This window comes from Lepidochelys olivacea, assembly GCF_965140295.1.
Source record: "Lepidochelys olivacea isolate rLepOli2 genome assembly, chromosome: 24".
Taxonomy (NCBI): Eukaryota; Metazoa; Chordata; order Testudines; family Cheloniidae; genus Lepidochelys; species Lepidochelys olivacea.
Genome location: NC_140434.1, coordinates 13,699,065 through 13,843,243, shown reverse-complemented (window position 1 = coordinate 13,843,243; position 144,179 = coordinate 13,699,065). Strand labels below are relative to the sequence as shown.

At 48.4% G+C, this 144,179-nt stretch overlaps 2 protein-coding genes across 2 annotated transcripts; both read left to right on the top strand.

The window, feature by feature from the left end:
* Positions 1 to 25,806: 25,806 nt before the first annotated feature.
* On the top strand, positions 25,807 to 51,856 carry LOC311512420 (IgGFc-binding protein-like; the record flags this gene model as incomplete). The annotated part of the gene is made up of 13 exons (XM_084613633.1): positions 25,807 to 25,887; positions 27,739 to 28,309; positions 28,563 to 28,756; positions 29,354 to 29,495; positions 30,806 to 31,146; positions 35,951 to 36,524; positions 36,997 to 37,574; positions 44,778 to 45,348; positions 47,208 to 47,803; positions 49,702 to 50,272; positions 50,526 to 50,719; positions 51,574 to 51,715; positions 51,837 to 51,856. 13 exons carry the CDS (start codon positions 25,807 to 25,809, stop codon positions 51,854 to 51,856), a joined length of 4,575 nt encoding a protein of 1,524 aa, XP_084469759.1.
* A 24,704-nt stretch (positions 51,857 to 76,560) lies between these two features.
* LOC311512419 (IgGFc-binding protein-like) lies at positions 76,561 to 135,234 on the top strand (the record flags this gene model as incomplete). The annotated part of the gene is made up of 19 exons (XM_084613632.1): positions 76,561 to 76,629; positions 76,691 to 76,984; positions 80,161 to 80,734; positions 80,970 to 81,163; positions 81,598 to 81,739; positions 83,655 to 83,983; positions 84,761 to 85,337; positions 100,321 to 100,649; positions 101,892 to 102,546; positions 111,486 to 111,814; positions 117,539 to 118,112; positions 119,230 to 119,828; positions 121,882 to 122,446; positions 123,530 to 124,125; positions 124,685 to 125,255; positions 125,448 to 125,647; positions 127,396 to 127,770; positions 132,956 to 133,242; positions 134,936 to 135,234. 18 exons carry the CDS (start codon positions 76,561 to 76,563, stop codon positions 133,226 to 133,228), a joined length of 7,245 nt encoding a protein of 2,414 aa, XP_084469758.1. The 3' UTR covers positions 133,229 to 133,242; positions 134,936 to 135,234.
* Positions 135,235 to 144,179: the final 8,945 nt, after the last annotated feature.

The following is a 144,179-nucleotide window of genomic DNA, read 5'->3' as shown; positions in this document are numbered from 1 at the left end:
CTTCACTTTTCATACAGCTGATCCCTCCTATGTAAACCCACTCAAATAAAATAATAATAATATCAATAATAAAAATCATGGCACTGACATGCTCTTATTCACTCTGCTTGTACATTATCCCTCGTTCCCCACCCAGTGTCTGTCTTGTCTATTTCAATTGTAAGTCCTTTGGGGCAGGGACTGTGTGCTGCTCTGAGTTTGCGCAGCACCTAGCACAGTGGGGTCCCATTCTCAATTGGGCCTTAGGCACTACCCTAATAACCATGACTAATTTAAAAAAAGGAAAGGAAAGAATGATCGATCATCTCGTCCGTTTCACAGACAGGCTGTGGGATTCTGTTGAGACTTAATTTCATTCCAATTTTTTCCACTGTCACTCAGCCCTTCTCTGCTTTTCAATATAACTGATTAGTCTGGTGTTTCTTGTCTTTCAATTGTCTTTCCGGCTAGATATTCCGACACCATCCTGCAGTGTGGGCCTCTGCGAGCAAGGAACAGTTTGTAAGATGACAGATGGGCAGCCAGAGTGTTTACCAGTTTCTGCAGCCACGTGCTGGGCTGGGGGTTACTTGCATTACCACACCTTCGACGGCCGGCCATATGACATCCATGGCACCTGCACCTACACCGTGGCCAAGACCTGTGGGTGTGACTGCGGCCCGCACTCCTTTGACATCACGGCTGAGAGTGGGAACAGGGGGTTCGTGCAGGTCTCATACATTGGGTTGGTGACCATCCAGGTGGATGGAATTACCATCACAGTGGCCAGGGCAGAGGTCGGCTTTGTGAGGGTGAGTGCTGGGCGCACATCTCCACCCCGCTGCTACTCACAATTGCCCAGTGTGGCGCTAGCAGGTGCTGTGTGGCAGGAAGTGGCGTGTGGCGGGGGGTCAGTTGGGGGCGCTGTCCCCTCAGAGTTGCACTGAGCCCAATTCCTCAGTATGGCGCCTCAAGGTGCTGCACTGAGGGGAGAGGAGTGGGTGACTCGGTGTGGGGAGCTGTCTGCTCTGTCAGAAGCACACGGGATCTGCTGTACTACTCCAGATAAATTGTAGACCTGAGGACTTTGGGCATTATGTCTCCCTTGGCGCATCATGCAGGAGCAGGGCCAGTACCCCAGCTACTGTGGGCAAATCCCAGCTCCGCTGAGTCCATCCTTCTGGTAATTTCTAATGTAACAGGGATCCCTCTGAGACCCCACCTGAGGAGAATCCCCACTCCTGGATCCAGGAGGATGTTGACTCAGCTGTAAGATATGGGAAAACTGAGGCACATCTAGGCAGGTCAGGGACTCTGCTTTACAGAGACTGCTCTAACTGAGGTGCCTCAGGGGCCCCAGAACATTCTAGACATCTCCTTGAGACCTCTTGCCCCACAGGAGCCACTCCCCAAAGGCTCTAACTGACGCAGCCCCCGACCCCACAGGAGTCGCTCCCTAACGGCTCTAACTGACGCGACCCCCTCCCCCACAGGAGCTGCTCCCTAGCAGCTCTGTCCAACACAGCCCCCTCCCCAACAGGGGCCGTTCCTCAACGGCTCTAACCGATGGAAAAAGGCTAATGTAGTGCCCATCTTTAAAAAAGGGAAGAAGGAGGATCCTGGGAACTACAGGCCAGTCAGCCTCACCTCAGTCCCTGGAAAAATCATGGAGCAGGTCCTCAAGGAATCAATTCTGAAGCACTTAGAGGAGAGGAAAGTGATCAGGAACAGTCAGCATGGATTCACCAAGGGCAAGTCATGCCTGACTAATCTAATTGCCTTCTATGACGAGATAACTGGCTCTGTGGATGAGGGGAAAGCTGCGGACGTGTTGTTCCTTGACTTTAGCAAAGCTTTTGACATGGTCTCCCACAGTATTCTTGCCAGCAAGTTCAAGAAGTATGGGCTGGATGAATGCACTATAAGGTGGATAGAAAGCTGGCTAGATTGTCGGGCTCAACGGGTAGTGATCAATGGCTCCATGTCTAGTTGGCAGCTGGTATCAAGTGGAGTGCCCCAGGGGTCGGTCCTGGGGCCGGTTTTGTTCAATATCTTCATAAATGATCTGGAGGGTCGTGTGGACTGCACCCTCAGCAAGTTTGCAGATGACACTAAACTAGGAGGAGTGGTAGATACGCTGGAGGGTAGGGATAGGATACAGAGGGACCTAGACAAATTGGAGGATTGGGTGAAAAGAAATCTGATGAGGTTCAACAAGGACAAGTGCAGAGTCCTGCACTTAGGACGGAAGAATCCCATGCACCGCTACAGACTAGGGACCGAATGGCTCGGCAGCAGTTCTGCAGAAAAGGACCTAGGGGTTACAGTGGACGAGAAGTTGGATATGACTCAACAGTGTGCCCTTCTTGTCAAGAAGGCCAATGGCATTTTGGGATGTATAAGTAGGGGCGTTGCCAGCAGATCGAGGGATGTGATCATTCCCCTCTATTCGACATTGGTGAGGCCTCATCTGGAGTACTGTGTCCAGTTTTGGGCCCCACACTACAAGAAGGATGTGGAAAAATTGGAAAGAGTCCAGTGGAGGGCAACAAAAATGATTAGGGGACTGGAACACATGACTTATGAGGAGAGGCTGAGGGAACTGGGGATGTTTAGTCTATGGAAGAGAAGAATGAAGGGGGATTTGATAGCTGCTTTCAGCTACCTGAAAGGGGGTTCCAAAGAGGATGGCTCTAGACTGTTCTCAGTGGTAGCAGATGACAGAACAAGGAGTAATGGTCTCAAGTTGCAGTGGGGGAGATTTAGGTTGGATATTAGGAAACAGTTTTTCACTAGGAGGGTGGTGAAGCACTGGAATGTGTTACCTAGGGAGGTGGTGGAATCTCCTTCCTTAGATATTTTTAAGGTCAGGCTTGACAAAGCCCTGGCTGGGATGATTTAGTTGGGGATTGGTCCTGCTTTGAGCAGGGGCTAGGACTAGATGACCTCCTGAGGTCCCTTCCAACCCTGATATTCTATGATTCTATAATGTGGCCCCCTCCCCCACAGGAGCTGGTCCCTAATGGCTCTAGCTGACACAGGCCCAGCATTGCCAGTCTTGTGGCTTTTTCACAAGTGCCAGGGTTTTGCTGGGGGCTGGGGTTCATCTGGTGATGGTGCGAGAAGCTCCAATCCCATGGTGAAGTCCAGCCCCACTGGTAGCCAGCAAAGTCGCTCCTCTCCACCCACCACTATGATTCGGGGGGGACGGGGAGCAAAGATCCCAGCTGTCCAGGGTGGCTCTGCTCCTTCCCTTCTCCTGTCCCATGAGCAACGGGATGGGACAGCTCCTATGCCCTTCAGCCCTGCAGCACCCACCCTGGGAAGGGGCAAATGGGGGTGAAGAGCCCCAGGAGCTGCCCCCATCCCGTTGCAGGCCTCTCTGGGACTTGGGGTGTGTGTGTGAAGAATCCCAGGAGGAGCAGAGGAGAGGCTGTGGGGGGCTGAATTGAGCAGGTGGGAGTCTGGAACTGATGAGGTGGGGGCAGGGGCTGAGACTGAATTCAGGGGGGATTGATTGATGGAGGTGGGGCTGGGGTGCTGAACTGAGGGAAGCTGTACTGATGGGGTGGAGAACGGGAAGCTGAACTCGGGGAGTGGGCTGGGGGCTGGACCAATGGAGGGTGGGCAATGCGAGGGTTACTGAGGTGGCTGAACTGATGGGGTGGGTGGGGAATGGGTGCAGAGAGAACAGAAGGGGGGACTGGGGGACAGGATTAATTATTGCACAGGGGACAGGAAAATGTGGGGGTGACAGCTCCTGTCACAGGGACCAAAATCCCCTTCCCCTATAAATTTAGGAGAGTGGGCAACACGAATTGTCACAGACACTCACTGAAATGGGCAGGGAGAGTTCTAACATCAAAAGACAGTCTGAAAATCACAGTGTAGTCCTTTTTCGAAAAGCTCTTTATGTCTTCGGACCGATCTCATGAGTTTTAGGGTCTGACTCATGATTTTGATCTCTTGAGACTGGCAATATGGTAGACCCCTCCCCGACAGGGGCGGCTCCCTAACAGCTCTAACCCGCGCCATCCCCCTCCCCCATGGTTGGCCTCACCAATTCCTAGGCTTAGCCCTTTCGAAATCCCAGTGAAATTGTTTTTATTCAGTAGTTGCCAATTTGTCACAATCAACAGTCTTTGAAGAGATGGTCCAATTTCAATGATCTTCTGATGGAAACCATGCAAATTCCAAAACCCACCTGGCCTTCTCCCAGATTGCTGACCTGGCTCTTTGGCATCTTGCCAGGAGGACTGCCTCAGAGCTGGGTCTCCATTTCCCTTCAGAGAAAATTTTGCAATTAATTAGATTTATTCTAAATTGGGATGGAACCAATTTTCGAAATATTGAAATCCTGCACCATAAAGAATTACTTTTCTCCAGCCAGTTCTATCCAACATGATGCTATAAACTATTTCTGGCTCTAATCTGGGACCAATTTCCCTGAAAATTTTGGATGGGGCTCATTGCTAATCTGAGCAGAGGTCAGAATGAAATGTAAATGACAGACTAGTGCCATTGATTGTGACCTTTGCCCTTTCTTTCTTACCATGAAGGTGAATAACACCAGGGCCCACTTACCCATCTCCCTGAACAATGGGGCCCTTCGGCTCTATCAGAGTGGCACCTCCCTCGTCCTCCGCACCGACTTCAACCTCAGGGTGTCCTATGACTGGAACAACCACCTGAGGGTCACTGTCCCTAATGACTTCTCCAACAGCCTGTGCGGCCTGTGTGGCAACTATAATGGGGACCCCTCCGATGACTTCTGGACCCCAGCCGAGGATCCGGATCCCAGTGACATTCTCCAAGAGCAAAGCTGGGCAGTGGAAGATGAGGATCAGTTTTGCTGGCACGATTGCATTGGAGGTTGCAGGCCCTGTGCCGCCAGCATAGCCAGAAAGTACAAGGAGGAGGCCTCATGTGGCCTGATAACCAAGGTCTCAGATGGGCCCTTCAGCCAGTGCCACTCCAAGGTGGATCCTACAGTCTACTTGGACAACTGCGTGTATGATCTGTGCCACAACGACGGCTACAGGAAGGCCCTGTGTGAGGCCCTGAAGGCCTATGCGGACGCCTGCCAGCTGGAAGGGGTCAGGATTGGGGAATGGAGGCAGCTGGCCAGATGCCGTGAGTACAGATTTGAACACCAACATTATATAAACGGGTCTGGGGGTCGGCACTCCTACATTCTATTCTTCTCCTTAGGCGGGAGTGTGGCCTAGTGCTTTGAGCAGTGGTTGGGATATGAGGACTCTTGGTTGTACTGTACCTACAGTATCTCTGCCTATCTGTCTATGGTATTTCTACGGAGGCTCTCACTGTGAATATATAACATCTGCTGATGATGCCAAATGTTAAGTTAATGATCCCTTTATGGGCCTGAGCCTTTAAGGTGCCAGGCACCTCCTGCAATGTGATGATCATCATTGACTCTTCTTGAGGTGAGTTGTCGGGGTTCCCTCTCCACTCTGAACTCTGGAGTACAGATGTGGGGACCCACATGAAAGACCCCCTAAGCTTATATTCCACCAGCTTAGGTTAAAAACTTCCCCAAGGCACAAATTCCTTTCCTTGTCCTTGGATGGTATTGCTGCCACCACCAAGTGATTTAAACAAACATTCAGGGAGGGGCCACTTGGAGCTCTGTCCCCCCCCCCAAATATCCCCTCAAGCCCCTTCACCCCCTTTCCTGGGGAGGCTTGAGAATAATATACCAACCAAATAGGTAAACAAGGTGAGCACAAACCAGACCCTTGGGTTTTTAGGACACTAAAAACCAATCAGGTTTTTAAAAGCAGAACTTTATAATAAAGAAAAAAAGTAAAAGAAGCACCTCTGTAAATTCAGGATTGAAGGTAATTTTAGAGGATAATAAAAAGATTTAAAACAAGAGAACTCCCCTCTGGACTTAACTTAACAGTTACAAAAAACAGGAATAAAACTCCCTCTTAGCACAGGGAAAATTCACAAGCTAAAATAAAAGATAATCTAACGCATTTCCTTGCTATTACTTACAATTTTTGTAATTTTAGATGTATCATTTCAGTAGGAGCTGGTTTCTTACTTGCTTGGTCTCTCTCTTTGTCTCAAGAGGAAACACACAAAGAGCACAAACAAAACCTCCCCCCCCCCGCAGATTCAAAAGTATCTTCTTTCCCCCTTGGTCCTTCTGGTCAGTTGTCAACTAGGTTAATTGAACTGATTAACCCCTTACAGGTAAGTGATTCTGTACCTCTGGCCAGGAAGGATTTGATGTTACTGCATACATAAAGGTTGTTACCCTTCCCTTTATATTTATGACATGAGTGGGATTGGATATATTTTAAATACTGCTTTTTCATGGAGAGGGTTTGCTACTAAATCTGTGGGTCCTTCACTCCCCAGCCATGGAGTGCCCCCTGGAGAACAGCCAATACCAGCTCTGTGGAACAGCCTGCCCAGCCACATGTGTGGACCAGTCAGCCCCCAGCAGCTGCCAAGACCCCTGCGTGGAAAGCTGCCAATGCAAGGATGGTTTTGTGCTGAGCCAGGGCAAATGCATCCCCAAGGGCGGCTGTGGGTGTTTATTCGAGGGCCGCCCCTTTGCCCCCAATGAGAGCTTCTGGGTTGACGAGGCATGTGGGACACGGTGCATGTGCGATGCAGCCACTAGTCAAGTTGAATGCGTGGCTGCTACGTGCAAACATTCAGAGAGGTGTCGGCTAGTGAATGACGTACAGGGTTGTTACCCCTCCAGTTATGCCACCTGCTCTGTGGCACAAAATCTTCACTATGCCACCTTTGATGGACAGAGATACGACTTCAAAGGCACCTGCCGCTACCAGCTCACAGCCCTGTGCAAGAAGGCAGAGGGACTGGTGGACTTTGAAGTCTATTTCCAGGAGAACAGTACTACTCCTGTACAGATCAAGGTTTATGAGACTGACATCAGGGTCAGCAATCAACTCCCTGGCAAAGTCATGGTGAGTTTCAGAAATCACATCTAGTTTCTAAAACATTTCTGGAAAGTCGCCGTTGTGATCAGAACTTGGTTGCAGAAAGAGCATAGAAGGATTTTGAAAAACAAGTGAAATATTAACTGGATTCTGATGTGAATGGACAGCGAATGGAGAAGCTAGAGGGCTGCAGTGATGTGGTTACACTTCATCTGTGTGAGAAAGTGTCAATAGTATCCAGTATGTCTGGGAACCTCGGGAGCTGGGGCTCACGTAGCACAGAGAGAAGGGAACTGCAATAGCCAAAGCCAGAGGAAGTGAAAGTCTGGTTGGAGGATCCTTCCTAGTCTGGAAAGCAGGGATTCAGGCAGGCCGTAGAGGAGTGAGCAGGCCAGATGGGACGAAGATTTCAAGAGGTAGATTATTATTATAGCCATGGGCCGGAGCTCTGTGCTGGGGCGAGAGGTTCCACCACAGGCGAGCGATTTTTCATATCCCATGTGTCTTGTTTTTACAGGTGAATGGTTTCCTGATTAATCTTCCCTTCAACCTTGATAAGAAAATCACTATGTATAGAAAGGGCTGGGCCACAGTGATCCAGACAGACTTTGGCCTCAGCGTTACCTATGCCAGGTGGTCAGGACGCACCACAGTGACTCTGCCGGTTACCTATGCGGGAGCCGTGTGTGGTCTGTGTGGCAATTTTAACATGGACAAGAAGGACGACATGCTCATGAGGGATGGCACGCTGGCACCAAGCCCCATCAGCTTTGGCCAGAGCTGGAAGGTGGGCGACCTCCCAGGATGCTCTGCAGTAACGATACCTCCATGCGCAAGTGTAGAGGCTATTGAAAAACAACAACGAGGTAGCAGAGGACAGTGTGGGCTCATCCTCCACAAGAGTGGCCCTTTCAGAGGATGTCACAGCAAAGTGGAGCCCCAAGGATACTTCGTAGACTGCGTGTACGGCTATTGCGTCCTCAGTGGGCGGGAGAGTAACGTCTGCCAGGCCGTTGCTGAGTATGCTGAGGCATGTCAGGAAGCTGGAGCTATGGTGCATCCATGGAGGACGACGAAATTCTGCTGTGAGTCCCCCGTGTTCACTACTGATTGCCCCATGGGGATTCTTAATTCTTGTTGGCTGGTAAATGTTGATTGAAACACTCGCTTATCCTGATCTGCAGAACATTTTTTAAAGTTGTCCTCTCTGCAAAGGACGGGTACAACACAGGTAGTGGCCATTGGCGCTGTCCCTACTCCAGGCGCCATCAGTGTGGTGTACCTTGGGCCAGGGAAATACTGTCTAGCGATGTAGTGTACTTCATGGCCCGTCTAGTCCCGGGCTTCCCTGCTGAGACTGGGACAGCATAAGAGCCTGGACTGGGTGGCTTGGAATTGTGACGTTTGTCCATTAGGAACTGGGCTGGGAACCCACCAACTCATCCCACACAAGCCGTCAGTTGGGAATGAATTTTAACCGCTACTGACCCGGATTCAAAACAAAAAGCTAGCAGTGAGACCATGAACCCAAGACCCAAACTGGAACCTTAGGCCTTGGAGAGAGATTGTCTGTGTCCCATCATCTGATCTCTTGGAGGCAGCCAGTCCTTCAGGCCTGGGGCTGGACTGCAGTTGGTGCCTTCAATTATTTAACTAAACCAAGGAAATAGAATATTAGGAGCTGGAATGAAGTTGCATCTTCTCGTGATGGTTCGTTGTGCACATTGCCAATGCGCGATGTGAGCTAACTCTTTGTTCTAATTACAGCTCTGTCCTGTCCCCCGAACAGTCACTACGAATTCTGCAGCAGCAGCTGCGATCTGACATGCAGCAACCTCTATGCCCCGGTGCAATGCACGACCCAGTGTAAGGAAGGCTGCGTGTGTGACGAGAGCTTTGTTCTCAGTGGCGACAGCTGCGTCCCCATTTCCCAGTGCGGATGCCTCCACAGAGGACTTTATTACCAGGCCGGGGAGACCTTCCACCCGAGCGGTTCATGCGAGGAGCAGTGCGTGTGTCAGGCTGGTGGGGAGGTCGTGTGTAAGGCTTTCTCCTGTGGCGCTGGTGAGCAATGCAGGGTGGTGGACGGTGTCCAGAAATGCCACCCACTTGGATTTGCGACCTGTTCTGCCTCTGGCCATCCCCACTACCTCTCTTTCGATGGGGTCTCCTTTGACTTCCAAGGCACCTGCACCTACATCCTGGCCAAGACCTGCACAGATGCCAGCCACTTGACACCATTCACTATCAGCGTAGAGAAAGAAGACTGGGGCAGTGGGAATGTCTCCATGGCCAAGTTGGTGTCCATTCAGGTGTATGGGATCACACTCACCCTGCTGCAGAACAAACAGGGACTCATCATGGTAAGGCCTTCTCCAGATCCTGCCTTCTACCTCATGGGGGTAAGGCCAAATGGCTAGTGTCGACATAATTGTCTTTGCCTCTGGGACAGTGTGGCCTAGTGGTCAGAGTGAATTTGGCGGCCCTTGTCTTCAGGGCTAGAAGACCTGATGGTAAGGGTTGATATGGATGCCCTCTCTCTCTCAATGGCCGGAGTCAATAGGACTGCCATGCCTCTCAGGGCTGTGCCACCCAATGGCCAGAGTCAGAGAGGTGCCCTCATTTGCGGGGCAATAAGGCCTTGTGGCCAGAGTCGGTAGGGTTGTTCTTACCCATAGGATGGTAAGGCCTTGTGGCCAGAGCCAATGGGGTTGTCCTTATCCACAGGGCAGTGAGGACTAGCAGCCAGAGCCAATGGGCAACCATCTGGGGGGTGGAGTACCAGGGTAGGAGGACCCAGACCCACGCTGCTCCACTGGGTCCCGGCCCAGGGCCCTAACAGGGCCACTGAGTCAGTGGGGCTCCAACTGAAACATGCCGATTTCCCACAAGACTACAGTTAGTCCCCCCTGGGGCACTTCCTTCAGTGTCTCTTGGAGCAGTAGTCAGGGTGTCATCCTGGTTTCTGGGCTTCTCGGCACATGCAGTTCCCAGTGACTCCGATCCCTCTTGGGCGTTGGTAGGTATCCAGGCATCTGTCTGGGTCTTGGCGCCTCTGGCTTCCACGGTCAGGGGCTCCAGCTGCTCCCAGACTGGAACCTGAGAGGTGTGTCCTTCCCCGTCAGTGATCAGCCCCGACTGAGCTGCTCCCTTTTATACTAGTGCTGCACTTGGAGCACGCCCAGTAGGGATGTGGGATCCTGGTTTCTTTAGCCCACAATGAGGAGTTAACCCTTCCCCGTCCAGTGCGGGGTGAGTGCACCCCATCACACAAGGTCATAGAAATGCACTTTGTGCTCTGCACTTTGAGCAGAAGGTTGTGGTGTCTGTGATGGTCCTTAATTCCTGTGGATGTTCATTCTCCAGGCTTGGGCTGGCCTCCAAGAGAGCTCTGTTTCCTGCACAGATAAGCCTTACCCTTAATCATAGAATCATAGAAGTGTGGGACTGGAAGAGACTTCAACAGGTCATCTGGTCCAGTCCCCTGCACTCAGGCCAGACTATGTAATAACTAGACCATTCCTGACAAGTGTATGTCTAACCTGTTCTTAAAAACCTCCAGTGTTGGAGATTTCATTCCCTCCCTAAACAATTTATTCTAGTGCTTAACCACCCTGAGAGTTAGGAAGTTTTTCTTAATGTCCAACCTAAACCTCCCTTACTGCAATTTAAGCCCATTGCATCTTGTCCTATCCTCAGAGATTAAAGAGAACAATTTTCACCCTCCTCCTTGTAACAACCTTTTATGTACTTGAAAACTGTTATCATGTCCCCTCTCAGTCTTCTCTTCTCCAGACTAAACAAACCCAGTTTTTTCAATCTTTCCTCATAGGTCATGTTTTCTAGACCTTTATTCATTGCTGTTGCTCTCCTCTGGGCTTTTTCCAGTTATTCACATTTTTCTCAAAATGTGGCCCCCCAGAACTGGACACAATATGCCACTTGAGGCCTTATCAGCATGGAATAGAGCGTAAGAATGACTTCTTATGTCTTGCTTACAACACTCCTGCTAATACATCCCAGAATGATGTTCGCGTTTTTTGCAACAGTGTTACACTGTTGACCCATATTTGGCCGCTGAGAGTTTCTATTGATGGCATTAACCTTGTCACAGATGTCATGATCGCTGGAGAAGTGGCCATTGTGGCAGTGTCACGGGGTGCTCTACTCACTGCAGGTGGCGCCTCCTTCTGACTGTTCTGGGAATTAGCTCTCTTTCATGTCTAATGTCTCCCCTTGCGGTCTCTCCCTCTCTCTCACTCTGGGGCCCCTCTCTTGCTCCAGGAGCTGCAGCTTCCTCTTTGTGACTCATCCTCTGGCCAGGTCACTATGTGGTTTCTCCTTCCAGGGTATAGGGTCTCCCTGGACCCGCTGTCCAGGCAATGCCACTCTGTTAGTGGCTGGTAGGAGAACCTGGGCCTTCCCACTACTCTGGGTTCTGGCTCAGGGACTCTACAACATGCAGCCATAGTCTAATCAGTCCCCAGCCTTGCTGCTGTCTCCCTGGGCTGCTTCCTCCTCTGCCTCCCACAATCTTTCTTCTCCATCCTTCTCTCTTCTGGGTATGCACTTCCCTCAGGGCCAGGCTCCAACTCCTTCCCTGGGTTCCCTCCTTCCCTCTCTAATACACAAACTTTCTCACTGCCACCCTTTCTGTTGCCAGCTTCCTGGCTTTATGCTAGCCCAGGTCACACCCACTCAGCTGAATTTCATCCTCCACTCAGAGGTTGCTCCTCCAGCTTAATCCTCTCACATGTGGTTTATCACACTAATTGGTTCCTTACTCAGCTTCCTTCGCCCTTTTGGGGCTGGTGTGGTGAGAGCACCCCATCGCAGGCAGGCTATTGGTGATGGTGGCAAAGGTTATGCTCAAGCCTTGAGGAGCTTTGGAACAAGGATCTTCATCATGGAAATTGATCCAATTAATTATGTAGTATCTCCCCTTGTTGGAAGGCAGTTGAAGATAAGGACTGAGACCTTGAATGGGATTTGATGTTCTGTGGGGGGCCAATGTAGGGAATGGAGGAGACATGTGATGTGTTCACAGTGGACAGTGCTTCTGAGGAGATAAACTCCAGCATTCTTCACGAGCTGGAGTAAGAGCTGAAGGCTCTTTCCACAGCTATATCACTTGTTGCAGTCCAGCCAAGAGGTGACAAAGGCGTAAATAACTGAAGCCAGGTCATCCTCTGCCAGGATGGGATGGAATCTCACAGCCAACTGGTACTGCAGGCGAATTCTGCAGTGTAGTGGCTCTCTGCGGGGGGTCCTCCCACTCTGGGTCCTCGGGTGGCCACCCCGCCTCACTACTTTACTGATATGTTGGCCGCTGTGGGGAATGAAGTGGTCTCCGCTTGCAGCTGGGGCCCAGGCCTGTGGTCAGGCTGGGCAAGAAACAAACAGTCAGGTAGCCCAGGCCCTGGATCAAGGCAGGGCAGCAAAAAGTCTGAAGCTCAGACTTTTGTTCTGAGGAAGGGGAGACTGCCACCCCCCAGGTTGAGGTGGCAGGGGGGACACAGGCCCACCCACTCCACCGCATCCCGGTCCAGGGCCCTGACAATGACAAAGCGCCTTGTCACTGGGTCAGCAAGGATCCACGCCGCAACATGCTGGCTCACCCTCTGTCAGCATTGCGGCCAGACAGGGGTCTACTACTGCTGGGCCACTTCCACACTCCCCTTCTTGGTGTACCTGTTGCTGTGAGGAGGGGTTGAGGTCGACGGCGGCTTCCGGGACCGTGAGCAAGTCCTCGGGGATCTGGTCCATCGGTGGTCTGGGCCAGTCGTCCTCTCCTTCCGGGGTCAGGGCTGACAGTGGTCTGGGGGGTCGGGGCAGTTGTCTGCTTCCTCCAAGTCTGAATCAGCTAGCGGCCCCGGTGGCCCAGGCCAGTCCTCTGCTCCTTCGGCACCCTCTGCTGCTTCCCAGCTCAGGAGGCCACAGGAAGCATCTGGTCTCTCCGGTGGTTGCCTCCCCACTGAGCTTTCTGGGCCACCTTTTATGCTTCCTGCTCCTTGCATACACTTCCTGGAGGAGGGGCAACTAGGCCCTGGTTCCCCCCACCAGGGCTCAGTGCGGGGGTCCTCCCACACTGGGTCCTCGGGAGGCCATCCCACCTCGCTACATGTGCCAAAAACCTAAAAATTCTGAACACAGTATTTTATAATCCTGCAAAATTCTGCGTATTTTATTTGTCAAAATAACATTATATACTCATGCCAGTTTCTATTATTTTGGGAATTTATTTCAAAATACCTGTCAGCAAGTATGTCTGTAACAATACACACACACACAAATTCCACCAGGCGTAGAGAGTTAAAGAAACCCCTACGACAATCCAGTATCCTGTTTTCCTGCCCCCTCCCTTCCCCCAGAACCCAGCCACAGGCCCCCCCCAGCCCAGACACCCACACCCCTCCCCCCAGAGCCCCACTGCGGGGCTCCCCCAACCCAGACACCCGCTCCTCCTACCCCTCAGAGCCCAGGGATCCAGAGGGAGAACCAGCCTGATGCTGGTTTCCGGACTTGTATGGTGTTTCCTGCACACCTCCTTCCTTCAAGGCCTGCTGAGAACGGGGAAGCCTGCAGCTCCCTCCCCCTCCTCCTGGTCTTCTATTTGTGAGCTGGGCTCTGCTGCGTCCAGTGGCCCCTAGTGGCGGCCAGCAGCTCTGCAGCCCATTTCGGGGGGAGGAAGGAAATTCTGTGTGCACAACATTAATTTCTGCACAAATTCTGCCTTGCGAGTGGCACAAAATTCCCCCAGAAGTAAACTGGAGATGGTAGAAAGCATTACTCATGGATGTTGCTATATGAGAGCTTTTGTTGGGCAAGCTGAGTGTCCTGCAGCTCAGATGTATCTTCTCTGCCTCTCTTCTTGATTCATACCGCATATTTATTAATATTAATTATTTGGGAACCCCCTCTACATACCTTATATTTTGCAAACATGGGATGAAATTCCTCCCTATGGGAACTCCATTGGCCTCTCTGTTGAAGAATCTGTCTCAAGATCAATTCCCCTGAGAGGCCTGTGGTTTACCTTGGAACAAATAGAATTTGACATATAGGAAATTGGTTCAGACAGGAGAGGGAGGGAAATGGTGAATGGAGAAGGATTCATGAGAAAAGTGGCGTTTAGGAGAGAGGGGGAGATGGAAAAGAAGCGAGAAACTATTTTGAGTGCAGGAGTTGTCATGATAAGGAGGTGTGGACCAAACACGGGTGGAGGAGATAGGGATGGAAAAGAGAGAGGATCAGGAGGGAGGCAGGTGGGTGGATAGGGAGGTGAGAGAAGAGATGTAGGCCAGGGTAATGTCAAGAGCTTGGAAGATAAGGATAAGTCATTCCAAAGTGAAATCTGGAGTCATGGGTCATTCTGGGTTTACTCCATGGTGTGAGCGAGAGCAGAATCTGAAAACGGGTTGTCCCCGCCCCTGCCCAGCGTCCACTCCCCCTTCTCACAGGTGAATGCTCTGTCTTGGACAGGTGGATGGGGTGTTCCACAACCTCCCGGTGATCATGGCCAACAGGCGGCTCCAAGCATATCAGCATGGTACAAACATCCTGGTGCAAACTGACTTTGGCCTCATTGTGAGTTACGACCTGGTTTACCAGGCCAGAGTCACCGTTCCACAGCGATACCAGGGCCACACATGTGGCCTGTGTGGGAACTACAGTGGAAGGCAGGACAGCAAGTTCCTGCTCCCCAATGGCAGGACAGCCTCTGATGTTGCAGCATTTGGCTCTGCTTGGGAAGTCCAGGTCCCAGGAGCATCATGTGCAGACAGATGTGCTGGGAACAGCTGTCCAGTTTGTGAGGAGAGGAAGAAGGACGTCTTCAAACAGCGCCACTACTGCGGGTTGCTCACAGCCCCTGACAGCCCCTTCACTGCCTGCCACAGCACGGTCAGCCCCAGTGTGTATCTGTGCAACTGCCTGTATGATGTGTGCCTGGGAAACGGGGACTCCCAGGTCCTGTGCCAGAGCATCCACAGCTACGTGACAGCCTGTCAAGAGGCTAAGGTCACCATCCCGCCCTGGAGGAGTGCCTCCTTCTGCCGTAAGTCCATGATACTGATGGAGGTCAGGTAGCCAAGGTGCGCTGGGTGCGGGACAAAAGGGGAGAAGGAGACAGCATTTATGGGAACAAAATTCCAGACTTCTGGGATTCTTCATAGACTCTTTCAGTGTGAACCAACAACCTCAGGTGTCCTTGTCCTCTCCTTCCTGTGCTGTTCTCCTCTCCTTTATGTCTCCTCCCTCTAGCCTGTGGTATGAGATCTGTCCAGCCAATAATTATTCTTCTCTCCATTTAAGCTGTGAGCTGCCCTGCCAACAGCCACTATGAGGTCTGTGCTGACCTCTGCACTGTCACCTGCGCTGGAAACATCATAGACTGCCCGGAAACCTGTGCCGAAGGCTGCCAATGTGACGATGGCTTCTTCTTTGACGGCCAGGGCTGTGTGACTCAGGAGCGCTGTGGATGCTTCGAACAGGGGAGATACTACAAGGTACAGCCTCAAGTGGTCTGGGTCTGATTTAATTTTTGCTTTATACACATCTTAAATCCTACACTACTCAGGGATAAGGTTTTCTATAATGGATCAGAGCACTGGCCCATCCAACCTCGCATCCCAGCTCTGCTAGTACTCAATGCCCAAAGTTCCAAAAAAGGCAAGAAGATTAAACACATTTTGCTTGTTATGGAGCAACTGAGGTACAGCGAGGGGCAATCACTTGCTCATGGCCACATAGTGAGCCAGGAGCAAATGGCAGGATAGAACCTAGACTTTGTTTGTGGCCCTCAGACCAGCACTTAACTCATTAGAATAATAGAATCATAGGGCTAGAAGGGACCTCGAGAGGTCATCTAGTCCCGTCCCTTGCACTTATGGAAGGACTAAGTATTATCTAGGCCATCCCTGACAGGGGTTTGTCTAACCTGTTCTTAAAAATCTCCAGTAATGGAGATTCCACAATCTCCCTAGGCAATTTATTTCAACGCTTAACCACCCTGACAGTTAGGAAGTTTTTCTTTAATATCCAACCTAAACCTCCCTGGCTGCAATTTACACCCATTGCTTCTTGTCCTATCCTCAGAGGTTAAGAAGAACAATTTTTCTCCCTCCTCCTTGTAACAACCTTTTATGTACTTGAAAACTGTTATCTTGTCTCCTCTCAGTTGTCTCTTTTCCAGACTAAACAAACCCAGTTTTTTCAATCTTCCCTCGTAGGTCATGTTTTGTAGACATTTAATAATTTTTGTTGCTCTTCTCTAGGCTTTTTCCAATTTGTCCACATCCTTCCTGAAATGTGATGCCCAGAACTGGACACAATACTCCAGTTGAGGCCTAATGAGCATGAAGTAGAGTGGAAGAATTACTTCTTGTGTCTTACTTACAACACTCCTGCTAATGCATCCCAGAATGGTGTTAGCTCATTTTGCTACAGTGTTACACTGTTGACTCATATTTAGCTTTTGGTCCACTATGACCCCTAGATCCCTTTCCATAGTACTCCTTCTTAGGCAGTCATTTCCCATTTTGTATGTGTGCAGTTGATTGTTCCTTCCTAAGTGGAGTAGTTTGCAGTTGTCCTTATTGAATTTCATCCTATTTACCTCATACCATTTCTCCAGTTTGTCCAGATCATTTTGAATTATAATCCTATCCTCCAAAGCATTTTCAACCCCTCCCAGCCTGGTATTGTCCGTAAACTTTATAAGTGTACTCTCTATGCCATTATCTAAATCACTGATGAAGATATTGAACAGAACTGGACCCAGAACTGATCCCTGTGGGACCCCACTCGTTATGCCCTTCCAGCATGACTGTGAACCATTGATAATTACACTCTGGGAATGGTTTTCCGACCAGTAATGCACCCTCCTTATCGTAGCTCCATCTAGGTTGTGTTTCCCTAGTTTGTCTATGAGAAGGTCATGCTAGACAGTATCAAAAGCCTTACTAAAGTCAAGATATACCACATCTGCTGCTTCCCGGCTATCCACAAGGCTTGTTATCCTGTCAAAGAAAGCTATCAGACAGCCTTTAGACAGAGAAATAATGTTATGACACAATATGCACATTCACACACCTCACCACACAGCTCTAGGTTTAGCACTGCCAGAAATATTATAAATAGTTGTTTTCAGTTCCATTGCAATATTTCCCTTTTTCCAAACATCCCCTTAGCCCAGTGAGGTGGTCCTGATGAACGACTGCCAGCAAAGCTGCACCTGCATTCCCACCCGAGGGGTGACCTGCGAAGCCCATAGCTGCTCCATAGGAAAAACCTGCCAGATCAGAGGCGGCGTCATGGACTGCATCAGCCAAGGTAAAGGACAGTCACTGATTACAACATGCCTGAGGGGTGATTGCACAAGCAGTGAGTAAAGTAGTTGTGATTATGTCTTCTCACCCTTTTCACTTTCTCTTCCCCTTTATTTAACAATGAACCCTGAGCCATAATATTACACAATTTCGACTTGAAAGATGAAAAGCCTTGTGGGGTCAGAGTTTCTGCTGTGTCCTGCTTCTGGCATACACAGCAGCAATAGGGTGGGCAACTGTCAGGGAGCTGATTAAAACCTGGGGGCTGCTCAGAATGGAGCCTATTGCCTATAGCACCAAAGGACCATCAGTCAGCTGGGCACTGTCAGAGCCCACCACATCCCAAGCACTCTCCTTTGCTTGCTCAGTGCTGCCTACAACAAGCCCCTCTGAATTGCACCACCTCTGCTGGGCATTGCAGGGAGGGAGACACAGGAGACCACTTTGCTGGCTCTACACCAGGAAAGGTCACACCCACACAGGGATATCCCCAGCAGGGGACTTCTGAGAGATTTGTGAAGGGTGCATGGGAGTAAATAGAAAGATAGATAGACCAATCAATCATTCGGTTCATTTCACAAACAAGCTATATTAAGAAGTAGGATTCCAGGAACACTAAATTTCATCTAAAGCCCCCTCTCTGCTTTCATATATAAGTGGTTAGTCTGGTGTTTCTTGTGTTTCAATTGTCTTTCCCCACTAGATATTCCAAAGCCATCCTGCAGTGTGATCCGCTGCAGAGAAGGAACTATTTGCAAGATGATAAATGGGCAGCCAGAGTGTGTGCCAGTCTCTCGGGGCACATGCTGGGCCGGAGGACACTTTCATTACCACACCTTCGATGGACGGGCGTATGATTTCCATGGCACCTGCAACTACATGGTGGCTAAGACCTGCAGGGATGACTCCGTCCTGTCCTCCTTCCACGTCTTGGCCAAGAGTGAGAACAGTGGGAACACACAGGTTTTCTACATTGGGTCGGTGACTGTCCAGGTGGATGGAGTCACTGTCACAGCAGCCAGGGCTGAGGTCGGCTTTGTGTGGGTGAGTGCTTGGCACACACGTCACCTTGCTCCTATGCTCACCCTGTAGGCTTTACTAAATAGAGGGCAGGAAACTGCTCTCCCGACCTCCACGTAGAATTGCAAGCTAGACAAAATCTGGTGTGGTCAGTACATAGATAGGCTACCTTGAAAAAAATACCCCAAGGTGTTGCAGTGGGTATTATTATTGATTTAGTAGGAGCTCTGCCACTGTATCTGTGCTGTCACCCACATACCAGCACTTTAATAGGGGGCGCTGTACTATTTAGATGTGTAGGTGTCTCAGTAGCAGGACCTTTCTCCCGAGTTAATATTAAGCCCAATGCCCAGCAGGACACTGGTGAGAGTTCTGTGGTAGGGAGCGGTCTGGGTACCAAGTACAGAGCACTCTCCCCTTGCAGTTAGTGCTGACCCCAATGCCCATCATGGCACTAGCAGATGCTGTGTGGCAGGGAGTGGTGTGTGGGGGGGTCAGTCGGGGGTGCTGTCCCGTCAAGAGTCGCACTTCGCACTGATCCCAATCTGGCGCTAGAGGATGCTGTGCTGAGGGGAGCAGGTTTGGTGGCTCAGTATAAGGAGCTGTCAGCTCTGTCACAAGCACATAGGATCTACACACCAGATAAAGTGTAGATGTGAACATTTGGTCATTACATATCCCACAGCATGTCATGCAGGAACAGGGCAAATCCCAGCTCCACTGAGTCCATCCTTCCACAAATTCCCCAGCAGTTTCTAATGTAATAGGGATTCCTCTAGAGCCCACCTGAGGAGAATCCCCACTATTGGATCCAGGAGGACATGCCTGAACTCTAAGCTATGGGGAAACTCTGAGGCACATCTCGGCAGCTCAGGGCCTTTGAACTACAGAGCCATCTCCAACCTGAGGTACCTCAGGAGCCCCGGAACATTGTAGTCAGCTCCTAGAGACCTCTCGTCCCCCAGGTGATGCTGCTAACAGCTGTCACCAACGCAGCCCCCTCTTTCAGTAGAGCCGCTCCTTAACAGCTCTAACCAATGCAGTCCCTGTCATTTACAGCAGCTGCTAGCAATTCTTATTGCCAGCCCTTTCATCTACAATGGGCTATACTGAAATCACAGGTCCAATATAGGAATTCTTTGGAAAAATTCCAATCAATAGTAATGGAACCAACTCATAATTTTCAATTTTCAGAGTAACAGCCGTGTTAGTCTGTATTCGCAAAAAGAAAAGGAGTACTTGTGGCACCTTAGAGACTAACCAATTTATTTGAGCATAAGCTTTCGTGAACTACAGCTCACTTCATCGGATGAATCTGGACCCAAATCTGAACCAAATTATAGCATCATACTAGATAGAGGTGGCTGGAAAAAGTTAATGCCATTTGGGAGAGGATTTCAGTCATTTGGAAATTAGCTTCATTCCAATATGGAATGAAAACCAAAAATTACTAAATTTTCTGGGAAGGGGAATGGAGTCCTGGCTCCAGGTCAGTCTTTGAAATCTGTTTGGTTTCCATTAAAAAGTCATTGAAAAGGAACTATCTCCTGAAAATGTTTGGATTTTGAAGAATAGGCGAATACTAGTGAAAAACTGTGTCTGAGAAGAGGTCACTTTGTAAATGAAAGACCCTGTGCACTCGATTCTGACCTTTGCCCTTTCTTTCTCACTGGGAAGGTGAATAACACCAGGGCCCACTTACCCATCTCCCTGAACAATGGGACCCTTCGGCTCTATCAGAGCGGCACCTCCCTCGTCCTCCGCACCGACTTCAACCTCAAAGTGTCCTATGACTGGAACAACCACCTGAGGGTCACCGTCCCTAATGACTTCTCCGACAGCCTGTGCGGCCTGTGTGGCAACTATAATGGGGACCCCTCCGATGACTTCCAGACCCCGGATGGGGACCTGGCTCGCAGTGTCGCCGCCCTGGGGAAAAGCTGGGCAGTGGAAGATGAGGATCAGTTTTGCTGGCACGATTGCATTGGAGGTTGCAGGCCCTGTGCCGCCAGCATAGTCAGAAAGTACAAGGAAGAGGCCTCGTGTGGCCTGATAACCAAGGTCTCAGATGGGCCCTTCAGCCAGTGCCACACCAAGGTGGATCCTACAGTCTACTTGGACAACTGCATGTATGATCTGTGCCACAGCGACGGCTACAGGAAGGCCCTGTGTGAGGCCTTGAAGGCCTACGCGGATGCCTGTCAGCTGGAGGGGGTCAGGATTGGGGAATGGAGGCAGCTGGCCAGATGCCGTGAGTACAGATTGGTATGCCAAGGTCTATGGTCTGTTGGTTAGACCGGGGATCCTGGGGCTCAGCACTCTTGAGTTCTAGCCCTGGTGTTGGGAGTAAGATTGCCAACTTTCTAATCACAGAAAACTGAACACCCTTGACCCGCCTCCTGCCCTACCCCTTCTTCGAGGCCCCACCCTCTGCTCACTCCATTCCCCCCACCAATGTCACTCGCTCTCCCCAACCCTTGCTCACTCACTCATTTTCACCAGCCTGGGGCAGGGGTTTGGAGTGCAGGAGGGGGTAAGGGCTCCAGGTGGGGCCAGAAATTAAGTTTTCTGGGTGCAGGAGGGGGCTCTGGGCTGGGGCAGGGGGTTGGGGTGCAGGAGGGGGCTCTGGGCTGGAGCAGGGAGTGTGGGTGTGGGATGGAGTGCAGGGTGCAGGTTCTGGGAGGGAGTTTGGGTGAGGGAGGGGGCTCAGGGCTGGGGCATGGGGTTGTGGCACGGGACGGGATGCAGGGTGCAGGCTCTGGGTGGTGCTTACCTCAGGCAGCTACTTGAATCGAAAAGGGACCCTGGCAGCTCTGGTCAGCACCACTGACCAAACTGTTAAAATTCTGATTGGTGGCACAGTGGGGCTGGCAGGCTCTCTACCTGGCTCCATATGGCTCCTGGAAAGCAGCGACATGTCCCTCCTGCTCGGAGGCGGCCAGCTCTGCGCGCTGCTCCTGTCCCCAGGTGCTGCCCCCATAGCTCCCATTTGCCATTCCTGGCCAGTGGGAGCTATGGAGCCGGCACTCAGGGTGGGGGCATTACATGGAGCCCCCGTGGCCGCCCCTGAGCCAGAGGGACAGCTCCTTCCCAGGATCCGCATGGAGCCGGGTAGAGAGCCTGCCAGTCCCACTGTGCCAGCAATCGGAGTTTTAACGGGTCGGTCAGTGGTTTTGACTGGAGACACCAGGGTCCCTTTTCGACTGGGTGTTCTGGTCGAAAACCAGGCACCCGGAAACCCTATTTGGGAGGGAGTGTGATCAAGTGATTTGGGATTGAGCAGTGATTGGGAAATCAGAGCTCCTGGATTCTATTGTACCTACAGTACTTGTCTGTCCATGGTATTGCTCAGGTGCCTGTGTAGTTTTGTGTGTAGATTTGCCCTAAGTTATGTGATGTACAGCCACAGCAGTACCTGAATCGGTTTTACGTGTCCGCACTCTGCTCCTTGTGTCGGCTGTGCACGTCCTCATCAGGAGCGCTTGCAGCAATTTAACTGTCCGTGTGGGGCATTGTGGGATGGCTTCTGAAAGTCGACGTAATCACTGCACTGTCTACATCTACATCAACCTAACTAAATCGACCGAAGCACTATGCGCTATGCCTTTTGCGGAGGTGGAGTTATTAAGTCAGTGTAGTAGGCGAGTTACAGAGGTGGGAGCTCCATTTTAGTGCAGACTCCAACAGAATTAGGTTGACATAAGCTGCCCTACATCCATCTAACTCGGTAGTGTAGACCAGGTCTCCATCTGAGCTCTTTGGTCAGACTCCAGGTGAGAGCCCCAACTCCTGCCAGCAGCCAACCCTTATTTCCCCACATCACATTTCCCAGTCCTTTCTTCTTGAGCTGGGGGATTTTTGCTCCACCTCCCTGCTGAGAGGCAGGGAAATCCATCCACCTCGGAGTCATTTATTGCTAGGTGTCAATGTCCTTGTGACTGCATTTGCCATTATCTTCTGGATTCTCCACTGATATGGGGTCCCTCTCAGCCAGTCCTTTTTAATGACCCATCCAGCTGAGACAGCTCGGCGACATTCGTACCGATGTTTCTTACACGTCTACACTAGCAAGCTTAGAGCAGCACAGCTGCACCGATACCCCTGTGCCGCTGTGAGATCGCTCGTGCAGCTGCGTTGTGCTGACGGGAGAGCTCTCCCAGCAACGTAATAAACCCAGCTCAATGAGTGGCGGGAGCTTTGCTGGCAGGAGAGCATCACCCGCCAACATAGCGCTCTGCACACAAGTGCTTATGCCAGCAAAACTTGTGTTGCTCGGCGGGGGTGTTGTTTTTCACACCCCTGAGTGACAAAAGTTTTGCTGACATAAGTGCTCGTGTAGACATGGCCTTAGCGTGCCCTGGGAGCAAACAGTCATTTTGGACACACTGGGGAACACAGAAGGCATATGGGAAAACCGAGGCACACATAGAGATTATAAAAATAGTACACACAATCCCCCCTTCATCACAGCCTGTCACTTTGAGTATCTAACGTCGACTGATAACACATGGATGGTTGAGGTGAAATGATGCCAGTTTTTAAGTGACTCTTCCTACTATGGGCCTGATCCTGTAAGGGGCGAAGCACCTTCTACAACATACTGAGCACCCTCAGCCAATGTTGAGGTCACTGGGATTTGAGGGCTCTCTGAGCCCCACAAGATACGTCCCTTTCAGTCTATTTTAAATATTGCTTTTGTGTGGAGAGGGTTTGCTGCTAAATCTGTGGGTCCTTCACTCCCCAGCCATGGAGTGCCCCCTGGAGAACAGCCAGTACCAGCTCTGTGGAACAGCCTGCCCAGCCACGTGTGTGGACCAGTCAGCCCCCAGCAGCTGCCAAGACCCCTGCGTGGAAAGCTGCCAGTGCAAGGACGGTTTTGTGCTGAGCCAGGGCAAATGCATCCCCAAGGGCGGCTGTGGGTGCCAGTTCGAGGGGCGTCCCTATGCCCCCAACAAGAGCTTCTGGGTCGATGAGGTATGTGGGACACGGTGCATGTGCGATGCAGCCACTGGACAGGTCGAATGCGCGGCCGCTACGTGCAAACACTCGGAGAGGTGCGGGCTAGTGAACGGCGTACGGGGCTGTTACCCCTCCAGCTATGCCACCTGCTCTGTGACAAGGAATCTGCACTACACCACCTTTGATGGACGGAGATACGACTTCCAAGGCACCTGCCGCTACCAGCTCACGGCCCTGTGCAAGAAGGCAGAGGGACTGGTGGACTTTGAAGTCTACTTCCAGGAAAGCAATACTGCTCCTGTGCAGATCAAGGTCTATGAGACCGACATCAGGGTCAGCAATCAATTCCCTGGGAGAATCATGGTGAGTTTCAGAAATCACATCTAGTCTCTAAAACATTTCTGGAAAGTCACCTTTGTGATCAGAAGTCGGTTGCAGAAAAAGCATAGAAGGATCTTAAAAAACAGGTCAAATATTAACTGGATTCTGATGTGAATGGGCAGCCAGTGGAGAAGCTAGAGGGTTGGGGTGATGTGGTTACACTTCATCTGTGTGAGAAGGTGTCAATAGCACCCAGCATATGTGGGAACTTGGAGAGGTGGGACTCACAGAGGAGGGAACAGCAATAGCCAATGCCAGAGAAAAGGAAAGTCTGGTTGGAGGATCCTTCCTAGTCTGGAGAGCAGGGATTCAGGCAGGCTGTAGAGGAGGGAGCAGGTCAACCTGGATGAAGATTTCAGCAGCAGTAGATGGGCCAGAGCTCTGTGCTGGAGCCAGAGGTTCCACCATGAGCGAGCAATGTTTCATATCCCATATGTCTTGCTTTTACAGGTGAACAGTTTCCTGATTACTCTTCCCTTCAACCTCGATGATAAGAAAATCACTATGTATAGAAAGGGCTGGGCCACAGTGATCCAGACAGACTTTGGTCTCACCGTTACTTATGCCGGGTGGTCAGGACGTACCACGATCACTCTGCCAGTCACCTACACGGGAGCTGTGTGTGGTCTGTGTGGCAACTTCAACAGGGACAGGGAGGACGACATGCTCATGAGGGATGGCACGCTGGCACCAAGCCCCATCAGCTTTGGCCAGAGCTGGAAGGTGGGCGACCTCCCAGGATGCTCTGCAGTAACGATACCCCCATGCGCAAGTGTAGAGGCTATTGAAAAACAACAACGAGGTAGCAGAGGGCAGTGTGGGATCATCCTAGACAAGAGTGGCCCTTTCAGAGGATGTCACAGCAAAGTGGAGCCCCATGGATACTTCGTAGACTGCGTGTACGGCTATTGCGTCCTCAGTGGGCGGGAGAGTAACGTCTGCCAGGCCGTTGCTGGCTATTCCGAGGCATGTCAGGAAGCTGGAGCTGTGGTGCGTCCCTGGAGGACGACGAAGTTCTGCTGTGAGTCCCCCGTGTTCACCGCTGCCTGCCCCTTGGGGGATCGTTAATTCTTGTCGGCTGGTAGATGTGGATCTAAACACGGCAGAACATTTTTACAGACAATGGTCTCTCTCAGCAGGCAGCTGCACCCGAGCCCAGGGTGCAGCTGCCAAGGCCACTACGAGTGCTGAACCCACAGCACTAGGGAAACACTGCTAGGAATGTAGTGTGCTCTCCATGGCCAGTCCAGTCCTTGCCTTCCCTTCTGAGACTGGGGCATAGTCAGAGCTGGGACTCAGGGTGGCTACTAACTGGGATGTTTGTCCATTAGGAACGGGGCTGGGAACCCACCGACTCATCCCACACAAGCCGTCAGCTGGGGATGAATTTTAACCGCTACTGACCCGGATTCAAATCAAAAAGCTAGCAGTGAGACCATGAAACAATAAACCGAATTAGAAGCCTCATCGTAGGAGGGAGATTGTCTGTATCCCACCTCCTGGCCTCTGTGAGGCAACCAGTTCATCAGACCTGGGACCCCAGTGCAGATGCTGCCTTTTGTTAATTAGCCAAACCAAGGAAATAGAATATTAGGCGCTGGAATGAAGTTGCATCTTCTCGTGATGGTTCGTTGTGCACATTGCTAATGCGCGATGTGAGCTAACTCTTTGTTCTAATTACAGCTCCGTCCTGTCCCCCGAACAGTCACTACGAATTCTGCAGCAGCAGCTGCGATCTGACATGCAGCAACCTCTATGCCCCGGTGCAATGCACGACCCAGTGTAAGGAAGGCTGCGTGTGTGACGAGGGCTTTGTTCTCAGTGGCGACAGCTGCGTCCCCTTTTCCCAGTGCGGATGCCTCCACTGGGGACTTTACCACCAGGCCGGGGAGACCTTCCACCCGAGCGGTTCATGCGAGGAGCAGTGCGTGTGTCAGGCTGGTGGGGAGGTCGTGTGTAAGGCTTTCTCCTGCGGCGCTGGTGAGCAATGCAGGGTGGTGGACGGTGTCCAGAAATGCCACCCATTTGGATCTGCGACCTGTTCTGCCTCTGGCCATCCCCACTACCTCTCTTTCGACGGGGTCCCCTTTGACTTCCAAGGCACCTGCACCTACATCCTGGCCGAGACCTGCACCGATGCCAGTCATCTTACACCATTCTCTATCAGCGTAGAGAAAGAAGATTGGGGAACAAGGAACATGTCTGTGGCCAAGCTGTTATCCATTCAGGTGTATGGGATCACACTCACCCTGCTGCAGAACAAACAAGGGCTCATCATGGTAAGTCCTCCACATTCTCATGGACACAAATTTTATTCTATTCTACACAGGTTTGTTTGCAGTTTGGCCATCTCTCTAAGGCCCCCTCATGGCAAAGGTTGCACTGCAGGTAGTCTGCCTCAGCTTCCCCTCTTGGGCTCCTCAATAGCTCAGAAGACAAGCTGAATAACAACCACCCTCCTTAAGGTCTGGATTATTAAATTAGCAAACATGCCAAATAAAGTTTTCAAGTCCATCCATTTTTCTCCATACCAGGTCACTTTCCTGTCTATATTTGTGCTCCCCAAATTTCAAGTTTCCCTGCTGGAGTCTATTTGCTCCCATCAGCCTCTTGATTCTTTTCTGTTCTCCCTGAGAACTCTCTCTGCAGGGCCAGCCTCCCATCTTCCTCCTGCTGCTCTTGTAGGGGAATCAGGTGATTCGTGCTCCTCAGGTGTGCCTCCTTAGTAATCAGTGTTGGCTGGCCCACTGGCCTTAAAGGACAAGCCACCCACTTACTAATTCTTATAACATGCACATCCATGTAGTATTTCAGCACTTTCCAGCAACACACTAAGTAACTTAACCAACTCTTTCATCCTATCTCCAGGAGGAGATATGCGTGCAGGGGATAGTTTTGTATTGGATTTACTTTTAAAAGATATAAATGTGCACGCATATTGCCTTCTATATGTGTGTGTGTGTGTGTGTTTGAGACAGCAGGTCAGAGAAATGCATCTTGCACTTGGGGCGGAAGTGGTGAGTTTTGTCAGGGTCCTTTGTTCCTGAGGAAGTTAATTCCCGAGTCTTGAACTGGTCACCAGTAAAGCTCCATCTCCTGCACAGGTAAACTTTACCCTTATTTTCCCAGAAGAATGAAGTGGTCAGCTATGATCTTCATCCTGGAGGTTTAATTGATCTTTTAGATACCCAGGGCCCAGGCCATTGAACGCCTTGAAGATAAGGTCTGAGACCTTGAACTGGATTCAGTGTTCTCTTTGAAAGGCAGAAGGGGAAGCAGAGGACAGTTTTGATGTGTTCTATGTAGCCAGTGCTGGTGAGGAGACGCTTCTGTATCTGATAGAGTTTCTGGAGTGCTGAAGGATTCATGGTATATCACATTACTGAAGTCCAGAAGAGAGGTGATGAAGGCATGAAATGATGCCAGATCATCATCCATCAGGATGGAACAAAGTCTCCTGGCCAACTGGAGATGGTAGGAAGTATTGCTCATGGATGCTGCTATGTCAGAGCTTCATTTGGGCAAGCTGAGCATCTTCCTAGCTCAGCTCAATCTTCTTTGCCTCCCTTCTTGGTTTATACACCATGTTTCTCAGAATTAATGATTTGGGGAACTCTCTACACCTAATTCACATTTGTGCAAACATGGAATAAACGTCCTCCCCATTTTAACTCCATTGGCTCTGTGTTGAATAATTGCTCCCATGATTCATTCCCCTGAGAAATCTTCAGTCTAACTTGGGACAAATACAACATGTGGTAAATTGGTGGAGATAGGAGAAGAAGGCAAGGGGTGAAGGAATGAGGGTCTTTAGGGTAGAAGGGGAGATAGACAAGAAGTAGGAGAGTGTTCTATGTGCAGGAGCTTGCATGAAAAGGAGATGCAAGCCAAACATGGTTGGAGAAAATAGCAATGGTAAAGAGAGAGAACTGGGAGGGAGCTGAGGTGATGCAGAGAGGAGAGAAGAGATATAGACTAGGGTGGCAATGTGAAGACCTTGGAAGGTGAGGACAAGTCATCCCAAAGTGAAATCTGGAGTCATTCTGATTTATGCCATGTGTCAATGAGAGCAGAATCTTGTCTGTGTCCCTGCTTCCCTGTGCTCACAGGGAATGTTCTCTCTCTTCCAGGTGAACAGGGTGTTCCACAACCTCCCAGTAATCGTGGCTGATGGGCAACTTAGAGCATATCAACATGGCACAAACATTCTGGTGCAAACCAACTTCGGCCTCACTGTGAGCTACGACCTGGTTTACCAAGCCAGGGTCACCATCCCAGGAAGCTATGAGGGCCAGACGTGCGGCCTGTGCGGGAACTACAATGGACGGGAAGATGAGGAGTTCCTGCTCCCCAGTGGCAGGACAGCCCCTGATGTGGCAGCATTTGGCTCTGCTTGGGAAGTCGAGATCCCAGGAGCATCCTGTACAGACAGATGTGCTGGAAACAGCTGTCCAGTTTGCGAAGAGAAGAAGGACGTCTTCAAAGGGCGTAACTACTGTGGGCTGCTCACAGACCCCAACGGCCCCTTCGCGGCCTGCCACGGCGCGGTCAGCCCCAGCGTGTATCAGAGCAACTGTCTGTACGATGTGTGCCTGGGAAACGGGGACGCACAGGTCCTGTGCCAGAGCATCCACAGCTACGTGACGGCCTGCCAAGAGGCGAAGGTCACCATGCAGCCCTGGAGGAGCGCCTCCTTCTGCGGTAAATGCACCCACAGTGTAGGAGCTCTGGGACGCACTGGGGAAGGGAGGGGGTCAGTGTTACTGGGCATCTTGTTCCAGGCCTCTGGGCTTCTTCTGGAAGTCTTCTGGGTGGGAGCCAACAATCTCACGTTCCCTTAGAAAGGCGCCCTGTTCCTCTCCTCCCTGTCCTGCTGTCCTCTCCTTCATGTCTGTCCCTCTAGGCTGTGGTGTGAGATCTTTCCATCCATCCTTTATTTCTCTCTCTATTTAAGCTGTGAGCTGCCCGGTTAACAGCCACTACGAGGTCTGCGCTGACCTCTGCACCGCCACCTGCTCTGGAGACATCATGGACTGCCCGGAGACCTGTGCTGAAGGCTGCCAGTGTGACGAGGGCTTCCTCTTCGATGGCCAGGGCTGTGTGACTCCAGAGAGCTGTGGGTGCTTTGAGCGTGGGAGATATTACAAGGTACCGCCCCCTGCTGGAACATCTGGGTCTGATCTAATTTTTGCTCTGACCGTATCTTAATCCCTACACTGGTCAAGAATATAGGATTTGCTATTCTGGATCAGAGCATTGGTTCATCCAGGCTCGCTTCCCTCTCTGCTAGTATCTAATGCTCAAAGTGCCAAAAAAGGCCAGAAGATTTATTACCCTGTGCCTGTTGTGGGGAAACTGAGGCACAGATAGGCACAGTGACTTGCTCAAGGCCACCTAGTAAGTGAGTAGAAGATGGGAGGTTAAAACCTAAGAATTGTTCCTGGCCTTAAGCCCAGTCCTCAGCCCATTAGACAGCCTTTCTCTCTAAAGGCAAGAGGAAATAATATTATGACACAATGGACATTTTTATAGATACATAGATTCTAAGGCCAGAAGGGTCCATTGTGATCATCTAGTCTGCCCTCCTGTATAACACAGGCCAGAAAGCTGCCCCAATATCATTCCAAGAGCACATCTGTTAGAAAAACACATCCACAGCTCTGGGTTTAGCGCTGTCAAAAATTATTTTAAATAATCATTTCCAGTTACATTCTGCTATTTTCTGTTTTCCAAATGTTCCATCAGCCCAATGAGACGGTCCTGATGAGTGAGTGCCAGCAAAGCTGCACATGTGTTCCTGCCCGAGGGGTGACCTGTAAAGCCCAGGGCTGCTCCCGAGAAGAAATCTGCCAGATTAGAGATGGCGTCAGGGCCTGCATCAGCAAAGGTACAGGACAGTCATTGTTTGAAACGTCCCCGGAAGGGTTATTATACAGGCAGCGAGTAAGTAGCTGTGGTTAAGTCTCCTCACCCTTCTCACTCTCTCTCCCCCTTCATTTAGCCTGGAACCTTGACCCATAATATTGCAGAATTTCGACCGGAAAGATGGAAAGACTTGTTGGGTCTCTCCAGCAGAGCCAGGTGGGCAGCTGTCAGGGAGCTGTGCACATTCCATGATTCTCTCTCCGGGAGCAGGCTGGGGGCTGCTATAAACAGAACACCCTGGCTACAGACCCATAGGGACCATCAGTCATCTGGACAGTGTCAGAGCCCATCACCTCTCAGCCACTCTCCTTGTCTGCTCCACGCTAGAGGTCTGCTTGGGCCTAATTTCTGAGGAGCCCAAGCCCGAGAAGGTCAGGTCATTTCCCGACCCAGCCTGACTCTTCCAATGAAAGTGGATGAGTGCCAGGGCCACCTCCCGCCCATGGGGTTGGCTCGGCGGTGGCTATGTACCTGTTCCTGCCATCCGCCATCCCTGGCTGCAGTGTGTGCGCTCTGGGGCAGCTCCCTCACTCCACAGTATGCATAATGCAGCCAGGTGGCAGTGCTCGTAGGAGCTGGGCATGCACCTACCTCCACGCTCACCCCACAGGTAGGGCAGCCAACTGTCTCATTTGTGAAAACTGGACACTGAGCATCGGAACCTCCCCTGCTCCACCTCTTCCCACAAGGCCCTTCCCCTTGCTCCACCTCTTTCCCTCAAGGCCCTGTCCCCGTTCCTCATTCCCCACCCACTGTTGCTCACTGCTCTCTCCACCCACAGGCAGAAGGAGAACGGCTGACTTGACCCAAGCCCAAGAGGGTCCCGTTGATTTCCTACTCAACCTGACCCAGACCTGACACTTGTAGTCGGCTCCCATCAGGTTTGGGTTGCATTGCAGGGCTCTGCTCCATACTACCTGTCACATGGCCCTCTGTGTTAACCACCAACACGAGAGGCTGTGGGAAGGGTGATATAGGAAGTGGCTCTGCTGGCTCAAAGACTGCTGTGGTCTCACCCATGCAGAGAGATTTCCCAGCAGAGGACTTGTGGGAGGTTTGGGAACTGTCCAAGGGAAATATGTATGGGGATGGGTGGCTAGATAGATAGATCGATCATTTGCTCCATTTCACAAACAGGCTAGATTAAGAAGTAGGATTCCAATGACACTAAATATCATCCCAATTTTCACACCACCCTCAGCCCCCTCTCCGCTCTCATATATAACTGATTAGTCTGGTGTCTCTTGTCTTTCTATTGTCTTTCCCCGCTAGTCATTCCAAAGCCATCATGCAGTGTGGTCCGCTGCAGAGAAGGAACTATTTGCAAGATGATAAATGGGCAGCCAGAGTGTGTGCCAGTCTCTCAGGCCACGTGCTGGGCTGGAGGTTACTTGCATTACCACACCTTCGATGGACAGGTGTATGATTTCCACGGCACCTGCAACTACACGGTGGCCAAGACCTGCAGGGATGACTCCGTCCTGCCCTCCTTCCATGTCACGGCCAAGAGCGAGAATGGTGGGAACACACAGGTCTTCTACATTGGGTCGGTGACTGTCCAGGTGGATGGAGTCACCATTACAGCAGCCAGGGCTGAGGTCGGCTTTGTGGGGGTAAGTGCTGGGCATGGTCAGTACTTTGATAGGATACCTTTAAAACATTTACCCAAGGTGTTGCAGGGGGTAGAATTGTTTAAGTAGTGCTCTCCTCCTGAATTGGTGCTGTCCCTGAAGGCATGGCACTGTACTAGGGGGTGCTGTTCAGATGTACAGGTATCCCAGTAGGGTGCACTCTCCCCTTGGAGTCAGTGCTGACCCCAATTCCCATCATGGCAATACCAGGTGCTGTGTGTCATAGAATGGGGCAGGTGGCCAGCAGGGGGCACTGACCCAATTCCAAAGCTCTGTGCTTGGAGCTACCGCCAGCAACTGGGACGTGGACGGTCAGACCTCCTGGCTGAAGCAGTGGCAGTCAGGGCTAGTAGGCAGATCTGGAGTCAGGAACCAGGAATCAGAGACAAGGGTCAAAACAACCTCCCCAGGAATTGCGTCACTCGCCAATGGCTCTATCTGACACGGGCCCCTCCCTCGCAGGAGCCGCTCCCTAATGGCTCTATCCGATGCGGGCCGCTCTCTCACAGGAGCCACTCCCTAATGTGGCCCCCTCTCCGGAGCTTCTCCCTAACAGCTCTAACCAATGCAGCCCTCTTCTCCACAGGAGCTGCTCCCTGACAGCTCTAACTGATGCGCTAGGGTTGCCAGGCGTCCGGTTTTCAGTCTGAACACCTGGTCAAAAAGGGACCCTGGTGGCTCTGGTCAGCACAGCTGACTGGACTGCTAAAAGTCTGGTTGGCTGCAGAAGGGCAGGCAGGCACCGTGCCCAGGTCAGCTCAGCTCCCGAGAAGCAGCTGGCATGTCTCTCCGGCTCCTACGTGGAGGGGCAGCCAGGGGGGGTTCCGCGCACTGCCCCTGCCTGCAGGCACTGCCCCGAGCACCAGCTCTGCAGCTCCCATTGGCCAGGAATTGTGGCCAATGGGAGCTGCAGGGGCAGCACCTGTGGGTGGAGTCAGTGCATGGAGCCCCCGGCCTGCAGGCAGAGGCAGCACACAGAGACCTGTGACATGCCTCCACTTCCCGGGTGTCACACAGAATTCCTCCATTCCTAGGAAATGCCAGGGCTGCATGAGGTCAGCGCCGCCCAGTGCCCACACCCCACAACCCCTCCTGCATCCCAAATCCCTAACCCAGCCCTGAGCCTCCCTCCCACACCCTTAACCCCTCATTTCTGGCCCCACCCCAGCCCCGGCCTGGAGCCCCCTCCTGCACCACAAATCCCTCATCCCTGGTGTTACATTCTATACCTTGGGGGAGCGTCTTGTAACTCCCATATTCCTCATTTTCATATAATCATGATCTTACATATAAAGCACGCCTTGTAAGGTGTCAAGGGAAAAGTTATGATCTGTTGAAAGTCATTTCTCTATCCACATATGTGTGTCATCAATACATGTGAACTTATGAGAATTGTGTTGTATGGTGGTCACTAAAACATGTTGTAAGTTGGGGAATCAGCCAGATATTAGCTCCCCAGAGGCAACAGCAAGGAAAGTGACCAATATCCAGGCAGGGAGTCAAACAACCCATCAACAGCCATTGTCCAGCAAGGGAGCTACACTGCAATGACTTACCTGCATGAGGCCACACCAGGGGAATTGCTCAGCCTTGCTTGGAGAGACTCAGCAATGCCCCCCAAACATGCCTGGACTTGTGCTCCCCAAACACATGGACTGAGGGTATAAAACAAACAGAGTGGACACACACTGGGCCCTTCTCCTGCCCCCACCTAGGCTGCATGCAACTAAGACACTGAGAAGAAGACAAGACTCCAACAGAGGAGATTGTCCAAGGTTTAAGGAAAAAACCTGTATATTAAGGACTGCAATGTGCAGTGGGATAAGAAAAACTGCTTAATCTAGATGTTGCCCAGTCTAATAGGGTTGAGAGTTTAGACTGCATGCTTATATTTTATTTTATTTTGGTAACCACTCTGACTTTTTGCCGATCACTTAATAGCACTTAAAATCTATCTTTGTAGTTAATAAATTTGTTTGTTTATTCTATCTGAAGCAGTGCATTTGGTTTGAAGCGTGTCAGAGACTCCCCTTGGGATAACAAGCCTGGTACATATCGATTTCTTTGTTAAATTGACGAACTCATATAAGCTTGCAGTGTCCAGCGGGCATAACTGGACACTGCAAGACGGAGGTTCCTAGGGTTGTGTCCGGGACCAGAGATGCTGGCTAGTGTCATTCAGTTGCACAATCCAAGGAGCAGCTTACACGCCAGAGACTGTGTGTGAACAGCCCAGGAGTGGGGGTTCTCACAGCAGAGCAGGGTAAGGCTGGCTCCCAAAGTCAAGGATTGGAGTGACCTAGGAGATCACTGGTCCGGATAACAGCAGGGGAACGTCACACCTGAACCCACCCCAGAGCCCACACCCCCAGCCACAGCCTTCACCCGCTCCTGCACCCCAACCCCCTGTCCCAGCCTGATGAAAATGAGTCAGTGAGCAAGGATGGGAGAGAGTGAGCGACAGAGGGAGGGGGGGAATGGAGTGAGTGGGGGTGGGGCTTCTGAGGAGGGGTGGGGCCTCAGGGCAGGGAGCAGAAAAACGGTGTTCAGTTTTCTGCAATTAGAAAGTTGGCAACCCTAGACATGGCCCTTTCCCCTGCAGGAGCCTCTCCCTAATGGCTCTAGGTGACAGCTCCCTCCCTGTAGCCACTTCCTAATGGCTCTAACTGATGCGGCCCCCTCGCCTTCAAAATTCCAACTTTTGAACTGTTTACAGTGTCATGGTCACCATGCTGGTCCCAGGGTGTTAGAGAGACAAGGTGGGAGAAGTAATGTCTTTTATTGGTCCAACTTCTGTTGGTGAAAGGGACAAGTCACCCAGCTACCCAGAGCTCTTCTTCAGGTCTGGGAAGGGTACTCAGGGCTGGTCTAGGCTAGAGAATTAGATCGACCCAGATGTGTCGCTCAGGGGCACATAGGCACCAAATTTTGGTTCACAGGGGTGCCCCAACCCCTCTACACCCCTTCCCCCAAGCCCCCACCCCTGTCCTGCCCCTTCCTTCCCCCCTCTCCACCACTTTCCCCAAGCCCCCACGCCCTCTGCACCCCTTTCCACCCCCATTGCTCCCCTTCCCCTCCCAGCGCCTCCTGCACACCACGGAACAGCTGATGGCACTGGGCAGGAGGCGCTGGGAGGGAGGGGGAGAAGCTGATCCAAAGGGCTGCTAGTGCGTGCCCAGCCCCCACTATTTGTTTTTCGTGTGTGCTTCAGCCCTGGAGCACCCATGGAGTTGGCACCTATTCAGGGGCGTGAAAAATCCATACTCCAAGCAATGTAATTAAGTCGTCGTAAGGGCTTGTCTACACTTACAGAGCTGCACCAGTGCAGCTGCACAGCTGTAGCACCTAGTGAAGATGTTACCTAGGCCGACAGGACAGCTTCTCTTGTTGGCGTAGGTACTCCACGCAGTCGACACTACAGTGCTAGGTCAGTGCAAAGCAGTTCACCTCGACCAATAAGTGTCTCCAGTAAAATTTCGCTCTCGAACATAACAGTCCCTGCTACATCGACTTAATAACTCCACCTCCATAAGAGGTTTAGAGTCAATGTCGATGTAGTTAGGTCGACGCCATGTCAATGTAGATACTGCGTGGATTACATGGACTGTTACTGGCTTTCAGAAGCCATCCCACAATGCCCCACACTGACAGTACAATCGGTACAAGTGCTCCTGGTGAGGTTGCATATTGCACAGACACAGGAGCAAAGAGTAGACATGCACAAGCGATGTAATCACTGAGGTGGCTTTATGCTGATGTAAATCAGGTCAACTTAATTTTGTAGTAAGAAGAAAAGGAGGACTTGTGGCACCTTAGAGACTAACCAGTTTATTTGAGCATAAGCTTTCGTGAGCTACAGCTCATGTATGCATCCGATGAAGTGAGCTGTAGCTCACGAAAGCTTATGCTCAAATAAATTGGTTCGTCTCTAAGGTGCCACAAGTCCTCCCTTTCATTTTGTGAATACAGACTAACACGGCTGTTACTCTGAAACCTTAATTTTGTAGTGTGGCCATGCCCTGACGGGTGGTACCTATGTCAATAGGTTATGCCCACCTGTCAACATAGCGCTCCCTGCACCAGGGAATAGGTCAGTATAACTGCGTTCCTCAGGGGTGTGGATTTTCCACAGCTGCAGTGTTCCAAATGTAGACGAGCCCAGAGTGTCATAGCTAAATACAAGGTGAAACAGATTGTTTAACATAAGTTGGTTAAACCCACTGACATCATAGGACAAAAAGGGTGGGTTATTGAGTTAACAGATTGCTGTAATAATCTATAACTCGTGTCTTTATTAAAACCATGACTTTTACTGTGCAACAAAGTTAAGAATTTAGGATCCCAGTCTCGACTTTTGAAAGTGTGGTTCCATTATTAAACAACTTTCAAAATATTGAAATCCTCCGAAAAGAATTACATTTCTCCACCCAGCTCTATTTAATCTGATGTTTTAAAGTAATTCTGGTTCAGATTTGGGTCAAGGTTCATTGAGAGGGGAGAGATAGCTCAGTGGTTTGAGCATTGGCCGGCTAAACAGAAGGTTGTGAGCTCAATCCTTGAGGGGGCCATTTAGAGATCTGGGGCAGAAATTGGGAATTGGTCCTGCTTTGAGCAGGGTGTTGGACTAGATGACCTCCTGAGGTCCCTTCCATCCCTGATATTCTATGATTCTATGAGAGATTTGGCTCCAGGTTGCAATACTTGCTAATCTGAGTAGGAGCCACTTTGCAAATGACAGACTAGTGCACTCAATTGTGACCTTTGCCCTTTCTGTCTCACTGTGAAGCTGAATAACACCAGGGCCCACTTACCCATCTCCCTGAACAACGGGGCCCTTCGGCTCTATCAGAGCGGCACCTCCCTCATCCTCCGCACCGATTTCAACTTCAGCATGTCCTATGACTGGAACAACCACCTGAGGATCACTGTTCCCAGGGTCTTCTTGGACAGCCTGTGCGGCCTGTGTGGCAACTATAATGGGGACCCCTCCGATGACTTCCGGACCTCAGAAGGGGACCTGGCTCCCAGTGTCGCCGCCCTGGGGAAAAGCTGGGCAGTGGAAGATGAGGATCAGTTCTGCTGGCACGATTGCATTGGAGGTTGCAGGCCCTGTGCCGCCAGCATAGTCAGAAAGTACAAGGAAGAGGTCTCGTGCGGCCTGATAGCCAAGGTGTCAGATGGGCCCTTCAGCCAGTGCCACACCAAGGTGGATCCTACAGTCTACTTGGACAACTGCGTGTACGATCTGTGCCACAGCGACGGCTACAGGAAGGTCCTGTGTGAGGCCCTGAAGGCCTACGCGGATGCCTGCCAGCTGGAGGGGGTCAGGATTGGGGAATGGAGGCAGCTGGCCAGATGCCGTGAGTACAGATTTGTATGCCAAGGTCTATGGTCTGCTGGTTAGACCGGGGAGCCTGGGGCTCAGCACTCTTGAGTTCTAGCCCTGGTGTTGGCAGGGGGCATAATCGAGTGGTTTGGGATTGAGCAGTGATTGGGAAATCAGGACTCTGGGTTCTGTTGTACCCACAGTACTTGTTTGTCCTTGGAATTGCTAAGGTGCCTGTCACTTGGAGTATCTAACGTCCACTGATAACACATGGATGGTTGGGGTAAAATGGTGCCAGTTTCTAAGTCACACTTCCTACCATGAACCTGATCCTGTAAGGTGCTAATCACCTCCGGCAGTGTGCTGAGCACCCTAACCTCCTGTTCAGGTCACTGGGATTTGAGGGCTCTCAGATCCCACAAGATACATCCCCCTCTGTCTATTTTAAATGCTGCTTTTGCATGAAGAGAACTTGCTGCTAAATCTGTGGGTCCTTCACTCCCCAGCCATGGCGTGCCCCCTGGAGAACAGCCAGTACCAGCTCTGTGGAACAGCCTGCCCAGTCACGTGTGTGGACCAGTCAGTCCCCAGCAGCTGCCAAGACCCCTGCGTGGAAAGCTGCCAGTGCAAGGACGGTTTTGTGCTGAGCCAGGGCAAATGCATCCCCAAGGGCGGCTGTGGGTGCCAGTTCGAGGGGCGTCCCTATGCCCCCAACGAGAGCTTCTGGGTCGATGAGGTATGTGGGACACGGTGCATGTGCGATGCAGCCACTAGACAGGTCGAATGCGCGGCCGCTACGTGCAAACACTCGGAGAGGTGCGGGCTAGTGAACGGCGTACGGGGCTGTTACCCCTCCAGCTATGCCACCTGCTCCGTGACAAGGAATCTGCACTACACCACCTTTGATGGACGGAGATACGACTTCCAAGGCACCTGCCGCTACCAGCTCACGGCCCTGTGCAAGAAGGCGGAGGGACTGGTGGACTTTGATGTCTACTTCCAGGAGAACAATACCGCTCCTCTACAGATCAAGGTTTATCAGACCAACCTCAGGATCAGCAATCAATTCCCTGGGAAAGTCCTGGTGAGTTTCTTAAATTGTCTCTAATCTCTCTAAAATATTTGGGGAAAGTCACCTGCTTGATCCAGAAAAGTTGCAGACAGTGCATGGAAGGATTTTGAAATATAGGGTGAATTGTAACCAACAGGGAGCCAATGGAGATATTTAAGGATTGGGGTGATGTGGTTACACTTCAGATGTGTGAGAAGGTGTCTGAATCATAGAATTCTAGGGCTGGAAAGTACCTCGAGAGGTCATCTAGTCAAGTCCCCTGCACTCATGGCAAGATTAAGTGTTACTTAGACCATCCCTGACAGGTGTTTGTCTAACCTGCTCTTAAAAATCTCCAATGATGGAGATTCCACAACCTCCCTAGGCAATTTATTCCAGTGATTAACTACCCTGGCAGTAAGGAAGTTTTTCTTAATGTCCAACCTAAACCTCCCTTGCTGCAGTTTAAGCCCATTGCTTTTTATCCTGTCCTCAGAGATTAAAGAGAACAATTTTCACCCTCCTCCTTGTAACAACCTTTTATATACTTGAAAATTGTCATCATGTCCCCTCTCAGTCTTCTCTTCTTCAGACTAAACAAACCCAATTTTTCAATCTTCCCTCACAGGTCAGGTTTTCTAGACCTTTAATCATGTTTGTTGCTCTTCTCTGGACTTTCTCCAATTTGACCACATCTTTCCTGAAATGTGGCACCCAGAACCGGACAAAATACTCCAACTGAGTCCTAATCAGCACAGAGAAGAGCAGAAGAATTATTTCTTGTGCCTTGCTTACAACACTCCTGATAATACATCCCAGAGTGATGTTTGCTTTTTTTGCAACAGTGTTACACTGTTCAGTCATATTTAGCTTGTGATCCATTTTGACCCCCAAATCCCTTTGTATAGTACTCCTTCCTAGGCAGTCATTTCCCATTTTCTATGTGTGCAACTGATTGTTCTTTCCTAGATGGAACACTTTGCATTTGTTACTCCTTGGGAAATTCTGCACATCTGCAGATGTGCAGAATTCATCTGTCTCACATAATTTTGTATTTTCCCACATAAAAAACATTTTGCCGCAGAAGTGCTGCACTTCTGCCTTTTGCCCACCAGAGGATGCTGTGGCACCAAAACAAATGTATTTTATGCAGGAAAATACTAAATTCTAAGCCTAGTGCTTCAGAATTGTCCCATGAGCAGCACCTTGCCCGTGGAGCCAATTTAGGACAGAGTGGGGGCACACAGGGCTGCTGGGGCAGGTCACAGACTGGGGTTCAGAATGTGGGGGAGGGGGAGGGATAGCTCAGTGTCTTGAGCATTGGTCTGCTAAACCCATGGTCATGAGTTCAATCCTTGAGGGGGCCATTTAGGGATCTGGGGCAAAAATTGGGGATTGGTCCTGCTTTGAGCAGGGGGTTGGATTAGATGACCTCCTGAGGTCCCTTCCAACCCTGATATTCTATGACTTGTGGGGGAGACAGACTGGAGCATGGGCTCAGGAGCTAGTTGAGTGACAGTGTTGAGCCTGGGGATGTGGGAGGGGGGCTGCAGAGACCCATGGGGATGAGGAGTGTGGGGACAGGGGCAGACATGCCTGACTGAATGAGAGAGGCTTGGGATCATCCAGGGTCTTCATGGGGGAGGCTTCCCAACAATCTCACCCCCCACAAAGAAAAACCTCCCACTAACACCCTCCCAGTTCACTCCTAGGCTCCTTCTCTCTCCCTGAGGTCCTCCATTACCCCTGACTCCCCCAAGCCTTTGCATTGCTTCTGACAGGTGCAGAAAATACAGTTCTGTATTGTAATTTAAATGAATTACACAAAGTTCTCTATGAATATGCCTAGTAAGGAATCTATTTGTGAAAAAACAATTTACCAGAATCTTTTTTTTTTTTTTGGTCTGTATTGCTATAGACATACTTACTGTCAGATATTTTTAAATAAATTACCAAAATAATTTACAGGTTTCAGAGTAGCAGCCGTGTTAGTCTGTATTCGCAAAAAGAAAAGGAGTACTTGTGGCACCTTAGAGACTAACCAATTTATTTGAGCATAAGCTTTCACTACAGCTCACTTCAAATAAATTTGTTAGTCTCTAAGGTGCCACAAGTACACCTTTTCTTTTTGCAAAATAATTGAAACTGGCATGATTATATTGTATTATTTTGACAAATAAGATATGCAGAATTTTGCAGAATTTTCAACCATTGTGTGCAGAATTTTTAATTTTTTGTGCACAGAATTCTCCCAGGAGTAATTTGTCCTCATTGAATTTCATCCTATTTACTTCAAACCATTTCTGCAGTTTGTCCAGATCATTTTGAATTTTAATCCTATCCTCCAAAGCACTTTCAATCCCTTCCAGCTTGGTATTGTCCACAAACTTTATAAGTGTACGTTCTATGCCATTATCTAAACCACTCGTGAAGATATTGAGTAGAACCAGACCCAAAACTGATCCTTGCAGGATCTCCCTTGATATGCCCTTCCAGCTTGACTGTGATCCACTGATAACTATTCTCTGGGAACGGTTTTCCAATCAGTTATGCACCCACCTTATAGTAGCTCAATCTAGGCTGTATTTCCCTAGTTTTTTTTATGAGAAGGTCATGTGAGACAGTATCAAAAGCCTTACTAAATTCAAGATATACCACATCTACCTCTTCCTTCCCATCCACAAGTGTCCACACTTTCACAGAGTGCTCTCATCCCCAATGCGGCACCTCCTTGTGGCCGCAACTTGGAATTAGCTCTGCCTTTCTGAAGCCCCTTCCTGTGAGTGCTCACTCTGTGACACTCTCTCTCTACCCAGACACAATGGCTCTGTCCTTGTGGCTTGGCCCTCCAGCTAGGTCACGGTAGTTTCTCCTTTCTGGGAGGTTTGTGTACCAAGTGTCACCAACTGTCCCAGGCAGTCTTCCAATTCACTGCCCCTCAATGGCGCCACATCCCCAGTGGCTGGTAGGGGAACATGGGCTCACCCTCATCTTTGGGTTCCAGCCCAGGGACCCTAAAACCAGCAGCTAAAGTCTACCCTGTCCCGTGCCTTGTTTCTGTTTCCTTGGATTGCTTCCTACATTGCCACTGTCAGTCTCCTTCTCTACCCTTCTCCGGGTATACCCTTCCCTCCTGGCCAAGTCCCCTCTCTCCCTAGCCTCAGAGAGTGACTGAAGACCTCCTCCTTGCAGCCCCCTTCTGCCCTCAGCTACCTTGTTAGTACCAGCCCACCTGTTCCTGTTCAGGTGAGCTTCAGCCTTTAGTTAGTTCTCATTGTTCCCTGGCTCCTCCTCCAGGTACATCTTAGATGGTTAATTGGCCCTTCTAGCCACCTTAACCCTTTCAAGGGCAGGTGTGGGGTGAGCATTCCTTCACAAAAAGAAAAGGAGTACTTGTGGCACCTTAGAGACTAACCAATTTATTTGAGCATAAGCTTTCGTGAGCTACAGCTCACTTCATCGGATGCATACTGTGGAAAGTTTAGAAGATCTTATTATATACACACAAAGCATGAAAAAAATACCTCCTCCCACCCCACTCTCCTGCTGGTAATAGCTTATCTAAAGTGATCACTCTCCTTACAATGTGTATGATAATCAAGCTGGGCCATTTCCAGCACAAATCCGGGTTTTCTCACACACACACCCCACAAACTCACTCTCCTGCTGGTAATAGCCTATCTAAAGTGACCACTCTCCTTACATTGTGTATGATAATCAAGGTGGGCCATTTCCAGCACAAATCCAGGGTTTAACAAGAACATCTGAGGAGGGGGGTAGGAAAAAACAAGGGGAAATAGGCTACCTTGCATAATGACTAAGCCACTCCCTGTCTCTATTCAAGCCTAAGTTAATTGTATCCAATTTGCAAATGAATTCCAATTCAGTAGTTTCTCGGAAGTCTGGATTTGAAGTTTTTTTGTTGTAAAATAGCGACTTTCATGTCTGTAATCGTGTGACCAGAGAGATTGAAGTGTTCTCCGACTGGTTTATGAATGTTATAATTCTTGACATCTGGCTTGCCAACTGTGCCCACATATCTATTCATGGGACACCACCACAGGGCCTAATAACATCAGCCACACTATCAGAGGCTCGTTCACCTGCACATCCACCAATGTGATATATGCCATCGTGTGCCAGCAATGCCCCTCTGCCATGTACATTGGTCAAATTGGACAGTCTCCACGTAAAAGAGTAAATGGACACAAATCAGATGTCAAGAATTATAACATTCATAAACCAGTCGGAGAACACTTCAATCTCTCTGGTCACGCGATTACAGACACGAAAGTCGCTATTTTACAACAAAAAAACTTCAAATCCAGACTCTGGCGAGAAACTGCTGAATTGGAATTCATTTGCAAATTGGATACAATTAACTTAGGTTTGAATAGAGACTGGGAGTCATTATGCAAGGTAGCCTATTTCCCCTTGTTTTTTCCTACCCCCGCCCCAGACGTTCTTGTTAAACCCTGGATTTGTGCTAGAAATGGCCCACCTTGATTATCATACACAATGTAAGGAGAGTGGTCACTTTGGATAAGCTATTACCAGCAGGAGAGTGAGTTTGTGTGTGTGGGGGGTGTGTGTGTGAGAAAACCTGGATTTGTGCTGGAAATGGCCCAACTTGATTATCATACACATTGTAAGGAGAGCGATCACTTTAGATAAAAAGAAAAGGAGTACTTGTGGCACCTTAGAGACTAACCAAGTTATTTGAGTATGAGCTTTCGTGAGCTACAGCTCACTTCATCGGATGCATACCGTGGAAACTGCAGCAGACTTTATATACACACAGAGAATATGAAACAATACCTCCTCCCACCCCACTGTCCTGCTGGTAATAGCTTATCTAAAATGATCATCAGGTTGGGCCATTTCCAGCACAAATCAAGGTTTTCTCACCCTCCACCCCCCCACACAAATTCACTCTCCTGCTGATGATAGCCCATCCAAAGTGACAACTCTTTACACAATGTGCATGATAATCAAGTTGGGCCATTTCCTGCACAAATCCAAGTTCTCTCACCCCCTCACCCCCCTCCCAAAAACCACACACACAAACTCACTATCCTGCTGGTAATAGCTCATCCAAAGTGACCACTCTCCCTACAATGTGCATGATAATCAAGGTGGGCCATTTCCAGCACAAATCCAGGTTTTCTCACACCCCCCACACCCCCATACACACACAAACTCACTCTCCTGCTGGTAATAGCTCATCCAAACTGACCACTCTCCAAGTTTAAATCCAAGTTAAACCAGAACATCTGGGGGGGGGGGGAGGAAAAAACAAGGGTAAATAGGCTACCTTGCATAATGACTTAGCCACTCCCAGTCTCTATTTAAGCCTAAATTAATAGTATCCAATTTGCAAATGAATTCCAATTCAGCAGTTTCTCGCTGGAGTCTGGATTTGAAGTTTTTTTGTTTTAAGATAGCGACCTTCATGTCTGTGATTGCGTGACCAGAGAGATTGAAGTGTTCTCCGACTGGTTTATGAATGTTATAATTCTTGACATCTGATTTGTGTCCATTTATTCTTTTACGTAGAGACTGTCCAGTTTGACCAATGTAAATGGCAGAGGGGCATTGCTGGCACACGATGGCATATATCACATTGGTGGATGTGCAGGTGAACGAGCCTCTGATAGTGTGGCTGATGTGATTAGGCCCTGTGATGGTGTCCCCTGAATAGATATGTGGGCACAATTGGCAACGGGCTTTGTTGCAAGGATAAGTTCCTGGGTTAGTGGTTCTGTTGTGTGGTATGTGATTGTTGGTGAGTATTTGCTTCAGGTTGCGGGGCTGTCTGTAGGCAAGGACTGGCCTGTCTCCCAAGATTTGTGAGAGTGTTGGGTCATCCTTTAGGATAGGTTGTAGATCCTTAATAATGCGTTGGAGGGGTTTTAGTTGGGGGCTGAAGGTGACGGCTAGTGGCGTTCTGTTATTTTCTTTGTTAGGCCTGTCCTGTAGTAGGTAACTTCTGGGAACTCTTCTGGCTCTATCAATCTGTTTCTTTACTTCCGCAGGTGGGTATTGTAGTTGTAAGAAAGCTTGACAGAGATCTTGTAGGTGTTTGTCTCTGTCTGAGGGGTTGGAGCAAATGCGGTTGTATCGCAGAGCTTGGCTGTAGACGATGGATCGTGTGGTGTGGTCAGGGTGAAAGCTGGAGGCATGCAGGTAGGAATAGCGGTCAGTAGGTTTCCGGTATAGGGTGGTGTTTATGTGACCATTGTTTATTAGCACTGTAGTGTCCAGGAAGTGGATCTCTTGTGTGGACTGGACCAGGCTGAGGTTGGTGGTGGGATGGAAATTGTTGAAATCATGGTGGAATTCCTCAAGGGCTTCTTTTCCATGGGTCCAGATGATGAAGATGTCATCAATATAGCGCAAGTAGAGTAGGAGCTTTAGGGGACGAGAGCTGAGGAAGCGTTGTTCTAAATCAGCCATAAAAATGTTGGCATACTGTGGGGCCATGCGGGTACCCATAGCAGTGCCGCTGATCTGAAGGTATACATTGTCCCCAAATGTGAAGTAGTTACGGGTAAGGACAAAGTCACAAAGTTCAGCCACCAGGTTAGCCGTGACATTATCGGGGATAGTGTTCCTGACGGCTTGTAGTCCATCTTTGTGTGGAATGTTGGTGTAGAGGGCTTCTACATCCATAGTGGGCAGGATGGTGTTATCAGGAAGATCACCGATGGATTGAAGTTTCCTCAGGAAGTCAGTGGTGATAAGCTATTACCAGCAGGAGAGTGGGGTGGGAGGAGATATTTTTTTCATGCTTTGTGTGTATATAATAAGATCTTCTAAACTTTCCACAGTATGCATCCGATGAAGTGAGCTGTAGCTCACGAAAGCTCATGCTCAAATAAATTGGTTAGTCTCTAAGGTGCCACAAGTACTCCTTTTCTTTTTGCGAATACAGACTAACACGGCTGTTACTCTGAAACCACTCCTTCACAGTGTCAATAGCATCCAGCAGAGGTGTGAACCTGGAGCACTGGGGGACAGAGAGGAGGGAACTGCAATAGCTAATGCCAAGGGAAATACAAGTCTGGTTAGAGCTTGGATTCAGGCAAGCTGTAGGAAAGGAAGCAGGCCGGACTGGATGAAGATTTGAACAGAGGTGGATTATTGTTGTAATCATGGGCCAGAGCTCTGTGCTGGGGTGAGAGGTTCTACCACAGGCGAGCGAAGTTTCACATCTCATGTGTCTTGCTTTAACAGATGAACAGTTTTCTGATGAATCTTCCCTTCAACCTCATTGATAAGAAAATCACTGTGTATAGAAAGGGCTGGGCCACAGTGATCCAGGCAGACTTTGGTCTCACCGTTACCTATGCCGGGTGGTCAGGACGCACCACAGTCACTCTGCCAGTCACCTACGCGGGAGCCGTGTGTGGTCTGTGTGGCAACTTCAACAGTGACAGGGACGATGACATGCTCATGAGGGATGGCACGCTGGCACCAAGCCCCATCAGCTTTGGCCAGAGCTGGAAGGTGGGCGACCTCCCAGGATGCTCTGCAGTAACGATACCCCCATGCGCAAGTGTAGAGGCTATTGAAAAACAACAACGAGGTAGCAGAGGGCAGTGTGGGCTCATCCTCCACAAGAGTGGCCCTTTCAGAGGATGTCACAGCAAAGTGGACCCCCATGGATACTTCGTAGACTGCGTGTATGGCTATTGCGTCCTCAGTGGGTGGGAGAATAACGTCTGCCAGGCCCTTGCTGGCTATTCCGAGGCATGTCAGGAAGCTGGAGCTGTGGTGCATCCCTGGAGGACGACGAAATTCTGCTGTGAGTCCCCCGTGCTCATTGCTGCCCCTATGGGGATCCCTGTTCCAAGTTGGCTGGTAGATGTTGGCTTAAATGCTGAGCTCATCAAGTGACGTAGAACATTTCTTCATGGTCACAGGAGCCCAAAGTATGGGCACAGCACAGGCATGGGCCCTAGGAGCTGCCTCCTCACCACGCTCCTATCCACGTGCTGCACCCCAGGCCAGAGAGGCGCTGTCCAGAGATAGAATCATAGAAGATCAGGGTTGGAAGAGACCTCAGGAGGTCATCTAGTCCAACCCCCTGCTCAAAGCAGGACCAACACCAACTAAATCATCCCAGCCAGGGCTTTGTCAAGCTGGGCCTTAAAAATCTCTAAGGATGGAGATTCCACCCCCTCCCTAGGGAACCCATTCCAGTGCTTCACCACCCTCCTAGTGAAATAATGTTTGCTAATATCCAACCTGTACCTCCCCCACTGCAACTTGAGACCTTGTTCTGTCATCTGCCACCACTGAGAACAGTCTAGCTCCATCCTCTTTGAAACCCCCCTTCAGGTAGTTGAGGGCTGCTATCAAATCCCCCCTAACTCTTCTCTTCTGCAGACTAAACAAGCTCAGTTCCCTCAGCCTCTTCTCATAAGTCATGTGCCCAGCGTCCTAATCATTTTAGTTCCGCTGAACTTGCTCCAATTTGTCCACATCTTCTCTGAAGTGGGGGGCCCAAACTGGACGCAATACTCCAGATGTGGCCTCACCAGTGCCAAATACAGGGGAATAATCACTTCCCTCGATCTGCTGGCAATGCTCCTACTAATGCAGCCCTGTATGCCGTTAGTCTTCTTGGCAACAAGCGCACACTGCTTACTCATATCCAGCTTCTCATCTACTGTAATCCCCAGGTCCTTTTCTGCAGAACTGCTGCTTAACCAGTCGGTCCACCCTGTAACAGTGCATGGGATTCTTCCGTCCTAAGTGCAGGACTCTGCACTTGTCCTTGTTGGACCTCATCAGATTTCTTTTGGCCCAATCCTCCAATTTGTCTAGGTCACTCTGGATCCTTTCCCTACCCTCCAGCGTATCTATCTCTCCGCACAGCTTAGTGTCATCTGCGAACTTGCTGAGGGTGCAATTCATCCCATCATCCATATCATTATTAAAGATGTTGTACAAAACTGGCCCCAGGACTGACCCCTGGGGCACTCAGCTTGATGCTGGCTGCCAACTAGACATGGAGCCATTGATCACTACCTGTTAAGCCGAACAATCTAGCCAGCTTTCTATCCACCTTATCGTCCATTCAGCCAATCCATACTTTTTTTAACTTCCTTGCAAGACTACTGTGGGAGACCGTATCAAAAGCTTTGCTAAAGATGTAGTGGTGCCCTTCATAGCCCATCTAGTCCTTGGTTTATCTGCTGATACTGGGATATAATTAGTTCTGGTACATGGTGGTGACTCACTAATTGAGATGTCTGTCCACTAGGAACTGGTCTGGGAATCCACCAACTCATCTCCCATAAACCGTCATCTGGGAATGAGTTTTAGGCACTACTGACCTGTATTCAAAACAAAAATCTACTGGTGAAAAGGTCTGCAGAACACTCCCAGTCCATGGGCCCTCCACTCCCTACACCTTGACCTTGGTCCATATTGGAAGCCTAGCTTTAGGAAAGAGATTACCTGTATCCCACTGCCTGATTTGTTTGGAACAACCAGTTAACCAGACCTGAATGTGGATTACAGGTGGTGCCTTTTATTATTTAACCAAACCAAGGAAATAGAAAATTAGGAGTTTAAATGAAATTGCATCTTCTAGTAACGTTCCTTTTTACACATTACTAACACACGATGTGAGCTAACTCTTTGTTTTAATTACAGCTCCGTCCTGTCCCCCGAACAGTCACTATGAATTCTGCAGCAGCAGCTGCGATCTGACATGCAGCAACCTCTATGCCCCGGTGCAATGCACAACCAAGTGTAAGGAAGGCTGCATGTGTGACAAGGGCTTTGTTCTCAGTGGTGAGCTTTGCATCCCCATTTCCCAGTGCGGATGCCTCCACAGGGGATTTTACTACCAGGCCGGGGAGACCTTCCACCCCAGCGGTTCATGCGAGGAGCAGTGCGTGTGTCACGCTGGTGGGGAAGTTGTGTGTAAGGCATTTTCCTGCGGCACTGGTGAGCAATGCAGGGTGGTGGACGGCATCCAGAAATGCCACCCATTTGGATCTGCGACCTGTTCTGCCTCTGGCCATCCCCACTACCTCTCTTTCGACGGGGTCCCCTTTGACTTTCAAGGCACCTGCACCTACATCCTGGCCAAGACCTGCGCCGATGCCAGTCACCTTACACCATTCACTATCAGTGTAGAGAAAGAAGACTGGGGCAGCGGGAACGTCTCCATGGCCAAGGTGGTATCCATCCAGGTGTATGGGATCACACTCACCCTGCTGCAGAAGAAACAGGGGCTCATCATGGTAAGTCCTTCTCCAGATCTTCATTTAGATTGTTCTGTGTGTCCCTTTGTGGCCCGAGGTTTCTGCATGTGGCCTGCCTCCGCTTCCCCTCTTGGACTCCTCAACAACTCACAAAAGGCTTTTACAAATCCAATAGCAACAGCCCTCCCAAGGGTCTCATTCAAATAGGAGTTTTCACATACAGCCATTCACTTCCTTATCTGGCCATTCCCAGGCATTGCCTGACTGCCGTCTCACTCCCCTACTTTCAGGTTTCTCTGTGGGAGCCTACTCACTGCCAGCAGCCTCTCTATTCCCCTCTTTCTCTCTGACAACTCTCTCTGCTGGACCAGGAGCCTGGCTTCTTCCTGCTTCTCTTATATGCTTCTCCTTCTTCTCATATGATTCCTGCTCAGATGTGCCTGAGTAGTAATCCTTAGTAATAAGGGTTGGCTGGCCCCAGGCCCTCTGAGGGGCAGGACACCCTGCTACAAGGTTCATATACCAGGCTCATCCACATGGTATTTAAGCCCCTCCCAGAAACACATTAAGCAACGTGATTAACATCTACCACATGTTTGTTCTCTCCTCCTCTCCCCAGGAAAGATGTGTGTGCAGTGGGGTGTTTTGCTGTGGATTTTTTTATAATGATAAATGTATACGCATGTTGCCATATATATATGTTGGAGAAAGGTGGTCTAAGAACGTACCTTGCACTTGGAAAGGAGGGTGGCCAGATTAGTGAGGGTCCTTACTTCCTGAGACGGTTCATTCCCCAGACTTGAACCAAACTCCGAATAAAGCTTTATCTCTGGCAGAGACAAAGGTTATCCTTATTGATGTGATTTCCATTGTGCTAATGGAAGAAAGTTGACAATCACAGTCTTCAACCTGGGGGTTTAATTAATCTTTTAGATAGCCTGGTCCCAGGCCATTGAGCGCCTTGGGATAAGGACTGAGAACTTGAACTGGATTCCTTGTTCTATGGGAAGCCAGGGGAGGGAGTGGAGGACAGGTTTAATGTGTACAGCAGCCAGTGTTGCTGAGGAGGCATGCTGCAGAGTTGTGTAGCACTTGAATATTCCTAAGTGCTGAATGCTTCATGCCTGGGTATACCAGCTTGCAATATAGTCCAGCAGGGAAGCGACAAAGCCGTGAATGGTTGAAGCCAGGTCATCTTCTGTCAGAATGGGATGGAGTCTCCTACCCAGCTAGAAATGGTAGAAAGTGCTACTCAGGGATGCTGCTATGTCAAAGTATCTCTTGGGTGAGATGAGCATCCTCCAGCTCAGCTCCATCTTTGCCTCCCTTGTTGGTTATACCCCTATTTATGAGTATTAATTATTTGGTGAACCCCATCCACATACCTCACATTTTGCAAACATGGGGTAAAATTCCTCCCCATTATATCTCCGTTGGCCTCTGTGTTGAAGAATCTGTCCCATGGCATAGTGCCCTGTGAAGCCTGCAGTCTAATTTGGGGCAAATTGAACACAATGCATAGGAAATTGTTTGAGATAGGAGAGGGAGGGGAAGGAAGGAGGAGTCACCAGGGAAGTGGGTTTTCAGGGGCCGAGGGTGGGAGATGGAGAAGAAGTAGGAGACTGTTCTGAGTCCAGGAGTTGGCATGAGAAGGAGCAGGCCAAACATGGGTTGAGGAGTTGGAGAAGATAGAGAGAGAGGATCAGGAGGGAGGGAGGTGCCTGGGAGATGAGATCAGAAATGTAGGCCAGGGTGACAATGTCAAGAGCTTGGAAGGTGAGGACAAACCATTGCAAAGTGAAATCGGGAGTCATGAGTCATTCTGGATTTAACCCATGGCATCAGTGAGAACTGAATCTCAAAACTTGTCCATAGCCCCTACGCACGATGCAGTGTCCATCCTACCTGCTCATAGGGGAATGTGCTGTCTTTTCCAGGTGGACGGAGTATCCCACAATCTCCCCGTGATAATGGTCAATGGGCAGCTCCGAGCATATCAACACGGCACTAATGTCCTGGTGCAAACTGACTTTGGCCTCACTGTGAGCTACGACCTGGTTTACCAGGCCAGAGTCACCATCCCAGGGACCTACCAGGGCCAGACGTGTGGCCTGTGCGGGAACTACAATGGACATCAGGATGAGGAGTTCCTGCTCCCCAGTGGGAGGAGAGTCCCTGATGTGGCAGCATTTGGCTCTGCTTGGGAAGTCGAGATCCCAGGAGCAACCTGTACAGACAGATGTGCTGGAAACAGCTGTCCAGTTTGTGAAGAGAAGAAGGATGTCTTCAAAGGGCGTAACTACTGTGGGCTGCTCACAGACCCCAACGGCCCCTTCGCGGCCTGCCACGGCGCGGTCAGCCCCAGCGTGTATCAGAGCAACTGTCTGTACGATGTGTGCCTGGGAAACGGGGACGCACAGGTCCTGTGCCAGAGCATCCACAGCTACGTGACGGCCTGCCAAGAGGCGAAGGTCACCATGCAGCCCTGGAGGAGCGCCTCCTTCTGCGGTAAATGCACCCACAGTGTAGGAGCTCTGGGACGCACTGGGGAAGGGAGGGGGTCAGTGTTACTGCGCATCTTGTTCCAGGCCTCTGGGCTTCTTCTGGAAGTCTTCTGGGTGGGAGCCAACAATCTCACGTTCCCTTAGAAAGGCGCCCTGTTCCTCTCCTCCCTGTCCTGCTGTCCTCTCCTTCATGTCAGTCCCTCTAGGCTGTGGTGTGAGATCTTTCCATCCATCCTTTATTTCTCTCTCTATTTAAGCTGTGAGCTGCCCGGTTAACAGCCACTACGAGGTCTGCGCTGACCTCTGCACCGCCACCTGCTCTGGAGACATCATGGACTGCCCGGAGACCTGTGCTGAAGGCTGCCAGTGTGACGAGGGCTTCCTCTTCGACGGCCAGGGCTGTGTGACTCTGCAGAGCTGTGGGTGCTTCGAGCATGGGAGATATTACAAGGTATCACCTCAAGCAGTCTGGGTCTGATCTAAATTTTTTTCTCACATATCTTAATCTCTACACTAGACAGGAATAGGGTTTGCTATAGTGGATCAGAGTATTGGCCTATCCGGCCTGGCATCCCTGCTCTGTTAATGCCCAAAGCACCAAGAAAAGCAAGAAAATTTGATTCCCTTTGTCTGTTGTGGGGAAACTGAGGCACAGAGAGGGGCTGCTCATTAGACAGCCTCTCTTTTTAATGTTAAGAGAAATAATATTATGAAACAATAGTTTTTCACACACCTTACCACACAGCTCTGAGTTTAGCACTGCCAGAAATTATTATAAATAACCATTTCCAGTTATATTTCCAGTCAGCCTCACCTCAGTCCCTGGAAAAATCATGGAGCAGGTCCTCAAGGATTCAATTTTGAAGCACTTAGAGGAGAGGAAAGTGATCAGGAACAGTCAGCATGGATTCACCAAGGGCAAGTCATGCCTGACTAACCTAATTGCCTTCTATGATGAGCTAACTGGCTCTGTGGATAAGGGGAAAACAGTGGACACGTTCTTCCTTGACTTTAGCCAAGCTTTTGATACGGTCTCCCAGAGTAGTCTTGCCAGCAAGTTAAAGAAGTATGGGCTGGATGAATGGACAATGAGGTGGATAGAAAGCTGGCTAGATCATCAGGCTCAAAACCTTTGAGGTTTTTAAGGTCAGGCTTGACAAAGTCCTGACTGGGATGATTTAGTTGGGGATTAGGTCCTGCTTTGAGCAGGCGGTTGGACTAGATGACCTCCTGAGGTCCCTTCCAACTCTGATGTTCTATCATTCTATGATTGCGTTATTTCTTCCTTCCCAAACATCCCGTCAGCCCAGTGAGACGGTCCTGAGAAATGAGTGCCAGCAAAACTGCACCTGCGTTCCTGCCCGAGGGGTGACTTGCAAAGCTCACAGCTGCACCACCGGAGAAACCTGCCAGATCAGAGACGGCGTCATGGACTGCATCGGCCAAGGTAAAGGAGAGTCACTGATTGAAACATGACCCGAGGGGTTATTGCACAAGGGGTGAGTAAAGTCATTTCAATTATGTCTCCTCACCCTTCTCACTCACTCTCTCTCTCCCCTTTTATTTAGCCTGGAACCCTGATCCGTAATATTACAGAATTTTGACTTGAAAGATGGAAACACTTGTTGGAAACACTCGTCTCTGCTGCATCCATCTTCTGATGTGCACAGCAGAGCCAAGTGGGCAGCTGTCAGGGAGCTGATCACACTCGTAGGTCTTCTCCCTGGCTGTAGCCTAGGAGCTGCTCTAAATTGGAGCCCACTGGCTGTGGGGGCCATCAGTCAGCTGGGCACTGTCAGTGTCCATCACATCCCAGCCACAATCCTTTGCCTGATCGATGCCGGCATCATGCCCATAGGTGTTGAACCACGTCTGCCGCGCATTGCAGGGAAGGAGACACAGGATCTGGTTTTGCTGTTGTCACACACATGCAGAGATTTCCTCAGCATGGGACTCGTGGGAGGTTTGTGAATGATGCAAAGGAAGTGTGTATGGGGATAGAGGAAGAGAGACAGAGGAGTACATGGTGATAGATTGATATAACAATGCGTGTCGGGGGAGAGATAGACAGATGTTACTGATTAGTCTGCTGTTTGTCTTTCTATTGTCTTTCCCCACTAGATATTCCAAAGCCATCATGCAGTGTGGTCCGCTGTAGGGAAGGAACTATTTGCAAGATGATAAATGAGCAGCCAAAGTGTGTGCCAGTCTCTCGGGGCACGTGCAGGGCCGGGGGATACTTTCATTACCGCACCTTCGATGGCCGGGCGTATGATTTCCATGGCAACTGCACCTACACGGTGGTCAAGACCTGCAGGGATGCCTCTGGCCTGCCCTCCTTCCATGTCATGGCCAAGAATGAGAACAGTGGGAACACACAGGTTTTCTACGTTGGGTCGGTGACTGTCCAGGTGGATGGAGTCACTGTCACAGCAGCCAGGGCTGAAGCCGGCTTTGTGTGGGTAAGTGCTGGGCGCGCAGGTGTGATTCTTTTACTTTTTTTAATATATATATATATATATATATAAATAAAATTCTTCTTCTAAGAACCTGATTGATTTCAGTGTCCTGAAGTCAAGGGATCGGGTCTGTGCTCACATTACTAAGGCAACTGATTGGTATTTATTTCTCAGTCCTCCCCAGGAAAGCGGGTGAAGGGTCTTGGGGGGATATTTTGGGGGGATAGGGATTCCAAGTGACCCTTTCCTGACTTTTTGGGGAAATCACTTGGTGGTGGCAGCAATACCATCCAAGGACCAGGAAAGGAATTTGTGCCTTTGGGAAGTTTTAACCTAAGGTGGTAGCATATAAGCTTAGAGGGTCTTTCATGCGGGTCCCCACATCTGTATCCCAGAGTTCAGAGAGGGGAGGGAACCCTGACAGGGCCAAATCACAATTTCCAGTGAATCTGGACACAAACTTTATCCAAATTTGGATTAAAACATCACATTAGATAGAGCTGGCCTGAGAAAGCTAATTCCACTGGCAGAAAGATTTCAATATTTTGAAAATTAGCTTAATTCCAATATGGAACGAAACTCATAAATTACTACATTTTCTATGAAGACGAATGGAGCCCCAGCTCCAGGTCAGTCCGCCCGGCGGGCTGCCGAGGAGCTGGTGACAGGAAAAAGAGACAGGTTTTGAAATTGGCCTTGTTTCCATCAGAACTCCTTGGAAAAGGAACAATCTTCTCAAACCCCTTTTGATGTTGATGAATTGGAAAATACTAGTGAAAAACTATATCAGAGTAGAGCTCCGTAGATAAGTGACAGACCTGTGCATTCGATTGTGACCTTTGCCCTTTCTTTCTCACTGCAAAGGTGAATAACACCAGGGCCCACTTACCCATCTCCCTGAACAATGGGACCCTTCGGCTCTATCAGAGCGGCACCTCCCTCGTCCTCCGCACCGACTTCAACCTCAGCATGTCCTATGACTGGAACAACCACCTGAGGGTCACCGTCCCTAATGACTTCTACGACAGCCTTTGCGGCCTGTGTGGCAACTATAATGGGGACCCCTCCGATGACTTCGAGACCCCAGAGGGGGACCTGGCTCCCAGTGTCGCCGCCCTGGGGAAAAGCTGGGCAGTGGAAGATGAGGATCAGTTCTGCTGGCACGATTGCATTGGAGGTTGCAGGCCCTGTGCCGCCAGCATAGCCAGAAAGTACAAGGAAGAGGCCTCGTGTGGCCTGATAGCCAAGGTGTCAGATGGGCCCTTCAGCCAGTGCCACACCAAGGTGGATCCTACAGTCTACTTGGACAACTGCGTGTACGATCTGTGCCACAGCGACGGCTACAGGAAGGCCCTGTGTGAGGCCCTGAAGGCCTACGCGGATGCCTGCCAGCTGGAGGGGGTCAGGATTGGGGAATGGAGGCAGCTGGCCAGATGCCGTGAGTACAGATTTGTATGCCAAGGACTATGGTCTGCTGGTTAGACCGGGAAGCCTGGGTTCTCATCACTCTTGAGTTCTAGCCCTGGTGTTGGGAGGGGGCGTGATCGAGTGGTTTGGGATTGAGCAGTGATTGGGAAATCAGGACTCTGGGTTCTGTTGTACCCACAGTACTCGTTTGTCCTTGGAATTGCTAAGGTGCCTGTCACTTGGAGTATCTAACGTCCACTGATTACACATGGGAGCGGTGGTAAAATGGTGACAGTTTAAGTCACTGATAAAATCATAGATTCTAAGGCAGTGGTTCTCAACCTATTTCCCATTGTGGGCCGCATATGCAGCTCTCTAGGTGTTATATGTGCTGCATCCACACACTATATATACTACCTGTATGGCTCAGAGGATGTCACACGGGCCACAGCGACCTGTGGACCTTGAGTTGAGAACCACTGCTCTAAGGTCCGAAGGGGCCATCATGTTAATCTAGTCTGACCTCTTGCACGTTGCAGCCCACAGAACCTCGCCCACCCACTCCTCTAACTGACCCATAACCTCTGGCTGAGTGACTGATGTCCTCAAATCTTGATTTAAAGACTTCAAGTTACAGAATCTGCCATTTACACTGGTTTAAATCACCAAGTGACCTGTGTCTCAAGATGCAGCAGAAGGCAAATAATCCCTAGGGTCTCTGCAATCTGACTGGGGGTGGAAATTCCTTCCTGACCTCAAATATGGCAATCAGCTGGACCCTGATCATGGTGGGTGAGATACCTGGGAAAGAATTGTCTGTTGTAACTCTGAACCCTGCCCATCTAGTGTCCCATCACTGGCTGTTGGAGACATTGCTGCTACCACTCACAGATCAGCTACATGCCATTGTGGGCAGTCTCATCACACCATCGCTCCATAAACTTATCAAGTTCAGTCTGGAAGCCAGTAAGGTGTTTTGCCCTTGTTGCTCCCCTTGGAATGCTGTTCTAGAACTTCACTCCTGTGATGGGTATCATCTAATTTCAAGGCTAAACTTGTTAATAACCAGTTGATGTCCATTTGTTTTTGTGTCAACGTTGGTGCTTAATTTAAGTAACTCCTCTCCCTCTCTGGTGTTTATCCCTCTTATGTATTTATAGAGAGCAATCATATCTCCCTTCAGCCTTCTTTTGGTTAGGCTAAACAAGCCAAGCTCTTTGAGTCTTGTCTCATAAGGTAGGTTTTCCATTCCTTGGATCATCCTAGTCGCCCTTCTCTGCATGTGTTCTAGTTTGTATTAATTTTTCTTAAACATGGGAGACCAGAATGGCACACAGTATTCCAGATGAGGTCTCACCGGTGCCTTGTATAATGGTACTAACACTTCCCTGTCGCTACTGACAATACCTCTCCTGATGCATCCTAGGACTGCATTAGCCTTTTTTTCCCCACAGCTGCATCACATTGGTGGCTCTTAGCCATCCTGTGATCAACCAATACACCCAGGTCTTTCTCCTCTTCTGTCACTTCCAACTGATAGATCCCCAGCTTAGAAGAAAAATTCTTCTTGTTAGTTCCTAAATGCATGACCGTGCACTTTGCACTATTAAATTTCATCCCATTTCTATTACTCCAGTTTTCAAGGTCATCCAGATCTTCTCGTATGATATACCGCTCCTCCTCCGTATTGGTAATACCTCCCAACTCTGTGTCATCTGCAAATTTTGTTAGCACACTCCTACTTTTTGTGCCAATGTCACTAATAAAAATGTCAAATAAGATTGATCCCAAGACCAATCCCTGAGGAACTCCACTATTAACCTTCCTCCAGCCTGACAATTCACTTTTCAATATGGCCTGTTGTAGTCTCTCCTTTAATCAGTTGCTTATCCACCTTAGAATTCTCATATTAATCCCCATCTTCTCCAATTTAAGCAATAATTTCCCATGTGGAGCTGTATCAAATGCCATACTGAAATTCAGGTACGTAAGATCTACTGCATTTCCTTTATCTAAAAAATCAGTTATCTCCTCAAAGAAGGAGATCAGGTTGGTGGGGCATGATCTACATTTTGTAAAACCATGTATTTATCCCAATTACCATTTACCTCTGTTTCCTTAACTGCTTTCTCTTTCAAAGACCTGCATACAACTGAGGTCAAACTAACAGGCCTGTAGTTTCCTGGATCACTTTTCTCCCTTTCTTAAAAATAGGACCAATATTAGAAATTCTCCCCCAAGTTTACAGATTCATTAAAAATCCTTGCTATTGGGCTTGCAATTTCATGTGCCAGTTGCCTTAATATTCTTAGATGGAGATTATCCAGGCCCCATGATTTAGTCCCATTAAGCTTTTTGAGTTTGATTTCCACCTCAGATACCATAATTTCTACTTCCATATACTTTTTCACATTAGCTAGGCTGCCACTACCCCTAAACTCGTCATTACTCTTACTAAAAACTGAGGCAAAGTATTTTTTTAGGTGTTGGGCCATACCTGGATTATCTTTAATCTCCACCCCATCCTCAGTGCTTAGTGGTCCCACTTTTGTGTCCAACTTTGGGCCCCCCAGTACAGACAGGATGTGGACAAATTGGAGAGAGTCCAGCAGAGGGCAATGAAAATGATCAGGGAGCTGGGGCACATGACTTATGAGGAGAGGCTGAGGGAACTGAGCTTGTTTAGTCTGCAGAAGAGAACAGTGCGGGGGGATTTGATAGCAGCCTTTAACTACCTGAAGGGGGGTTCTAAAAAGGACGGAGCTCGGCTGTTCTCGGTGGTGGCAGATGACAGAACAGGGAGCAATGGTCTCAAGTTGCAGTGCGGGAGGTCTAGGTTGGATATTAGGAAACGCTATTTCACTAGGAGGGTGGTGAAGCACTGGAATGGGTTCCTAGGGAGGTGGTGGAACCTCCATCCTTAGAGGTTTTTAAGGCCCTGGCTGGGATGATTTAGTTGGTGTTGGTCCTGCGTGGCGCAGGGGATTAGACTACATGACATCCTGAGGTCTCTTTCAATGCTAATCTTCTATGATTCTATTATTCTTCTTTCCTTTTTATTTATATGGCTATAGAAAATTTTACTCTTGGTTATAATTTCCTTTGCAAGGTCCAACTTTGCTTGGCTTTTGGAAATTCTCACTTTATCCCTACACCTTCTGACCTTCAAGAGGTAGCTTTCCTTCCTGATCCATCCCTTCTTCCATTCCTTGTTGGCTTTCTGCTTTCTCTTAACAACCAGTTTGAGACGTTTACTCATCCAGCTTGGTCTGCAACCCTTCCCTATGGATTTTTCCCCCTTGCTTGGAATGCAGGCTTCAGATTGTTTCTGAAACTCCAAGCCTCCTCCACATTCAATCCTTGAGTTCTTCGGTCCAGTCTACTTCCTGGACCCTAACTAATTCCATTATTATTTTTTTTTTTTTAAAGTTTGCCCTTTTGAAATCAAGGATCCTAGTTGCAGATCTATTTTTGTTTAAACTGAATTAGTTCGTGATCACTTGAACCCAGGTTGTCCCCTACCACCAGTTCTTCTACAAGGTCCTCACTACTCACCAAATGTAAAATGCCATCACATCTTGTTGGTTCAGTGAGTATTTGGTGAAGAAATCTGTCAGCTATCCCATCCAGGAAAATCTGGGCCATACTGTTTTTGGTAGCATTTTTCCTCCAATCTATATCTGGGAAGTTAAAATCTCCTATAATCACACAATTCCCAATAGTATTTGTGACAAGTTTAGTCACAGAGATCACCTTGGGACTGTCACCTGATGTGCTGAAATGACTTCTGAGCCCATTTTCCCTACCAACTTGGGACTCCATAACCCTGCCTTGTTGAGCCAGACACACTAGCCTGCTGCAACACAGACCCAGGGTCTGGGCCACGCCCCCAAAGCTGCACACTTTAACTAAAAACAGCTCAACAGGTTACCTGTCTCCAGCAGCCAAATACCCAGCTCCCAATGGGATCCAAACCCGAAATAAATCTGTTTTACTCTGTATACAGCTTATACGGGGTAAATTTGTAAATTGTTCACCCTCTATATCACTGATAGAGAGATATGCACAGCTGTTTGCTCCCCCAGGTATTAATCACTTACTCTGGGTTTATTAATAAACAAAAATGATTTTTATTAAGAATAAAAAGTAGGATTTAAGTGGTTTCAAGTAATAGACAGAACGAAGTAAGTGAAAAAGCAAAATAAAACAAAAAACGCAAGTCTAAGCCTAATACATTAAGAAACTGATTATCGGTAATATCTCACCCTCAAAGATGTTCCAGTAAGCTTCTTTCACTGACTACACTCCTTCCTAGTCTAGGCCCAAACCTTTCCACTGGTACAGTCTTTGTTAGATCCAGCAGACATCTCAGGTGGTAAGCAGGGGTTTTCTCATGACTGGTCCCCTTTATCCTGCTCTACCCCCGTTTATAGCTTTGGCACAAGGCGGGAATCTTTTGTCTCTCTGGGTCCCCACCCCTCCTTCTAAATGGAAAAGTACCAGATTTAAGATGGATTTCATTATCAGGTGACATGGTCACAAGTCACTGTAAGACCCCTAGTACCCATTCCCCATGGGCTGGCTCACAGGTACACAAGAAGGCTTTCAAGTAACTAAATCCATTTACAACTGATTGTTTCTGGAGTACCCTTAATGGCCTCCACTTAATATGTTTACCTCAGTGATACAAGTTTATATTTTATTCTCCTAACTCCAGATCTAGAAATAATACAGGCAAACAATTAGGATGAACACACTTAGTAGATTACAAGCTTACATTACAACCTAATGACACCATACAAGGGGCATTTAGCATACAGCCTATTCCAGATATGTCATATTCTTAAGCACACTTCCACAAAGCATATGGAGTGCAACGTCACAGTGTTTATTTAATTAAACACATCAAAGAGGTATCTATCCAGTATCCACTCTTCTTAAAAATGGACCTGACCCTGCAAGGTGCTAAGCACCTCCTGCAACGTGCTGAGCACCCTCTGTTCCTGTTGAGGTCACCAGAATTCAAGGGCTCTCGTAGCCCCACAAGATGCATCCCCCTCTGTCTATTTTAAATACTGTTTTTGCTTGGAGAGAATTTGCTGCTAAATCTGTGGGTCCTTCACTCCCCAGCCATGGAGTGCCCCCTGGAGAACAGCCAGTACCAGCTCTGTGGAACAGCCTGCCCAGCCACGTGTGTGGACCAGTCAGCCCCTAGCAGATGCCAAGACCCCTGCGTGGAAAGCTGCCAGTGCAAGGACGGTTTTGTGCTGAGCCAGGGCAAATGCATCCCCAAGGGCGGCTGTGGGTGCCAGTTCGAGGGGCGTCCCTATGCCCCCAATGAGAATTTCTGGGTCGATGAGGCATGTGGGACACGGTGCATGTGCGATGCAGCCACTAGACAGGTCGAATGCGCGGCCGCTACGTGCAAACACTCGGAGAGGTGTGGTCTAGTGAACGGCGTACGGGGCTGTTACCCCTCCAGCTACACCACCTGCTCCGTGACACGGAATCTGCACTACACCACCTTTGATGGACGGAGATACGACTTCCAAGGCACCTGCCGCTACCAGCTCACGGCCCTGTGCGAGAAGGCGGAGGGACTGGTGGACTTTGAGGTCTACTTCCAGGAGAACAATACCGCTCCTCTACAGATCAAGGTTTATCAGACCAACCTCAGGATCAGCAATCAATTCCCTGGGAAAGTCCTGGTGAGTGAATTATCTCTACTCTCTCTAAAACATTTCTAGAAAGTCACCTGTGTCATCAACACAGGTTACAGACAGTGCATGGAAGGACTGTGAAATATAGACTGAATGGGAACTGGATTCTTCTACGAACAGGGAGCCGATGGAGATATTTAAGGATCGGGGTGCTGCCATTTCACTTGAGATGGGTCAGAAAGTGTCAGTAGCATCCAGTGTTTGTGGGAACCTGGGGTGCTGGGGCTCAGGTAGCACAGAGAGGAGGGAACTGCAATAGCCAAAGCCAGAGGTAATGAAAGTCTGGTTGGAGGATCCTGCCCAGTCTGGAGAGCTGAGATTCAGGCAGGTTGTAGGGAAGGGAGCAAGGCAGACTGGACAAAGAGTTAAACAGAGGTGGATTTTTATTAAAGTTATGGGCTGGAGCTCTGTTCTGGAGTGAGAGGTTCCACCATGAGCGAGTGATGTTTCATATACTGAATGATTTGCACTTACAGATGAACGGTTTCCTGATTAACCTTCCCTTCAACCTCATTGATAAGAAAATCACTGTGTATAGAAAGGGCTGGGCCACAGTGATCCAGACAGACTTTGGTCTCACCGTTACCTATGCCGGGTGGTCAGGACGCATCACGGTCACTCTGCCAGTCACCTACACGGGAGCCATGTGTGGTCTGTGTGGCAACTTCAACAGGGACAGGGAGGACGACTTGCTCATGAGGGATGGCACGCTGGCACCAAGCCCAGTCAGCTTTGGCCAGAGTTGGAAGGTGGGCGACCTCCCAGGATGCTCTGCAGTAACGATACCCCCATGTGCAAGTGTAGAGGCTATTGAAAAACAACAACAAGGTAGCAGAGGACAGTGTGGGCTCATCCTAGACAAGAATGGCCCCTTCAGAGGATGTCACAGCGAAATGGACCCCCATGGATTCTTCGTAGACTGCGTGTACGGCTATTGCGTCCTCAGTGGGCGGGAGAGTAACGTCTGCCAGGCCGTTGCTGGCTATTCCGAGGCATGTCAGGAAGCTGGAGCTGTGGTGCATCCCTGGAGGACTACGAAGTTCTGCTGTGAGTCGCCTCTGTCCACTACTGATTGCCCCATGGGGCTTGTTAGTTTTTGTTGGCTGGTAGTTGTTGATCTAAATGCTCAGCTTATCCTGTTCTGCAGAATGTTTAAGTGACAAAGAAGCCCTCTCTCCAAACGATGGGTTCAGTCATAGGAGCCGCCCCCTCACCATGCCCTATCAATGTGCTGCACCCCAGGCCAGAGAGGCACTGTTTGGGGATGTAATAGTCCATCCAGTCCTTGGCTTCCCTGCTGAGACTGGAAATAATCAGAGCTGGGAGTCAGTGGAGTCTTCGTAATTGAGATGTCGGTCCATTAGGAACTGGTGTGGGAAGCCACCAACTCATCTCCCATAAACCATCATCATAGTTTTAGGCACTAGTGCCCTGGACTCAAAGCAAAAAGCTAGTGGTGAAAGCTCTACAGAACAATTCCAGGCCCATGAGCCCTCCACTCCCTACACCCTGATCTTGGACCAGATTAGAAGCCTAACCCTTGGAGAGAGATTGTCTATATCCCATTACCTGGTGTCTCTGGGGCACCCAGTCCCCAGACCTGGGACCGAATTAGGAGGTTGCCCTTTTATTAATTAACCAAACTAAGGAAATAGAAAATTAGGCGCTTGAATGAAATTGCATATTCTGTGATGGTTCATTGCGCATATTGCTTAGGCACGATGTGACCTAACTCTTTGTTCTAATTACAGCTCCGTCCTGTCCCCCGAACAGTCACTACGAATTCTGCAGCAGCAGCTGCGATCTGACATGCAGCAACCTCTATGCCCCGGTGCAATGCACGACCCAGTGTAAGGAAGGCTGCGTGTGTGACGAGGGCTTTGTTCTCAGTGGTGACCACTGCGTCCCCTTTTCCCAGTGCGGATGCCTCCACAGGGGACTTTACTACCAGGCCGGGGAGACCTTCCACCCCAGCGGTTCATGCGAGGAGCAGTGCGTGTGTCAGGCTGGTGGGGAGGTTGTGTGTAAGGCATTTTCCTGCGGCACTGGTGAGCAATGCAGGGTGGTGGACGGCATCCAGAAATGCCACCCATTTGGATCTGCGACCTGTTCTGCCTCTGGCCATTCCCACTACCTCTCTTTCGACGGGGTCCCCTTTGACTTTCAAGGCACCTGCACCTACATCCTGGCCAAGACCTGCGCCGATGCCAGTCACCTTACACCATTCACTATCAGTGTAGAGAAAGAAGACTGGGGCAGCGGGAATGTCTCCATGGCCAAGGTGGTATCCATCCAGGTGTATGGGATCACACTCACCCTGCTGCAGAAGAAACAGGGGCTCATCATGGTAAGTCCTTCTCCAGATCTTCATTTAGATTGTTCTGTGTGTCCCTTTGTGGCCCGAGGTTTCTGCATGTGGCCTGCCTCCGCTTCCCCTCTTGGACTCCTCAACAACTCACAAAAGGCTTTTACAAATCCAATAGCAACAGCCCTCCCAAGGGTCTCATTCAAATAGGAGTTTTCACATACAGCCATTCACTTCCTTATCTGGCCATTCCCAGGCATTGCCTGACTGCCGTCTCACTCCCCTACTTTCAGGTTTCTCTGTGGGAGCCTACTCACTGCCAGCAGCCTCTCTATTCCCCTCTTTCTCTCTGACAACTCTCTCTGCTGGACCAGGAGCCTGGCTTCTTCCTGCTTCTCTTAAATGGGATGTATATGATTCCTGCTCAGATGTGCCTACTTAGTAATAAGGGTCAGCTGGCCCCAGGCCCACTGAGGGGCAGGACACCCTGCTACAAGGTTCATATACCAGGCACATCCACATGGTATTTAAGCCCCTCCCAGAAACACATTAAGCAATGTGACTATCATCTACCACATGTTTGTTCTCTCCTCCTCTCCCCAGGAAAGATGTGTGTGCAGTGGGGTGTTTTGTTGTGGATTTTTTTATAATGATAAATGTATACGCATGTTGCCATATATATATGTTGGAGAAAGGTGGTCTAAGAACGTACCTTGCACTTGGAAAGGAGGGTGGCCAGATTAGTGAGGGTCCTTACTTCCTGAGACGGTTCATTCCCCAGATTTGGACCAAACTCCTAATAAAGCTTTATCTCTGGCAGAGACAAAGGTTATCCTTATTGATGTGATTTCCATTGTGCCAATGGAAGAAAGTTGTCAACCACAGTCTTCAACCTGGGGGTTTAATTCATCTTTTAGATAGCCTGGTCCCAGGCCATTGAGCGCCTTGGGATAAGGACTGAGAACTTGAACTGGATTCCTTGTTCTATGGGAAGCCAGGGGAGGGAGTGGAGGACAGGTTTAATGTGTACAGCAGCCAGTGTTGCTGAGGAGGCATGCTGCAGAGTTGTGTAGCACTTGAATATTCCTAAGTGCTGAATGCTTCATGCCCGGGTATACCAGCTTGCAATATAGTCCAGCAGGGAAGCGACAAAGCCGTGAATGGTTGAAGCCAGGTCATCTTCTGTCAGAATGGGATGGAGTCTCCTACCCAGCTAGAAATGGTAGAAAGTGCTACTCAGGGATGCTGCTATGTCAAAGTATCTCTTGGGTGAGATGAGCATCCTCCAGCTCAGCTCCATCTTTGCCTCCCTTGTTGGTTATACCCCTATTTATGAGTATTAATTATTTGGTGAACCCCATCCACATACCTCACATTTTGCAAACATGGGGTAAAATTCCTCCCCATTATATCTCCGTTGGCCTCTGTGTTGAAGAATCTGTCCCATGGCATAGTGCCCTGTGAAGCCTGCAGTCTAATTTGGGGCAAATTGAACACAATGCATAGGAAATTGTTTGAGATAGGAGAGGGAGGGGAAGGAAGGAGGAGTCACCAGGGAAGTGGGTTTTTAGGGGCCGAGGGTGGGAGATGGAGAAGAAGTAGGAGACTGTTCTGAGTCCAGGAGTTGGCATGAGAAGGAGCAGGCCAAACATGGGTTGAGGAGTTGGGGAAGATAGAGGGAGAGGATCAGGAGGGAGGGAGGTGCCTGGGAGATGAGATCAGAAATGTAGGCCAGGGTGACAATGTCAAGAGCTTGGAAGGTGAGGACAAACTATTGCAAAGTGAAATCGGGAGTCATGAGTCATTCTGGATTTAACCCATGGCGTCAGTGAGAACTGAATCTCAAAACTTGTCCATAGCCCCTACGCACGATGCAGTGTCCATCCTACCTGCTCATAGGGGAATGTGCTGTCTTTTCCAGGTGGACGGGGTATCCCACAATCTCCCCGTGATAATGGTCAATGGGCAGCTCCGAGCATATCAACACGGCACTAATGTCCTGGTGCAAACTGACTTTGGCCTCACTGTGAGCTACGACCTGGTTTACCAGGCCAGAGTCACCATCCCAGGGACCTACCAGGGCCAGACGTGTGGCCTGTGCGGGAACTACAATGGAGAGCAGGACAAGGAGTTCCTGCTCCCCAGTGGCAGGAGAGTCCCTGATGTGGCAGCATTTGGCTCTGCTTGGGAAGTCGAGATCCCAGGAGCAACCTGTACAGACAGATGTGCTGGAAACAGCTGTCCAGTTTGCGAAGAGAAGAAGAAGGACGTCTTCAAAGGGCGTAACTACTGTGGGCTGCTCACAGACCCCAACGGCCCCTTCGCGGCCTGCCACGGCGCGGTCAGCCCCAGCGTGTATCAGAGCAACTGTCTGTACGATGTGTGCCTGGGAAACGGGGACGCACAGGTCCTGTGCCAGAGCATCCACAGCTACGTGACGGCCTGCCAAGAGGCGAAGGTCACCATGCAGCCCTGGAGGAGCGCCTCCTTCTGCGGTAAATGCACCCACAGTGTAGGAGCTCTGGGACGCACTGGGGAAGGGAGGGGGTCAGTGTTACTGCGCATCTTGTTCCAGGCCTCTGGGCTTCTTCTGGAAGTCTTCTGGGTGGGAGCCAACAATCTCACGTTCCCTTAGAAAGGCGCCCTGTTCCTCTCCTCCCTGTCCTGCTGTCTTCTCCTTCATGTCAGTCCCTCTAGGCTGTGGTGTGAGATCTTTCCATCCATCCTTTATTTCTCTCTCTATTTAAGCTGTGAGCTGCCCGGTTAACAGCCACTACGAGGTCTGCGCTGACCTCTGCACCGCCACCTGCTCTGGAGACATCATGGACTGCCCGGAGACCTGTGCTGAAGGCTGCCAGTGTGACGAGGGCTTCCTCTTCGACGGCCAGGGCTGTGTGACTCTGCAGAGTTGTGGGTGCTTCGAGCATGGGAGATATTACAAGGTACCACCTCAAGCAGTCTGGGTCTGATCTAAATTTTTTTCTCACATATCTTAATCTCTACACTAGACAGGAATAGGGTTTGCTATAGTGGATCAGAGTATTGGCCTATCCGGCCTGGCATCCCTGCTCTGTTAATGCCCAAAGCACCAAGAAAAGCAAGAAAATTTGATTCCCTTTGTCTGTTGTGGGGAAACTGAGGCACAGAGAGGGGCTGCTCATTAGACAGCCTCTCTTTTTAATGTTAAGAGAAATCATATTATGAAACAATAGTTTTTCACACACCTCACCACACAGCTCTGAGTTTAGCACTGCCAGAAATTATTATAAATAACCATTTCCAGTTATATTTCCAGTCAGCCTCACCTCAGTCCCTGGAAAAATCATGGAGCAGGTCCTCAAGGATTCAATTTTGAAGCACTTAGAGGAGAGGAAAGTGATCAGGAACAGTCAGCATGGATTCACCAAGGGCAAGTCATGCCTGACTAACCTAATTGCCTTCTATGATGAGCTAACTGGCTCTGTGGATAAGGGGAAAACAGTGGACACGTTCTTCCTTGACTTTAGCCAAGCTTTTGATACGGTCTCCCAGAGTAGTCTTGCCAGCAAGTTAAAGAAGTATGGGCTGGATGAATGGACAATGAGGTGGATAGAAAGCTGGCTAGATCATCAGGCTCAGTGGGTAGTGATCAATGGCTCCATATCTAGCTGGCAGCCGGATTAAAGCTGAGTGTCCCAAGGGTTAGTCCTGGGGCTGGTTTTGTTCAGTATCTTCATGAATGATCTGAAGAATGGTGTGGATTGCACCCTCAGCAAGTTTGCAGGTGACACAAAACTGGAAGGAGAGGTAGATATGCTGGAGGGTAGGGATAGGATACAGAGGGCCCTCGACAAATTAGGGGGTTCCAAAGAGGATGGATCTAGACTGTTCACAGTGGTAGCAGATGACAGAATGAGGAGTAATGGTCTTAAGTTGCAGTGGGGGAGGTTTAGGTTGGATATTAGGAAAAACTTTTTCACTAGGAGGGTGGTGAAGCACTGGAATGGGTTCCCTAGGGAGGTGGTGGAATCTCCTTCCTTTGAGGTTTTTAAGGTCAGGCTTGACAAAGTCCTGACTGGGATGATTTAGTTGGGGATTAGGTCCTGCTTTGAGCAGGCGGTTGGACTAGATGACCTCCTGAGGTCCCTTCCAACTCTGATGTTCTATCATTCTATGATTGCGTTATTTCTTCCTTCCCAAACATCCCGTCAGCCCAGTGAGACGGTCCTGAGAAATGAGTGCCAGCAAAATTGCACCTGCGTTGCTGCCCGAGGGGTGACTTGCAAAGCTCACAGCTGCACCACCGGAGAAACCTGCCAGATCAGAGACAGCGTCATGGACTGCATCGGCCAAGGTAAAGGAGAGTCACTGATTGAAACATGACCCGAGGGGTTATTGCACAAGGGGTGAGTAAAGTCATTTCAATTATGTCTCCTCACCCTTCTCACTCACTCTCTCTCTCCCCTTTTATTTAGCCTGGAACCCTGATCCGTAATATTACAGAATTTTGACTTGAAAGATGGAAACACTTGTTGGAAACACTCGTCTCTGCTGCATCCATCTTCTGATGTGCACAGCAGAGCCAAGTGGGCAGCTGTCAGGGAGCTGATCACACTCGTTGGTCTTCTCCCTGGCTGTAGCCTAGGAGCTGCTCTAAATTGGAGCCCACTGGCTGTGGGGGCCATCAGTCAGCTGGGCACTGTCAGTGTCCATCACACCCCAGCCACAATCCTTTGCCTGATCGATGCCGGCATCATGCCCATAGGTGTTGAACCACGTCTGCCGCGCATTGCAGGGAAGGAGACACAGGATCTGGTTTTGCTGTTGTCACACACATGCAGAGATTTCCTCAGCATGGGACTCGTGGGAGGTTTGTGAATGATGCAAAGGAAGTGTGTATGGGGATAGAGGAAGAGAGACAGAGGAGTGCATGGTGATAGATTGATATAACAATGCATGTCGGGGGAGAGATAGACAGATGTTACTGATTAGTCTGCTGTTTGTCTTTCTATTGTCTTTCCCCACTAGATATTCCAAAGCCATCATGCAGTGTGGTCCGCTGTAGGGAAGGAACTATTTGCAAGATGATAAATGAGCAGCCAAAGTGTGTGCCAGTCTCTCGGGGCACGTGCAGGGCCGGGGGATACTTTCATTACCGCACCTTTGATGGCCGGGCGTATGATTTCCATGGCAACTGCACCTACACGGTGGTCAAGACCTGCAGGGATGCCTCTGGCCTGCCCTCCTTCCATGTCATGGCCAAGAATGAGAACAGTGGGAACACACAGGTTTTCTACGTTGGGTCGGTGACTGTCCAGGTGGATGGAGTCACTGTCACAGCAGCCAGGGCTGAAGCCGGCTTTGTGTGGGTAAGTGCTGGGCGCGCAGGTGTGATTCTTTTACTTTTTTTAATATATATATATATATATATATATAAATAAAATTCTTCTTCTAAGAACCTGATTGATTTCAGTGTCCTGAAGTCAAGGGATCGGGTCTGTGCTCACATTACTAAGGCAACTGATTGGTATTTATTTCTCAGTCCTCCCCAGGAAAGCGGGTGAAGGGTCTTGGGGGGATATTTTGGGGGGATAGGGATTCCAAGTGACCCTTTCCTGACTTTTTGGGGAAATCACTTGGTGGTGGCAGCAATACCATCCAAGGACCAGGAAAGGAATTTGTGCCTTTGGGAAGTTTTAACCTAAGGTGGTAGCATATAAGCTTAGAGGGTCTTTCATGCGGGTCCCCACATCTGTATCCCAGAGTTCAGAGAGGGGAGGGAACCCTGACAGGGCCAAATCACAATTTCCAGTGAATCTGGACACAAACTTTATCCAAATTTGGATTAAAACATCACATTAGATAGAGCTGGCCTGAGAAAGCTAATTCCACTGGCAGAAAGATTTCAATATTTTGAAAATTAGCTTAATTCCAATATGGAACGAAACTCATAAATTACTACATTTTCTATGAAGACGAATGGAGCCCCAGCTCCAGGTCAGTCCGCCCGGCGGGCTGCCGAGGAGCTGGTGACAGGAAAAAGAGACAGGTTTTGAAATTGGCCTTGTTTCCATCAGAACTCCTTGGAAAAGGAACAATCTTCTCAAACCCCTTTTGATGTTGATGAATTGGAAAATACTAGTGAAAAACTATATCAGAGTAGAGCTCCATAGATAAGTGACAGACCTGTGCACTCGATTGTGACCTTTGCCCTTTCTTTCTCACTGCAAAGGTGAATAACACCAGGGCCCACTTACCCATCTCCCTGAACAATGGGACCCTTCGGCTCTATCAGAGCGGCACCTCCCTCGTCCTCCGCACCGACTTCAACCTCAGCATGTCCTATGACTGGAACAACCACCTGAGGGTCACCGTCCCTAATGACTTCTACGACAGCCTTTGCGGCCTGTGTGGCAACTATAATGGGGACCCCTCCGATGACTTCGAGACCCCAGAGGGGGACCTGGCTCCCAGTGTCGCCGCCCTGGGGAAAAGCTGGGCAGTGGAAGATGAGGATCAGTTTTGCTGGCACGATTGCATTGGAGGTTGCAGGCCCTGTGCCGCCAGCATAGCCAGAAAGTACAAGGAAGAGGCCTCGTGCGGCCTGATAGCCAAGGTGTCAGATGGGCCCTTCAGCCAGTGCCACACCAAGGTGGATCCTACAGTCTACTTGGACAACTGCGTGTACGATCTGTGCCACAGCGACGGCTACAGGAAGGCCCTGTGTGAGGCCCTGAAGGCCTACGCGGATGCCTGCCAGCTGGAGGGGGTCAGGATTGGGGAATGGAGGCAGCTGGCCAGATGCCGTGAGTACAGATTTGTATGCCAAGGACTATGGTCTGCTGGTTAGACCGGGAAGCCTGGGTTCTCATCACTCTTGAGTTCTAGCCCTGGTGTTGGGAGGGGGTGTGATCGAGTGGTTTGGGATTGAGCAGTGATTGGGAAATCAGGACTCTGGGTTCTGTTGTACCCACAGTACTCATTTGTCCTTGGAATTGCTAAGGTGCCTGTCACTTGGAGTATCTAACGTCCACTGATTACACATGGGAGCTGGGGTAAAATGGTGACAGTTTAAGTCACTGATAAAATCATAGATTCTAAGGCAGTGGTTCTCAACCTATTTCCCATTGTGGGCCTCATATGCAGCTCTCTAGGTGTTATATGTGCTGCATCCACACACTATATATACTACCTGTATGGCTCAGAGGATGTCACACGGGCCACAGCGACCTGTGGACCTTGAGTTGAGAACCACTGCTCTAAGGTCCGAAGGGGCCATCATGTTAATCTAGTCTGACCTCTTGCACGTTGCAGCCCACAGAACCTCGCCCACCCACTCCTCTAACCGACCCATAACCTCTGGCTGAGTGACTGATATCCTCAAATCTTGATTTAAAGACTTCAAATTACAGAATCTGCCATTTACACTGGTTTAAATCACCAAGTGACCTGTGTCTCAAGATGCAGCAGAAGGCAAATAATCCCTAGGGTCTCTGCAATCTGACTGGGGGTGGAAATTCCTTCCTGACCTCAAATATGGCAATCAGCTGGACCCTGATCATGGTGGGTGAGATACCTGGGAAAGAATTGTCTGTTGTAACTCTGAACCCTGCCCATCTAGTGTCCCATCACTGGCTGTTGGAGACATTGCTGCTACCACTCACAGATCAGCTACATGCCATTGTGGGCAGTCTCATCACACCATCGCTCCATAAACTTATCAAGTTCAGTCTGGAAGCCAGTAAGGTGTTTTGCCCTTGTTGCTCCCCTTGGAATGCTGTTCTAGAACTTCACTCCTGTGATGGGTATCATCTAATTTCAAGGCTAAACTTGTTAATAACCAGTTGATGTCCATTTGTTTTTGTGTCAACGTTGGTGCTTAATTTAAGTAACTCCTCTCCCTCTCTGGTGTTTATCCCTCTTATGTATTTATAGAGAGCAATCATATCTCCCTTCAGCCTTCTTTTGGTTAGGCTAAACAAGCCAAGCTCTTTGAGTCTTGTCTCATAAGGTAGGTTTTCCATTCCTTGGATCATCCTAGTCGCCCTTCTCTGCATGTGTTCTAGTTTGTATTAATTTTTCTTAAACATGGGAGACCAGAATGGCACACAGTATTCCAGATGAGGTCTCACCGGTGCCTTGTATAATGGTACTAACACTTCCCTGTCGCTACTGACAATACCTCTCCTGATGCATCCTAGGACTGCATTAGCCTTTTTTTCCCCACAGCTGCATCACATTGGTGGCTCTTAGCCATCCTGTGATCAACCAATACACCCAGGTCTTTCTCCTCTTCTGTCACTTCCAACTGATAGATCCCCAGCTTAGAAGAAAAATTCTTCTTGTTAGTTCCTAAATGCATGACCGTGCACTTTGCACTATTAAATTTCATCCCATTTCTATTACTCCAGTTTTCAAGGTCATCCAGATCTTCTCGTATGATATACCGCTCCTCCTCCGTATTGGTAATACCTCCCAACTCTGTGTCATCTGCAAATTTTGTTAGCACACTCCTACTTTTTGTGCCAATGTCACTAATAAAAATGTCAAATAAGATTGATCCCAAGACCAATCCCTGAGGAACTCCACTATTAACCTTCCTCCAGCCTGACAATTCACTTTTCAATATGGCCTGTTGTAGTCTCTCCTTTAATCAGTTGCTTATCCACCTTAGAATTCTCATATTAATCCCCATCTTCTCCAATTTAAGTAATAATTTCCCATGTGGAGCTGTATCAAATGCCATACTGAAATTCAGGTACGTAAGATCTACTGCATTTCCTTTATCTAAAAAATCAGTTATCTCCTCAAAGAAGGAGATCAGGTTGGTGGGGCATGATCTACATTTTGTAAAACCATGTATTTATCCCAATTACCATTTACCTCTGTTTCCTTAACTGCTTTCTCTTTCAAAGACCTGCATACAACTGAGGTCAAACTAACAGGCCTGTAGTTTCCTGGATCACTTTTCTCCCTTTCTTAAAAATAGGACCAATATTAGAAATTCTCCCCCAAGTTTACAGATTCATTAAAAATCCTTGCTATTGGGCTTGCAATTTCATGTGCCAGTTGCCTTAATATTCTTAGATGGAGATTATCCAGGCCCCATGATTTAGTCCCATTAAGCTTTTTGAGTTTGATTTCCACCTCAGATACCATAATTTCTACTTCCATATACTTTTTCACATTAGCTAGGCTGCCACTACCCCTAAACTCGTCATTACTCTTACTAAAAACTGAGGCAAAGTATTTTTTTAGGTGTTGGGCCATACCTGGATTATCTTTAATCTCCACCCCATCCTCAGTGCTTAGTGGTCCCACTTTTGTGTCCAACTTTGGGCCCCCCAGTACAGACAGGATGTGGACAAATTGGAGAGAGTCCAGCAGAGGGCAATGAAAATGATCAGGGAGCTGGGGCACATGACTTACGAGGAGAGGCTGAGGGAACTGAGCTTGTTTAGTCTGCAGAAGAGAACAGTGCGGGGGGATTTGATAGCAGCCTTTAACTACCTGAAGGGGGGTTCTAAAAAGGACGGAGCTCGGCTGTTCTCGGTGGTGGCAGATGACAGAACAGGGAGCAATGGTCTCAAGTTGCAGTGCGGGAGGTCTAGGTTGGATATTAGGAAACGCTATTTCACTAGGAGGGTGGTGAAGCACTGGAATGGGTTCCTAGGGAGGTGGTGGAACCTCCATCCTTAGAGGTTTTTAAGGCCCTGGCTGGGATGATTTAGTTGGTGTTGGTCCTGCGTGGCGCAGGGGATTAGACTACATGACATCCTGAGGTCTCTTTCAATGCTAATCTTCTATGATTCTATTATTCTTCTTTCCTTTTTATTTATATGGCTATAGAAAATTTTACTCTTGGTTATAATTTCCTTTGCAAGGTCCAACTTTGCTTGGCTTTTGGAAATTCTCACTTTATCCCTACACCTTCTGACCTTCAAGAGGTAGCTTTCCTTCCTGATCCATCCCTTCTTCCATTCCTTGTTGGCTTTCTGCTTTCTCTTAACAACCAGTTTGAGACGTTTACTCATCCAGCTTGGTCTGCAACCCTTCCCTATGGATTTTTCCCCCTTGCTTGGAATGCAGGCTTCAGATTGTTTCTGAAACTCCAAGCCTCCTCCACATTCAATCCTTGAGTTCTTCGGTCCAGTCTACTTCCTGGACCCTAACTAATTCCATTATTATTTTTTTTTTTTTAAAGTTTGCCCTTTTGAAATCAAGGATCCTAGTTGCAGATCTATTTTTGTTTAAACTGAATTAGTTCGTGATCACTTGAACCCAGGTTGTCCCCTACCACCAGTTCTTCTACAAGGTCCTCACTACTCACCAAATGTAAAATGCCATCACATCTTGTTGGTTCAGTGAGTATTTGGTGAAGAAATCTGTCAGCTATCCCATCCAGGAAAATCTGGGCCATACTGTTTTTGGTAGCATTTTTCCTCCAATCTATATCTGGGAAGTTAAAATCTCCTATAATCACACAATTCCCAATAGTATTTGTGACAAGTTTAGTCACAGAGATCACCTTGGGACTGTCACCTGATGTGCTGAAATGACTTCTGAGCCCATTTTCCCTACCAACTTGGGACTCCATAACCCTGCCTTGTTGAGCCAGACACACTAACCTGCTGCAACACAGACCCAGGGTCTGGGCCACGCCCCCAAAGCTGCACACTTTAACTAAAAACAGCTCAACAGGTTACCTGTCTCCAGCAGCCAAATACCCAGCTCCCAATGAGATCCAAACCCCAAATAAATCTGTTTTACTCTGTATACAGCTTATACGGGGTAAATTTGTAAATTGTTCACCCTCTATATCACTGATAGAGAGATATGCACAGCTGTTTGCTCCCCCAGGTATTAATCACTTACTCTGGGTTTATTAATAAACAAAAATGATTTTTATTAAGAATAAAAAGTAGGATTTAAGTGGTTTCAAGTAATAGACAGAACGAAGTAAGTGAAAAAGCAAAATAAAACAAAAAACGCAAGTCTAAGCCTAATACATTAAGAAACTGATTATCGGTAATATCTCACCCTCAAAGATGTTCCAGTAAGCTTCTTTCACTGACTACACTCCTTCCTAGTCTAGGCCCAAACCTTTCCACTGGTACAGTCTTTGTTAGATCCAGCAGACATCTCAGGTGGTAAGCAGGGGTTTTCTCATGACTGGTCCCCTTTATCCTGCTCTACCCCCGTTTATAGCTTTGGCACAAGGCGGGAATCTTTTGTCTCTCTGGGTCCCCACCCCTCCTTCTAAATGGAAAAGTACCAGATTTAAGATGGATTTCATTATCAGGTGACATGGTCACAAGTCACTGTAAGACCCCTAGTACCCATTCCCCATGGGCTGGCTCACAGGTACACAAGAAGGCTTTCAAGTAACTAAATCCATTTACAACTGATTGTTTCTGGAGTACCCTTAATGGCCTCCACTTAATATGTTTACCTCAGTGATACAAGTTTATATTTTATTCTCCTAACTCCAGATCTAGAAATAATACAGGCAAACAATTAGGATGAACACACTTAGTAGATTACAAGCTTACATTACAACCTAATGACACCATACAAGGGGCATTTAGCATACAGCCTATTCCAGATATGTCATATTCTTAAGCACACTTCCACAAAGCATATGGAGTGCAACGTCACAGTGTTTATTTAATTAAACACATCAAAGAGGTATCTATCCAGTATCCACTCTTCTTAAAAATGGACCTGACCCTGCAAGGTGCTAAGCACCTCCTGCAACGTGCTGAGCACCCTCTGTTCCTGTTGAGGTCACCAGAATTCAAGGGCTCTCGTAGCCCCACAAGATGCATCCCCCTCTGTCTATTTTAAATACTGTTTTTGCTTGGAGAGAATTTGCTGCTAAATCTGTGGGTCCTTCACTCCCCAGCCATGGAGTGCCCCCTGGAGAACAGCCAGTACCAGCTCTGTGGAACAGCCTGCCCAGCCACGTGTGTGGACCAGTCAGCCCCTAGCAGATGCCAAGACCCCTGCGTGGAAAGCTGCCAGTGCAAGGACGGTTTTGTGCTGAGCCAGGGCAAATGCATCCCCAAGGGCGGCTGTGGGTGCCAGTTCGAGGGGCGTCCCTATGCCCCCAATGAGAATTTCTGGGTCGATGAGGCATGTGGGACACGGTGCATGTGCGATGCAGCCACTAGACAGGTCGAATGCGCGGCCGCTACGTGCAAACACTCGGAGAGGTGTGGTCTAGTGAACGGCGTACGGGGCTGTTACCCCTCCAGCTACACCACCTGCTCCGTGACACGGAATCTGCACTACACCACCTTTGATGGACGGAGATACGACTTCCAAGGCACCTGCCGCTACCAGCTCACGGCCCTGTGCGAGAAGGCGGAGGGACTGGTGGACTTTGAGGTCTACTTCCAGGAGAACAATACCGCTCCTCTACAGATCAAGGTTTATCAGACCAACCTCAGGATCAGCAATCAATTCCCTGGGAAAGTCCTGGTGAGTGAATTATCTCTACTCTCTCTAAAACATTTCTAGAAAGTCACCTGTGTCATCAACACAGGTTACAGACAGTGCATGGAAGGACTGTGAAATATAGACTGAATGGGAACTGGATTCTTCTACGAACAGGGAGCCGATGGAGATATTTAAGGATCGGGGTGCTGCCATTTCACTTGAGATGGGTCAGAAAGTGTCAGTAGCATCCAGTGTTTGTGGGAACCTGGGGTGCTGGGGCTCAGGTAGCACAGAGAGGAGGGAACTGCAATAGCCAAAGCCAGAGGTAATGAAAGTCTGGTTGGAGGATCCTGCCCAGTCTGGAGAGCTGAGATTCAGGCAGGTTGTAGGGAAGGGAGCAAGGCAGACTGGACAAAGAGTTAAACAGAGGTGGATTTTTATTAAAGTTATGGGCTGGAGCTCTGTTCTGGAGTGAGAGGTTCCACCATGAGCGAGTGATGTTTCATATACTGAATGATTTGCACTTACAGATGAACGGTTTCCTGATTAACCTTCCCTTCAACCTCATTGATAAGAAAATCACTGTGTATAGAAAGGGCTGGGCCACAGTGATCCAGACAGACTTTGGTCTCACCGTTACCTATGCCGGGTGGTCAGGACGCATCACGGTCACTCTGCCAGTCACCTACACGGGAGCCATGTGTGGTCTGTGTGGCAACTTCAACAGGGACAGGGAGGACGACTTGCTCATGAGGGATGGCACGCTGGCACCAAGCCCAGTCAGCTTTGGCCAGAGTTGGAAGGTGGGCGACCTCCCAGGATGCTCTGCAGTAACGATACCCCCATGTGCAAGTGTAGAGGCTATTGAAAAACAACAACAAGGTAGCAGAGGACAGTGTGGGCTCATCCTAGACAAGAATGGCCCCTTCAGAGGATGTCACAGCGAAATGGACCCCCATGGATTCTTCGTAGACTGCGTGTACGGCTATTGCGTCCTCAGTGGGCGGGAGAGTAACGTCTGCCAGGCCGTTGCTGGCTATTCCGAGGCATGTCAGGAAGCTGGAGCTGTGGTGCATCCCTGGAGGACTACGAAGTTCTGCTGTGAGTCGCCTCTGTCCACTACTGATTGCCCCATGGGGCTTGTTAGTTTTTGTTGGCTGGTAGTTGTTGATCTAAATGCTCAGCTTATCCTGTTCTGCAGAATGTTTAAGTGACAAAGAAGCCCTCTCTCCAAACGATGGGTTCAGTCATAGGAGCCGCCCCCTCACCATGCCCTATCAATGTGCTGCACCCCAGGCCAGAGAGGCACTGTTTGGGGATGTAATAGTCCATCCAGTCCTTGGCTTCCCTGCTGAGACTGGAAATAATCAGAGCTGGGAGTCAGTGGAGTCTTCGTAATTGAGATGTCGGTCCATTAGGAACTAGTGTGGGAACCCACCAACTCATCTCCCATAAGCCATCACCTGGGAAGGAGTTTTAGGCACTAGTGCCCTGGACTCAGCAAAAAGCTAGTGGTGAAAGCTCTACAGAACAATTCCAGGCCCATGAGCCCTCCACTCCCTACACCCTGATCTTGGACCAGATTAGAAGCCTAACCCTTGGAGAGAGATTGTCTATATCCCATTACCTGGTGTCTCTGGGGCACCCAGTCCCCAGACCTGGGACCGAATTAGGAGGTTGCCCTTTTATTAATTAACCAAACTAAGGAAATAGAAAATTAGGCGCTTGAATGAAATTGCATATTCTGTGATGGTTCATTGCGCATATTGCTTAGGCACGATGTGACCTAACTCTTTGTTCTAATTACAGCTCCGTCCTGTCCCCCGAACAGTCACTACGAATTCTGCAGCAGCAGCTGCGATCTGACATGCAGCAACCTCTATGCCCCGGTGCAATGCACGACCCAGTGTAAGGAAGGCTGCGTGTGTGACAAGGGCTTTGTTCTCAGTGGTGACCACTGCGTCCCCTTTTCCCAGTGCGGATGCCTCCACAGGGGACTTTACTACCAGGCCGGGGAGACCTTCCACCCGAGCGTTTCATGCGAGGAGCAGTGCGTGTGTCAGGCTGGTGGGGAGGTTGTGTGTAAGGCATTCTCCTGCGGTTCTGGTGAGGAATGCGGGGTCGTGGACGGCATCCAGAAATGTCACCCATTTGGATCTGTGACCTGTTCTGCCTTTGGCCATCCCCACTACCTCTCTTTCGACGGGGTCCCCTTTGACTTCCAAGGCACCTGCACCTACATCCTGGCCAAGACCTGCACTGATGCTAGTCACCTTACACCATTCACTATCAGTGTGGAGAAAGAAGACTGGGTCACCAGGAATGTGTCCATGGCCAAGCTGGTGTCCATCCAGGTGTATGGGATCACACTCACCCTGCTGCAAAGCAAACAGGGGCTCATCATGGTAAGTCCTTCTCCAGATCCTCATTTAGATCATTTTTTATTCCTTTTGACCAGGAGAGATTCTCTTCTGTTCTATACTAGTTTGTCCCCTCATGGCCAGAGGTCACTCTACAGGTGAACTGCCTCAATTTACCCTCTTGGGCCTCTGAATGTATCTTACAAATTCTAATAATAGCAGCCCTCCTAGGGGTCTGGTTTGTTAAATTAACACACATTATGAATAAAGTTTTCACATCCACCCATTTACCTCTTTATCTGGTCACTCCTAGGCTTTTCCTGCCTGTCTTCTCACTTCCCAAGTTGCAGGTTTGCCTGCTGGAGTGTACTGGTCTGTAGCAGCCTCTGCACTCTCTTCTGTTTTCCCTGAGAACTCTTTGTGCTGGACCATCAGCCTGGCTTCCACCATCTGCTCTTATAGGGGAATCATGTGATTGGTGCTCAGGTGTTAAACACCACCCCTGAGTACCTCTAAGAGGCAATACTTCCCCTCTGTCAAATAAAAAGGGAAAAGGACCCAGCATGAATTTGGAAAACACACAAGCACGATTTGAAAGCATGTGACCATGAGCAAACACCCAACCCAAAGTACACTGGGCAGTGCATTTTGCCTCCCTTTTTCACCTTTTAGTGTTTAAGTAAGACAACAAATGTTCCTTTTTTAACACATCACGCCCCTGTCCTCCACTGTGTCTCACTCACAGTTGCTGTCCTTGGTCAGTGAAGACCCAGAGTTCAGAGGTGTGTTCACATGAGTGCACCTCCCACCCCCAGGGGGGAAGTGTCCATCAATACCTCTACTGCTGCAGCCGCGGAGGCTCACAGTTGCTGCCATTCACTCTGCCACCACTGGCTGCTATGCCATCAGCCGCTGCCCCGCTGGTTACTCTGCCACCCCGCTGCCACCGCACCCTGCTCCCCGCTGCCGTCGCACATTCTGAGGTCCCACCGCTTGAGCCAGCTCTCAGTGATTCCGGAGGGTACCAGGGAACCTCACTGCTCGGGCAGGATGTACAGCCTCTTACACTGCACCCCTGTCTGACGCACCGGCGCCAGATTTTCAAAGTGCCCCAGGCTCCACCCCCACTCCACCTGTTCCCCAAGGCCCCCCCACCCCACCTCTTCCCACCCAGTTCCACTCCCTCCCCCCAGCATTCTGCATCCTCGCTCCTCCCTCCCAGCCTCCTGCAGAACACACAACAGCTGTTCGCGGCGGGTGGGTGGTGCGGGGAGAGAGGGGGAGGCACTGATCTGTGGGGCCTACCAATGGAAGGGAGGCAGTGGGAGAGGGAGGGAATTTGGCTGCCAGTGGGTGCTAAGCACCCACCATTTTTTCCCCATGGGCACTCCAGCCTCGGAGCACCCACGGAGTCGGCACCTATGGTCCCACACCAGATCTAAGGCTCAGCGTCTGGTTACCAGTGATTTCAGCTCTAGAGATGATTGAACAATACAGCGGAGAGTCAAATGCTGTCTAGGACTCTCACCGTTCTTTCACTGGGATCTGACCTCTCTACCCCCTGCTTAGCAAATGAGCTTCAGTTTAGGGGAAACTCCTCAATCAGTCAGGCCTGGGTAAGTACCGTTCTGCTCATACAATCAGGATAACCTGATAATCATTACCCCTCCACTCAAATTTAAAAATATTATTAAAGCAGATGTTAAAAAAATTATATAATACACAGGTTAAGAAAAGAGTGTCTGTACAAGTGATTTGTAACCCAACACCAGCCAAAATTGAGCACTTGGGCAAAGCAGCCCCCTCTACTGAATACCTAGACGGAGTAGGTGTGTTTATGCAAATACCATGTGTTCCTGGAGTCCTTTCCCAAAGCTCATTCAGACCCTGCTTACACATGGTTTTCATCCCTGAAGTGTAGCTGATCTTTTAGATACCCTGGGCTCAGGCCATTGAGTACCTTGAAGATAAGGACAGAGAACTTCAGCACTCTCTGGAAAGCCAGCGTAGGGACAGGTTTGATGTCTTCACAGCAGCTGGTGTTGCTGAGGAGATGTGTTGCAGAGGAGTGTACCAGCAGAAGTTTTCTAAGTGCCAAGGGCTTCATGTCTGGTTATATCCCACTGCTGTAATCCTGTCAAGAGTTGACAAAAGCATGAGTAACTGACGACAAGTCATCATCCAGGTGGATGGGACTGAGTCTCATAGCCGACAGGAGATGGTGGAGAGCATTACTCATGGATGCTGCTATGTGAGAGCTTCTTGTGGGCACAGGGAGCATCCTCCAGCTCAGCTCCATCTTCTCTGCTTCCATTCCTGGTTCATAACTCATGGGTTTTTAGGGGAGGGAGGACCTGGACAAGAAGTAGGAGATAGTTCTGAGTGTAGGTGTGGGCATAAAGCAGAGCTGCAGGCCAAATGTGGGTGAAGGAGATGGGGATGGTAAAGAGAGAGGATCAGGGAGGAGGTGGGTGGTTAGCAAAAGGGGAGCAAAGAGGTAGGCCGGGTGACGAGCTTGGAACATATGGACAAGAAGTTTCCCCTTGAAGATTTGTCTCCATTTTTTCTAACCTGGGTATTGACTTTGAACTTGAACTCTCCTTCTCCTCCTAAACCTCCTCTTGCTGCAAATCTGCCAGTTGGCAATGGCATCATTATCCTTCTCTGCCACTGTTTGTACCCAGCCTGTGCTGAAACCCTTCCTCGGGCCTCCATCTCCTCTCCCCTTGACTCTGTGGGTCTCATCAGCGCAGCAGGATGGGAACAGATCGGTGGGGAGTGATTCGAGTGGGAATAGTGGTGCTGATGATCTCTGAGGACCTAACAAAAATCACATTACACTTGCACAAGGGGAACAACTGAGATGCGGTGAAGTCAGCTCCCAAACAGGTGCAGACGAAGAGCCGGGTAAGGAAATGGAGGGAGTGGGGAAGAGAAAGGATCAGGAATGAGGTGAGGGGCAGAGAGAGATGTGGGCCAGCGTGATCATGTGATACAGTGATCAGGGCTTTTACTGCCTAATTTATTGCAGGCCTGGAACCAGATTCTGATCTCAGTGGCACTGGCGTAAATCTGGAGTTATTCTAAAGTGAGATCTGGAGTCATACTGGATTTACGCTACAAGTGTCAGTGAGAACAGAATCTCAAAACTCACTGCCCATAACCCAAACCTTACAGTATCCACTCCCCACAGCTCACACAAGATGCTCTGTCCCTCCCAGGTGGACGGGGTGTCGCACAACCTGCCTGTGATTGTGGCCGATGGGCGGCTCCGGGCATATCAGCATGGCGGGAACGTACTGGTGCAAACTGACTTTGGCCTCACTGTGAGCTACGACCTGGTTTACCAGGCCAGAGTCACAGTCCCGGGGAGCTACCATGGCCGGATGTGCGGCCTGTGCGGGAACTACAAAGGGCAGCATGATGATGAGTTCCTACTCCCTGATGGCAGGGTGGCCCCTGACACTGCATCCTTCGGGTCTGCCTGGGAAGTTCAGATCCCAGAGGCATCCTGTACAGACAACTGTGCTGGGAACAGCTGTCCGGTCTGTGAGGAGGAGAGGAAAGATGTCTTCAAAGAGCACAACAACTGTGGGCTGCTCACAGCCCCTGACGGCCCCTTCACCGCCTGCCACGGCACGGTCAGCCCCAGCGTGTATTTCAGCAACTGCCTGTATGATGTGTGCCTGGGCAACGGGGACTCCCAGGTCCTGTGCCAGAGCATCCACAGCTACGTGACGGCCTGCCAAGAGGCCAAGGTCATCATCCAGCCGTGGAGGAGCGCCTCCTTCTGCCGTAAGTGCCGTGATGCTGATGGAGCTCTGGGACACACTGGGGACAGTCATAATTTCAAGGCACCTCATTCCAAACCTCTGGGTTTCTTCAGAAATTCTTCTGGATGGAAACCAACCTTAAATAAGTGTCCTTGTCCTCTCCTCCCAGCCCAGCTCTCCTCCCCTTCATGTCTCTGTACCTCTGGTTCATGGGGTGAGATCTTTCCTGCCCTAAATTAATTCTCTCTCTATTTAAGCTCTGACCTGCCCAGCCAACAGCCACTACGAGGTCTGTGCCGACCTCTGCACCACCACCTGCTCTGGAGACATCATGGACTGCCCGGAGACCTGTGCTGAAGGCTGCCAGTGTGACGAGGGCTTCCTCTTCGATGGCCAGGGCTGTGTGACTCTGCAGAGCTGTGGGTGCTTCGAGCATGGGAGATACTACAAGGTACCGCCACATCTTAATCCCTACACTAGCCAGGAATAGGGTTAGCTATAGTGGATCAGAGCTTTGGCCCATCCGCCTTGGCATCCCCACTCTGCTAGTACTCAATGCCCAAAGATCCAAGAAAGGCAAGATTATTTAATTCCCTTTGTCCGTTGTAGGGAAACTGTGGCACAGAGAGGGGCAGTGACTTGCTCACGGACCCATAGTGAGTCAGGAGCAGATGGGAGGTTAAAACCTAGATGCTATTTCTGGCCCTTGGCCCAGTGCTGAGCCCACAAGACAGCCTTTCTCTTTAACATTAAGAGCAAATAATAGAACAGATGTTTTCACACACATCCCCCCACATTTCTGGGCTAAGCACTGACAGAAATGATTATAAATAATCTTTTCCCCATTACATTGTGTTATTTCCCCTTTTCCAAACATCCCCTCAGCCCAGAGAGATCATCCTGACGAACAAGTGCCAGCAGAGCTGCACCTGCGCTCCTGCCCGAGGGGTGACCTGCAAAGCCCACAACTGCACCAGAGAAGAAACCTGCCAGATCAGAGCCGGTATCATGGGCTGCATCAGCAAAGGTGAAGGAGAGTCACTCTTTGACATATGCCCCCAAAGAGAGTCACTCTTTGACATATGAGGGGTTACTGTGGGTAGAATAACTGAGGTAGGGATGGGAGAAACCAGTTTACCACAGATTATTTATTAAGCTTATTTTTTCTCAAGAAATACCCTTCTGCTAACTAACCAGCCTGATCCTGCTTAGCTAATCATAGACAGAGATAGCTAGTTTGCAATTCAGCAAGAAGTATGATTGTTACAGAGGTTCCCAGGGTGCAACCTGGACTGTGGGACTGCTGAGCCCTCTGTCCAACCTGGGGTATCCCTCTCGCTGTGTTGCTGTTAGCAAGCTACAAACCTCTGGCGGGTACTACACTTACACAGACATCCACAGGCCGGGGCACACCTAACCGAGTTACATAAATGCTTCTCCTAGCCATTCATGAACCAGCAATAGGGAGGCTCCAGCCTATTCCCCCCAGATCCCCAGAACTGTGCCATCTTGCCTTGGTCAGAAGCCTGACCAGTGTAAGTTCATTACCCTGTCTGCCCCTCCTTCGCTGTGGAGAGGACACACACTAGCCTTTATAAACTGAGCTGGTGGACTTCAGAGTGAAGCAGCATAAGAACTGAATTGTGGGGAGTTAGGAGGGGAGGGATATCTCTGAGATGAACTTTTCCTCCCACGGGAGTCACAGGCACTTAGCACCTCTTAGCGTTTGACCATTAGCACCTGCAGCTCTCATTGATTTGTGGACTGAATTCCCTCTCCCAATGGAATCACTGGGAGTTAGCCAATGACAGGGGTGCTGGAACAGTTTTTACAGTGGAGATGCTGAGATCCATTGAACCAAACTAAACGTTACATACACTGGAATCCACTTCAAGCCAGGAAGTGCAGCAGCACCCCCAGCGCTCCTAGTTCCAGCACCTATGGCTAATGACTTCCGTGCCATAGCAATGCGTTATTGAGGGTGTTCAGCACTTTGCTGGATCAGAGCCATAGGCATTTGTGCATATGCATAACTTTAAGCATGTGTGTAGCCTCATTGATTTCAACTGAACTAACTTGATTAAGTGTTTCGATAGAGTGGAACCAGAGCTTCCAGCAAATCAAGTGCCATTGAGTATCCCGGGTTTCCCAATTTCTCAATGTCCTCTGGCTAGTGTGACAAAGTTCCTCCTCTACCTTGGTGGGTCTTGTGCTTATTGGCGGATTTGCTCACCTTGGAGCTTCACGGCAGTCCTTAGTTTGGCCGTTTTCGTGAACCCACAGTCCAGGTCAACTCTTCCTGTGTCTGACGAGGAGCTGGGAGGTTTGGGGGAACCCGGGCCCATCCTCTACTCTGGGTTCCAGCCCAGGGCCCTGTGGAATGCAGCTGTCCAGAGTGCCTCCTGGAACAGCTGTGTGATAGCTACAACTCCCTGGGCTACTTCCCCACGGCCTGCTCCCAACACCTTCTTTATCCTCACCTTCCTTCAGGTGTCTGATAATGCTTGTACTCCTCAGACCTCCAACACTATGCGTTCTCACTCTCAGCTCCTAGCTCCTCTTGCTCCCAGCTCCTTATACAAACTGAAGTGAGCTCCTGTTTAAACCCAGGTGGCCTGATTAGCCTGCCTTAATTGATTCTAGCAGCTTCTTGATTGGCTGCAGGTGTTCTAATCAGCCTGTCTGTCTTAATTGTCTCCAGAAGGTTCCTGATTGTTCTGGAACCTTCCCTGTTACCTTACCCAGGGAAAAGGGACCTACTTAACCTGGGGCTAATATATCTGCCTTCTATTACTCTCCTGTAGCCATCTGGCCCAACCCTGTCACACTAGCTCAGCTGGTTCTGCATGAATGCTGTGCCCATGACGGGGCTGGATCTCCCAGCCTAGACACTGGACTTGAGTTCCCTACCCTGTTGATATGACTGGCTTTTCTCCTTTCAGATCCCTGCAAAGCCTTGAAATGCCGGATCAAGGAGACATGCAAAATTGAAGATGGCCAAGAGGCATGTGTTCCTGACTACGCTGGAATCTGCCTGGGCTCAGGGGATGCACAGTACCAAACTTTTGATGGCCTGAAGTTTGACTTGCAGGACACCTGCAAGTACACCATCGCAAAGTACTGTGGCAGCGACCCTACCCTGGAGCCCTTCACCATTGATGAGAAGAACAACAATAGGGGGAACCAGGATATATCCTTTTGGCAGGTGACCAATGTCTACGTCTATGGGTACAACATCTCCATCTATAAGAGGGAAGTTGGCAAAGTCCGGGTGAGTTTCCCAGCTCAGGGCTCTGTGCCTTTTCTACTTATAACAAACAGATTTTTTTTGTCATGTATCAGTGGGTAGCTGTGTTAGTCTGTATCCACAAAAGCAATGAGGAGTGTAGTGTCTCTCACACAAATGGAATCCTAGATACAGGCGACATAAGCTGAAAATATCATATGGGCAATATAAGTACATAAATTACAGGGCAGATTGGAAGAGGCCCTTGAGGTTTTTCGCCTTCCTCTGTAGCATGGGGCATGGATCACTTGCTGGAGGATTCTCTGCTCCTTGAAGTCTTTAAACTATGATTTGAGGACTTCAATAGCACAGATATAGGTGTGAGGGTTTTTTTTGTAGGAATGGTGGGTGAAATTCTGTGGCCTGCATTGTGCAGGAGGTCAGACTAGATGATCATAATGGTCCCTTCTGATCTAAATATCTATGAATCTATAAATGCAACTTGTCTTGTGTTTTTAACATGGTTGTGATAGATAGATAGATAGATAGATAGATAGATAGATAGATAGATAGATAGATAGATAGATAGATAGATAGATAGATAGATAGATAGATAGAAACTGGTAGATAGCATAGCTAGATAAATACTGTGTTTAATCAGGGAAAGTCACATTGATTTCAGTGATTCTTTTACATGCCAATGGTTAAAGTGACAATGATTTACAGCTGAAAAGAGTAGCGAGGTGACAGTTGCAATAAGAACAAGTGAGGATGAAAGAGCAATAATACCTATCATACCTCCCCCGTCCTCTCTGTCTCTAGCTGAACAGTGTGATCACCAGTCTCCCAGTGACGCTGAAAGACGGTAAAATCAGACTGTACCAGAAAGACCTCAGCACCGTCCTGCAGACGGATTTTGGCCTCCAGATCACATATGACAAAAATTGGTATGTAGTGATCACCCTCCCCAGCAGCTATTATGGGGCCACGTGCGGCCTATGTGGAAACTTCAACCAGAATCCAGAAGACGACATGACATCATCCAATGGCACCAGAGTCTCCTCCATCGTAGGCTGGGCTGCCAGTTGGAAAGTCCAAGACCGGGATCCCATTTGCTGGGATTATTGCCAAGACAACACTTGTCCAATGTGTGATGAGAACAAGAGAGATCTGTATGGGGATGACAGTCATTGTGGGGTGATCAGTAAAGCACCGGGAGGGCCCTTCAGAGAGTGTCACTCCAGGGTGAGCGCCGATGACTTCTTTGACAGCTGCGTCTATGACATGTGTCTGAATGAGGGGGACAAGAGCATTCTGTGTGAGGCGCTGGAGGCCTACGCGAATGCCTGCAGGAAGCATGGGGTCACTGTTGATGACTGGAGGACGTCGACCAGTTGTGGTGAGTCTGGAAGCTTGGTTTCTTATTGACCGTGGTAGCAGTAGTCAATCTGTTTATCTTGTTGATGAGCATGGGGATGGAAATATCCAGGATCCCTGGGGTACTGGGGTCAGCACTGACTCTTAGGGTAGAGCTCCCTCTAAGCAGTCATTGGGCCAAGAGCTAACCCGCCTGGCCCTGTTAGTTAATGAGATCTAAAACAATCACCGATTCAGGTGGCTAGGGTACATATACACAGCAGCTGGGAGGCATAATTCTCAGCCCAGGTGGACATTCACGCACTCACTCAGCTTGAGATAGATATCTAAAAATACCAGTGTGGATGCAATGTCACAGGTGACAGTGTAGGCTAGCTGCCTAAGTCTCCTATGTATATATACCCTATAAGTGTGATGTATCTGGCAAGCCGACTGTGACGGGTTGGGTCACAGAGATCCCTTGGGGCTGCCACCTGATGTGCTGAGACTAGCTCTGAGCCCATTTTTCCTGCCAGCTTGGGACTTCAGTACCCTGTCTTGTTGAGCCAGACACGCTAGCCTGCTGCAAACACAGACCCAGGTCTCAAACACATCACCCAAAAGCTGCAGGCTTAGCTGAAAACAGCTTAAGACGCGCTCCTGTCTCTAGCACCCAGACATCCAGTTCCCAGTGGGATCCAAACCCCAAATAAATCCGTTTTACTCTGTATAAAGCATTGCTACACAGCAACGGGGTAAACTCATAAATTGTCCGCCCTCTATAACACTGATAGAGAGAGATGCACAGCTGTTTGCTTCCCCAGGAATTAATTACTTCTCTGGGTTAATGAATAAGCAGAAGTGATTTTATTAAGTACAAAAAGTAGGATTTAAATGGTTCCAAATAATAACAGACAGAACAAAGTAAATTACCTAGCAAAATAAAACAAAAACACGCAAATCTAAGCCGAATACAGTAAGAAACTGAGTGCAGGTAAATCTCACCCTCAGAGATGTTTCAATAAGCTTCTTTCACAGACTAGACTCCTTTCTAAACTTGGCCCAATCCTTTCCCCTGGTACAGTCCTTGTTCCAGTTCAGGTGGTAGCTAAGGGATTTCTCATGACTGCAGCCTCCTTTGTTCTATTCCACCCCCTTATATACCTTTGGCACAAGGCGGAAATCTTTTGTCTATTTGGGTCCCCACCACACCTTGTAAATGGAAAAGCACCAGGTTTAAGATGGATTCCGGTACTAGGTGACATGGTCACATGTCCTGTGAGGGTCAGTCCTGGGGCCGGTTTTGTTCAATATCTTCATAAATGATCTGGAGGATGGTGTGGATTGCACTCTCAGCAAATTTGCGGATGATACTAAACTGGGAGGAGTGGTAGATACGCTGGAGGGGAGGGATAGGATACAGAAGGACCTAGACAAATTGGAGGATTGGGCCAAAAGAAATCTGATGAGGTTCAATAAGGATAAGTGCAGGGTCCTGCACTTAGGACGGAAGAATCCAATGCACCGCTACAGACTAGGGACCGAATGGCTAGGCAGCAGTTCTGCGGAAAAGGACCTAGGGGTGACAGTGGACGAGAAGCTGGATATGAGTCAGCAGTGTGCCCTTGTTGCCAAGAAGGCCAATGGCATTTTGGGATGTATAAGTAGGGGCATAGCGAGCAGATCGAGGGACGTGATCGTTCCCCTCTATTCGACATTGGTGAGGCCTCATCTGGAGTACTGTGTCCAGTTTTGGGCCCCACACTACAAGAAGGATGTGGATAAATTGGAGAGAGTCCAGCGAAGGGCAACAAAAATGATTAGGGGTCTAGAACACATGACTTATGAGGAGAGGCTGAGGGAGCTGGGATTGTTTAGCCTGCAGAAGAGAAGAATGAGGGGGGATTTGATAGCTGCTTTCAACTACCTAAAAGGGGGTTCCAAAGAGGATGGCTCTAGACTGTTCTCAATGGTAGCAGATGACAGAACGAGGAGTAATGGTCTCAAGTTGCAGTGGGGGAGGTTTAGATTCTATGATTCTATGACCCCCCAAGCCTTCATTCTTCCCGGCCTGACTCACAGGAAGGCTCGCAAGTAAACAGAGCCATCTACAGTTAATTGTCCTAGTTGATGGGAGCCATCAAGATTCTAAACTACTATTAATGGCGTACACTTTACATAACTACAATAGGACCTCAGAGTTATATTCTATATTCCTAGTTTCAGATACAAGAATGATATATTCATACAAATAGGATGACCACACTCAGTAGATTATAAACTTAGTAATGATACCTTACAAGAGACCTTTTGCATGAAGCATATTCCAGTTACATTATATTCACACTCATTAGCATATTTTCATAAAATAATATGGAGTGTAACGTCACATAGAGAATGGTGGAGTTCAGTGTTTCTCAGTGTCCATGGAGCATAGGGGGCTGTGGAACCTTTTTGGTGGTCTTCAGAGTGAAGCAGATATAGACAATTGTGGAGTTAAGAAGGGAGGCAGCTCCATGAGATGTTCTTCTCCGATTGAAATGCATGGGATCTGAAGGTGCTTAAGCCTCTCAGAATTTGACTCTTAGCACCTGCAGCCCTTGCTGACTTATGGACTGAAATCCTATTCCCACTGGACTCAATGGGGATTCGCCAATGAATTCAGTGCCACAGAAACAGCTAATTGAGGGTGCTCAGCATGTTGCTGGATCAGAGACTTAATCATAGAATAGAATAATAGAATATTAGGGTTGGAAGAGACCTCAGGAGGTCATCTAGTCCAATCCCCTGCTCAAAGCAGGACCAACACCAACTAAATCATCCCAGCCAAGGCTTTGTCAATCCAGGCCTTAAAAACCTCTAAGAATGGAGATTACACTGCCTCCCTAGGTAACACATTCCAGTGCTTCACCCATCTCCTAGTGAAAAAGTTTTTCCTAATATCCAACCTAAACCTCCCACACTGCAACTTGAGACCATTGCTCCTTGTTCTGTCATCTGCCACCACTGAGAACAGCATAGCTCCATCCTATTTGGAACCCCCCTTCATGTAGTTGAAGGCTGCTATCAAATCCCCTCTCACTCTTCTCTTCTGCAGACTGAGGGTATGTCTACACTATGAAATTAGGTCGTATTTATAGAAGTCAGTTTTGTAGAAAGCATTTTTGTACAGTCGATTGTGTGTGTCCCCACACAAATGCTCTAAGTGCATGTAGTCGGCGGAGTGTGTCCACAGTACTGAGGCAACCATCGACTTCCGGAGCGCTGCACTGTGGGTGGCTATCTCACAGTTCCCACAGTCTCTGCCGCCCATTTGAATTCTGGGTAGAAATCCCAGTGCCTGATGGGGCTAAAACATTGTTGCGGGTGGTTCTGGGTACATATCTTCAGGCCCCCCTTCCCTCCCTCCATCCATGAAAGCAAGGGCAGACAATCATTTTGCGCCTTTTTTCTTGAGTTACCTGTGCAGACACCATACCACGGCAAGCATGGAGCCCACTCAGCTAGTATGTCTCCTGGGTGCTGGCAGACGCGGTACTGCATTGCTACACAGCAACAGTTTATTGCCTTTTGGCAGCAGGCAGTGCAGTATGACTGGTAGCCGTCGTTGACGTAGTCCAGGGTGCTCTTTTAACCGACCTCGATGAGGTCAGGGGCGCCTGGGCAAACATGGGAGTGACTCAGCCAGGTCATTTCCAAATCGCCTGGCCTCTGGTTACACACAGCCAGACACCAGGGCGTTAGAAGACCACAGGAGGGCGCGGTGCGCATCAGAGAAGCTTTGAAAACCAGTTTCATGACTGTCCAGGCTACGGTGTGAAAGTTCTGTTTGTTTCTCCTTGATGAAATCCCCCGCCCCTTGGTTCACTCTACTTCCCTGTAAGCCAACCACCCTCCCCTCCTCCCTTCAATCACTGCTTGCAGAAGCAATAAAGTCATTGTTGCTTCACATTCATGCATTCTTTATTAATTCATCACACAGATAGGGGGTTAGCTACCAAGGTAGCCCAGGAGGGGTGGTGGAGGAGAGAAGCACCAGGTGGGGTGGTGGAGGAGGGAAGGACAAGGCCATACAGCACTTTAAAAGTTTAAAACTTCAAAACTTATTGAATGCTAGCCTTCTGTTGCTTGGGCAAGCCTCTGGGGTGGAGTGGCTGGGTGGCCAGAGGCCCCCCCACTGCATTCTTGGGCATCTGGGTGAGGAGGCTACGGAACTTAGGAAGGAGGGTGGTTGGTTACACAGGGGCTGTAGTGGCAGTCTGTGCTCCAGTTGCCTTTCCTGCAGCTCAACCATATGCTGGAGCATATTAGATTGATCCTCCAGGAGCCTCAAGCATTGAATCCTGCCTCCTCTCATCATGCTGCCGCCACCTTTCAGCTTCAGCCCTCTCTTCAGCCCGCCACTTACTCTCTTCAGCCCGCCACCTCTCCTCCCAGTCATTTTGTGCTTTCCTGCACTCTGACATTGTCTGCCTCCATGCATTCATCTGTGCTCTGTCAGTGTGGGAGGACAGCATAAGCTCAGAGAACATTTCATCACGAGTGCGTTTTTTTCGCCTTCTAATCTTCGCTACCCTCTGGGAAGGACAAGATCCTGTGATCCTTGAAAAACTTGCAGCTGGTGGAGAAAAAAAAAGGGACAGTGGTATTTAAAAAGACACATTTTATAGAACAATGGCTACACTCTTTCACAGTAAACATTGCTGTTAACATTACATACATAGCACATGTGCTTTCATTCCAAGGTCACATTTTGCCTCCCCCCACCACGTGGCTATCCCCTCATCCCTCCCCCTTCCCCGTGGCTAACAGCGGGGAACATTTCTGTTTAGCTACAGGCAAACAGCCCAGCAGAAACGGGCACCTCTGAATCTCCCCTTAAGAAAAGCAGCCTATTTCAACCAGGTGACCATGTATGATATCACTCTCCTGAGGATAACACAGAGAGATAAAGAACGGATGATGTTTGAATGCCAGCAAACATACACTGCAATGCTTTGTCCTACAATGATTCCCAAGTACGTGCTACTGGCCTGGAGTGGTAAAGTGTTCTACCATGGTTCACGGAATAAGGCTGCCCTACTCAGAAACCTTTTGCAAAGGCTTTGAGAGTACATCCAGGAGAGCCGCGAATGCCAGAGCAAATTAATCATTAAACATGCTTGCTTTTAAACCATGTATAGTATTTTAAAAGGTACACTCACCGGAGGTCCCTTCTCTGCCTGGCGGGTCCAGGAGGCAGCCTTGGGTGGGTTCGGGGGGTACTGGCTCCAGGTCCAGGGTGAGAAACAGTTCCTGGCTCTTGGGAAAAGCGGTTTCTCCGCTTGCTTGCTGTGAGCTATCTACAACTTCATCATCATCATCTTCCTCATCCCCAAAACCTGCTTCTGTGTTGCCTCCATCTCCATTGAAGGAGTCAAATAACACGGCTGGGGTAGTGATGGCTGAACCCCCTAAAATGGCATGCAGCTCATCGTAGAAGCGGCATGTTTGGGGCTCTGACCCGGAGCGGCCATTTGCCTCTCTGGTTTTCTGCTAGACTTGCCTCAGCTCCTTAAGTTTCACGCGGCACTGCTTTGGGTTCCTGTTATGGCCTCTGTCCTTCATGCCCTGGGAGATTTTGACAAATGTTTTGGCATTTCGAAAACTGTAACGTAGTTCTGATAGCACAGATTCCTCTCCCCATACAGCGATCAGATCCCGTACCTCCTGTTCGGTCCATGCTGGAGCTCTTTTGTGATTCTGGGACTCCATCATGGTCACCTCTGCTGATGAGCTCTGCACTCACCTGCAGCTTGCCACGCTGGCCAAACAGGAAATTGAAATTCCAAAAGTTCGCTGGCCTTTTCCTGTCTACCTGGCCAGTGCATCTGAATTGAGAGTGCTGTCCAGAGATGTCACAATGGAGCACTCTGGGATAGCTCCCAGAGGCCAATACCGTCTAATTGTGTCCACAGTACCCCAAATTCGACCCAGCAAGGCCGATTTCAGCACTAATCCCCTTGTCAGGGGTGGAGTAAGGAAATCGATTTTAAGAGCCCTTTAAGTCGAAAAAAGGGCTTCATCGTGTGGAAGGGTGCCCGGTTAAATCGATTTAATGCTGCTAAATTCGACCTCAACTCCTAGTGTAGACCAAGGCTAAATTACGCCAGTTCCCTCAGCCTCTCCTCATAAGTCATGTGCCCCAACCCCCTGATCATTTTCATTGCCTTCCACTGGATTCTCTCCAATTTGTCCACATCCTTTCTGTAGTGGGGGGCCCAAAACTGGACTCAATACTTGAGATGTGGCATCACCAGAGCCAAAAAGAGGGTACATATGCACTTAAGCATATGAATAACTTTAAGATTTGAGTAGCCTCATTGATTTCAATGGAACTACTCACATGGCCAAGTTCTTTGGTGGATTGGGATTATAATTTGCAGCAAGCCAAGTTCTGTTGACTATCATGGACTTGCTGTCTGCTCAGCATGCAATGGGCGGCTAAGCTGGTTCTGCGTGAAGGTTGTGCTCATGACCAGTCTGGCTCTCCCATGCTATCATCATTTTTATTAATTGGGCTGGGTTTGCTCTGTGGATGAGGGGAAAGCAGTGGACATGTTATTCCTTGACTTTAGCAAAGCTTTTGACACGGTCTCCCACAGTATTCTTGCCAGCAAGTTAAAAAGAAGTATGGACTGGATGAATGGACTATAAGGTGGATAGAAAGCTGACTAGATCATCGGGCTCAACAGGTAGTGATCAATGGCTCCATGTCTAGTTGGCAGCTAGTATCAAGTGGAGTGCCCCAAGGGTCGGTCCTTGGGCTGGTCTTGTTCAATATCTTCATTAATGATCTGGAAGATGGCATGGATTGCACCCTCAGCAAGTTTGCAGATGACACTCAACTGGGAGGAGTGGTAGATATGCTGTAGAGTAGGGATAGGATTCAGAGGGACTTAGAAAAATTAGAGGATTGGGCCAAAAGAAATCTGAGGAGGTTCAACAAGGACCAGTACAGAGTCCTGCGCTTAGGACGGAAGAATCCCATGCACCGCTACAGACTAGAGACCGAATGGCTAGGCAGCAGTTCTACAGAAAAGGACGTAGGGGTTACAGTGGATGAGAAGCTGGATATGAGTCAACAGTGTGCCCTTGTTGCCAAGAAGGCTAACAGCATTTTGGGCTGTATAAGTAGGAGCATTGCCAGCAGATTGAGGGATGTGATCATTCCCCTCTATTCAGCATTGGGGAGGGATAGCTCAGTGCGGCGGGAGGGATAGCTCAGTGATTTGAGCATTGGCCTGCTAAACCCAGGGTTATGAGTTCAATCCTTGAGGGGGCCATTTAGGGATCTGAGGCAAAAATTGGGGATTGGTCCTGCTTTGAGCAGGGGGTTGGACTAGATGACCTCCTGAGGTCCCTTCCAACCCCGATATTCTATGATTCATCTGGAGTACTGCATCCAGTTTTGGGCCCCATACTACAAGAAGGATGTGGAAAAAATCCAGCGGAGGGCAACAAAAATGTTTAGGGGGCTGGAGCACATGACTTATGCGGAGAGGTTGAGGAAACTTGGATTATTTAGTCTGCAGAAAAGAAGAATGAGGGGGGAATTTGATAGCTGCTTTCAGCTACCTGAAAGGGGGTTCCAAAGAGGATGGCTCTAGACTGTTCTCAGTGGTAGCAGATGACAGAACAAGGAGTAATAGTCTCAAGTTGCAGTGGGGGAGGTTTAGGTTGGCTATTAGGAAAAACTTTTTCACTAGGAGGGTGGTGAAGCACTGGAATGCGTTACCTAGGGAGGTGGTGGAATCTCCTTCCCTAGAAGTTTTTAAGGTCAGGCTTAACAAAGCCCTGGCTGGGATGATTTAGTTGGGGATTGGTCCTGCTTTGAGGAAGGGGTTGGACTAGAGATCTCCTGAGGTCCCTTCCAACCCTCATATTCTATGATTCTATGTCCCATACCTGCCCTCATGAGGTGTGAACTGCCCCTCTGTTCCTAAGAGTTTTACCTGGGTTTGTTTTAAGTCATGAGACACATTTTCAGCCTCAAAACTATATACATGACATTACAACCTATAACATTACTATAACAACAATTTTCAGTGCATCATGAGCCTTCCAAAGAGACCCGACATGACAAACTATGCATTGGATATCACACAATCATATTATAAGGATGAACATGAGGGTGTGGGGTGTTTCCCTGAGATACATACCTGCCCCCTTAGTTTACTGCAAGAGGGTTAGTCACTGGCTATCTCAAAGGCAGTTTGTGTTACAGTTCCCTTGGCATCCAGCCATTAAGGCCATGAGGCAGTGTGCCTCAGTTTTCCCATCACCCAGCAAACCAGGTTTTTATGGTTTCTCCGCTGTGATAAGCTTTAAGTCTGTTTGCAGGTATTAATTGAAAAGTAGCATTATCATAAGGTTTAACATCCATGTCAAAATTCTTATCCTGGAAACTTAACATTAATACCAAAATTGTTATCACAGATGTACAATTACAAGTATCTTTATGATACCACACCCTCTGTTCAAATATTCTAGTTTGAGGTTAGTTTGTTCATTATCCCGGGTGTCGTTTGACTCTCTCCCAAATAATCAGTAACTGGCTTTTCTTTCCCTTCAGTGTTCCACTCTGTGTGGGCTCTTAATTTAATCATGTTTCTGGAATTTTGGTGCCTCTGGGTCTGGCAGATTAGGTGTCCAGGGGGGATCCTGCACATTGACTGGCCCTTTGAGGAGCGGTCTCCCAACCCCAGGACTGTACATATGCAGAAAATCCAGCTCCCCTTTTGGAGTTACCCTGTGTTTCCCCCTCCCAGCACCGAGTCCTTCCCTGCCCCCTAGAGGTCTGTGATCTGTGCTCCCTGGGCTAGGTGTGTTTACCCTTCGATCAGATTTTCCTTTTCCCAGCAGCTTTCCCATAACTGCTCTCTGTGTCTCACCAGCCTGGGGGAAAACACGCCACTCTCTGCCAGTTGGGTCATTTGTGTTCTCACAAACTGCCACCTGGCAATTTCCTGGTCTCAACAATTCTGCTGTCACAGGCGTTGGAGCTGCATCTTGATGTAAAGAGACACAGTTACTTTCCAAAAACGTATCAGAAATAGCATCCTGAAAAACTGGGACCTGGATTGGGGTACCCTCTGCCACCCCTTTCTCTGTCTCTGAGAAGTTAGCTGTGTGACTGCTCCCCTCCAGGAGGTCAGTTACACAGTCCCTTCTCAAACTCTGGGTCACAGGCTGAGTGTCTGGGTGCACAGATGCTGACCCAGCCATCCTCCTAGTGTCCCAGGCATCCTGCCCCAAGTGACTAGTGAGGATACACTCCTGTACCCCCACTATTCCTTCCCCAGTTTCCTCCTCTGGGCCCCATCCTAAGACACATTTCTCTGTGCTCCCTCGGAAGGGTTCTATCCCTTGTTCATCTGCAAAACTCTGCCAGCTAATAACTGGGACAGTTTCCTTAATCACTGACAACACCTCTCCTGCCCTGCACCTGAGGGCATGTTGCCTTTCTGCTGGAAAGGAGCTAGTCTCAGCCCCTCCCATACTTGGAAGCACACTGCTTCCCTGTGTTACAGAGTCACAGGAATCCTCACCCACCTCAGTGGTTTCTGAGGAGGTGGTGTAATCTCCATTCTTAGAGGTTTTTAAGGCCCGGCTTGACAAAGCCCTGGCTGGGATGATTTAGATGGTGTTGGTCCTGCTTTGAGCAGGGGATTGAACTAGATGACCTCCTGAGGTCTCTTCCAACCCTAATAGTCTATGATTCTATGATTCTCTGGGCTCTCCTTTGGGAAACATTTCTTTATGCTCCCTAGAGCCGGGTTTATCTCTGGTTCTGCTGGCAGCTAACAACCTGGACAATTCTCTCCCTGTCAGTCCCTTCCTGATGTGGAGTTGGTCTCAACCACCCTCCCACCTGGAAGCATGTGGCTTCCCCAACAGCAGAAGAATCAAGGAGACTCTCTCCCATTCTCTCAGCTGTTCCTGAGACCTTACCCTTTCCCTCGGGGGTCCCAGCATAAAACTCCTTCCTGCTGCAGGCAAGTACTTTAACCTGAGCTACATGGAAAAAATCATTACCAAGGAGCAGGTCAACTGGGAGGTGTTCTATTACCCCCACAGTCAAAACACTTTCCTAACCTCGCCAAACCACATGGATTTTAGCTAGTGGTACGAGAAATCTGCTTTTGCCCACCCCCACAATCTTTGCCATTTGGCCAGGCAACATACTGGCTTTGGGACCACACTCTGTTTAATCAGAGAGATCTGGGCCCCTGTATCCCTCTGTCCCAAGTATTCCCCGCCATCAGTTTGGACAGCCTTAACAAGCTCCATATCTGGTTCTGCAGAGGCTAATCTCACAAAACCAACATAATAGGTTTCCATTGCTTGGGGGTTTCTGTGCTGAGGACAGCAGAACGAACACGAGCTATTGGTTGCCTGCTTCCTCATAGCACAGGGCATCTATTCCTCAGGTGATCAGTGGAATTACACTGATAGCACCTTTTGGGCTCTTCTGCTTTTACAGGAGATTTGGGATGAGGGTTAGCAGTAGAGGGATGTTTTGGGTAAGAGAATGTTTAGGCTCCCAGCCCCCTTCTCTCTTCACAGAGGCAAAATGGGATCCTCCCTCCCCACAAGCTTTAAACCCCTCTTTCTGGGGCCTGCCCTCAATAGATGCCGGAGTCTGCTCAAAGGCATCAGCTAAAAGAGCCATCTCATCCACAGACTTGACATCTTTGTCCCACAGACACTGCTTCACATCAGCCTGACATATGCTTAGGAAATGCTCTTGAGCAACAAGATCCAACATTCCCTCAAAACTTGCCACCTCCTTACCCCTCACCCATTTTCACAAAAAATCTTTCATTTTATTTACATACTCCCCATTACTCATACCAATATCCCTTTTAAGATTCCTAAATTTCACTCTATATGTTTCAGGGGTAATCTGAAAACTTCGCAAAACAGTATCTTTAAATTTACAATAGTCTAAAGCGTTTTCAATAGGCATTCCATTGAAAACATTTTGGGCTTTACCAGTTAATTTCGCAGTCAGGGAAGGAACTCTCTTATCACCAGGGATTTCATGTATTACACACAACCTTTCAAAGGTAGTCAGATATTCAGCAATATCATTCTCCTCACTGTATGCAGGACATAAGTGTTCCCACTTGTGGATTTTTGGACTGATGGGAGCCGTTGGGGTCGGGCGCTTTGGTTCTGCTTCTCTAGCAAGTCCAGCTGGTGTTTTCTCTCTCTCTCTCTTTTTTTCTTCTCTCTCTCTTTCTTTTTCTTTTATCTCCAGTTGTTTCAGTTGCAATAATCTCTGGTGCTCCCTCTCCTTTTCTGTAACCTGCAGCCTAAAAAGATCCAACTTCTCAATCGCTTCACTGCTTTCACTCATTTTCCAACTTTTTGGTTTCGACTTCCCTTTCCTGAAATAAGCAAACAGAAAATAACGAAACTGTGAGCTCCTCCTGAGTGTTCTTAGCCACTGCACTTAAGACTCACTTAAAATCACAAATACCAGTGCTTCAAGTGTGAACTTCACTTGGGGTAACAAACCACACATACACCCTGCTCTGCTGTGCCACTGTGAGGTTCCCCTGGTGTTATCTGGACCAGTGATCTGCTAGATCACTCCAAGTTATCTGGACTCTGGGAGCCAGCCTCACCCTGCTCTGCTGTGAGAACCCCCACTCCTGGGCTGTTCACGCACAGCTGCTGGCATGTAAGCTGCTCCTTGGATTGTGCAACCGAATGACACTAGCCAATATCTCCGGTCCCAGACACAACCCTAGGAACCTCCGTCGTGCAGTGCCCAGTTATGCCCACCGGACACCGCAAGCTAAAATGAGTTTATCAATTTAACAAAGAAATTGATATGTACCAGGCTTGTTATCCCAATGGGATTCTCTGACATGCTTCAAACCAAATGCACTGCTTCAGGTAGAATAAACAAAAAAATTTATTAACTACAAAAGATAGATTTTAAGTGATTATAAGTCAAAGCATAACCAGTCAGATTTGGTCAAATGAAATAAAAGCAAAATGCATTCTAAGCTGATCTTAACACTTTTCAGTGCCCTTACAAACTTAGATGCTTAGTTGCACTTCAGCCTGGCTCTGCCCTTTGATCCGCACTTCAGTTGTTTGGTGGTGATGCCTGTAGATGGAGGTGGAAGAGAAAGGAAGAGCATGGCAAACATCTCTCCCTTTTATCATGTTCTTTCTTCCCTCTTGGCTTTGCCCTGCCCCCCTTCAGGGTCAGGTGAGCATTACCTCATCATAGTCTCTGACTGACCAAGGGAAGGGGGATGACTTACTCGAGAGTCCAACAGATCTTTTGTTGTTGCCTAGGCCAGTGTCCTTTGTCCCTGTGAGGCTGGGCTGGGTTTGTCCCATACATGCTCTGATGAGGTGTGAACTGCCCCTTTGTTCCTGGAGAGTTTTGCCTGGGCATGTTTTAAGCCATGAGGACACATTTTCAGCCTCATAACTATATACATGAAATTACAACCTATAACATTACTATAACAACAATGCTAAAAGAAAAGGAGGACTTGTGGCACCTTAGAGGCTAACAAATTTATTTGAGCATAAGCTTTCGTGAGCTACAGCTCCCTTCATTGGAGGCATTCAGTGGAAAATACAGTGGGGAGATTTATATACATAGAGAACATGAAACAATGGGTGTTACCATACACACTGTAACCAGAGTGATCACTTAAGGTGAGCTATTACCAGCAGGAGAGCGGGGTGGGGGGGAAACTTTTGTAGTGATAATCAAGGTGGGCCATTTCCAGCAGTTGACAAGAACATCTGAGGAATGGTGGGGGGTGGAATAAACATGGGGAAATAGTTTTACTTTGTGTAATGACCCATCCACTCCCAGTCTCTATTCAAGCCTAAGTTAATTGTATCCAGTTTGCAAATTAATTCCAATTCAGCAGTCTCTCATTGGAGTCTGTTTTTGAAGTTTTTTTTGTTGAAGAATTGCAACTTTTAGGTCTGTAATCGAGTGACCAAAGAGATTGAAGTGTTCTCCAACTGGTTTTTGAATGTTATAATTCTTGACATCTGATTTGTGTCCATTTATTCTTTTGCGTAGAGACTGTCCAGTTTGACCAATGTATATGGCAGAGGGGCATTGCTGTCACATGATGGCATATATCACATTGGTAGATGTGCAGGTGAACGAGCCTCTGATCGTGTAGATGATGTGATTAGGCCCTGTGATGGTGTCCCCTGAATAGATATGTGGACACAGCAGGCAACGGGCTTTGTTGCAAGGATAGGTTCCTGGGTTACTGGTTCTGTTGAGTGGTGTGTGGTTGCTGGTGAGTATTTGCTTCAGGTTGGGGGGTGTCTGTAAGCAAGGACTGGCCTGTCTCCCAAGATCTGTGAGAGTGATGGGTCGTCCATCAGGATAGGTTGTTGCTCCTCGATGATGCGTTGGAGAGGATTTAGTTGGGGGCTGAAGGTGATGGCTAGTGGCGTTCTGTTATTTTCTTTGTTGGGCCTGTCCTGTAGTAGGTGACTTCTGGGTACTCTTCTGGCTCTTTCAATCTGTTTCTTCACTTCAGCAGGTGGGTATTGTAGTTGTAAGAATGCTTGATAGAGCTCTTGTAGGTGTTTGTCTCTGTCTGAGGGGTTGGAGCAAATGCGGTTGTATCGTAGAGCTTGGCTGTAGACAATGGATCGTGTGGTGTGGTCTGGATGAAAGTTGGAGGCATGTAGGTAGGAATAGTGGTCAGTAGGTTTCCGGTATAGGGTGGTGTTTATGTGACCATCGCTTATTAGCATCGTAGTGTCCAGGAAGTGGATCTCTTGTGTGGACTGGTCCAGGCTGAGGTTGATGGTGGGATGGAAATTGTTGAAATCATGGTGGAATTCCTCAAGGGCTTCTTTTCTATGGGTCCAGATGATGAAGATGTGATCAGTGTAGCGCAAGTAGAGTAGGGGCATTAGGGGACGAAAGCTGAGGAAGCGTTGTTCTTAGTCAGCCATAAAAATGTTGGCATACTGTGGGGCAGAAGGAGAGGCCCCGAGATAGAACAGATTCTTCTGCTGGGGTAAGAGTATAGTTGGATAGATTAACAATATTGCTGGGTGGGTTAAGGGATCACTCTCATTCCAGTGTGTATGGTAACACCCATTGTTTCATGTTCTCTATGTATATAAATCTCCCCACTGTATTTTCTACTGAATGCATCCAATGAAGTGAGCTGTAGCTCACGAAAGCTTATGCTCAAATAAATTTGTTAGTTTCTAAGGTGCCACAAGTACCCCTTTTCTTTTTGCGAATACAGACTAACACGGCTGCTACTCTGAAACCTAACAATACTCAGTGCATCATGAGCCTTCCGAAGACACCCAACATGACAAACTTTGCCTTGGATACCACACAATCATATTATAAGGATGAACATGGGGGGTGCAGAGTGTTCCCCCGAGATACAGAGTGTCACAGTTGTGTTGAGAAATTTTGGAAGGTGGTGAAAGAGGAGTGTGTGCTGTGATGAGGAGCTGTGTGTTTGGGGTTATCATATATTGGCTGTGTTGTCATGTTGGTGGTTGTGTTAATTTGTATCAGGGGGACAGGACTGAAGAATTTTGTGTTGAATTGTGTGGGTGATAAATGAGGGTGTATGTCTGGGGGATCAAGCTTGGGGACTTTGTGTTGATTTGTTTGGGCATGTGGACTGCGTTGGAAAGTTTGTGTTAAGTTGCATGAGAGGTGAATCAATCTTTAAAGAACTGTGGAGCAGTCTCCCTTATATCGCTGACTCATTACAACCAATGAAATTGTTGAATACAAACTAGGGATAGCGTAAGGGTGGTGGTTGGTTGAGATACATCTAAATCACAATGGGCTAGGACTTTTGGCATGGCATAGCTACATGCCTTACTGCTTTATTATATATAGATTAGTAATATTATTTATACTACTGTAGCACTTAGGAGCCTAGATACTGGACTTGAGTTCCCTGCCATGTTGATATGACCAAGAGTTTTTCTTTCAGATCCCTGCGAAGCTCTGAAATGCCGGACCAAAGAGACATGCCGTACTGAGGATGGCCACACAGCATGTATTCCTGACTACATGGGAACCTGCTTGGGCTCAGGGGACATGCACTACCAAACTTTTGATGGTCTGAAGTTTGACTTCCAGGGCACCTGCACCTACACCCTGGCCAAATACTGTGGGAGCGACGCCACCCTGGAGCCTTTCACCATTGATGAGAAGAATGACAACAGGGGCAGCCAGGCCATCTCCTTTCTGCGGGTGACCAGCATCTACATCTATGGGTACAACATCTCCATCTACAAGAGGGAAGTTGGCAAAGTCCAGGTGAGTCTCCCAGCTCAGGGCTCTGGCACTTTTCGACTTACAAGGCACAGTACTTTTGCGTAGTGTCTCATACAAACAGAATCCCAGACAGATGCCGTCAGCTGAATATGTCATGTGGGCAATACAAGTACATAAATACGTCTGATCTGTATGATCTGTATGTTTGAAAAACTTATGATAGATAGATAGATAGATAGATAGATAGATAGATAGATAGATAGATAGATAGATAGATAGATAGATAGCAAAAACAAGACTTTGTGGCTAGATCTGAGGTGGGCAAACTATGGCCCGTGGGCCACATCTGGCCCATGGGACCGTCCTGCCCGGCCCTTGAGCTCCCGGCTGGGGAGACTAGTCCCTGCCCCTCCACCTCTGTTCCCCCTCCCCTGCAGTTATGCCGCCGTGCGGGCAGCGGGGCTGTGAGGTCCTGCCTCCCTGAGCAGCATGGTAAGGGGGCAGTGGTGGCACGTGCTTGTGCAGCAGTGGGGGGGTTGTGTAGGGGGTCCCGGGGGGCAGTCAGGGGACAGGGAGCAATTGGATGGGGTGGAGGTTCTGGGGCAGTCAGGGGTCGGGGAACAGGGGGGGTTGGATAGGGCGTGGGAGTCCCAGGGGGCCTGTCATGGGGGGGTGGATAGGGGCGGGGGGGCAGTCAGGGGACAGGGAGATGGGGGGGTTGGATTGGGGATGGGATCCCGGGGGGGCGGTTTGCGGCAAGAGGTCCTGGGAGGGGGCTGTCAGGGGAGAAGGAGCGGGGGGGTTGGATGGGTCAGGGGTTCTGAGGGGGGCAGTCAGGGGTAGGAAGTGGGCAAATAGGGGGCAGGGTCCAGGCTGTTTGGGAGGCACAGCCTTCCCTACCCGGCCCTCCATACAGTTTCGCACCCCGATGTGGCCCTCGGGCCAAAAAGTTTGACCACCCTAGGGATAGATGGATAGATATTTCAGATAGGTAGAATCTATATAGAGATATAGGGAATTCTGGAAACAGATACCTTAGGTAGATAGTGAAGCTAGATAAATACTGTGTTTATTCCGGGACTTTGGATTGATTTCAGTTGTTCTTCTTGAGTTAGGAATGGGTAAACAGTGATTTAGGATTTGACCAATATTTTACTTGCTGCTGGTTAGAGTGACAATGAATAACAGCCAAAATGAATGGTGAGGCTACATTTGGAGTAAGAGCAAGTGAGGATGAAAGAAGAATAATGCCCATCGTGTTCCTCCCCTCCTGTCTGTCACTAGCTAAATGGTGTGATCACCAGTCTCCCGGTGATGCTGAAAGATGGTAAAATCAGATTGTACCAGAAAGGCCTCAGCACCGTTATGCAGACGGACATTGGTCTCCGGGTGGGGTACAACAAGAACTGGCATCTGGAAATCACCCTCCCCAGCAGCTATTATGGTGCCATGTGCGGTCTTTGTGGGAACTTCAACCAGAACCCAGAAGATGACATGATGTCCTCCAATGGCATCAAAGTCTCCTCCATCGTGGGCTGGGCTGCCAGTTGGAAAGTCCAAGACCGGGACCCCTTTTGCTGGGATTATTGCCAAGAGACTTGCCCAATGTGTGATGAGAACAAGAGAGATCTGTATGGGGATGACAGTCATTGTGGGGTGATCAGTAAAGCACCGGGAGGGCCCTTCAGAGAGTGTCACTCCAGGGTGAGCCCCGACGACGTATTTGACAACTGTATTTATGACGTGTGTCTGAATGAGGGGAACAAGACCATTCTGTGTGAGGCGCTGGAGGGCTACGCAGACTCCTGCAGGGACCATGGAGTCACTGTCTATGACTGGAGGACTCCATCCAGCTGTGATGAATTTGGAGATTGGAATTCTGTCAAAACAAGTGGCAATGGGACTAATTCGACAGTTTACCCTGTTGATGGAGGGGATGGTGAGTGACCTGAGCATGGGGATGGGAATATCCAGGTTCCTGGGGCATTGGGATGTGCATTGAGTCTTAGGGTAGAGCTCCCCCTATTCTGAAGAATTTCCTGTGTTTGGTTAGGTGTACCCTAGTAGTCTCCCCTTGAAGAACTCGCAAGCCTGAAAGAATGACAGACACAGGTAGCTTATCTGCAATTTGGCTATCAGTGCAATGTATCTAGCAAGCAGGCAATGGTGTCGTTCAGTGTCTATGGGCCATAGGAGTCTGTGGAACATTTCTAGTTGTCTTCAGAGTGAAACAGCATAAGAACAAAGCAGTGGGCGATCCAGGAGTTAGGAAGGGAGATCCAGGAGATGAACTTTTTCTCCCATTGAAATACGTGGGCGTCAAAGGTGATTAAAACTCTCAGAATTTAGCCCCTAACATGTGTGGCTCTCACTGACAGGCCCACCGACAGCAATTCTGGGACCCAGGGCAGCTGCGCTGCTGGGTACATTCTTCCAGCACAGCCAGACTTCCACATGCCCGCCTGGCTGCCTTTGCTGCCACCGGTACCACCCCTCTTGAGCCTAGGAGCCCTGCGGCCCACCTGGATGATTCAAAAGAGCCTGGGACTCCTGGCTGCTACCATGGCAGTGATGGTAGCCGGTGGCTCCCGGGCGATTTTAAATTGCCTGGACCCTAAGCAATAACCCCTTCCCCCCCATGCTGTCAGTGGGCCTGCTCACTGATGTATGGACTGAAATGCCACTCCCAAAGGAGTCAGTGGGAATTAGCCAATCACTTCAGTGCCACAGCAATGGGTTATTGAGGATGTGCTGGATCAGAATCAGGGGCATTTAAGAACATGCATAACTTTAAATGTGTGAGTAACTTCATTGATTTCAATGGAACTGCTCATATGGTTGCATGTTTAGCTGGACTGTGTTAGGGGGCTTATTCCTTCACCCACTTACTTCCCTGGTCCTTCTCGCATGAACAGAGAGCAACAATACCCGAAGTCCAAAGGTGCAAACAATTCGATGTTTATTGGGGTGAACTTCCAGCAAGCATGATTCCAGTTTCCTTCCTTAGTATCCTCCTTCCCAGCTCTGACACCACAAAGCCTTACACCTGTGTCCCTGTTCCCATTCCTGCCCTTAGCCAAAAATGATTCCAACTTCCTTACTCCCATTCCCTGTTCCCATTTCCCCCTTTAGCAAAACATGATTCCAATTTTCTTACCCCCATTTGTTGTACCAATAAAATAAAAACCAGCAGGATCTTATTAAAGGGAAAAAGGCAAAATACCACATTTATTGTGAATACAGAAAGAATCATAGTAAGCAGTTAGTTATAGCTATAACATTCCATTCAATCTCATATTTATTCACACATTCATTCATACAAACACACACCCACACACATACACACCCACACACACAGGTTCTGCAAGGTTGTTATCATAGTTACCAGCCTTAGAGTTGCTCATGCCAAGCCACTGGCCAGGTGGCCTGGACATGAGGAGGGAGCAGGGCCTTGTCAGATGCTCATCTGATGCTCCTGGAAGTTGGTTTGCAGAATCAGACCCCAAAGTTCTCACTTTTTAGAGTCTATTTTTATAGGAATTTCTTCCTATGCCAGTCTATGGGAATTGCTTCATCATGCTGTTGCTGAATCAATCAGCAGATAGCACATTCCTGACGGCTCCAAGATGTTATCTTGTTCTTTGGTTCTCCCATTCTTGAGGCTGTTGGGTGGATTCCAGTCTGCCCTCCGGGTGGGGTCCTCTGGTTATTTCCACTTGACACCTTCTTCAGCCGATGGACACTGGATTCTTAGGCTGGCACCTCCCTGATCATTCAGTTATTATCCACACCAAGCATCCATCCACATACATCCTCTATCTCTATTTTAATCACAATTGTTAATACAAGGAAAGGGCGGGGAGTCTCTGGGTGCTGTTTCTGTTGTTACAGAGTATTGCTTTGAGTCTCTCTCTCTGTGAACTGCTTTGAGAACAGACTCTGTCTTAGAATGTACTAACACAGTTAGCAGCTTGCAAGTTTCACACATAGAGGGAGAGAAACAGCACCAAAAACCAAGAGACCTCTTAATTAGTAATACCCTGGAATTTAAACTCTGGGGAATCAAACTCATTTGTGATTTTAATACAGAACTTCTTTAATATGATCCAACATAATCCCCCTTTTGACACTAAGATTTATAATCGTCAGTGTCACTTTCTATGTAGCCTATTCAAGAGAAAGTACTGTGAGGCAATTTGAGTTTGTGATTCCAATTCATGCCACATACATGATCCTAGTGATGTATCTTTACTACAAGGTTCTGGGGCAACAGGCAAGGTGAGGCACACCCACTTTTGAGGAGTCCATTCGGTACAACCTCTAGTGTCCAATAGCTTCCCTCCCTCCCCAGCCCACTGGCTCAAGGTCCAGGGTAGCCAAAAGGATCCCATGTGTAATATGGGGAGTGGGTTAACCTTCAATACCTTTGCCTCCAGGGACTGTTGGTGTGCAATTTTGACAACAATTTCTCCCATTAACAAGTCTGGTTTACAATAGTGGAAACATGTTGCATCCATTCATATTGATAAGTGTCAAACAATGATCTCTTTCTTTTTTTAACAAATGCATCAAACCCTTAATATTTCCCAATATGACCCAGAACATTTTGTGTTCCAAAGTAGCTAGTGCAAGTATCTGCATTTCAGTGCATCCCATAGCTATGGCTGTGTAGTTTCCTATTTCTAATATTTTTTTTTCTTATGGATAAGCCATATGGTAGTATTAAGCCATTACTAAAGATTCCATTGGCCTTTTAGGTTACCCAGACCAATTTAGACCAAGTCTACATTGGCATGTACTTGTTTTTGTATCAGGCTGTCCTGTAGCTGGGACAGAAAGCTTAATTTATTTTTAAGTTCCTGCAGGTCTTCTGTATTTTTTTTTTTTAAACACACAACAGTGCTAGCAACAACACAAAACACAAGACAAAACATAGAACACAGAACACAATTTCTATTGTGACAGTAGATTCATGGTATTGGGTTGCTTTTCAGCTGGCAGCTTTTCCTGATTTTCTGAAAGACAAAAAGAACATGTTTCTACCCCTTTTGGGGTGGCAGATTATTGCTTAAAATATTTCTTTTACAAATACCCTTGCTGATTGCAGGCAAAACAGAAAAATTGCCCCCATATTTTCCTGTTTTTGTTCTATAGGCAGGCCAGGTTTCAAAGGCTTTTATCTTTTAAGGGTTATGGGGAAATTATCCCACTGTTTAGTCATTAAATCCCTGAGTTTTCCTTCTTATACAGCAGACCAAGTTTATAATGTTTTTCCTGCTGTGTTAAGCTTTAAGTTTTATTTACAGGTAATAACTGAGAAGCATCATTACCATACGACCTTAAAGGATTTTTCCAAAAATCATACACACTATATGTTGTTACAGGGATACTTATTATCATTAAATTTATTAAAATTATCTTGTTATCCCATGCCTTTTATTTAGACAATTTGTTTGCTGACCAGGTATGTCCTTTATCTGCAGCTCCTTTGTGCTGCTAGTTCTTTCCTTCCTTTATCATTTAGGTAATTTGCATTTTCACAGAAACTTCCTGCTTTTGGATTTAAAGCCATCAGCAGCTCAGAGACTCTATCTTAAAAGGGACACAATCAACTTTCACCGGAGTTTTGATTACTTTTAACTTCTGCTTCCAAAACACACAGCAATCTGAAAAAGAAAACCCAACCTATTGTGGCTCCCTTTGGAGCCCTAATAGCATTTTAATTAAGTAGCATGGTATGTTTGCATTTCTTTTGCCCCTTCTACAATATACCCTGCACATGTTCTGGGGCAAATGCACATTCCTTCCATAGTTTAACTTCTATAACATTATCCAGATCCATTTTTACATAAGGTGTCACTATTTCTTTTTTTTGCTTACAGAGTTTTCATGTACCTTTATCAAAGTGACAGTCTGATTACTCAGAGCCATTTTAAGACTCAGTATTTCTAACATTGCTTCTTTTTGTTTTGTGCACCTCACCCCTGCTGTTGCTTCAGAGAGGCACTGTCTTTTTTTAATTTTTTTTTTTTACTACAACTCTCATCTGCTATTTTGTTACAAAAACAACCAACAAAAAACAACCAAAAAGAATCCAAATTTTTTTTTTATATTCTCCTGATTTTGACTGCCCTGCTGCAGCCACAACTTAAAAACATTTTAAATTTTGTAAAGCACTGAGTTACCTTTTAAGGGTTAAATGCCAAATCCCAAAGCCAAACAACACTAATTACCTGTGTCTAGCAAAAAAGGTCTGTCAGTTTTGCAACTTTGAATTAAAGAGTCAAATGGATTTTTAGTGGCATTATTTAAAACAAAAACAAAACTAACTGGTCCTTAGAACTTTACATATTTACACACACACAGGCAGATACATACACATTTTCTTTTCCTTAACATCCCTTCCACACTGCTCTGTTTTTTACATCTTACATTCCCTTTATACATTTGAGGCAGTTAAGTTCCAATAGAACCCTCTTATGTTCTTTTAGCAAATTTGACTAAATTGTCCAGTCAAATTATTTTAATCAGATAGTTTATTTTTGCCTGGCTAATTTACAGACATTCCTTTGGAAAAGGGCCCATTTTTCTTTCAGAATGGCTGCAAAGAAACCAAGAATGCTCTAACACTTTTCCTTTTTAACATTTTCGGTTAAAAGTTGTTTGGGTGAAATACAAAGTTTAACTGCTTAATTCCCTCCAGCCTCTGCAGAGTTAACTTTTTTTTTTTTTTTTACTCTCTTTTCTCTTTGTAATTATGCCTGGTGGTGCCGTACATAGGACCTTCTCCCCCTTTACCTGCCTCCCTCCAGCCTCTGCAGAGTTAACTTTTTCACTCTTTTTGTATTCCTGGAGTGCCTCTTTCACTATTTTCAGCTGGCTTTGGGTATTTGTAGCCAGCACCTTCCAATTGTCTGCTCCCTTTTCCATTTGTGCCTTTTCCTCTTTACATGAAGACAAGCGGAGGGAAGAATCCTTACATGCCTCCCACAACAACCAAATTGCTGCTGCATCTCTTTTGGCAGCACTAGAAGGTTTGTATATGAGGATATACTGAGCCAATCTATCCTCTAGGTCCAAAATAGTGCAGACATCAGCTAGGGCTTGTTTAGTCCAAGGACTGTGCCCAAATTTTTGAAGGATTTGTTTAAAAGGTGTAATTTCTTTAACAAAAGGTGAGGTTGGAGTTCCTTCTGACTCCATTCCTCCCTCTAGTACTGGCTTACCCTGTTTTCTTTTAAACATCTTAACATGGATATTTCAATCTCTTTGTCACTGCTGGTATTACTTAGCAAGTGACACAGCTTAGATTCTGAAATCATAGCTTAATCTATGCGTTTTTCCCCTGCTACCTTCCCGGAGGCCAGCAGGTCCCCTGCTACCTTCCCGGAGGCCAGCAGGTCCAGTTAACCTATTTCTCCCTGCTACCTTCTCGGAGGCCAGCAGGTCCGGTTAACCTGTTCTTCCCTGCTACCTTCTCGGAGGCCAGCAGGTCCCCTGCTACCTTCCCTGAGGCCAGCAAGTCTAGTTTAATCTGTTTTCCCTGCTACCTTCTCGGAGGCCAGCAGGTCTGGTTTAATCTGTTTTCCCTACTACCTTCTCGGAGGCCAGCAGGTCCCCTGCTACCTTCTCGGAGGCCAGCAGGTCTGGTTTAATCTGTTTTTCCTGCTACCTTCTCAGAGGCCAGCAGGTCCCCTGCTACCTTCTCAGAGGCCAGCAGGTCCCCTGCTACCTTCCCTGAGGCCAGCAAGTCTAGTTTAATCTGTTTTCCCTGCTACCTTCTCGGAGGCCAGCAGGTCTGGTTTAATCTGTTTTCCCTACTACCTTCTCGGAGGCCAGCAGGTCCCCTGCTACCTTCTCGGAGGCCAGCAGGTCTGGTTTAATCTGTTTTTCCTGCTACCTTCTCAGAGGCCAGCAGGTCCCCTGCTACCTTCTCGGAGGCCAGCAGGTCCCCTGCTACCTTCCCTGAGGCCAGCAAGTCTAGTTTAATCTGTTTTCCCTGCTACCTTCTCGGAGGCCAGCAGGTCTGGTTTAATCTGTTTTCCCTACTACCTTCTCGGAGGCCAGCAGGTCCCCTGCTACCTTCTCGGAGGCCAGCAGGTCTGGTTTAATCTGTTTTTCCTGCTACCTTCTCAGAGGCCAGCAGGTCCCCTGCTACCTTCTCAGAGGCCAGCAGGTCTGGTTTAATCTGTTTTTCCTGCTACCTTCTCGGAGGCCAGCAGGTTCCCTGCTACCTTCTCGGAGGCCAGCAGGTCTGGTTAACCTAATAGAAATGCCTAGCTCAATAGAGCTGGCGGTGTGCACACCAATATTTACAATAACTGAGGTTTTTTACCAATATTCCCCCTTTCGCAATTCTCCACCAAAATGTTGTACCAATAAAATAAAAACCAGCAGGATCTTATTAAAGGGAAAAAGGCAAAATACCACATTTATTGTGAATACAGAAAGAATCATAGTAAGCAGTTAGTTATAGCTATAACATTCCATTCAATCTCATATTTATTCACACATTCATTCATACAAACGCACACCCACACACATACACACCCACACACACAGGTTCTGCAAGGTTGTTATCATAGTTACCAGCCTTAGAGTTGCTCATGCCAAGCCACTGGCCAGGTGGCCTGGACATGAGGAGGGAGCAGGGCCTTGTCAGATGCTCATCTGATGCTCCTGGAAGTTGGTTTGCAGAATCAGACCCCAAAGTTCTCACTTTTTAGAGTCTATTTTTATAGGAATTTCTTCCTATGCCAGTCTATGGGAATTGCTTCATCATGCTGTTGCTGAATCAATCAGCAGATAGCACATTCCTGACGGCTCCAAGATGTTATCTTGTTCTTTGGTTCTCCCATTCTTGAGGCTGTTGGGTGGATTCCAGTCTGCCCTCCGGGTGGGGTCCTCTGGTTATTTCCACTTGACACCTTCTTCAGCCGATGGACACTGGATTCTTAGGCTGGCACCTCCCTGATCATTCAGTTATTATCCACACCAAGCATCCATCCACATACATCCTCTATCTCTATTTTAATCACAATTGTTAATACAAGGAAAGGGCGGGGAGTCTCTGGGTGCTGTTTCTGTTGTTACAGAGTATTGCTTTGAGTCTCTCTCTCTGTGAACTGCTTTGAGAACAGACTCTGTCTTAGAATGTACTAACACAGTTAGCAGCTTGCAAGTTTCACACATAGAGGGAGAGAAACAGCACCAAAAACCAAGAGACCTCTTAATTAGTAATACCCTGGAATTTAAACTCTGGGGAATCAAACTCATTTGTGATTTTAATACAGAACTTCTTTAATATGATCCAACACATTCCCTGTTCCCATCTCCCCCTTTAGCAAAACATGATTCCAATTTTCTTACCCCCATTCCCTGTTCCCATCTCACACACCCACATGCCCACCCCCACCCACACCCAGTCACTTCCTCATTGACTACAGATTATATAGTAAAACTTGAGTTCTGCTTAGCTATACCTTAACCAATCATTTTCCTGAAATTTAACTAACCAATCCTAACATATTGTAACATGATTATGTAACCAATTATATCCCACCACCTCAATTAGTTTACACCCAGCAAAATTAATTATACAGCAGACAGGAACAATCACAGAACCAGACAGAGATTATACAGACAAACAACAGCAAAGTGGGAACTATAATGACAAAACAACACAGAAGTGAGGATTTCACATCCCAGCTATTGATAAGTGAGTTCTTGCCAGACAGGATGCTATCAAACTAAGTTTCCTTTTACATTTTCTAGGCACTTCCCTTTCTCTGGAGGTGATAGGGATACAATCCTGTCCTGATAGTGCCTAACAGCCTGTTGCCGGCACCCAGTGCCGAGAGGCTGAACAACAGCTTGAGTTGGTTCGTTACCCGGTGTGCTACACCCAATAATCACAACGGGGTGGAGAAGCAGAAAAGTTTATTTGAAGCTTCAAAAAGGTACAGGGAGATTTGAATCTCAAATCCTGTACAACAGAGCAGGAAGTTACACAGGCTTTTATACATCCTTTTTCCCAGTATACTTATCCAATAGCAAGCTGCCCCAAGTATCCATATAGCCAGCCAATCCAGTTCCCAGCTAGTTCCCTGATTCTCTGTATCATTTGTTAAACTATACATAAAGCTGCTTTATTCAGCATTGTTCTTCCATATCTCCCCTGTTTGGCCTTGCTTAGTTTCAGGCAGTCTGACTCTGCAACATACTGTTGCAGATTCTCAGCATAACTGCTGTGTGGGCCTCCAGGCGGGGGGGCCAAGGACACTTGGGCCTAGCACGCAGAGCTGCTGCGAGTGCCTCCAGGCAGGGGGGGGGGGGCAAGGACACCGGGGCCTAGTGCGAGGGGGCTTCATCGACACTCGTGGTCTTCCATCCCCTCGAGTTACCTAGTGGCCATGCCCCAGTGTTCCCAACAAGCCCAATAGCACCTTATTTCAATGTGACTAGTTTGGAATGTGAGGATGTGACCGTTCGCTTCCCAGCTTATGGCTGCCTCTGCTGCTTAGCCAAAGGCCTGAGCCTAAGCACAGGGCCACAAACTGTCACAGTAAGAGAAGGCCCTTACACCAGCATACAGTGATTTTGATTCTTTCTTTTACACCTCTATCACTAGCCAAGTGATAAGAATACACCTAAATTCTTAGAGTACAGGCCTTTGCAGACAGGCCTGAATATCTATATCCTAACAGACTGGAACCAGAGCTCGCAGCAAGCCAAGTTCTGTTAAGTATCCTCAGCACACGTTGGGTGGTTCAGTTGGTTCTGCATGAATGCTGTGCTCATGGCAGATCTTGCTCCCCGGCCTAGACATTTGACTTGAGTCCCCCACTCTGTTGATGTGACTGGGCTTTCTCCTTTCAGAAACCTGCAAATCCCTGAAATGCCGGACCAAGGAGTTATGCAAGACAGAGGATGGCCATGCGACATGTGTTCCCAACTACGTGGGAACTTGCTGGGGCTGGGGGGACCCACATTATCACACCTTTGATGGCCTGAAGTTTGACTTCCAGGGCACCTGCACCTACACCATTGCCAAGTATTGTGGCCATGACCCCTCCCTGGAGCCCTTTACCATTGATGAGAAGAATGATAACAGGGGGAGCCAGGCCATCTCCTTTCTACGTGTGACCAACATCTATGTCTATGGGTACAACATCTCCATCTACAAGAGGGAAGTTGGCAAAGTCCGGGTAAGTCTCCGATTTCAGGACTGCACCTTTTGGACTTATAACACACAGTGATTTGGCATAGTGTCTATCCCGCACAAATGGTATCCTAGAATCAGGGGATGTGAGAGAGAAGGACACAGGCAAATGGGAAGAAATGTGTTTTCAGGTGACGTTTCTAACCTTGACAAGGTGGGGCTGTTGTTTCAGGTGTTAGAAGATGCATGGGAGAAGGCTCTCCCTCCTATAGAAGGGACAGAGAAAGAAAGGAGTGTTCAATAGGTAGATACTGGAGGTGAAATCATGACTCCATTGATATCACTGGAGGTGGCATAGATCACACGTCTCAGCAGAGGACTGAATTCTACATTTAGTTATGGTGCATGTGTCACAGTGTAAATTCAGGACTATATGCTCCCCAATATGCACAGCAGAATGGCCTGTCAGAAGTTTGCACAGAGATCAAAGGGAGAATATAGTCTCCACACCTGGAATACTGTGTGCAGTTCAGAATGCCCCATCTCAAAGAGTTATATTAGAATTGGAAAAGGTACAGAGAAGGGCAACAAAAATTATTAGAAGTATGGAACAGCTTCCAAATGAGGAGCGATTAAAAAGACTGGGACTTTTCATCTTGGAAAAGAGACGACTAAGGGGCGATATGATGGAGGTCTATAAAATCATGACTGGTAGGGAGAAAGTGAATAAGGAAATGTTATTTATTCCTTCACATAACACAAGTACCAGAGGTCACTCAATGAAATTAATAGGCAGCAGGTTTAAAACAAACAAAAGGAAATACTTCTTCACACAGCACAGAGTCAACCTGTAGAACTAATTGCCAGAGGATGTTGTGATGGCCAAAAGTATAATGGGGTTCAAAAAAGAGATAGAAAAATTCCTGGAGTATAGGTCCATCAATGACTATTAGCCAAGATGATCAGGAATGCAACCCCATGCTCTGGGTATCCCTAGCCTCTGACTACCAGAAACTGGGAGTGGACAATGGGATGGATCGCTCAATGATTGCCCTTTTCTTTTCGTTCACTCTGAAGCACCTGGCATTGGCCACTGTGGGAAGACAGGATATCTGGCTAGATGGATCATTGATCTGACTGAGTATGTCTGTTCTGTTCTTAACCAGAGCTGGACAAAATTTTTCATCCAAAACATTTGTTTGGAGAAAAATGCATATTCTGTGCACTGAAACCTTTCATGAATTTGCATCTGTTTCGACGACTTATTTTGGCTGAGAAAAAGAAATCTAAAAAAACTGAAAGGTTTTGTTTCAACATTTCGAAATAAAATGTTTCAATTTTTTAATTTGAAATGACGTTTTGTTTCAAAGCTTCCTTTAATTTTATTTTTTTTTCAAATTTCAAATGTTTTAAAGAATGCTTGAAATTGGACTGAAACTGTTTCACCTGAAACAATTTTCTTTCCACTTTTCACCAAAAAAATTGATTTTTTTTCAGTTCCACTGAAACAATTTTTTCCCAATTTTTTCATAATTACTAATCTATTATTTGCACATCTCTAGAAGGAACTAAATTTTTATTTATGTATTTATTATTCATTTCCTTCTTGTTCCGTTCATTGTACAGTGAGAAAGTCTGCGCTATTTGAGGCTCAGATATATTTCTGCCCTTTTTTCCTCTATTTTCAGCATTTTCCTTTTTCTGATTCTCTTTTCCTGACCTGTCTGTGTGAATATCCTTCATCCTTTTCTTTGTATCTCATTCCCTGTAGCAACCCCTAATTCTCTACACAAGATGCTTCGGCCCCAGTCCTTGCCCAGTCCTTCTGCCTTTAATAATAACATCTTCTGCCAAGATGCTTCTGCCCCAGTCCTTCTGCCTTTAAAATGACCAGGGTGTGATGGGACGCTTATCCCACACATAGAATCATAGAACCATAGAGTTAGAAGGGACCTCAAGGGTCATCTAGTCTAACCCCCTGCCATGATGCAGGATTTGTTGTGTCTAAACCATCCCAGACAGAGGAAAACTTCTTATGAAGATGCTTCCACAACCTTTGCTAGATAGTCTGTTACATTGTCCTGCACTTCTTTTGGTTAGGGAGTTCTTCCTGATTTAAATTAAATCTGCTCTGCTGTAGTTTGAACCCATTGCCTCTTGTTCTGCCCTCTATGGCAAGAACAACTTTTCTCCATCTTTTTTATGGCAGCTTTTCAAGTATTTGAAGACCGCTATGATATCCCCCCTTATCTCCTCTTTTGCAAACTAAACATACCCAGTTCCTTCAGTCTTTGCTCATATGTAAGGCTGCGAATCATTCACGGAGGTCATGGAAGTCATGGCTTTCCATGACCTCCCTGAATTTTGCAGCACTAATGCAGCTGATCCCAGGACCACCCAGCCGCTGGGGAAGCCCTGGGACCAGCTGCACTGGGCGCTGCTCTGGCAGCCCCAGGCAGCTGGTCCCCAGGCCGCCCCTGCCCGGACCAGCAGCAGTGTGGCCACGGGCCATCCCTCACCTGGACCAGTGGTGGTGGCCGGGCGGCCCTGGGCTGCCCCCATCCTGGAGCGGCAGCGGGGCTATGGGCCGCCTCCCACCTGGACCAGCGGTGGCGGCAGCCCTGGACACCTTCCACCCAGAGAGGCAGCTCCCAGGGCCCCCTGCTGCCGTCCCCTCCAGCGTCAGAGGGCCCTGGGCCGCCCCTAGCTGCAGCAGGGCCTGGGCTGCCCCACCCCAGCCAAAAACAGTCTTCAGGAGCGTCCCCCTCCCAGCAGGTAAGATTTAGTCACAGGTATTTTTAGTAAAAGTCATGGACAGGTCAGGAGGCCGTGACTTTTTGTTTATTGCCCGTGACCTGTCCATGACTTTTACTAAAAATGCCTGAGACTAAAACGTAGCCTTACTCATATGACTTGCATTCCATCCCTTTGATTATCTTTGTCGCTCGCCTCTGGATCCTTTCCAGTTTCTCTACATCCTTCCTATACAGCGTGACCAAAATTGGATGCAGTACTCCAGCTGAGGCCTAACCAGCGCCAAGTAGAGCGATACTATCCCCGCCCGTGACTTGCATGCTATGCCTCTGTTACTGCAACCCAAAATTGCATTTGTACATGCCACGATTCACTGCTGCAAAAAAAGCAAACACTCTAGGATGTATTAGCAGAAGCATTGTAAGCAAGACACAAGAAGTAATTATTTGGCTCTGTCTACACAGGGAAGTTACTGCGCAGTAAAGCAGCTTTCTGCGATGTAACTCCCAAGCTGTACACACTGCCAAGCCACTTCGTGCGCAGAAACTCCTCAGCTGCAGCATTGCAAAAAAACCGCCTCGACGAGAGTCGTAAGCCTTAAAGCAAAGCAGCTCCAGCGCTGTATTGGCAGTGTAAACACATTACAGCGCAGAAAACAATCGATTGGCCTCTGGAAGTGTCCCATAATCCCTCAAGGGGCCGCTCTCCTCATTGATTTGAACTCGGCTGCCCTGGAGACATGCACCCCTCCCCTTACAAAGCTCCATTTCTGACAGCCCTTGCGTGCTGTGCTGAGCAAACCATTACTGTGGAATGCTCCTGCTGTTGAAGACAGAGGTGTATGTGTGTGTGTGTATGTGTGTGTGTGAGAGAGACAGACAGACAGACAGACAGATTGCTGTGCAGAGAGCTGGGGAGGGAGGCGGGGGCTGATGTCGGTGGTTTCCAGCTGCTGTCTGAACTTACAAGACAGCATGCTGACACACTTTCTGTCCCCCAAAACACACTGTCCCCCCTCCACACACACACACACACACACACTCCCTGTCACACACTCTGCCCTGCCCCCCTTCAGTTGAAAAGCCGCTAGGCTAGTAGGATGCCCATGGAACAATGGGATTGGGAAACCTGCATCATGTGACGCTGTGCCAGCTGCATGAGGCATTGCAAACCCTTCCCAAAGCACCCTCCGGCCAGTTGCACAGTGGGATACAGAGCTGCTAATGTGGATGCACTCCAACGTCACAAAGAGCACAGTGTGGACACGCAACAGTGGTTTAATTCCAGCACTTTAATAAAAGTGGTATAACTTGTTGCGCAGAAACGTGCCAGTGTGGACATTCCCTTACACTCTACTCCACACTGATTAGGCCTCAACTGGAGTATTGTGTCCAGTTCTGGGCACCACATTTCAGGAAAGATGTGGACAAATTGGAGAAAGTCCAGAGAAGAGCAACAAACATGATTAAAGGTCTAGAAAACATGACCTGTGAGGGAAGATTAAAAAAATTGGATTTGTTTAGTCTGGAGAAGAGAAGAGTTGGGGGCAGTGGCCGGGGCAGCATGGTAACTGTTTTCAAGTACATAAAAGGTTGTTAGAAGAAGGAGGGAGATAAATTGTTCTCATCAACATCTGAAGACAGGACAAGAAGCAATGGGTTTAAACAAGGGTGGTTTAGGTTGGACATTAGGAAAAACTTCCTAACTGTCAGGGTGGTTAAATACCGGAATAAATTGCCTAGGGAGGTTGTGAAATCTCCGTCATTAGAGATTTTTAAGAGCAGGTTAAACAAACACCTCTCAGGGATGGTCTAGATAATACTTAGTCCTCCCATGAATGCAGGGGATCACATTAGATGACCTTCGAGGTCCCTTCTAGTCCTATGATTCTATAATACTATGTAGGGGAAGCACTTTTGCCCACAGGGCTTAAATAGCTAGTGTTGTCTCAAGTGTTATCCATGGACTTGACAGTTGATGCTCTGATCCGTTTAGTAGGGGCAGTGTAGTTTACACCATTGGGGGTCATCTTTTCAGGCTCTCTGCAGACTTAGGCAGATGTTGCTGAACTACTCACACTTGGGGCACATTTGGAAGGTTTTCCTTGCAGCCATAAAGGCCAAAAAAATATTTTAAACAAACAAACAATTCAATAAATAAATAAAATTAAATTAAATTGAAAGCTTAGATTCTGGAGATTCCCAATGTGTCATACAAATATATCAGATGGGTTGCATATTAGACACCTCTAGATAATCAGATATTGTAGGTAGATCCTGTGGGTGGGTAAATAATAGAGCTAGGTAATGTGGACAGAGAGATCGGTGGGTGGGTCGGTTGACTGATGGATGGATGGATGGTTAGATTCTTTAGGTGACTAGTCATATAGCTAGGTAGTGTGGATGGGTAGATAGAGAATTCTGCAGACAGACAGATACTGTAGGTAGATATTGTAGTAGATAAGTGCTCTATATAGAATTCTAAAAATGTAGGGCCAGAAGGCACCTCCAGAGGTCATCTAAGTCCATCTCCCTGGGCTGAGGCAATATTAAGTATAGCGAGACCATCCTTGACAAGTGTTTGTCGAACCTGTTCTTAATATATTCAGGCCAACTCGCATTGATTTTACTGGTTCTTTCTGAGTAAGGAATGGGTAAAAAGTGATGGCTATCAGTCAGGATGAACAGGGATGGTGTCCCTAGCCTCTGTTTGCCAGAAGCTGGGAATGGGCGACAGGGGCGACAGACTTGATGATTCCCTGTTCTGTTCATTCCCGCTGGGGCACCTGGCATTGGCCACTGTCAGAAGACAGGATACTGGGCTAGATGGACCTTTGGTCTGACCCAGTATGGCCATTCTTATGTTCTTATGATGAAGGATGTGGTCCCCCGTATTGTACAAGCCACTGGTTAGAGTGACAATGAGATACAGTCAAAACGGGTGGTGAGGCGACATATGCAATAAGAACAAGTTAGGATGAAAGAGCAATAACACCCCATCCTGTCCTTGTTCCTAGCTAAACGGCGTGATCACCAATCTCCCAGTGACACTGTCAGATGGTAAAATCAGAGTGCACCAGAGCGGCTTCCGCGCCGTCCTGCAGACGGACTTCGGTCTCCGGGTGGCATACAACTGGGACTGGCATCTGGTGATCACCCTCCCCAGCAGTTATTATGGGGCCACGTGTGGCCTATGTGGGAACTTCAACCAGAACCCTGAAGATGAAATAAACTCAGCCAGCGGCACCAGAGTCTCCTCCATCGTGGGCTGGGCTGCCAGTTGGAAAGTCCAAGACCTGGATCCCTTTTGCTGGGATTCCTGTCAAGAGAACTGCCTGACATGTGATGAGAGTACAAGGGAGCTGTACGGGGGCGACAGTCACTGTGGGTTGATCAGCAAAGCACCGGGAGGGCCCTTCAGAGAGTGTCACTCCAGAGTGAACTCCACTGAGTTCTTTGATAGCTGCATCTATGACGTGTGTCTGAACAGGGGCGCTACAAAAATCTTGTGCCAGGCGCTGGAGGCCTACGCAGCAACCTGCAGAGACCACGGGGTCACCGTCTATGACTGGAGGATGCCATCTGGCTGTGGTGAGTCTGACAGTCCTTACTGTCACGGGCATAATGGGGCTAGTCAGTAGAGAGGCCTGGATGTTTTTCATTCCACCAGAGTTTTGAGGAAAAATGCCATTCTTGTCACATTCCGAATGTTTAGAAAAAAGTTCAGATTTTGAAAAAATGTAATTTCAAAAAGTGAGACAAAGCGTGTCAACAACATTTCAGGATGGAGCATTTTGATTTTTCATTTTGAAACGACTTTTGACAACAAAATTAATTATTTTTAGATATATAAAACATTTTTTAAGTTTTATAAGGTTGAAATCAGACGTTAGTGTTTTGATTTTATCAAAATAAAACACGTTGATTGACCTCCAACAATGTCTGGGACAGGAATTTCATTTCTGTTCCCTTTTGGAACAGAAGAAAATCCAAAATCTTGGTATTTCCAATGAAATGGTAAACCTGGTTTCAGCTCAGTTCCAGTAGCCCATCTGTTCACTCTGTCGGTGGAGGGGATGGTGAATGACCTGAGCATAGAGTTGTGAATGACTGGTTTTCTTGGGCATAGGGATCAACACTGACTCTGAGCACCATCTATTGAGCTCCCTACTCTGCTCCTTGCAGTACAACACCCCCTAGTGTCACCCTTGGGAATTGGGGTCAGCACTGATTCCAAGGATGAGCATCCACTACTAAGCCTTCCACCCCACTCCCTGAAGCACAGTGCCCCCTAGTGCAACACTGGAGCATTGGAGTCAGCATGGACTCAAGTGGAGAGCACATCCTAATCAGACCCGACTCCTTTGTTTGCAGAACAGTGCCCCCTCGCTCCACACTGTGCCATTAAGGTCAGCACTAACTCAAGGGAGAGTACTCTTACTGAGCACTCCCTGCAGACCCTAAGTGTTCTTTATACCCAAGAGCTGACCCTGATGATTCACTCATGGCTTGTGAGATTTGGCTGCAGACATATATGGCCTTTTGGTTTCTGAATGCAGAAGTTAATTCCACCTCACTTATGGCTGTTTCATGCTGGGTGGACAATGCACTGCGTGTAAGAATTTTTCTGTAGCTCTCACTGCGTTTAGGCAGGTTGTTTCATTCATTTCCTGTATTTTTAAATCTCCCCTTTTCAAACTTGTCCCAGCCCTGCCCTGCCCTGAGAACAGCCACTACGAGGCCTGTGGGAACGCCTGTCCCTCCAGCTGCTCTGACCGAACTGCCCCCTCCTCCTGCCGGGAGCCCTGCGTGGAGACCTGCCAGTGTAATGACGGTTACGTCCTCAGTGCTGACAAGTGCGTCCCCCTGGGGAGCTGTGGCTGTGACTACAACGGCCACTACTACAAACCCAGTGAGGAGTTCTGGGACGACGAGAACTGCCACTCTCGGTGCAGTTGTGACTCCAGCCTGGGCACAGTGGTTTGCAGAAAGACCAGTTGCAAGGCCAAAGAAAGATGCTCCGTGGTCAATGGGGTCCGTGGCTGCCATACGATCAGCTACTCCACCTGCATAGGTACTGGAGACCCTCACTACACCACCTTTGATGGGAAAAAGTATGATTTCATGGGCTCCTGCATCTACCAGTTTGCGGCTCTCTGCTCCGAGGACCCCACACTCACCCCGTTCAATGTCAAAGTGGAGAACAACAACCGAGGCAGTAAGGCCGTGTCCTTCACCAAAAGGGTGACCTTAGAGGTCTACAACGTGACCATCAGTCTGAGCCAGGAGTATCCACGCAAGATCCAGGTCGGGACACAGGATCACTGGGGAACGCAGGAAGTCATTTCAATGATCTCTTGTCTGGGCTCTTTGTTGTCTTCTTAGCTCTGGGAGGGAGCTGGGGTCTAGTGGTTGGAGTAGGGGGTGGGAACCAGGACTCCTGGATTTCATCCCTGGCTCTGTGAGGGAAGTGGGGTCCAGTGGTTGGTGCGGGGGGTTGGGAGCCAGGACTCCGAGGTTCTATCACAGCTGTGGGGACTAGAAGGTTAGAGCAGAAGGTGCTAAGAACTAGAGCTCCAGCATTCTGCTCCTGGGAAGTAGGGGAAGAGGTTTGAGCTGGGATTCAGACAGTTAGGATTTTATTCTTCTCTCTGCCCCTGACTGGCTTAATAACCTAGGACAAGTCGCTTCCTATCTTTGTACCTCTGTGAGCAGGTCTACACTTAAAACACTGCACTGATGGAGCTGCACCTCTGTAGCGCTTCGTGAAGACGCTAGTACGTTGATGGGAGAGCTTCTCCTGTCGGCGTAGTTAATCTACCACCGCAAGAGGCAGTGGCTATGTTGACAGGAGAAGTCCTCCCATTGCCAGAGCAATGTCTACACCGGGGGTTAGGTCAGTGTAACTGCGTTGCTCAGGGGGTGGATTTTTCACACACCGGAGCGACGTAGTTATACCGATGTAAGATTATAGGGTAGACCTGGCCTATTTCCCCAACTCTAAAGGGGGTAATAAGACCTTTTCACTTCACAGGGCTGTTGTGAGTAGAGCTAGGCAAATAACTGGTTCTTTGACACACTTCAAGTTCCGTAAATATTGACAAAAATTCTGTTCAACCTGAAACAAAACTTTTTGTTTTGTTTCCGGGCAACAAAAAGCCAAGGAAATGATGGGCTAGGTTCATGCAGTCGCCAGCGGTGATAATGACTCCCTTTAGCACTCACCTGGAATGTGGAAGACCTGGATTCCATTCCTCCTTCTGCCTGATGGGGAGAAGGAATTCGAATTTGCTGGAGAGTCCCCTAGCTACTGGACTATAGGATATTCTGGGGCAGGGCTATGCTTAAAATTTTGATCAATCTAAACTATATCTTTCAGGGGAGTGAAAAATCCACCCTCTTCCTTCCCCCCCCCCCCCCCAGCACTGTAGTTAAGCCAACCTAACCCTTGGTGTAGACACAGCTAGGCTGACAAGAAGAATTCTTCCATCAATGTAGCTACTGCTGCCGAGGGAGGTGGATTACCTACCTCCAATGGAAAAACCCCTTCCATCAACGTAGGACATGTTTCGACCTTGACACAACAACGGCACATAGCATCCGTAGTGTAGATATGTCCTCAGTCTCTCCTCTTGAAGCTATTCCACTTTGTATGAAATACTTGACTAGTCCGTGGCCCAGAGAGCAAGAATAAGAATGATTCTATTCCCGGCTGTTAAGCACTCAGCTGGGGCAGGGGGAGACCCACATTCAAATTCCTGCTCCATTGACTAGTTAGTTATACAAAGTAGAACAGCTTCAGCAGGAGAGACTGAGAATACCTTTTCCCTAGAGTGGCCTAGTAGGTGCTAAATGTGAGACCAAAATTCAATCCTGCTCTGTATCAGGCAGTTGGGGAATTGAACCCTGGTCTGCCACATCCTGGGTGAGTGCCCTAAAGACTGGGCTAACGGTTATAAAGGAAACTGCTCGTGCACATACAGTGCCTTGTGCATCCAGCCTGAATTTTTTTTTCCACCACAGCTATCCCTCCAATTTTTATCAAATATGGAAATAGTTTCTGGTCAACGAAAGCTGCATTTATGAGCAAGTACATTATTTGTGTGAGATTTTTCACCCAGCTCTAGTCTTTAATGCTTCAACTGCATTGCACTCCTTGGATAGAAGGAGCTTTAGAAAAGGAAAGGGCAATAGTAAGGGGCAATGGGATGACATATTAATGCACTGGGTTACCCTCCACCCAATTCAGAAATAGAAATTCTGGAGCCAGACCATCCATGGCAGCTCCGTGGAAATGGAATTATTTCATGTTGAGTGCACTGCGTGAAATCCTTGACAGTCTCTCCTGTATGTTTTCCAGGTCAATGGTGTCTTTGTGGACCTGCCCTTTTCCCACCAGCACAAGTTCAAGGCCTACATCAGTGGAGTCCACGGCTTTATCCAGACTGATTTCGACCTGAGAGTGAGCTTTGACTGGTACAGCTACGCCAGGGTCATTCTACCCAATACGTACGCCAACACCGTCTGCGGCCTCTGTGGCAATGCCAATCAGGACCCCAGCGATGATCTGACCATGAAGGATGGAACTCAGACATCTGATGAGATTCAGTTTGCAGAGAGCTGGAAGGTGGGGGAGGTCCCAGGGTGCTCGTCTAGCTGCACCGGGGACTGCTCAGTCTGCAGTGAGGCTCAGAAACAAACCTACAAGGGAGACCAATACTGCGGGATCCTCACCCGAGGGGACGCGCCATTCAGGCAGTGCCACGGGGCCATCGACCCAGCTCCCTTCTTCGACGATTGTCTCTATGACACGTGCCAGTACAAGGGTCACCAGGACACTCTGTGCAGCGCCATCAGCGCCTATGTCACATCCTGCCAGGCCAGGGGCATCCGGATAGGGCAGTGGAGATCGGCCTCATTCTGCCGTGAGTGTTGCCTGCGGGACTCTGCTTTAGGGACTGGCGACTGCCCATGTGCACCAACTCCCTCTGCAGGGTGGGGTCAGAATTGTTCACCCACCCAGTTCTGAGTTTTAATTTACAGTGCGACATCTTTGTTACAGATTCTAGACCTAGACATTTCCACCATGCAATTAAAATTGTAGTCCCTGAAATATTTTTTTCATTCTGTGTCATGTTATTTAATGTCTAGATGTCCTGTAAACTTTCTCTCAGAGCTCATCTTTTCTGTTCCTGGTGTTTCCATGGCTTGTCTACACTTACAGAGCTGCAGCTTCACAGATGCAGCTGTGCCACTGTAACGCTTAGTGAAGACGCTACCTATTCTGATAGGAGAGCTTCTCCCATTGGCGTAGTTCGTCCACCTCCTTAATAGATGGTAGCTATGGCAACGGGAGAAGCCCTCCTGTCGCCATAGCACTGTCTACACCCAGGAGTTCCATCAGTATAACTGTGTGGGTGTGGATTTTCCACAACCCTGAGCGATGTACTTACACTGACATAAGTCTGTAGTGTAGACCAAGCCGTACACTTTGCCTTTCCAGAGTAAATTGAATTAATACTTTGGCATTTAGAGAAGTAGAAACATTTTACACCATTCATTAAGTCTTGTAATCACTTCGAGGTAGGTAAGTATTGTTATCCCCATTCGATTGGTTGGGAAAATTAGGAAAAGAGCTGTCAAATTATTTGGCCAAAGGTGTCCTCCATAAATAAGTAGCAGAGCTAGGAAAAGAACCCAGGAGTTCTGAGCCCCCCTGCTTGCAACATAAAGCAGGAATGCCGACTCCTGCTATTCTAGTCAAGAGGTGACCCTTCATCCCACAGATGGGAATAGAACCCAAGAGTCCTGATGGCCACTCCCCCAATTTAATCGCTAGACTATACTTTTCCCAGAGATGAAGCGAGGACCAGGAGTCCTGATTCCCAGTCCCCTGCTCTAACCATATCCGAACGGATGTGAAAAGAACATTGACCAGATGATCTGTTAGTTCAACCACATTTCTCCTCACACACAAATTCAAATTCTCTCTGATCTTTTTTCTTCAGGACCCACCTGCCCCCTTAACTCTCACTATGAACTCTGTGGAATCAGCTGCCCTTCCAACTGCAACGACCTGTGGGCTCTAGATCAGTGTGAGAAGCCCTGTGCTGAAGGGTGTTTCTGTGACGCTGGATTCACCCTGAGTGGTGAGAAGTGCATCCCCGTCGCACAGTGCGGCTGTGTGCACAAGGCCGTGTATTACAGGAAGGGAGAGGAGTTCTACCCCAGCGCCTCCTGTCAGGAGCGCTGCTTATGCAAAGACAATGGGGTCGTTGAGTGCCAGGAGGCCTCCTGTGGAGCCAATGAGGAGTGCCGGGTGGAGAACGGAGTCCTGGGCTGCCACGCCACGGGATATGGAACATGCGTCGCATCTGGTGGACCTCACTACATCTCCTTTGATGGACGGGCCTTTGACTTCCAGGGCTCCTGTACTTACACCTTGGCCAAGGTTTGCAGCAGAGACTCTGGACTGGGGAACTTCTCTGTGGTGGTGGAGAATGAGAGCCCTGGTGGTGGCCACATGGCTGTGACGAGGACAGTGGTGGTGTCGCTGCATGGTTACACCATCGCCATGGAGAGGGGGAGGAAGTGGAAGATTGCGGTAAGTCAGTGGCGGATTAATGATTTTGCCACCCCAGGCCCTGAAATAATTGCCCCCCCAAGCAGCTCCTGGCCCCCCCGCCGCAGCTCACCTCCACTCCGACTCCACCTCCTCCCCTGACTGCACCGCCGGGTCCTGCTTCTCCCCGCTCCCTGCCAGTGTGTGTCCGCGAAACAGCTTCACAAAGGAGGGGGGAAGAGAGGGGAACGCGGTGCGCTCAGGAGACGATGCGGGGTCGGGGCGGGGATTTGGGGAAGGGGACCAATTGGGGGCAGGGAGGGGGTGGGGAATGGGGGCGGGGAAGGGGTGGAGTTGGAGCAGGGCCGGGGCGGAGGGCGCAAACTGGAGCCAGGGGAAGCAGCCTCTGGCTGCTTTTATAAATTTGCCGCCCTAGGCCTCAGCCTTGTCGGCCTAGGCGTTAATATGCCGCTGCGGTAAGTCCCTCCTTGTGATTAGTCTGACATAGCACTGATGGGGTGTGTGTGTGGGTGTGTGTGAAACACCAGGACACTGCTGAGTCTCCACCAGTGACGGGTGAATTTCTCTCTCATTGGCACAGGTGGGTGATGAGCTCTTCACCCTCCCACTGGCTACAGACGATGGAAAGCTTTGGATCAACCAAGAGGGGAACAGCATCATTGTCCAATCAGCCTCTGGCCTCCAAGTCTTTTATGACACTGCCTCCTACCTCCTAGTGTCCGTCCCCAGCACCTACAAGGGACATGTGTGCGGCTTGTGTGGCAACTTTAACGATGACAAGAACGATGATCTCCTGCTGCCCGGTGTGAAGAGTACCCAGAATGTGGATGAGTTTGTTACCTCCTGGAAGGTGCCTGTTGATGCTGCCACATGCTCCGATGGCTGTGGTGAGAAGTGCCCCGTCTGTGATGCAGCCCAGACAGCGCTGTACCAGACTGAGAGCTCCTGTGGGCTGATCACAGCCACCTCGGGTCCCTTCAGACACTGTCACTCAATAATCAGTCCTGTTGAGTACTTCAACCACTGTCTCTATGACTTGTGTGCCACCAACGGAAGGGGAGAGACCCTCTGCCAGAGTCTGCAGGCCTATGTGGCTGCATGCCAAGCAGCTGGGGCCAAGATGGAGACCTGGAGAACGGCCTCCTTCTGCCGTAAGTCTACAGGACAATCTACAATCTGTACTTCATTAACCCATAGCTGCTGTAGTTTTTGTGCTATTCAACCTCCACAATACCCCTCAGACTTCTAGGCTAAGTAGGAGCTTCTGTTTATTTAGGTGGGAGACCTCAGCTTATCTTGGCTTTCTGTCTGTGATGGTCCCAATTTTTCTTCTGTCCCTCCAGCCCTCGCCTGCCCGGGGAACAGCCACTATGAGCTGTGTACCAGATCCTGCAATTTCACCTGTGCCAGCTTGTTTGCCCCTGCCCAATGCACCGGGAAGTGCTTTGAAGGCTGCTGGTGTGATCCAGAATACGTGTCTGACGGGGAGGCATGTGTCTCCATGGACAGGTGTGGGTGTGTGCACAACGGACGCTACATCAAGGTGGGTGCTGGGTTATTGGTCCCTCCGTTCTCCCCGATTCTGCCATTCTCCTCTGGCAATGGGATTCCCAATGCGGGTTAGAGTGACTGTAGAGTGGCATGTCCTGTATCCTACTATGCAGATATACCTAAAACCTAGAGCCAAATCCTGCCCTCAGGGTCACTCATGTGGCTTCCACTGCAGTCAATGGCAGCTGTGCATACAAAATGTGGGGTCCATCATTTCTATTTCAGGGATCATAGAATCATAGAAGATCAGGCTTGGAAGAGACCTCAGGAGGTCATCTAGTCCAACTCCCTACTCAAAGCAGGACCAATCCCCAACTAAATCATCCCAGTCAGGGCTTTGTCAAGCAGCGCCTTTACAACCTCTAAGGAAGGAGATTCCACCACCTCCCTAGGTAACCCATTCCAGGGCTTCACCACCCTCCTAGTGAAATAGTTTTTCCTAATATCCAACCTAAACCTCCCCCACTGCAATTTGAGACCATTGCTCCTTATTCTGTCATCTGCCACCACTGAAAACAGGGATGGTCTTCTATATTCCAGAACAGGCCTTTGGAATAACCAAAGCAAAGGCTGCTCCCAGAAGATCCTTTCCCAGTTTTACACTGAGCTCAGAGCATCCCATAGGGGTGTCAGGTCTTTGGGAGTTTCATTGGTTCTGTGTAATTGCCCATGCAGGGCAGACTTGATCAACTATGCTCACAGTTTATGGACCTCACTAAGCAGCCTCGGTGGCTTGATATAAAGAATTTACCAGTAACCTGGGATTTAACATGACTGCCAGGAGGTTCTGAGCATGGGCTCAAATCAGACAGGTATCCAGATAGGCAAGTATTGAGATGAAGCTTCTTTGCAGGAGATTGTAAAACAGAGCTGGAAGGAAATACCACGAGGGAATGAAACTGTTCAGCAGGTTGGAGTCTGAACAAGTGTAAAGTGGGGAAGTGTCTAGGGAATGCGAGATGGGGCCTTTCCCCTCCAGGGGATCTAACTCTGATCCAGACTCAGGCTAGGGGGACTGGCTGGCTTAGGGGGACAGGGGATGGGACACCGGGCCTCGCTCTTCTAGGGGTGCCAGCTCTGAGCCAGCCCCAGGTCAGAGGGACTGCCTGGCTTAGTGGGTTGGGGAAATGGGACACAAGGCCTTTCTCCTCTTGGGGCCTCTGACTCTGATCCAGCCCAGGGTGGGGGGATTGGTTGGCTTAGGTGGCTGGGCAATGCGAGATGGGGCCTTTCCCCTCCAGGGGATCAGCTCCGATCCAGCCTTAGTTCAGGGGGGCAGCGAGTGGAATATGAGGCTCTTCCCTCCAGTCTGGCTCCTGGGAAACAAGAGCATTGACTGTGTGTAAAGAAGAGTGTTGGTGGGACTTGGCCTAATTTCTGGTTGGCAAATCTGCCTTTCACATGAAAATCAACACTGCAGCCGCCCCCCTTGTTGTCAGACCTTAGGCAGGGGATGTTGGTAGGTGTTGGGTCTTGATGTTATTAGACCTCAGTGTGGAGACTGGTCAATCCCGCACCTTGCTTTCTTTCTCTCTGCTGTATCCACCTGCTCTTTCTCTCTGTCATCAGCCTTGCTAAGCTATTGCTTCTGAAAGGTCCTTGACACCTTCTCTCTATTGATCCTCTCACAGCAGGGCTTTCCCATAGCTCTATATATTGCTGCTCCCAGTCCCTCCTGCCGAGGAGTGAGTCCCTTTGCATTCACTTAACAAAGTTGTTTGTCTGGGTATTTCCCTGCAGGCCAGGGAGAGCTTTGTCTCCAGCAACTGCTCTGAGAAATGCACCTGCCACGCTTCAGGCGAGGTCATCTGTGAGGAAACAAACTGTACCGAAGAGGAGAAATGCATGCTCAGGAATGGGGTGCGCAGCTGTGTGGAGCAGATGGGCCGGTGCACGCTGGCCCCAGGAATATGGTTCACGTCCTTTGATGGTGTCACGAGGGAAGTCCTCCTTGATGGGGCCTATGAGGTGACTTCCCTCTGCGAAGGGGTAAACCTCCCCTGGTTCCGGATGGTGGTCAGTGTGTTCAGAGAAGGTGGCTTGGCCGTTCCTGAAGACATCTCTGTTTTCTTCGACGAGGGTCTTATCCATGTCAATAAGAAAAAGGAGATTTGGGTAAGAGCAGGCTGGGTTAGCACACCCTAAGCCAAGGGGGAGGGGGTGAGTCACTATTAAGATCCCTGCTTTATTGAAGGGAAGTGATCTGCCCAAAGTCATATGGTGAGTCAGTGGCTGAGCTGGGAATAGAGTGCAGGACTCCTATTAGGACCCTGCTCTAACCACTAGACCCAGGGATAGAACCCAGGAGTCCTGGCTTCCAGCTCACCCTATTAGACCCTACTTCTCTCTCAGAGCCACAGATAGAACCCAGGAGTCCTGGCTCCCAGCCCCCCACTCCAACCCACTAGACCCTATTCTCTTCCATGAGCAAGAACCCAGGAGTCTTGACTCCCATCTCACTCCTGCTCTAATCCCACTAGACCCCACTCCCCTCCCAGGGGTGGGACTAGAACCCATGAGTTCTGAATCTTAGCCCACTCATCTAACCAGTGAATTAAGCACCACATGGAGCTGGGAATCCCTAACCTCCTCCTCTAATGGTGAGCTTACGCTGTTACCAATAGCAAGGCTGTTCCTGACATGCCAGCAGTCTCACCTGCAGTAGTTGTAGGAAGCTGTGGTGAGCAAAAGACCTTCACCAGGGTATTTAACCACGCAACCACTGGGAAGAATGTTGACAGAGGAGACCACTCACCTTCGTAAAATGTGTGAGATCTGTGGATCAGGACGATGGTGATTTGAGTAGATCTAGTCCTGATCCCAGCCAGAAACAAGGATGAAAAATGCATATCTGTGCTATGGGCAGGATTTTTGATAAATCGTTTTTGGACAAAAAATGCCTGTTCGTTGAACCCAAAACTTTTTGTGATAGAGGCTTGCGTTTGACGAAGCTCCCAAGTGGAAAAAAACTCTGAAAAAGGAGTTCCAAAATGCTCAAAATTAAACATTTCCATATTTTCAAAATGAAAAATTCTGGTTTTCCATTTCAGAATAACTTTGTGTTTCAAATTTTAAATGAATTAGTCTAAAAATAAAGTTAAAAGGAAAAAAGTCAAATAGAAATGACCCAACTGTACTGAAACCAAACATTTCAGTTGACCCAAAACAAACAAACAAACAAAAATTCAGATTTTTGGTTTGCGAAAATTTGAAGACTTTCCATACTGATTCAGGATGAGAAAAAATTTCAAACTCTCAAAAACTTGTGGCAATACTGGAAAACCATTCCACCCCCGTCCAGCTCTAATCTGTGTATTTACAGACCTTAAAACAAACGTGGTTTGAGTTTGGTTCTAAAGACTGAAGAAATATGTTCCAAGGGAGCTTTATATTCTCTATACCAGTTATTATTATTATTTCTATTAAAGTACGGGGGTGGAAAACTAGGACTCAGGACACCCAAGTGTGGCAGCACAATGGGCCCCACTGTGATCAGGGCCCCATTATGCCAGGCCTTGCACAGACGCACAGTGAGAAACAGTCCCTGCCCCAGCTGAGATCAGGGCCCCATTGTTCTGGGCACTGCCCAGACACACAGCGAGAGGCAGTCCCTGCCCATCTGAGATCAGGGTTTCTATCACACAGAACATACAACTAAAGAGACACAAAGGGAGATAGAAGATACATGGACCAATGTCACACAGGAGGTCAGTAGCAGACCCATGGACAGAACCCAGGTTTCATAGAATCATAGAATATCAGGGTTGGAAGGGACCCCAGAAGGTCATCTAGTCCAACCCCCTGCTCAAAGCAGGACCAATTCCCAGTTAAATCATCCCAGCCAGGGCTTTGTCAAGCCTGACCTTAAAAACCTCTAAGGAAGGAGATTCTACCACCTCCCTAGGTAACGCATTCCAGTGTTTCACCACCCTCTTAGTGAAAAAGTTTTTCCTAATATCCAATCTAAACCTCCCCCACTGCAACTTGAGACCATTACTCCTCGTTCTGTCATCTGCTACCATTGAGAACAGTCTAGAGCCATCCTCTTTGGAACCCCCTTTCAGGTAGTTGAAAGCAGCTATCAAATCCCCCCTCATTCTTCTCTTCTGCAGGCTAAACAATCCCAGCTCCCTCAGCCTCTCCTCATAACTCATGTGTTCCAGTCCCCTAATCATTTTTGTTGCCCTTCGCTGGACTCTCTCCAATTTATCCACATCCTTCTTGAAGTGTGGGGCCCAAAACTGGACACAGTACTCCAGATGAGGCCTCACCAATGTCGAATAGAGGGGAACGATCACGTCCCTCGATCTGCTCGCTATGCCCCTACTTATACATCCCAAAATGCCATTGGCCTTCTTGGCAACAAGGGCACACTGCTGACTCATATCCAGCTTCTCGTCCACTGTCACCCCTAGGTCCTTTTCCGCAGAACTGCTGCCTAGCCATTCGGTCCCTAGTCTGTAGCTGTGCATTGGGTTCTTCCGTCCTAAGTGCAGGACCCTGCACTTATCCTTATTGAACCTCATCAGATTCCTTTTGGCCCAATCTTCCAATTGGTCTAGGTCCTTCTGTATCCTATCCCTCCCCTCCAGCGTATCTACCACTCCTCCCAGTTTAGTATCATCCGCAAATTTGCTGAGAGTGCAATCCACACCATCCTCCAGATCATTTATGAAGATATTGAATAAAACCGGCCCCAGGACCGACCCTTGGGGCACTCCACTTGATACCGGCTGCCAACTAGACATGGAGCCATTGATCACTACCCGTTGAGCCCGACAATTTAGCCAGCTTTCTACCCACCTTATAGTGCATTCATCCAGCCCATACTTCCTTAACTTGCTGACAAGAATACTATGGGAGACCGTGTCAAAAGCTTTGCTAAAGTCAAGAAACAATACATCCACTGCTTTCCCTTCATCCACAGAACCAGTAATCTCATCATAAAAGGCGATTAGATTAGTCAGGCATGACCTTCCCTTGGTGAATCCATGCTGGCTGTTCCTGATCACTTTCCTCTCATGCAAGTGCTTCAGGATTGATTCTTTGAGGACCTGCTCCATGATTTTTCCAGGGACTGAGGTGAGGCTGACTGGCCTGTAGTTCCCAGGATCTTCCTTCTTCCCTTTTTTAAAGATTGGCACTACATTAGCCTTTTTCCAGTCATCCGGGACTTCCCCGGTTCGCCACGAGTTTTCAAAGATAATGGCCAGTGGCTCTGCAATCACAGCCGCCAATTCCTTCAGCACTCTCGGATGCAACTCGTCCGGCCCCATGGACTTGTGCACGTCCAGCTTTTCTAAATAGTCCCTAACCGCCTCTATCTCCACAGAGGGCTGGCCATCTCTTCCGCATTTTGTGATGCCCAGCGCAGCAGTCTGGGAGCTGACCTTGTTAGTGAAAACAGAGGCAAAAAAAGCATTGAGTACATTAGCTTTTTCCACATCCTCTGTCACTAGGTTGCCTCCCTCATTCAGTAAGGGGCCCACACATTCCTTGGCTTTCTTCTTGTTGCCAACATACCTGAAGAAACCCTTCTTGTTACTCTTGACATCTCTGGCTAGCTGCAGCTCCAGGTGCGATTTGGCCCTCCTGATAACATTCCTACATGCCCGAGCAATATTTTTATACTCTTCCCTGGTCATATGTCCAACCTTCCACTTCTTGTAAGCTTCTTTTTTTATGTTTAAGATCCGCTAGGATTTCACCATTAAGCCAAGTTGGTCGCCTGCCATATTTACTATTCTTTCGACTCATCGGGATGGTTTGTCCCTGTAACCTCAACAGGGATTCCTTGAAATACAGCCAGCTCTCCTGGACTCCTTTCCCCTTCAAGTTAGTCCCCCAGGGGATCCTGGCCATCCGTTCCCTGAGGGAGTCGAAGTCTGCTTTCCTGAAGTCCAGGGTCCGTATCCTGCTGCTTACCTTTGTTCCCTGCGTCAGGATCCTGAACTCAACCAACTCATGGTCACTGCCTCCCAGATTCCCATCCACTTTTGCTTCCCCCACTAATTCTACCCGGTTTGTGAGCAGCAGGTCAAGAAAAGCACCCCCCCTAGTTGGCTCCTCTAGCACTTGCGCCAGGAAATTGTCCCCTACGCTTTCCAAAAACTTCCTGGATTGTCTATGCACCGCTGTATTGCTCTCCCAGCAGATATCAGGAAAATTAAAGTCACCCATGAGAATCAGGGCATGCGATCTAGTAGCTTCCATGAGCTGCCGGAAGAAAGCCTCATCCACCTCATCCCCCTGGTCCGGTGGTCTATAGCAGACTCCCACCACTACATCACTCTTGTTGCACACACTTCTAAACTTAATCCAGAGACACTCAGGTTTTTCTGCAGTTTCGTACCGGAGCTCTGAGCAGTCATACTGCTCCCTTACATACAGTGCTACTTCCCCACCTTTTCTGCCCTGCCTGTCCTTCCTGAACAGTTTATAACCATCCATGACAGTACTCCAGTCATATGAGTTATCCCACCAAGTCTCTGTTATTCCGATCACGTCATAGTTCCTTGACATCACCAGGACCTCCAGTTCTCCCTGCTTGTTTCCAAGGCTTTGTGCATTTGTATATAAGCACTTGAGATAACCTGTTGATCACCCCTCATTGCCAGTATGAGGCACGAGCCCTCCCCTCACAGACATTCCTGCCTGTGCTTCCTCCCGGTATCCCGCTTTCCCACTTACCTCAGGTTTCCTGAGTACCAGTCGAATACTTGTTCTGGGCTGGATCTCCCTGCCTCAGTTGACTGGTGACCCCCATTTATTGCCCTTCACAGTCAATATGATTAGATCTGACCCACATTTCTTTTGGCTGAAAATGAAGCATTAGGCTGTAAGCTCGTTGGGGGAAAGACTGTGCTTTTGGTCTGTGTTTGTACAGCACTTGGCACAAAGAGGTCCCGAACCACCCCGGGGATTCCTGGGTGCTGTTGCAATCAAAATAAATCCACTAATTACGGAAATGTGAGCTAACGAAGACCATGTTAGTGTCAGAAAAAAAGGAGAACTGACTCCCTTAGTCACCCCATGCAATGAGGAGAAGAAGAACTGGAAAGTGATAGGCTCATCTCCCAGAGTGGAGGGGCAGATCCTGCTCTCAGTTACATGAGTCTCAGTCCAGAGTTACTCCCCTGACTGCAATGGATTTACTCAGGTTTTACACTTGTTTGAGAGCAAGATCTGACCTAGCGTCTCCAGACCCCATTGCCTTGTACTGGGGTCCATAGACTAGCTCTGTCTCACTCCCTCCCATGCTGCCCAGCTTTTCTCTGACCTCCTTGTCTGTGTCTTCCAGGTGAAAGGACAACAAAGGCAGCTCCCAGTGAAGGTATCCGAAACCTTGTCTGTAAGTGAGTCTCAGGGCACCATCATGATTGTCCAGGGCTCTAGAATAAAGATTCTGTTCAGCCTGAGTGGGGAGGTGACAGTGACAGTCAGCGAGAGCCTGGCTAACAATCTGTGTGCACCTTGCGGGAACTTCAACGGCGACATCTCCGATGAGCTGCGGCTGCCCAGCGGGCAGGTCGTGGGGAACATCACGGACGTGTTTGAAGCTTGGAGGGCGTGAAACCTCTCAAGAAGGTAAGGAGCTCTTCAAAGGGCTGCTCCTTCTAAGACAGCATGGCCATTCACTCTCCACAGGTGTGATCCTCTGGTTGGCCTGGTTCATAGATTCCATAAGTTCCAAGGCCAAGAGGGGCCATTGTGATCATCGAGTCCTGCCCTATGTGTAGCACAGGCCAGAGACCTTCCTCAAAAGAATTCCTGTTAAAGCAGATTTTTTAGAAAAGCATCCAGGCTTGATTACAGAATGTTCAGTGCTGGAGGATCCACCATTGGTTTTTGGATGAAAAAAATCAAAAATGTTCAAGGAAAGCTAATGCTTTTCCTTGACAGTGATCATTTAAAGTGAAAACCCGGTTGGTTGTCTGTTGGCATGTCAGCTTTGAAGGCAAAATTTCAACCAGCCCTACAAAATTGCAGTTCCTCCTGTTGGCCCTGTAGATCCAGTGCGGCAGTGGAAGAGTGAGATGGTCCTGTTCTTGTTCCAACCACTTATGCCTGTGCAACCCCCCTGTACCCAATAGGGTTGAACAGATTCTCCGAGATGAAGCCAGCCTTGATGAACCTGTACTGCTGGTGTAACCCACACACTTCCTCGGTGTGGTGTTCTGTTCCATCTAGTGGCACCGAGACCACTTAGGGAGAGATTAATGAGCCTGCTCTACAGCCTTAGCTGAGGGCCATATGGCTTTTAGCTCATGCAGTAGAAGCTCACGCACCAAGCTCCAGAGATCCTAGGTTCAATACTGCCCACTGATGACAGGGGTCTGTCGGTGTTACGCTGGCATTGGTGCCCAAGAAGGAAAGACCCCAGCTTGACTCTCAGGGTATGTCTACACTGCAGTCAGGCGTGACTGCAGCTCGTTTACGTGTACCTGAGCTGGCTTGGATCGACCTAGCTTGCTAAAAAGAGCAGTGACTGTAAAAGTCGCCTGGACTACCTGCTCAAGCACCTGTCTAGGGTCAGAGACAGGCTAATGGTCAGGCAGCTAGCCGGTGCCACCACCCCGATCAAAGCTAGCTCAGATAGCCCTAGCCATGCTGGAGGCACCTCTCCCGATTGCAGTGTAGATGTACCCTTGGATCCCAGAAGGAACTTTCAGGGCTGGCAGCTAGGAACCCCCCGCCCCCGCCTAGCATTTGTGATACGGAAACCACTGGCCATGGCTACCTGAAGTACCACTTTTGTTGGAGTAAAGACAATGGCTCTGCTTCTGTTCTGTGCCACCTTTGCTCTGTTTCTGCTTCAGCCCCTGGCATATATTAGAGAAGCCATGGGCTGCTTTAGTTTATAACAAGGCTGCTTCACAACCTATATCTGCCCAGTATTGCTGCAGGGCTGCAGACTGTGAAGACTACCCCTCTCACCGTATCCCTGGCATGACCCATACACTGGGGCTTATGAGGTGGACAGCACAGGTCTGCCCCTGCCAGCCCTAAACTGCTCCTTCCCTGGGGTGATTCTTCTTGTGTCACCTTTATGGCCCCAGAGCGAGGTGCGGGGCTGGGGCAGACGCTCTCAGTCATTGTAAGGACTCTGGGGTTCTCGATTATCCCAGTGTCACATGGAGTTCACTGGATTTCATTCCAGTTTGCTGGAGGGAGCCTCATAAAATATTTTGAGGTGGTTGGATGAAAAGTAGTGTCAATCTCGATCTGCTCTGTGACCCAGCAGGAGGGACTAATTTTTGTCTTTCTCTTTATCTCCTAGCGATGTTTAAAAGCCACCTGAGCTGCAATGGACCCCCGTCCCCTTTCCCTTCCCTGCGTTGGACTGGGCTGGCTGGTTACTCAGTAACAGGTCATAGCTTAGCACACAAACATGTGTTCCTTTACATAGGGCGCTCCCTGCAGCACGGATGAGTTCAGTGGCGCCTGGTGCATGACAGAAAAATCTCATCTGGACTTGTCAATAGAGAAGTTTGCAAAGGAGTGTCTGAAGCAGCAGGCTCTGGCATGCCTCGGGAAATGGCTTTCGCATCCCACTTGGATCTGACTGTGCTAAGGACCCTTCACAACACTCTTTAAGGCCTCTTTATGCTGCCAAAGTGGAATAAAGGAGCCTCAGCATAATGCGACTCAGGCTATTTGTCTCTCTTCTCAGCACTAGAGTGGTGTAAAGAGGGCTGGGTAATTGGGAATTCAGGCCTAGGCCTAGTGCTGATACACTTCAGGGACTATGGGCAAAAGTGCCTAACCACAATCTCCCTCTACGTCAGCACTGTGTGATAGGCGATGCCTTTCCTAACCTGCTCTTCCCCCGAGATCCACATGCGGGTCATGCCCACAAATCATCCCCATCACCTCTGGGTTTCCTCACCAGAGAATTAACAACACAGTCACAGAAAGGTCATCCCGCACCTTCTGATCGCTCATAGGGAGGCCAACTGGGTGCTCGTTTACACTGGCATAATTCCAGGGTCATTCCTGATTTACACAGTGGTGAGGAGTGGAGAATCAGGCCAATTTTCCCCATGAAGGAAGATACCAGGAAGTCTTAGCTGTTACCCAGCAAAGAAGTAGCCAGTTCACAAATTCAGCTCAATCTCTTGTCCAAGGTGGTATCAGCTTGTTGAGCTATTGTTCATGTTTAGGGTTAATCTCCTGCTACATCTCCTTCAAAGGTGCTGTCAAGGTTCCTCCCCCACTCTGAACTCTAGGGTACAGATGTGGGGACCTGCATGAAAACTTCCTTAGCTTACTTTCACCAGCTTAGGTTAAAACTTCCCCAAGGTACAAATTAATTTTATCCTTTGTCCCTGGATCTCCACTGCCACCACCAAACTCTAACTGGGTTTACTGGGAAACGTAGTTTGGACACGTCTTTCCCCCAAAAAACCTCCCAACCCTTGCACCCCACTTCCTGGGAAAGGTTTGATAAAAATCCTCACCAATTTGCATAGGTGACCACAGACCCAAACCCTTGGATCTGAGAACAATGAAAAAGCATTCAGTTTTCTTACAAGAAGACTTTTAATAGAAGTAAAGAAATCCCCTCTGTAAAATCAGGATGGTAGATACCTTACAGGGTAATTAGATTCAAAACATAGAGAATCTCTCTACGCAAAACCTTAAGTTACAAAAAAGACAAGCTATTACCAGCAGGAGAGTGGGTTTGTGTGTGTGTTGGGGGGGGGGGGTGAGAAAACCTAGATTTGTGCTGGAAATGGCCCAACTTGATTATCATACACATTGTAAGGAGAGTGATCACTTTAGATAAGCTATTGCCAGCAGGAGAGTGGAGTGGGGGGAGGTATTTTTTCATGCTTTGTGTGCATAAAAGATCTTCTACACTTTCCACAGTATGCATCCGATGAAGTGAGCTGTAGCTCACAAAAGCTTATGCTCAAATAAATTGGTTAGTCTCTAAGGTGCCACAAGTACTCCTTTTCTTTTTACAGACAGGAATAGTCATTCTATTAAGCACAGTTCCTTTCTCAGCCATTTAAAGAAATCATAATCTAACACATACCTAGCTAGATTACTTACTAAAAGTTCTAAGACTCCATTCCTGTTCTATCCCTGGCAAAAGCAGCATACAGACAGACCCAGACCCTTTGTTTCTCTCCCTCCTCCCAGCTTTTGAAAGTATCTTGTCTCCTCATTGGTCATTTTGGTCAGGTGCCAGCGAGGTTACCTTTAGCTTCTTAACCCTTTACAGGTGAGAGGATTTTTCCTCTGGCCAGGAGGGATTTTAAAGGGGTTTACCCTTCCCTTTATATGTATGACAGATGCAGTGGTACATTCTCCACTCTGCTAAGTCCACCTTGTGCTACGTGGCTGGCCAGAGGTAGCTAGTGAAGAACTCTCCCCATTCAAGCGACCTATCCATGGGCTAATATCTAGCTACATCACTTCCTCCTCCAGCCACCCCCATCCCCAACATATGGGCAAGTGGGGCTGGGCAAGGAGGTGGCATTGTGTGCTTGGGCCAGGGAGGGGAGCAGGTGTGACAGGGTGGAGCTCCACCATTGGATGAACTGTATAGTGCATGTGAGGAATGTTAGCGATAAATACTAGAAACCCGGGGATGTGGAGGAGCTAAAGAATGTGATCTTACTCACAAACACATGCTACACACTAAGAATTGCCACGCTGGATCTGATCAGTGATCCATCTAGTCTGATATCCCAGGCTCTGCCACCCTGGATCCAATCAATGGTCCATCTAACCTTATATCTAGAACTGATCGGAATTTTTTTCCCCTTCCTGCAGACAATTGTAATGAAAATGAAGGGGAAAAAATACCTTTCATTTCAGTTATCTGTGGAAAATTTCAACTTCTAATTGGAAAAACCCACTGAAAAACATTTTGGTTTTTGGTGTTTTTTCCACAGAAAGTCAGAGTTTTCTGCAGAAAGTGGACACTTTCCATGAAAAATGTTATTTAGTTGCAAACCCATTTTTCAGTCAAAAACCAATGTAGACAGAAAATTTTCGAACGAGTAGCTCTTACCAGGTGCTTCAGAGAAAGGTGAAAGCATAATGAGGGAACAATTGCATAGGGGGGACAACTCTTATACTGTCACATCTTCCTCATTCTTTCCATTCCTACAGCTGAATGGCTTGTCCATGCCTTGGTCTTCACCTGCCTTGACTGCTGCACTCTCCCCTTCTCCTGTCTTCTGGAGAATCACCGTGCTGCTTTCCAGTCCTTTCAAATTCATGTCTTGGTCCCTTCTTTAAATCTCTCCATGGGCTCCCTACTGCACTTTTTAGCAAGCTGGTTTCTGGTCCTTGTTTTCAGGGCCTTGTATTATGCAGCAACAACCCACAGCCCAGATTCTCAGCTGGTGTGAACTGACACAGCTCCATTGACTTCAGTGTGGCCCTGCCAATGTACACTAGATGAGTAGCTGGATCTGTATTTCCAACCTTGTCTATTTTCCTGTGTTTTATCCCTTGGATCTGCCAATGACTCCAACCCAGATGTCTCCTCTGTTCTCTTCTCCAATGATGAACTCCTTCACCAGTCTCTTCTAATCTCTCATCCCTTCTATGTCAAGTGAGCTATAACCTTGGTAAAAACAACAGAAATCTGTGTCACGCTGTCTGGAGTGGCTCACGACCTCAGGGCAGACTGTCAAAAGCAGGGCAGACACTCCAAACTGGTGGTATGTTCTATCATTAGATTTCACCAAGCCAGTAACTAGTGTGAGGTCCTGAAGTACTACAGAAGTCTTATAACAGAGTCACAGAAAGTCCCCTTAGACATTCCAGTCTAACTTGCCACCCAGATGAGCTAGACTGTGGGGAAAATGGTCACTTACAGCAAAAATCACAAATATTCCATGTTACTCCCAGTCCCAAGAGATCAGTTACTTCCCCAGGTCGAGTTGCATCCTAGATCTCACACTCAAGACAACGCCAGTACTCAATTCTATAGTAACCCAAATAAAGGTTTATTAGGAAAAATAAATGAGAATTATTAAGAGACTAAAGCAGATAAAATATATGCACAGGTGAGTCACAGTCTATAAATCCAAATCGTAGCAGATGTGTAGTAATCTGCCAGTTCCCCACAAATCTCTCAGGGCTACCCAGAAAAATCTCTGGGGATCTCCATCTTCTCATTCACTTATTAGAATCCAAACAGTCCAGAGATGAAGAATTTTTCTTTGTGTCCATTCTTAGAGCTTCTTCTCACAGAAAACAAGCTGTCAGTGTCACTATCCAAGTGAGATCTTTCTTTGATGCCAGAGCAAGGGGAAAACACTTAGAGTCTTTGATCTCTGATCATCCCACATAATAACCACTTACCTTCAAATGTGCATAAATGAGCACTTTCATTTTCTCCATTTGAATTACCCAAGGCTTCTCATAGAATCATAGGACTGGAAGCAACCTCAAGAGGTCATGTAGTCCAGTCCCCTGCACTCATGGAAAAGCTAAGTATTATCTAGACCATCCCTGACATGTGTCTGTCTAACCTGCTCTTAAAATTCTCCAATGATGGAGATTCCACAAACTCCCTAGGCAATTTATTCCAGTGCTTACCCACCCTGACATGTAGGAAGTTTTTCCTAATGTCCAACCTAAACTCCTTTGCTTCAATTTAAGCCCATTGCTTCTTGTCCTATCCTCAGTGGTTAAGAAGAACAATTTTTCTTCCTCCTCCTTGTAACAACAACAACTGTTATCCCGTCCCCACTCAGTCTTCTCTTTTCCAGACTAAACAAACCCAATTTTTTCAATCTTTCCTCATAGGTCATGTTTTCTAGACCTTTAATCATGTTAGTTGCTCTTCTCTGGACTCTCTCCAATTTGTCCACATCTTTCCTGAAATGTGGCACCCAGAACGGCACACAATACTTCAGCTGAGGCCTTATCAGCGTGGAGTAGAGTGGAAGAATTACTTCTCGTGCCTTGCTTACAACACTCCTGCTAATACATACCAGAATGATGTTCACTTTTTTTGCAACAGTGTTACACTGTTAACACGTATTTAGCTTGTGGTCCACTATGACCCCCAGATCTCTTTTCACAGTACTCCTTCCTAGGCAATCATTTTCCGTTTTGTATGTGTGCAACTGATTGTTCCTTCCTAAGTGGAGTACTTGGCATTTGTCCTTATTGAATTTCATCCTATTTACTTCAGACCATTTCTCCAGTTTGTCCAGATCATTTTGAATTTTAATCCTATCCTCCAAAGCACTTTCAACCCCTCCCAGCTTGGTTTCATCCTCAAGGGTTATAAATACTGGGAGGGATTGAAAGTACTTTGGAGGATGCTCTCTATGCCATTATCTAAATCATTCATGAAGATTTTGAACAGAACCAGAACCAGACCCAGAACCGATCCCTGCAGGACCCCACTCGTGATGCCCTTCCAGCATGACTGTGAACCACTGATAACTACTCTCTGGGAACAATTTTCCAATTATGCATCCACCTTATTGTCGCTCCATCTAGGTTGCATTTCCCTAGTTTGTTTATGAGAAGGTTATACAAGACAGTACCAAAAGCTTTACTAAAATCAAGATATACCATGTCTACCACTTCCCCTCTATCCACAAGGCTTGTTACCCTGTCAAAGAAAGCTATCAGGTTGGTTTGACACAATTTGTTCTTGACAAATCCATGCTGACTGTTACTTATCACCGCATTATCTTCTAGGTGTTTGCAACTTGATTTCTTAATTTTTTGCTACATTATCTTTCCGGGTACAGAATCATAGAATCATAGAATATCAGGGTTGGAAGGGACCTCAGGAGGTCATCTAGTCCAACCCCCTGTTCAAAGCAGGACCGATCCCCGACTAAATCATCCCAGTCAGGGCTTTGTCAAGCCTGACTTTAAAAACTTCTAAGGAAGGAGATTCCACCACCTCCCTAGGTAATGCATTCCAGTGTTTCACCACCCTCATAGTGAAAAAGTTTTTCCTAATATCCAACCTAAATCTCCCCCACTGCAACTTGAGACCATTACTCCTTGTTCTGTCATCTGCTACCACTGAGAACAGTCTAGAGCCATCCTCTTTGGAACCACCTTTCAGGTAGTTCAAAGCAGCTATCAAATCCCTCCTCATTCTTTGCTTCTGAAGACTAAACATCCCCAGTTCCCTCAGCCTCTGCTCATAAGTCATGTGTTTCAGTCCCCTAATCATTTTTGTTGCCCTTCGCTGGACTCTTTCCAATTTTTCCACATCCTTCTTGTAGTGTGGGGCCCAAAACTGGACACAGTACTCCAGATGAGGCCTCACCAATGTCGAATAGAGGGGAACGATCACGTCCCTCGATCTGTTGGCAATGCCCCTACTTATACATCCCAAAATGCCATTGGCCTTCTTGGCAACAAGGGCACACTGTTGACTCATATCCAACTTCTCGTCCACTGTAACCCCTAGGTCCTTTTCTGCAGAACTGCTGCCGAGCCATTCGGTCCCTAGTCTGTAGCAGTGCATTGGATTCTTCCGTCCTAAGTGCAGGACTCTGTACTTGTCCTTGTTGAACCTCATCAGATTTCTTTCGGCCCAATCCTCCAATTTGTCTAGGTCCCTCTGTATCCTATCCCTACCCGCCACCGTATCTACCACTCCTCCAAGTTTAGTGTCATCTGCGAACTTGCTGAGGGTGCAATCCACACCACCCTCCAGATCATTTATGAAGATATTGAACAAAACCGGCCCCAGGACCGACCCCTGGGACACTCCACTTGATACTGGCTGCCAACTAGACATGGAGCCATTGATCACTACCCGTTGAGCCTGACAATCTAGCCAGCTTTCTATCCACCTTATAGTCCATTCATCCAGCCCATACTTCTTTAACTTGCTGGCAAGAATACTGTGGGAGACCGTGTCAAAAGCTTTGCTAAAGTCAAGGAACAACACGTTACTCTTAACATCTCTTGCTAGCTGCAACTCCAGGTGTGATTTGGCCTTCCTGATTTCACTCCTGCAAGCCCGAGCAATATTTTTATACTCATCCCTGGTCATTTGTCCAATCTTCCACTTCTTGTAAGCTTCTTTTTTGTATTTAAGAGCAGCAAGGATTTCACTGTTAAGCCAAGCTGGTCGACTGCCATATTTACTATTCTTTCTACACATCGGGATGGTTTGTCCCTGTAACCTCAATAAGGATTCTTTAAAATACAGCCAGCTCTCCTTGACTCCTTTCCCCCTCATGTTATTCTCCCAGGGGATCTTGCCCATCAGTTACCTGAGGGAGTCAAAGTCTGCTTTTCTGAAGTCCAGGGTCTGTATTCTGCTGCTCTCCTTCCTTCCTTGTGTTAGGATCCTGAACTCGACCATTTCATGGTCACTGCCTCCAAGGTTCCCATCCACTTTTGCTTCCCCTACTAATTCTTCCTGGTTTGTGAGCAGCAGGTCAAGAAGTTAAGCTAACTGGTCTGTAATTCCCCGGGTTGTCCTTATTTCCCTTTTTATAGATGGGCACTATATTTACCCTTTTCCAGTCTTTTGGAATGACTCCTGTCTTCCATGACTTTTCAGAGATAATTGCTAATGGCTCAGATATCTCCTCAGTCAGCTCCTTGAGTATTCTAGGATACATTTCAACAGGCCCTGGTGATCTGAAGACATCTAACTTGTCTAAGTAACATGGTTGATAGTCGCTCACCAGCTCCTGCTGCTCCATCTCATTGAGTCCCACATTACTCAGCTCTCCCCTGACCACCCTGTCTGGGCGTTCCAGGTTAACTGGTGCCCAGTGCAGCTCCCAGCTAAAGTCTCTGATGCTGTGTCTGTGAGCAAGTCTCAGGGTGGCATGGCTGTGGACCAGGCCTCATGGCTGCGGGTTCTGTTCGGCCCCAGTGGGGAGGTGATCAGATCCTGGCTAATAGGCTGTGCGCACCTTGCGGGAACTTCAATAGCAACATCTCTCATGAGCTGCAACTGCTGAGCGGGTGGGTGTGGGGAACATTGCGGAGGTCATTGACTCCTGGAAATCCAGAGATTTCTCCAGTAGGTGAGTGGCTCTGCAGATGCTGTTTGTTCAGACAGAGCACAGCCAAGGCTCTCCATGGGTGGGATCCTGCACTGGGCTCATTTTATAAACCCTCAGTAGGGGACAATCCTGCCCTGGCCCCATGAGGACCAGAAGGCAATCAGTGTGGCTTCTTCACCTCCGCCTTTGTTGGTTTGAGCTGCAGAAACAGATTCCACCAAATGATTCATGTTCTCTCCTTTACCAAGAAAACTTTGCACTTCTAGCATTTTTTCCCCATTTTCTGCCTCTCACCTTATTTTCCCTCAGGCTGAATCTAATCTAACTTTATTCTGTATTTGTCATGCTCGTGCTTGGAGGCCTCAGCTGAGATCAGGGCCCATTAGGCTGAACCCTGTAAACACACAGAATATGAGATGGTCCTGCCCTGAAGAATTTACAGTGTGAGTCGACATGACAGTGGAAGGGAAAACAGAACAAAGTCACACGGTAGCGCAGTAAAGAACCATCAGCAGAACCCAGGTCTTCCAGTTCCCACTCCCATTCCCTGCTACTAAACCGTGGCTTGCAGATAGGCACTCTGAAATTGCAAAGGATTCTTATCTGCAGGGACATACACTGAGCCTGACGAACTGTTTTATTAATTGTTTCTCTTCTTGTGGGTTTAAAAGTCTTCGGAGCTGGTGCAGAATCCCTTTGCCCCATCCTGAGCTGGACCCAGCTGGGAGATCAGGCCATGACAATTCATAGCTTAACCCTAATCAGAATCCTGGAATGTTGGGGTGTTACCAGCTGTATCAGGAATGAGGTGGGCAAGAGAGTCTAGAGTGGGGTCTAGAGTCTAGAGGGGGGGGGGAGGTATATTTTTTCATGCTTTGTGTGTATAAAAGATCTTCTACAGTTTCCACAGTATGCATCCGATGAAGTGAGCTGTAGCTCACAAAAGCTTATGCTCAAATAAATTGGTTAGTCTCTAAGGTGCCACAAGTCCTCCTTTTCTTTTTGCAAATACAGACTAACACGGCTGTTACCCTGTAACCCAATAAGGAAATTCAGGGATCCACTTCTGCACCTGGCTCCTAATCCACTTGATTGTAGATCCTGGGCTACACTCAACAGGCTCATCTAGCTATTCCAGAGTTGCAGCAGCCATGCACCAGCTTGGCTGTGGGGCAGCATCACAGACAATAACTCATGTGATGGAAGAGTGACCAACTAAACATCTGGAGGGCAGTTTACAATGCCTAGCATCCCCAGATACAGGGGCCATCCTCTGGTTACAGAGCCTGAATGTTGAGCTCTGACATCTGTATTCAAGAAGAAGGAACAAGGTTCTCTTGTCTCCCACTGAATGGAAATGTATCTAGAACACATGAACTACTGGGCTTGGGCTGCAGGAAATAAAAATTATCTGAATCAGCGAGAGCTAGTCAAAAATTTTCCAATGCCACAGTTTTCCATTGGAAAATGCTGATTCGACTAATCAAACCATTTTGCGGGAATGCACTGCTTGAGTTGAAATGTTCACAGGAACTCATCAAAATGTTT